Source organism: Platalea leucorodia, assembly GCF_965183815.1.
Source record: "Platalea leucorodia genome assembly, contig: HAP1_HAP1_SCAFFOLD_77, whole genome shotgun sequence".
NCBI lineage: Eukaryota > Metazoa > Chordata > Aves > Pelecaniformes > Threskiornithidae > Platalea > Platalea leucorodia.
This window is the reverse complement of record NW_028121441.1, coordinates 61,023-187,402: the sequence shown is the minus strand read 5'-3', so window position 1 is coordinate 187,402 and position 126,380 is coordinate 61,023. Positions and strand designations below refer to the sequence as shown.

General features: G+C 53.8%; 7 protein-coding genes across 7 annotated transcripts; 5 read left to right on the top strand and 2 right to left on the bottom strand.

Moving 5' to 3' along the window:
• Positions 1–4,803: 4,803 nt before the first annotated feature.
• On the top strand, positions 4,804–26,450 carry LOC309603423 (scavenger receptor cysteine-rich domain-containing protein SCART1-like; the record flags this gene model as incomplete). Its single annotated transcript, XM_082338278.1, has 10 exons — positions 4,804–4,819; positions 6,649–6,967; positions 7,791–8,107; positions 8,194–8,508; positions 8,865–9,179; positions 24,101–24,192; positions 25,215–25,250; positions 25,376–25,411; positions 25,815–25,883; positions 26,421–26,450. The coding sequence occupies 10 exons, from the start codon at positions 4,804–4,806 to the stop codon at positions 26,448–26,450; spliced, it is 1,545 nt and encodes a 514-aa protein (XP_082194404.1).
• An 8,841-nt stretch (positions 26,451–35,291) lies between these two features.
• Positions 35,292–36,326, top strand: LOC309603422 (olfactory receptor 11A1-like; the record flags this gene model as incomplete). The annotated part of the gene is given in 2 exon segments (XM_082338277.1): positions 35,292–35,657; positions 35,661–36,326. Coding segments are annotated over 2 exon segments (1,032 nt in total).
• A 9,962-nt stretch (positions 36,327–46,288) lies between these two features.
• On the bottom strand, positions 46,289–73,297 carry LOC309603421 (olfactory receptor 14A16-like; the record flags this gene model as incomplete). The annotated part of the gene is made up of 2 exons (XM_082338276.1): positions 46,289–46,896; positions 72,979–73,297. 2 exons carry the CDS (start codon positions 73,295–73,297, stop codon positions 46,289–46,291), a joined length of 927 nt encoding a protein of 308 aa, XP_082194402.1.
• LOC309603409 (olfactory receptor 6C1-like) lies at positions 60,906–61,850 on the top strand (the record flags this gene model as incomplete). The annotated part of the gene is made up of 1 exon (XM_082338265.1): positions 60,906–61,850. The coding sequence occupies one exon, from the start codon at positions 60,906–60,908 to the stop codon at positions 61,848–61,850; it is 945 nt and encodes a 314-aa protein (XP_082194391.1).
• A 5,544-nt stretch (positions 73,298–78,841) lies between the features above and the next one.
• LOC309603420 (olfactory receptor 10AG1-like) lies at positions 78,842–80,963 on the top strand (the record flags this gene model as incomplete). Its single annotated transcript, XM_082338275.1, has 3 exons — positions 78,842–78,873; positions 80,465–80,654; positions 80,820–80,963. The coding sequence occupies 3 exons, from the start codon at positions 78,842–78,844 to the stop codon at positions 80,961–80,963; spliced, it is 366 nt and encodes a 121-aa protein (XP_082194401.1).
• Positions 80,964–102,618: 21,655 nt separating this feature from the next.
• Positions 102,619–103,548, top strand: LOC309603419 (olfactory receptor 14A16-like; the record flags this gene model as incomplete). Its single annotated transcript, XM_082338274.1, has 1 exon — positions 102,619–103,548. One exon carries the CDS (start codon positions 102,619–102,621, stop codon positions 103,546–103,548), a length of 930 nt encoding a protein of 309 aa, XP_082194400.1.
• A 14,996-nt stretch (positions 103,549–118,544) lies between these two features.
• LOC309603418 (olfactory receptor 14A16-like) lies at positions 118,545–119,480 on the bottom strand (the record flags this gene model as incomplete). The annotated part of the gene is made up of 1 exon (XM_082338273.1): positions 118,545–119,480. The coding sequence occupies one exon, from the start codon at positions 119,478–119,480 to the stop codon at positions 118,545–118,547; it is 936 nt and encodes a 311-aa protein (XP_082194399.1).
• Between the last annotated feature and the right edge of the window lie 6,900 nt (positions 119,481–126,380).

The following is a 126,380-nucleotide window of genomic DNA, read 5'->3' as shown; positions in this document are numbered from 1 at the left end:
GGCCACCCGTCCCAGTGTCCCCAGGGGCACGTCACAAAGGAAGCCCCCTGTCATTTCTTACAGGGAGGCCGCCGCTTCTGACAGCCTCATTCCCCACCTCTTTTCATCCTGCATTGTGATTGGCTGACAGCCATTTCATGACACGTTCATAGCCACGTGTTCTCAGGCAGCCCTGTGATTGGCTGCCCACCTCCTTTAGTCCAGGAAGTGCTCAGATATAAAGATATATGCATTTATATAATATATATGTATTTATAAGTAAGTATAGAAATGCATACAAATACATATTTTATTTATTTCTAAATAGGTACAATATTTTTATATCTATACTTCTGTATAGGTACTTAATATAGAGTTTTTTATGTCTATGCAAACATTTATAAAGCTATAGATAGCAAATATATACAGCCATAAAAAAACCCATAGGTATAAAACGGATAAAACCTTTTTTTAATAAGAGCTACCGGAGTGAGCATTTAAAGTTTAAATGTGAAGAGAAACAAAAGGAAGAGGCCAGGTCGGGGTCCCCCACTTTCCCAGGCTGCAGAACAAGCCCTGACAGGTCTGGGGTGGGGGGGCTTCAGGAGGGCAGAGGGGTGCCTGAAAGGTGGTGGGGCGTGGACAATCTGGAACGTGCCCAGGGGCTACGGCCACCTCCTAGGAGTCCTCCAAGGGGCCTCCTTAACAAATCCTGCCCGTGCAAAGAAGGGGCCAGTCCTGAGTGAGGGGAGAATTCGGGATGGTGCTGTGCTTTGCACTGCTGTCTAAAATAACGTTGAGAACACACTGATGTCGTAGCTATTGCTGAGGAGTGCTGCCATAATGTCAGCGCCTTCTCTGTTTCTCACTCTGCCCCCACAGCGATGAGGCTGGGGATGGGCAAGAGGCTGGGAGGGGACAAAGTCAGCAGAGCTGACCCAAATGGACCAAAGAGATATTCCATGGCATATGGCGTCTTGTTAAGCAGTAAGTCTTGGAGGGTAGTTTCTCCAAAGTAGCCATTGCTTGGAGACTGCCTGGGCATCGGTCTGCTGGTGTGAGTGATCGCTTCTCCATTGCTTGGTTCCTTTCCTTCTTTTCCCCTCCACTTATTAAACAGTGTTTATCTTGGCTAATGGGGTTTTTTTTGCTTGGTTTTGCCCTTCCAGTTGTCTCCCCCATCCTGCTTGGAGGGAGTGAGCGAGTGACTGGTTGGGGGTTTTGCTGTCAGCTGAGGTCACTCCACCACACGAGCACACAGCAAATAGGTTGGCATGTGCTTGTGAGGTCACCGGAGCCTGAGTAGCCCAATGGCAAGTACATGGCAAATGGGCAGATATGTACTTGTGAGGCCACTCTCAGACAATAGGCCAGGAGCTGACCCATGGCATGTGCAGCTTGTTGTGAGGTCACTCCTGCCTGAGGAGCTAGTAGGCCAGGAGCAGGCCTATGGATTGTGTAAGTGCTTGTGAGGTCACTCATGCCTGAGCAGACGATAGGCCAGGAGCTAGCACATGGCATGCGAAGGCCTTTGTGATGTCAGTGGTGCCTGAGTAGCTGGTAGGCCAGGAGAAGCATGTCTTGTGCTGGATATTTTGAGGTCACAGGTGCCTGAGAAGCTGGTAGGCCAGGAGTAAGCACCTGTCTTGTGTAGGTGTTTGCAAGGTCATTTGTGACCGATGAGCTGATGGGCCAGGAAGAGGCCTATGGGTTGTGTAAGTGCTTGTGAAGTCACTGCTGCCCTGGTAGCTGATAGGTTAGGAGCAGGGCCATGGCTGGTGTAGGTTGCTGTGGTGTCACTGGTGCCTGAGTAGCTGATAGGTTAGGAGCAGAACAATGGCTTGTGTAGGTGTTTGTGTAGGTGTTGGGTCATTGGTGCCCGAATACCTGATAGGCCAGAAGCAGGCACATGGCAGGTTTAGATGTTATGACATCACCTGTGGCTGAGTGACGGATAGGCCGGGAGCATGCACATGGCTTGTGTACGAGCTTGTGATTTCCCCGGTACTGGATCAGCTTATAGGCCAAGAGCAGGCATATGGCTTGTGTGGGTACTTCTGATGTCATCAAAATAATATTTAGACCCCACCCAAACATGGCTTTTTGGAAGAACCATCATCAGCAGAAGTCCATGCACAGCACCCACCCCCGTGTGACAGTGTAACTCTTGAGCAGACAGCGATGGCAGCAGGAGGGTGTGAGGTCACCGTCACTGTAACTGCTGAGCACCCAGCGGTGGCTGTAGGAGGGTGTGAGGTCACCGTCACTATAACTGCTGAGCACCCAGTGGTGGCTGTAGGAGGGTGTGAGGTCACCGTCACTATAACTGCTGAGCACCCAGTAGTGGCTGTAGGAGGGTGTGAGGTCACCGTCACTATAACTGCTGAGCACCCAGTGGTGGCTGTAGGAGGGTGTGAGGTCACCGTCACTATAACTGCTGAGCACCCAGTGGTGGCTGTAGGAGGGTGTGAGGTCACCGTCACTATAACTCAGAAGCACACAGCTGTGGCAGGAGGAGGGTCTGAGGTCCCGTCACCGATGGCACCGCGTGGCCGTGGGGCTCGGTGCAGAGCGGCCGTGTGCATCAGCGGGGCATGCCGGGGGCCGGGAGCTGCCCGGCCCTGTGTCTGCGAGGCCGAAGGAGCAGCTCCTGCAGCCCTGGCTGGAGCAGTCGGGGTGGGGGTGGCTCGGGGGCACCGCCGGGATGTGCCTGGGCACGGTGCCAGGAGGAAACCACAGACTTCCTGCCTGGGCGCTGCACGGGGAGCGCGGCGAGCGCTGCGAGGCCACGTGGGCTGTGGTTTGTGCACCTGCAGGCTCCAGCTCCCGATGCGCCTGTGGGGAAGAACGGCCCCTCGGGGACAGGCTGAGAGTCAGGGGCCTGACGGAGCCTCTGGGCTGCAGGTCTGCTGCCAGGGCAAGGCCATGGCCCAGCTCGGGCTCCTGCGAGGGACCCAGGGTGGGGCTGTGCAGGGAGGGACGGGCGAGCCAGCCCTCCTGGGATGGAGCTCTTCCCCTGCCCAAGGCCCTTGCCCAGCTGCTGCTCCCAGCACAGTGGGGTCTGTAGCAGGGCCAGGGGCTTTTTCCTTCCCATCCTGACACAGACCCCGGTGCAGTCCCAGCTCCGTGGTTCCCACAGCTTGGCGATGGCTGAACACTCACACCTTGGCCTCTTGGATGAGCCCACCGTAGAAGATGCTCAGTGCTCCCAGTCCCCACAGCAGGGTGCAAGGGGTGACGGACTCATTTCCCCTCCACACACAGCTTCTCCCGTGATGATTCCCTGACGTAGCGACCATGACACCCGCAGCGGGACACATATGTCCCTCATATATGGTCATGAATGGCGCTGGAGAAGTTCATTGGAGGGCTGGGCTGTGTCGGAGGGGAGATAGCTCCCGATAACGTCTCAAAAGGTGCTGCTGCTGCTTTGATTGGCTCCTCCTGCAGCTGGGTCGGCATCTGCAGAGATATATTACCCTCCCATCGTCGTTGTCCCCATGAGTCCGCAGGAGCCGTGGCAGTGAGTGGGGCGCAGCAGGGCTGTGCCAGCAGGGCAAGAGGCTCAGGATGGGGATGGAGGCACTCCTGTCGCCTCGGGTGCTGTGGCTGCTGCTCTGGGTGCAGCTGTGCAGGGGTAAGTGCCGGGTCCCTTGTCTCACAGCCCAGGGCCAGCGGGTACCAGCGGGGTCATCGGGATCCCTTTGGGAATGGGGTTTCTTTCCAGTCTCCAGTGAGACAAGGGTCAGAAGGTGCTCAGGTCCATGGACCTTGTGCCTTTCCCTGTGCCTCTCTGTGTTTAAGGCAGCCCGTGCCTGCTTGCATTTATGGACACCCCCATCCTGGGTGACCCTTTTGGGACCCCTTGTTCCCCAGGTCTGTGCCCCTGAGGCTGGCAGTGGCCCAGGTGGTGATGGCAGCACTCAGCAATCCCCAGGGCACAGCCAATCTCCAGGGTGTCCCAGGGTGCAGGGGAACCCTGACCCCAGGAAGGCAGTTTGTGCCCACAGAGAGAAGGGGCCCGGGCTGTCTGCACCCACAGGTGGCAGAGAAGTTTCCTTCCTGGGGGCCCGAGCCAAGCACAGGGGCTGGGCCGATTCCTGGGACAAGGAGACGATATGGGTTGGGGGGATCCTTGGGATCATCTTGGTCCTCCCTGAGGACATGGAAAGCCCTGGGGGTGGTGTGGTTTTGGGTGGTGGCAAGGCAGGTGGTAGGCAGGGGAAGCTGTGGGCCCTGGGGCATGGGGCTTTCCAGGGTGTGCTTGGCTGGGGAGAAGATGGTGCCCTGTGTAGGGCTTGGGGGCACGGTGTGTGGGTGGGCATGGGCAGGGGGCTGTTAGAGTGGGAGGAGGTGCCAAGGGCTGTGGGGCAGTGAATGGCCCAGCAGGGCTGGAGTTGGCCCCCCCAGCCTGCACAGCCCGTGGGGAGAGGAGGGACCCCCACACTTCCCCAGGGACAGCTCAGGGAGGAGAGGGCTCCCAGCCTGGTGCTGTGACTCGACTCCCAGAGCTGCAGCCTGGGGCTCGGCCCTCTCCTGACCGCTCCCGTGTTTTGGTGTTTGAAGGGGCTGCGGAGGTGAGGCTGGAGGATGGCGGCGAGCGCTGTGCTGGGAGAGTGGAGGTGAAACACCAGGGCCAGTGGGGGACTGTGTGTCATTTCTCCTGGGACATGGCCGATGCTGCAGTGGTTTGCAAGCAGCTGGGCTGTGGGTCTGCTGTTGAAGCTCATTACTATGCAGACTTTGGGCCAGGATCTGGCCCCATTTGGGTGACTGGTGCTAAGTGTCATGGCACTGAGTCTGCTCTGTCTGAATGTACAAACGATGAAAGTCTTCGACAGTACTGTGATCACAGTCGGGATGCTGGAGTGACGTGTTCAGGTAAGGGGCCAGCCGGTTCCCTACCTTTGTGGCCAGGATGGGGGAAGGGACCTGGCTGTGCCCTCAGGGAACAATGACGGGGTACTGGAGCAGGGCCCAGTGTTGCCGGTCACACTGCCGAGCTGGGACAGTCATTGCTGGTTTCCCCAGTCCCTGAGGAAAGCCCAGGGGTAACTCACCACTGCCTGGCCCCAGATGCGGCTCAGCCCAACCTCCTGGGGCTGGGAGATGAATGGCCCACTCTGCTCCGCAGTGTCTGTTCCTTCCCATCTCTCTCCTCTGGCTCATCCAGGAGCTGCCTGGCAGCACCGAGGACCAGGTCCCCCCATGCTAGAGGCACTGAGAACAGCTCACGTGGCCACCAACAGGCCTGGGGAAGGGCCCAAGATGGTCCCCAAAGCAGAAGGGCTGCTCAGAGGGGAGGAGTACTGGGCTTGGGCAGAAGAGCAGGGTGGCCCATGGCCACCTCATTTCTTTCCCAGGGTCACCCCATGAGAGCCAGCCCACAGGGAGTGCAGGCAGTGGTGATCTGCTTCCCAGCCTCTCCTGCCTGCCCCAGCCCCTGGCTGCCCTGTGCCATGGGGGATTTGCCAGCACTTTCTGGCTCTCCTTGGTGCCTGTCCTTGCACTGGGAGCTCGTCTCAGCCCAGGGCTGTAACTCTGCCTGCTCTCCTGCCTTCTGCCCAGCCATTGACCAGGGATGTGCACGCCTGGCAGTGCACGCTGGCCCCGGCTGAGGACTCCTCCCCAGGCAAACGCTGCAGCCAGGGGCTGGTGAAGACAGAGACCACATGTACACTGGCAGTGCATCTGTGCCCTGTGACATGTCCCATCTAACAGCAGTGCCCCACTGACCTGAGAACCACCGGGGAATGTGGTGCATTTCTGGTGGCTCCACGGGGTTCCTCAGCCAGGCCCTGAGCTCAGTGGGCAGAGCAGGCTGCAGCAGCCAACAGTGCCTTGGCCAGTCTCCCTGGGCCCCAAGTGCTCGCAGTGCTGCCAGGAAGTCTGAGCAGTGCCTACGGCTGGGGGTTTGGGGGAGAAGCAAGGCCACAAGTGCTGTGCTGATGTCTGAGGAGCGGCAGGGTGTCCCTGGTGTGTTTGTGCCATCAGCAGCCCCTGGGAGCTGCTGGGAGGGTCGTGGGGCGCTGTGCCTGTGGCCACCTTGCAGACCAGGTGGGACGTGGGCATGTAACTGCCAGAGGGCTCTGGCAACTCTCCGGGGACTTTGATTGCTCCAGGATTTGTCCGGCTGGTCGGAGGGGAGAGCCCCTGCTCAGGACGCGTGGAGATCCGCGATGGGAACCAGTGGAAACCTGTCTGTGACTCAGACTTTGGTCCCAAAGCTGCCGACGTGGTCTGCAGGGAGTTGCAGTGTGGCGCAGCCCTGTCTGTGCCCAGGGCAGCTCACTTTGGAGAAGGTGTTGGTGCCACGTGGGACAGAGAGCTGCAGTGTGTGGGGAATGAATCCCTTCTCATCTCCTGCCCCAGGGGATCCCGCAGAGACCAGCCCTGCACCCTCACGAATGCCGCTGGTGTCACCTGTACCCGTAAGGACTGAGGGTGGGGTGTTCCGTATCTGGGGGCGTGCTGGGGCCAAGGGGAGCAGGGCCGGGACAGTGCCATGCTGTGCTGGGTGTGAGGGCTGGAGGGGTGATGTGGTTGTCTGCAGCCCTAAAATCAGGCAGAAAGAGCAGAAAGGCAGGCTTTCCTCCATTTGGCTGCTCCTTCACCTTGCAAGGGAGCAAAAGCACAATTCTGCCCTATCTCATCCTTCTCTGTCCCCAGAGTACACAGGGTTCAGGCTGGTGAACGGCAGCACGGCATGTGAGGGGAGGGTGGAGGTGCAGGTGCTGGGGACCTGGGGCACCCTCTGTGCCTCCCGCTGGGATCTCTCGGACGCCCACGTTCTCTGTCGTCACCTCGACTGCGGGTTTGCTGAGTCCATTCCCAGAGGAGGGCATTTTGGGAGAGGCACGGGACCTGTCTGGAGAGACTCATTCCACTGTGATGGGACTGAAGTCCACCTGGGACAGTGCCCAGTGACCGCCCTGGGGGCCTCACCGTGCTCCCATGAGAACGATGCTGCTGTCATTTGCTCAGGTGAGTGCTGGGACAACGCTGTGTTAACTCCATTTGTCCCTTGGGTGTTTCATGGCCACCCAAAGCAGAGGACACTATGGCAGCAGCAGGCTGAAGAACCCCTAGCTTTACCAGGAATAATCTAGAGACCTTATCTGCTCAGATTCAACCACTCTGATGTGGGAGAGCTGAGGACTGAAAAGGGTCGGGCATTTCTGCCCCACCCTGGTCAGGGGCTCAGGCCCTGGGGCCACCGCCAGACACAGGGTTCTCTGCTCTCCTGCTGCAGGACAGACCCAGGATGGGGCTGTGGGGCTCAGCTCCATCCCTCTGGCTTTGCCTTTGCTCCTGGTCAGCACAAGACCCAATCTTGTCCTGTTTGATCGGAAAGGCCCCCCTTGCTCTGCTCCCTGCCAGGGACACAGGCTCCCGGGCCCTGATCCCCAGGGATGCAGAGGGGCAGAGGCGTGTGTGTTCTGCCCCATGGCTCAGCAGTGCCAAGGCCAGCGCTGAGGTGGGGCAAGGCTTGTCCTGGGGCTGCCTGTCCCCAGGCCACCGCCGGCTGCTGCTCCCTGCTGCGGGAGCTGCCCCATCTGCCTCAGCAGGGACGTGTTGGGTGGCTCTGCCCCACCAAGAGCAAAGAGAGGGTCTTGCTCAGGAAGGCTCAGGGACTGGGGAAGCAAGCCTGTAGAAAGCTGCTCCTGAAGCTGACCGCAGAGGGCTGGGGGCAGGCGGGTGAGCTGCAGGGTGTTGTGAGGGTTGGAGAGCCTGGAGAGGTGCTGCAGGTTTGTGGGCTGCCTGGTGCTGCTGAGGGCTGGGGCATGGCTGCTCTCCCCAGGCCCAGGCAGCTCCACAGCCCTGCGGCTGGTGGGTGGAGGGAGCCGGTGCGACGGGCGAGTGGAGATCTTGCAGCGCGGGACGTGGGGCCGAGTCCTGGATGAGCAGTGGGACATGCAGGAGGCCAGCGTGGTGTGCCGGCAGCTGCGGTGCAGAGAGGCAGAGAGAGCCTACAACCCCCTGAAGCCTCAGAGAGGGACGGGTCCCGTGGGGCTGCGAGGGGTGCGGTGCGCAGGGCACGAGGCCAACCTGACCCTCTGCAACACCTCGCTGCCCATGAGCACCCTGGCAGCAGGGATTGCAGAGGACGTGGGGGTCGTTTGCTGGGGTGAGTGACACTGCACAGGCCCCCCAGGCTCTGGGCTGGGTGGGCAGCCGGCCCCTGATGGCAGCTGGGGTTTCTTCCTGCTGCAGGGAGCCGGCAGGTCCGGCTGGTGAACGGGTCCGGGCGCTGTGCTGGGAGACTGGAGATCTACCACCAGGGCAGCTGGGGGACTGTCTGCGATGACCAATGGGACCTGTCTGATGCTGCCGTTGTTTGCCACCAGCTGGGCTGCGGAGGGGCGGTGAAGGCAGTTGGCTCCGCCCGGTTTGGGGAAGGCTCCGGTCAGATATGGCTGGACAGCGTGAACTGCTCCGGGGCCGAAGCTGCTCTCTGGGACTGCCCGGCAGGGTCCTGGGGGCAGCACGACTGCGGGCACAAAGAGGACGCAGGAGTCGTCTGCTCAGGTCTGTGCTGGGAGCTGTGGTGGGAGCCCAGTGCCCGGGGAGACCAGGACAAGGGGAGAGCCGTCAACGGCCAAGGCTGTCCCTGGCTGCCTCTGAGCCCCTGCCTGAGCCTGTCCTGGGGACACCCATGCACAAACCCCCTCGGTCCCACTGGGGGCCCCTTGTAAGCTGAGCTGTCCCCAAGGGTTAGCGCGGAGGGCATGGGTGTCTGTCCGGCAGGGACTTCTCTCTGCCCCTGGCAAAAGGGTGACTTGCTGGCCGTGCCTCTGCCTGGCTGAGGGCCTGGGGGGTGAAGAGGCTCCTCTGCTCCCATAGCCCCGGACCAGTCTGTTCCCCTTTGGGCTCTTTCCTCCCAGATTTCATGGCCCTGAGGCTGCACAACGGCACCAACTGCTCCGGGCGCCTGCAGGTGTTCTACAATGGCACATGGGGGACCGTTTGCTCCAACTCAATGACTCCCAAAACGGTGTCGCTGGCATGCAAGGAGCTGGGCTGTGGGGATGGAGGGACCCTGGAAACACGCCTGCCCTATGGTAGGGTGTCTGGCCTCACCTGGCTGGATCGCGTGGAGTGTGGGGAGAGAAACAGCTCCTTCTGGCAGTGTCCTTCTGCTCCCTGGGACCCACAGTCGTGTGATGACCTGCGAGACGAGACCCACATCACCTGCAATGGTAATTCAGAGCTCCCTGGGCACCAGCATCCCCCCAGCTCCTGCTCCCTGCTGGGCAGAGTCAAGCGCAGAGACAGGGCCTACAGGGGCTTTGACTTTACGGGCCAGACCCTGCTGCTTGTGGTGGCACAAATGGGACTTCAGCTCTCAGAGCCCCACACATTCCCCAGCAGTTGCCAGCCGGGCTCCCAGCAGCGCCCGGGGCAGGCAGAGGTGTCTGCAGGCAAGGTCTCAGAAGAGCCCAGCCAGGGCTCCAAGGAGCGTCCCCTCCATGGACACCCTCCTGCTGCTCTGTGAACCAGGGTCCCTCTGGGGCTGAGCAGTCAGGGTCCCCCACATTGCCGTGCGTGTCCCCTGAATGACTGGGGTTCAGCTGCTGCCGTGAGCGAGGCGGCACGAGGAGGCGTGAGCAGAGCTCAGCCCCACGCTCTGCTGCACGACGCCCTTCAGCAGCCCCTTCACAGCAGGATTTCCTTCTGCAGGGAGTCGGCCAGAAACACCCGCGGCCCTGGGGACCGTGTGCCCAAACTCCACGAGCTGCACAGGTAGCTGCTCCTCTGCATGCCCCTCTGGCCTGGCAGGGCTCTGCCTGCTGTCCTGGTGCCCTGGGAGGTCTCTGCCTTCTCCAGACAGGGAGAAGATTCGTGCCGTGGGAGGCGAGAGTGGGTGCTCGGGCAGAGTGGAGGTCTGGCACCGCGGCTCCTGGGGGACGGTGTGCGACGACTCCTGGGACATGCAGGATGCCGAGGTGGCGTGCAGGCAGCTGGGCTGTGGCCCCGCGGTGTCTGCCCTGGACGAGGCTGCTTTTGGGGAGGGGACGGGCCCCATCTGGCTGGAGCAGGTGGAGTGCCGGGGGACAGAGCCATCTCTGCAGGACTGCTGGGCTCGGCCTGGGGACAGCGGTGCCTGCCGGCACAAGGAGGATGCTGCCGTGCGCTGCTTAGGTGAGCGGCAGGGCTGGGACCCTTGATGGAGCTCTTGGCAGAGCTCCTGTGAGCAAGGCCGTCCTTGTGGAGCATGGGAGCCTGGTGCCAAGTGGGCAGCAGCCTCTGTGGGGCTGGATGTCCTCTGGCTTCTGCCTGCAGGGCCCTGCAGCCCCCAGAGGCATCTCCTGGGCTACCTGCGCCATCCTGCCCAATGGCCAGAGCAGGGCCCTGGGCCCTGTCCTGGCCACCCCGACCACTTGTGCAGGAGGGGCAATTTGGGTGGGATGCGTCAGGGATACATGCACACACGCACGCACACACGGTGTGTGAGAGAGGAGGCTCCCTGGTACCTGCACACCCACCCTCTCAGCCCAGCTCTCCTTCTTCTCTTCTGCAGCTGCACCCAGGACAGCAGCACCAACCCCCCGACCAGGTAACCTGTCCTCCCCGCTGGTGCTGGGTCTTCTCAGGGCCAGCTGTGACCCATGGCAGGAGGGAAGGGGCTCCTTGCCAGGATGTGAAACTCCCAGGAGGAGGCACTGGGATAGCAGTGGGGTGCGGGGGTTGGGGAGGTCTGTGATTTCCCCATCAAGGTGGGATCTTCCTCATGACTCACTCCTGGGGTTGTCTACTCCTGGTGTAATGGGGATCAGGACTGGGGTGTCCCAGCCCCTACCTCTCCCAGGCTTTGTGCTGCCCTTTTTGTGCTCCTGCCATGCAGATCCCACCCGGGGCCGTCCGACCGCCAGCGGGAGAGTCTCATTGCCCGTCATCATCTGCATCATCCTGGGGGCCCTTCTCTGCCTTGTCCTGGCCCTCCTGGCCGGGCAAGTGCAAAGCGCCAGGGCTGGGCGCAGAGGTGGGTGGCGGGGAAAGATGCCTCCTGGCAAGGCCAGGGGTGCTGTGAGGTGTGAGTGAGTGGCACAGCCAGAGCTGGGGGGATAAGGGTGCATGCTGCCTTCATTCCCATGAACCGCCTCTTTGACTGCCTGACCATGGTCCACCAGCAGCAAGGGGCAGAGAGAGTCCAGACGTGGGAGGAGATAGGGACGGGAGGAGGACAGAAGTAGCAGAGCTGGGCTGGGGGAGATGGGCGCAAAGGGGAAACAGATGAGGACTTCACACTGGCAGCTCTCTGGGCAGCTGTGGAGGGAGCTGTGGGGCAGGGGAGATGCCAGGAGGAATGCGGGGCAGCAGGGTCGATCCCCATGGTTTCAGGTCCCCAGGCTGTTCCTCTGTCCAGCCCTGACCTCCACCCAGCAGGGAAGGGGCCATGGGGCAGAAAAGGGAGAGGAAAGGTGCGAGCTGCTCCAAGCTCTGCATGAGGGAGCTGACCCAGGGGCCAGAGGGGCACAGGGGCTGTTTCTGAGGGGACATTGAAAGGCTGTCACAGGAGATAGGGATGGGTTGAGGACAGAAATGGCAGAGGTGGGCTCGGGGAGCAGGACTGTGCTGTGGCAGTAGCCGTCTGCTGGCCCAGAGGACCAAAGCTGGGGGAGCAGAGTGGGATCCCATCCTGTCTCTGCCTGTCCCTGGGCCAGCCCTGCTGCTGTCCACAGGCTCTGGGAGAGCTTGGGAGCCCTTCCCTGAGGCCGTGTATGAGGAGATCGGTTACAGCCCGGCGTGGGAGAAGCAGGCGAGGTTCAGAGGTTCAGGTGGGTGTGGGTTCCTCCCGGGGGGCACATCTGCCAGGCCCTTCCCCCTCATCCCCCACCCATGGCTGACCCCCTGCAGTCCCCTGGCCCCTGGTCCCTGCAGCGCTGGGGCTGTGGGGGCTGTGGGGAGAGCAGCCAGGTCCTGGGCCCAAGAGAGGAGCTTCCTCCCCACCAGTTCCTCCCCTACCAGCTGGGGACAGCCCCTCTCTGCCTGTCCCTGCACCCCTATGGGACACCTGAGGGGGGAGGGAAGGGGCTGTCCCGGGGCAGCTCTGGGAGCCCCTTTGAGACAGGATTTGTCCTGGAGGAGCAGGGTGATTCCTGAGCCCTTCTCCCCACTCAGCCCTGCCTCTGTGGGTCCCCCATCCCCAGCAGCACTGACCACAAGCCTGGTCAGCAGAGCGCACTCCCCTAACAGCCACTGCGCCTCTCTCCAGGCTCCTCTTCAGAGGGGTCCCTGACCAAGCTGCAGCCCTACCCCAGGGACAGCAAGGGGGAGGATGGTCCGGGATCAGCAGCAGGTAATAGGGTGCGGGAAGGAGTGGATCTCTCCTCCCCGCAGACATGTGAAGAACAGCGGTGTCACTGACTGTCACCATCAGAGTGACGGGAGCTGTCTCCTGTGGTACTGCCAACACCGGTGTCTGAGCCCCACGTCCCTGCGCATCCTCCCATCCACTGCTCTGCAAATATATCTTCTCCCTGTCACCAGCTCCCCTCTCCTTTCAGACGTCCCTGTCCTGCCCGGAGGTGACCCAGCGGATGGCTATGATGATGCCAGGGAGGTTTCTGACCCTGGGGAGGATCGTGCCCCTGGGCAGGGAGGCTGGGAAATGGCCAGGGCACCAGAGGAGGCAGCAGGACCCAGGGATGCACCTGGAGGTGAGAGGGAAAGAGAGCGCTGCTGGTTCCTGGGTTGCCATCCCTGGTTCCAGATGAATCCTTGCTCTACTGAGAACCCAACCTCGTGTGATGGGGGAACGTGCAGCAGGAATTTTCCTTGGGGGCCCAGGGTAGGGAGAGGGAGCTGAACATCTCTGGACTGGAGAGCAGAAGGGAGGAAGGTGATGTACAGAGCAGGAGGGGCACCCCATGGGGCAAACGTGCAATGGCTGCCTTGGTGCTTGCAGGGGCAAATCTGTGCTCCCAGAGACGCGCTGGGGCCCCTGGAGCTGAGGGAGATGCCTGGTCCCTGTGCCCAGAGAGCACAGGCTATGACGATGCTGAAGAGGTGTCTCTGGCACATCCCCCTGAGGACACACAGCCTGTGACACCGGAGCTCAGTGCACAACAGTCCCTGAGCCGCGCGCCAGGAGAGCCCGTCCCTGCCATGCAGCTGGATGCAGCCAGGAGGGAGGAGAGGTCTGTGCAGCTGGGAGAGCCGTGAGCACCAGGGAAGCGTCTCCCTTTTTCCACAGGCAGCAGAAACAGCCGGGCATTTCCTCTATATTTGTTCCCCTGTTTTTGCATCATGCCTCCATATTTGTTCTTATTAAAAGCCTTTAGGGGTCTGAGCCACAGCTGGTGCTTGCCTGGTGTGATGTCGGGGTGTCTCCCTGAGGCTGATCGGGAGGAGCAGAGCACAAAGACATGGTGGTGGGGAAGGGGCACGTATCAAGGACAGACAGCAGTCTCGGGGTCAGATTGTGGGGCTACAAGAGCCCCTGGTCCCTAGGGAATATTCCTGCTGTCAGAGACATTTCCATCCTGGCAGCCACAGTTTCCAGCCAAAATGTCTCTCTCCAAGGTCCCATGAGTGCCCATCTCTTCACCTCGGGGTTCCCCAGTTTCTCTTTCCCTCAGGCCCTACCTGGGCCACGCTGGTCCCACACAGAGAAGCGAAGACAGAGCTGCTGTGTTGGGTGATCCCTGGGCTGTGGTCTCACAGAAGTTAGCCCTATGGTGGCCAAGGTGCCCTGGACACCCCAGCCAGCCCCAGCAGGTATGACAGCGGCGGGGACACAGGAGCAGAAAGCTCACAGCCCCTCATCCAGGCACTGGGCCTCCCCCTGTGCCCCTCTGCCCCCCAGCATCCCTGGAGGTGGGGGGAAGGGCAAGCTTCCGTCTCCCTGGGGCTAAGGGTGTCTGTGGCAGGGTGGGTGAGCATGGTCAGCTCTTAACTGAAAGGCCAACGGTTTGGCCACACGCAGGGGTGGTGTCCTCGTGGTGCTACAGCTGGGGCAGTTGTGTTGCCCAGTGCCATAGATTTGTTCCCCAGTGAGCCCCTGCCTGGCAGAGAGGGTTTGGGGGAATCAAAACCAGACCTCAGTCACCGTGAACATCTGGAGTGGTTGAGTGGAGGAGGTAAGGGGATGGGCTGTTCATCCAGTCTGCTTTGCACACATGGCCCCAGGGCCCATCCTTATCAGTGACTCTCCTATTCTTGCTCAGGAGCAACCTAGAAGGACTCTTTGGGAGCAGTGAGAGTCCTGCAGGCACTGTCCCTGCATCCAAGCACTTTCAAGCTCATGCTCAAAGCTGGCCAGACAGTAACCTTGCTTGGACAGACAGTCTCTCCCTCTCCCCATCCTCTCACTTGTGCTCAGTCACAAAAAAAGCCAAACTCCTCTGGAGGTGCTGGACAGCTGGAGAGCACCAGCTGAATGATCCTCAGCACGGCTTTGTCAGTTGTCCTGGGCACATCAGAGGTCTTACTGGGACAGACCTCCCTCTCGAGGGAGGATGCTGCCATTGAGGCCTCAGCTCCAGGGAGTGCATCTCCCTGGGACTGCGGGGATGGCGGCCTCTGGTCTGGGAAATGGGGTGCAGGTGAAGGAGGTGTGTGAGGATGGGACCAGACTGTGCACCACTGAGAATGACAAAGAGGAGAGAGACAGGGTCTTTGCAGAGACCCCGCAGAGGAGAGATCTCCATCCCTGTGGAGCAGGGAAGGAGGGACAGCTGGAGACCACCCCGGAGGAGCACTGAAGGGCGAGTCCTGCCCAGGGAGGGGCTGGGGACTGTTGGTGCTGGAGGAAGGCTCCTTCGAAGCCACAGATCGACAGCTACAGAGCAGGGATGGTGCTCTGGCAAGAGGTGAAGGAGCAAGCAGGGCTGGGGCAGGCTGGAAGAAGGAAAGCGATATCTGGAAAAGTGTAAGGGAGGAAATGATTGCTGAAGCCCGGGGTTGAACCAGGGACCTTTAGATCTTCAGTCTAACGCTCTCCCAGCTGAGCTACTTCAGCCCTGCCTTGCCCCCCCAGCCCTTGTCCCTGTGGCAGCGGTGCCAGGCCCCAGGCTGACACACAGGAGGAGGCTCCTCAGGGAGGTTCCCAGGGAAAAGCTGTGCCCAGCCTCAGGCAGAGGGGACCTGGCTCCTCCCTGCCTCCAAGGCCCCGTGGGCTCCACGTTTGGTGGAGGCCAGCTCACACTGGCTGTGCCAAGATGTGTCTGGGCCTTGTACAAACGTGACAGTGGCAAAGGTAAGTGGGCAGGCCAGGCATGGGCAGCTGCAAAGGCTGAGGGTGGAAGAAGCGTGGGACTGGTGGAAGACCTTAACTCCTTTCCCCTGGAAGGCCTCCCTCCCACCACCCTGTTTTCCCCAGCTCAACTTCACCCCTTTGTTCCCAACTCTTCTACCCCTGAGCGGTGCAGGGGGATGGGCAATGGAGGCTGTGGTCAGTCCAGAGCAGGTCCTCTCTGCTGCTCCTTCCTTCTCACACTTTTCCCATGGGGTCCGTCTTATGGGCTTCAGTCCTTTGAGACAAACTTGCTCCAGCATGGGCTCTCCTCAAGCCACCATTCTTGCAGGAAATATCCTACGTCTCCAGTGCTGGGTCCTCCACAGACTGCAGGGCTTACCTTCTCCACCGTGCTCTCTGCCATGGGCTGCAGGGAACCTGCTCTGGTGCCTGAAGCACCTCCTTCTTCACCAACCGTGGTGCCTGCAGGGCTGTTTCTCCCACTATTGTTTCCCTCACTCCTCTCCCACTTTGGCGGTTGTGTCCTTTCTTAAATACACTTTCACAGAGGTTCCACCATCCTCGTTGATGGGCTCAGCTTTGGCCAGCGAAGGGTCTGTTGGGAGCCAGCTGGAAGCAGCTCTGCCTGGCATGGAGGCAGCCCCTGGTCTCTTCTCACAGAGACCACCCCTGCAGCCCCCCCGCTACCAAAACCTGCACCTGGACACCAAGGCACAGTGGAAAGCTTTGCCTTGCTAAATGACGTCCCCTGCTCTTCCCTCATTCACAAATACAGTTTACTCGCTGCGGAGGAAGGGAGAGAAGCAGAGAAGGCCTTGATGCTGTGCAAACACAGGTCAGCACTAGCTACAACATTGGGGTGTTGTCAACACTGTTTTGGTCACAAATCCCAAACATAGCACCATACGGGCTGCTATGAAGAAAATTATCCGCATCCCAGCCAAAACCAGTACAATGTGCCTGGAAATACAGTTTCCAGGATTCTTTGCTCTATCACCTTGCCAGGGAGAGAGGTGAGGCTGAGTGGCCTCTAGTTCCCTGGGTCCTCCTTCTTGCTCTTCTTGAAGATAGGACTGACATTTGATTTCCTCCACTCTTCGACCACTTCCCCCAGTTTCGATGACTGGTAAAAGATTATTGAGAGTGGCCTCGCAATGACATCTGCCAGCTCCCTCAGCACCCGTGGCTGCATCCCATCAGGGCCCAGAGACTTAGCTATGTCCAGTTTGCTTACGTATTCCCTGATCTGATCCTCTTGCACCAGGGGTATGGCTGCCTGGCTCCTGACTTTCCCCACTGGTCTCTGGGACCTGGGATTGCTGAAGGCCTGTCTCGCCAGTAAAGGAGGAGGTACAGAAGCCATTAAGTGCCATGGCAACGAAGCTGGTGAAGGGTCTAGAGCACAAGTCTTATGAGGAGCGGCTGAGGGAACTGGGGGTGTTTAGCCCGGAGAAAAGGAGGCTGAGGGGAGACCTTATCGCTCTCTACAGCTACCTGAAAGGAGCTTGTAGTGAGGTGGGGGTTGGTCTCTTCTCCCTATTAACGAGTGTTAGGACGAGAGGAAACGGCCTCAAGCTGCGCCAGGGGAGGTTTAGGTTGGATATTAGGAAAAACTTTTTCACCGAGAGGGTGGTCAAGCATTGGAACAGGCTGCCCAGGGAAGTGGTTGAGTCTCCATCCCTGGAGGTATTTAAAGAACGGATAGACGTGGTGCTCGAGGACATGGTATAGATGGACTTGGCAGTGATAGGTTAACCGTTGGACTCGATGATCTTAAGGGTCTTTTCCAACCTTGACGATTCTATGATTCTATGATTCTATGGCCTTTCCCATCTCCTGTGTCATAGGTCCCCCACCTCCTTCAGCAATGGACCCACTTTTTTCAGAGCTTTTGTCATCGCTTTTGTCGGCTCTGTCAGTACAGAAACCCTTCCTCTTGCCATTAACATCCGTCATGAGATTCAGTTCTACTTGGGCTTCGGTTTTCCAGACTGTCTCTCTGCATGCTTGGACAGTCTCTCTGTATTCCTCCCAGGTTACTTGTCCCTGCTTCCACCCTCTCTATGCTCCTTTTCATGTCTGAGTTTGGCCAGGAGGTCCTTGCTCCTCCATGCAGGCCTCCTGGCATTTTTGCCTGACCACCTCTGGCACCTCCAGTGTCACCAGGTGTTTGTGTGTGAACAACTCCCTCCTGGCCTCCACCCCCAGTAATGAGCATGGGAGCTGAGACAAGGAACTCACATGCAGGAGCCTATTTTGTGCACATGTATGAACTGAGGCAAGAAGAAGCCCACCACCTGTGGGGTTGTGGCAGGCATGGGATAGTTTAGTCCCCTTCTAGCCCCAGGACTACAAACCCAGAAGGAGATGCCTCGACTGACTCAGCTGAATCCCTTCCCTCAGCAGGGGTAAAGGAGATCATTCCCTGTCCCTCTCTGGGTGTCCTGTCTAATGATGGGAAAATAAAGCGTGATTTTCATGCCCAAATCTTTCTCCTGAGAGGAGAAATGGCACTGCTGGAAAGAAATCTCTCTCCCCTGCTGAGGGAGGGAACATCGATGATTCCTTCAGGCTGTTTCACAGCAGGTTCCCCTGGAGCCCCAGGGACACCTGGAGGGAGCCCCGAGGGGGCAGAGAAAGTGGTGCCTTGGGCTGGTCCTGTGCTGCTGAGCTGGGCTGGGCTCCTGGGACAGAGGGAGCTGCTGGCAAGTGGGCAGCGCTGCAGAGAGACAGCTCTGCCCAGGAGCAGCTCCTCTGCAAAGCACAGCAGGGCTGAGGGCACAGCCTGCAGGCACCAAAGGGAGAGGAGTGGGGCAGAAAGACATTAAAGTTCATGTGGGGTGAGAGGATGCAGAGAGCTGACTGTGGGAGAAACCTTCACAACCCTCTGCACAGAAAGTCTCTGGCTGCTGGGAAAAGCATCTGTGGTTCCTGGAGGGATCTCGTAAAGCGGGTACATGCCATAGCCTATGGGACCTTCTGGGAGGATTTTCATGTGGAGGATGAACGTGTGCTGCCTCTGTGTGAGGCAGAGAAAGGTTAAAGGCAGCCTTGAGTGGGGGGATGCTGAGGGCTCACTGGGGGAGAAATCTTCACAGCCCTCTGTGTGGAAAGTCTCTGGCTGCAGGACAACGTGGATGAGTATCCTGGAGGGTTCTCCTGAAACTCAGGCATCCCACAGCCTGTAGGATCTTTCCGGAGGACTCTCACAGTTTCTCTAGCGTAGAGGAGAAGGACATGCTCCAGAGCAGGGATTCCCTGCTTCACTGTGAGAGGGACAGGGCACGATGGCTGCCTTCTCCTGGGGATGGCTGCAGGGGTGTGAAGGGGTGCCCAGAGCTGTCCTTCCAAGCAGGGTCCCTATGTCCCCAGGGGGCTGTGTGCTGGGGCAGGGACTCTGCCACCCTCCAGGGTCAGCACTCGTCCTGCCCGGGGAGCTCCCCACAGCACTGCGGGGAGAAGCTGTGGGTGGAAGGGGTGACCCCCAGCAGGGCAGGGCAGGGTCCTTCTGCTGTCGAGAGGCTGCTGCATGGGTGAGGGCTGCTCAGAGCTCCAGATCACCCCCAGGACATTTCTGAGGGGACTTTGGAAGAAGGACATCAAGGAACAAGGCAGCATTTACCTGTGTCATGGTTTAACCCCAGGCAGCAACTAAGCCCCACACAGCCGCTCACTCACTTCCCCCGCCCCAGTGGGATGGGGCAGAGACTTGGAAGGGTGAAAGTGAGAAATCTCATGGGTTGAGATAAGAACAGTTTAATAATTGAAATAAAAATAGGAATAGTAGTAGCAGTAGTAGTAATAATAATAATAATTTAGTCCCTCACAGCACCCCTGGCCCAAACCAGCTAAATTGTGCTCAGTAAGCGGAGGCCAGGCCCCAGCACAGTGCGACAAGCGGTGTCTCTTTGGCATAGCCAAGGCCAGGGCACCCTTTTTTCAAACATTCTGGCACTTCATCAGGATCCTGCACTTGTTTGGGTTGATGTCCCAGACCGTCAAAGGTGACAACCGTTCTAGGACCCTGCCCATATTCTCCAACATGCCTTGCAACCTGTAACCACACTGCCTCAGGGCCTGGGTGTTGCTCCAGAATAGTTGGTTAACTTTAGAGAAAGCTGAAAAACTAGTCTTGAGAAGTACCAATAGGAGTATTTTGGTTCCCCAAGGATGTCCAAGATACTGAAGAGTTGTTGTAATGCCGGAGAAAACATCTGCCACGCAGGGCAAGGTGGTGAAGGTGCCATTCTGTGTTTCCTCCACCAAAAAGCTCTTGGAGGAGAAAAGGTGAAAAGTGTAATTGTTGATTGTCCCCATGAGGTGGTTCCCAAAGTAGAGTAGTGGCATCAGTGCAGAGCTCAAAGACCAGATTCAGCTCAAGGCCGCTACTTTTATAATATACCTGCCAGAGAAAGCACCACCAAGCGCTACAGAGCGCAGCAAACAGCAAAAGCCAAAGCCAGCCTTTAACATGTACAACAAAAAAGGGAGCACGGCACAGATCCGATAAACTAATGTTGGGGAGAGAGAAGTCAATAGCATAACCAGCAACTGTTCAACAGCTATCACAATTATAAGTTCCCTCTACTACACTCTGGTCAAATCTCTGGTGAATTCTATCCCAGCCAAAAGCAGTAGAGCAGGACAGAGACCCCCTGCTGACTCCTGTCCTTGCCCCCACCCTCCGCAGGTACTAAGGGAACTGGAGGGTACTGGGAGACGGGATGGAAGAAGTGACCATGGGGAAAACAAGGCCCCCAGTGTCCGTCTGTCCCCACGCACATGCCTGCCAGTGCTGCAGAGCGGTCTCTCCCCTCTCCTTCTAACCCTCCCATCCCTTCTCCTCCCCTTTTGTGCCTGCCTCTGTCGGTCTCTCTCTCTCCCTCCCTGCCTCCATCCCTGGGTTTCCTACAATGGGGCAGGGGAAGATGCATCTCCAAATGGGAGAGGCGAGAGCTGGGCTCATAGCTTAGGCTCCCACCCTGTATACCTAGGCAAGATGGACAGATAAACCAAGTGTTTCCACCAAAGAAGAAGTAGCGCAATCACTTTTTCTCCCCTTTCTCTCTCTAAAACAGTGGCATACCTTTTGTAGGTATCCTGTAGGCAGGTCAAAGCCTGAGGAGAACAACCTTGCTAAAACTTTATTTGGGAAATAAATGTGGTCCAAAGTCCACTGCCTCACAGAAGCGACTGCAGGAAAAACAGAGAAACTCCCAGAAGCGCTCTCAGCCCTGCTTGGAGAAGGCGGAGAGAGATTAGCTACAGTGTAGACCAGCCCTGTAAAGTCTCCTGTCCATCTCTTTGTCAAACCGGCAACCTCGTGACATTTTACTTTTTCAATACGCTACTGCTACAAAACCATGAGCACCTCCTTTTAGATACCATTAAATCAGCAGATGGCATCTTCCTGAGGAGCACCTTTAATGTTAAGTGGCTATCAAACGCCATCCACCTGATTTGCATTTATCTCCAAGGCAGACTTGACCTCTCCTCATTCAGTATTCCTCAGTTATGACAGTGCATACAATTCATCAATTCTTTTAAAAATAACTTCAGAATACAAATAGCTCACAGCCTATTGAAACATGATGGATAACACTGTGTAACTGAGCTATCTAATAAATAGCGCAAAAGCAGAAGCAGTCAAACTGAAAATCTTCCAGGTGACTGCCTGCCCTTTGGGCAATTTCCAAAGCAAATATTCAAGTCATTGCCTGAAATCTTTTCGCAACCGATCCACAACAGATCTCTTATTTCTAGGTAGTGTCCCATAAAGATATAACCATATCCCTAACCCTTAAAAATGACATAGAATGTCAGCGAAGAATCTGAGCCATCTACAGTTCTCGTGAACCACTTATCAGTGTTTTTTTATTTCTTTGAAGCCGTGGCAGGAGTGTGTATCATCATCAGAACAAAACCAGTGACACCTTGGATTCACTGACACGCAGGCAAACCTCCCGCTGACTTCACAACCTAAACCAGACTTTTACCATCAGCCTTTGATTCCCAGCCTGTGTCTCCTAAAAATGAATTACCCTCACCCCCTCAGAGACAGAGGGCTAAAGCAGAGCACTGTTTTACTTTCAGACACGTGAGGTGGACTGCTGGATGGTTTTGGAAGTGAATGGCAACTGGGAAGCACAGCGTGGTAGCTTGAATTCCTGTGGCACATAACAAACAGCGGATGAGTTTAGAGAGGAACGTGGCAGCCTTCCGAAGCATTCATGGATCTGCTGTCATAGTGCTGATGTCCCATGAAGCCAGTAGAAGCCACGAGTCCAGCGCATTCAATGCTGCTGTTTTTCTGTGCGCTTAGTGGATTTGCTGGTGATGACATGTGGTTACTTCTGATTATCAGCTGCTGAGAGAGACATCTATCGTAGAATGATAGAATGCTTTGGGATGGAAGGGACCTTTAAAGGTCATCTAGTCCATCCCCCCTGCAATTGGCAGGGACATCTTCAACCAGATCAGGTTGCTCAGAGCCCGATCCAGCCTGGCCTTGAATGTTTCCATGGATGGGGCATCTACCACCTCTCTGGGCAACCCGTCCCAGTGTTTCACCACTCTCATCGTAAAAAATTTCTTCCTTCTATCTAGTCTGAATCTCCCCTCTTTTAGTTTAAAACCATTGCCCCTTGTTCTATCGCTAGTGGCCTTGCTAAAAAGTCTGTCCCCATCTGTCTTATAAGCCCCCTTGAAGTACTGAAAGGCCGCAATCAGGTCTCCCCGCAGCCTTCTCTTCTCCAGGCTGAACAACCCCAGCTCTTTCAGCCTTTCCTCATAGCAGAGGTGTTCCAGCCCTCCGATCATTTTTATGTAAATGCGTGCTGCATCTCCTGATTGAGACCTTACTGGCCCTATCTCCTCCCAGTGCTAACTCACACCACCAGTGAAAAGGCTGGTCTTCTCCATTTGCAGAAATGAATGAATACCTGCCCTGTTGTCTATCTCTTCTGATAGTTGTGGGCATCTACAAGGAGGCAAAAGAGGGCTGCCTGCGCTTCTTGATCCAAAATAGGCCCATCTTCATTAGGAGCATGTCCCTGCTAACAGAGGTACCAGCTGTTCCCTCTGCTGTTTGGGGCACCTGCAGCCTTGAAGAGAGCAGCGATGGCAGATTGCGTGAGCATCCCGACTGGAAAGAATGGGTGCATCGATGCCAGATTGCTGGAGAAGATCTTGCTTGGCTTGTGCGAGCCAGGCCAGCAGCTTCACCCAGCAGCTCTCCCCACTCAGCACGGAGAGCTGAACAACTTGCGTACAATCCCACGCTACCCTTGCCCCACACTGGCCAGAGGGTGCTGCCCAGGGCCCCCAGGATGGTGACGTTTGGACCAGGGGTGCTGTGAAGGAAACCACCCTGGAAAGGCAAGGAGAGCTGCAGGGCAGGCAGCGGGGGAGAGGGAAAGGGCCGCAGTGCCCCTAGGGAGACAGCTCCATCTCCCAGGCTGCTCTAAGCCCCGCTCCTGCAGGACTCCCCTGCCACCAGGTTTTCCCGAAGGAGAGCAACACCCCGGGTGTCAGGCTGCTCCCCCGGGACTGCCCCCGCTTCTGGGCTCCAGCGTGCGCAGTGCCCTGGGACCTGCTCCTCACCACTTCCCCCAGCACTGCCCTCCTCTGTGGGCTCTGCCCGCTGCCAGGGCTGGAGGGAGCCCAGGCCTCCAGGCTGCTTTAACCCCCTCCAGACTCCCCCTAATCGGGCACTCTCCTGAAGCACCAGTCTTGCCAAACGGGTTCCTTATGCCATGGGCCCTGGGCAAACAAAGCTTATCAGAGATGCTGTGGGGACAAACATCCCTCCCCTGGCCAGGGGAGCTCTGTCCCCACAATTAGCTCTGAGTGGCTGCCTGGGGACAAGCGCCCGCTTCATCGTGTCCCTCTGGATGACCACATCCTGCTCAGGGAGAGCGCTGGCCTGGACCAAGGACGAAGGCATTGAAGGGACACTTTGTTGGCACAAGGGCCTTTGGTGAGCTGTGCCCAAGTCCCAGGCAGGGACATGGCTGGCGCCAGAGCCTTGTTGGGGATGGGGTCACTGGGACCCCTTGTTTGGGGGCAACTCTGCAGAGTGGGACCCATGTTGTCTGGGAGGGCACGGTGGCCCCAGGCAGTGGCAGGGTGAGGGCCAGGGCAGGGGATATTCCCCTCCGTTCTCCGCTTTGGGGCGGCCGTGGCTGGGGACTGCACCAGTTTGGGGCCTGCAGTGCAGGGGAAATGGGGTGGGCTGTAGCTGGGCATTCACCAGTGCTCCCCACTGCCAGTGCCTCCAGTGTCTGAAGAGCCCAGTCACACAGCAGTGCCCATTGCCCATGCCCCAGGTTGTCCTCCCACCTTCCAGTATTCCCTAATCCCAGGGTCCCTGGTGCCCCAAGAAGAGGGGTCAGTCCCAGCCCCCTCTGTACCCAAGGGGCTGGAGAGGGCTCAGAGACAATTCTGCTTAGGGACCCCTGGTTTGAGGCTGGCGTCATCTCAGGGGGAGTCCCGGAAGGAAAGACTGGCCTGGGAGGCTAGTGGCACTGGGAGATGGCAGTGCTGGGAGCTGATGGGCGCGGGGAGGTGGGGGCATCTGGCTTTGGGGGGCTGTTGGAGGGTGGCTTTGTGTTGGAGCGGTGGGTCGTCACCGTAGGGTTTCCAGCAGTCAGAGGCGCAGTGCCCACCCCCCTCACCACCCGCAGATGCGTGAGCCCTTCCCCGTGCAGCTGCCTCATGCAGGAAGCTGGACTGATGCCGGGGAAGGTGTCTGGATCAGTGCCGGAGGTGGCGGCGACTCTGTGCCAGAGTTGGGCTTGTTGCCAGGGCTGGTGTCTCTGCCAAGCCTGGCTTTGCCCTGGGGGCTCTCGGGGCAGGGAGGGGCAAGGAGGAGTCCTGGGAGGGATAAATCTGCCCGTCACCTTCTGCGCCCTCACCCAGGACTCACCACACTGCAGAGGAAGATGAAGGTCGCAGTGCTCAGCGTGGCCCTGCTCTTCACCATCCTGCTGTGCACCCCAGCAGATGCTCAGGTGAGTCCTCAATGCCACGGGGAGGGGCTCAAGTCTGGGGACGGCTCTTGGCTGCAGGACATCAGCTCTCCTGCAGAATGGAATCATAGTGGTGAGCACGAAACCCCGTGACTTGGCCTCTCCCTTTCCCAAGCAAGGAGCTCCTCTAGGCTCCCCTGCATCTCCAGCCCTGGGCAATGCAGCTTTCTCCCTCGCACAATTCCACCTGTTCCCTCCACTTTGCCCACAAAAATTAAACTTCTTGTGCCCAGAGCCCAAGTTCCTCAGTGAATGGTTGGACCTGTCCCCTCCCTGGGTGGGTCCACTGCAAACTCCTGGGAGGGCCCCCACCGCTTTCTTGTCTTGGTGCCCCCACATCCCTCCCTTTTGGGGCTCCCCATCCCATCCTTTTGGTCCCCTCAGTCATCTCCTCCCCGGGATCTCCTCCGTGTCCTATCTAGGGTCCCTAAATGCCCTCCCTTTGGTCACTCCCAATGCCTTTCTTTCAGTCTTTCCGCTCAGGCCCTTGCCTTTCATCCTGTCCACTGCAGTAGTGTCCCCGGATCCCCTTCCTTGAATCGCCAATCCCAAACACTCTCCCAGTCCTCTCGCTTTGGTCCTCTCCAGTCCTCTTCCTTCTGGCCCCAGCAACCACCTCGCTTGATGTCCCTGTATCCCCTCCACTTGTATGCCTTAACCATTCACTTGCATCCTACGCAGTCCTGCCCGTTCAACACCCCCGGCCCAGTCTCTTGGGCCCCACTAATTCACCCCAGTGCCCTTTCTTTGGATCTCTCCCACCCTCATTCTCTTTGGAGACCCCAAATTCCCCACGCTAGCTTTGTCTCCATCCCCATCCCTGGTCCCTGCATGAACAGGAATCCCAGGTGAAACATGGCAGAATGGGGCTGAGGGGAGCAGAAGGCATTTACCCCCTCAGACCAGGGGGAAACCATGGGCCTGGGGGGACTGGGGACGCCTGTGCCCCACATGCACCCACACCAAGGTCCGATCCAGACCACTCCTTTGCTCTCCTTCCCTAGGAGGTCTTGGAGGGAAGTGGAAGTAATACCCTGGAGGTAAGTAGTGGGGTGGACTTGGAGAGCGTCTAGTCTGGGGAACTGCAGGAAAGTTTGGTCCTCCCATCCCTTGCTGGGACTGGGGACACCCCAGTGACCAGTGAGGTCTCATGGTCTCTCTACAGGTGGGGGACGAAGTCGAGGGACTACTGGAGGATGAGGTGGGTACCAGGAGTTCTGCTGGCCCAGACCCTGCCCTTCCATGGCCATGGCACTCCAGGGCATCCCAATGTGCCCAAGTACACCCCAGTGCACCCCACTGCAACTCTAGAGAACACCCCTGCACCCACTCTTTTCCCACACAGGCCCCCTTCCCCAGGGTCCCCATTGCATTCCCATCCATCCCATCACAACCCACTACACCTTGGGGTGCCCCAGTACGCAGCCACGCACCGAGGTGGGCCTCTTCCCCAGGACCCCGCTGCTTTCTGTGCACCACCATACAAACTCACGTACCCCATGTTTTCATGGAGGCACCTTCCCCAAGGACCCCGTTGCTTTTCCCTGCCTCCCAGTACACCCCAGTGCACCCAAGCGAGTCCCTAACCCTCTCTTTCTCCCCAGTCCCTTCCGCCTAAGCTGTTGAGGGTGCTTCTGCAATGGAGAGCATTGCCTGTAGCCGTTGATGTCCAGGTGAGCAGCATCAGGGCATCTCCAGCCCCACAAAGCATCCTGGGCCCCCGGGGATCCCTGAGCGCACCTTCCCCAAGGACCCCATTGCTTTCTCCCTGTGAGAGGGAAAGAGAGGGGACTGTCCATGATCCATGTCCCCGGGTGAGCTGACAGAGCCACCCCCATGCCTTTCCTTGCACCCAGTGGGGCTCTGCAGACCCAGCGTGTTGCTGTGCAGGCCAGGCAGGGGCTCTGGTGCCATACAGACCCCCAGGGTCATTGTGAGGGCTGGGCAGGGTTCTGGGAGGTTTAGGGACATCCCGGGGTAATGACACACTGGGCAAGGGGCTCTGGGTGCCATATGGATCTCAGGAGAGCCAAGTCCTGTCCTGGGGATATTGAGGGCTCCAACTCCCTTCTCCTTCCCCAGCTCTCTGCAGAGAGACATGGTGGGGACAAGGCTCCTCTCATGTTCCAGCGGACATTGGGGGTCTCATTTCAGGCTCTGTCTTTCAGGACCAGAACTGGTGGTGACACCCCTGTCCTGTCCCCCTCCAGCGGCATGACGAGATGATCATCCCTGGATGACCCCACCTGATCCCCTGGGAGCCCTGGGCCATTTCCCTCTCATGATCAATAAACCCCTTCAGCAAAGCTATGCTCTGCATGTGTGGGTGTGTCTGTGTCCATGTCCCCTCTCCTCTGCCAGTGCCCAGACACCTGGGTCCTCTCTGGCTGCACCACCACGATGAGCAGAGCGGCTGAGGGAGCCCAGATGCCTGGGGTGCCTCTGGAAAGGAGATCCCCTTCCCACCCAGCATGTGCCACCAGATACGGGCAGATTAGGGCAAGCTGGAGCGTCCCCCAGGAGGCTGGGCAAGGCAAGGGGCAGACAGTGGGCAGGGTGATCTTGGGGCACCTGCTGTTTTGGAGGCACAGAGGGAAACAGGTTCTTACTGGGGCTGTAGTGAGCACCATCCCTCAAACAGCACCATTGAGTGTCGGGGCAGGAGAGAAGCACGGACAGCCAGTCCGGATCCCTGGGTCCTCTGTCCCGCTCTGGGAGGGGTGGTGGTTCCCTGCCCCATGGACTCAGCACTCCTGGCTTCACAGGAGATTTCAGAGCCCCATGCTGGGCCCATGTGCCTTCCCAGACCCCCAGCCCACACCCTTCTCTGGGACACCCCCCCAGCACAGGACAGGAAGGCATGTTTGGGCCAGCGGATACTGCAGAGAATCCCCCCGGGATGTGTGGCCCAGCTCCATCACCATGGGAGTGGGAGAAGCTGGCTCCCTGGCGCTGAGCCTCCGTGGGACTTCTCTGGTGTCTAGAAGTGAGGTTCTGCACCAGCTGCAGTTGGTATCTCCACAAAAAGGCACAGGCAGGGCTGCTCCCTCCAGCCCAGAGGCCTGCTCTGAGGTGATTTGGGGGGCTGGAAGTGGCCAAGGTTAATTGCCAGTGAAAAAGAGAGTAGGAGAGCGAGAAACAAAAACAAAACGAAAAAAACCTTTGCCTCACCACCCCTTCTTCCCAGGCTCAGCTTCACTCCTGACTCTTCTAGCTTCTCCCCCCGAGCAGCGCATGGGGGTTGCAGTCAGTCCATAACGCTTTGTCTCTGCCGCTCCTTCCTCCTCACACTCTTCTCCTGCTCCTGTGTGGGGTCCGACCCATGGGATACAGCCCTTCACAAACTGCTCCAGCATGGGTCCTTTCTACAAGACACAGTCCTTCACGAATGGGCCGCTCCAGTATGGGTTCCCCACAGGGTACACTGCTTTCGAGTGGGTCCCCCACAGGCCACAGGTCCTGCCAGAGAACCTGCTCCAGCACGGGCTTGCCACTGGCTGCAGCTTCCTTAGGGCCCATCCACTTGCTCCGGTGTGGGGTCCTCCAGGGACTGTAGGTGGATATCTACTCCACTGTGGACCTCCATGGGCTGCAGGGACACAACCTGCCTCCCCATGGTTTTCACCGCAGGCTGCAGGGGAATCTCTGCTCCTGCGCCTGGAGCACCTCCATCTCCTCGTTCTTCACTGACCTTGGTGTTTGCAGGCTGTTCCTCTCACATTTTCTCACTCCTGTCTCCCAGCTCTTGTGGCGCAGAGGTTTTTAAGCTTTCTTAATTATGTTATCATGAAAGAACCACCAGCTTTGCTGATGGATTCAGCTTTGGTCAGTGATGGATCCAGGTTTCGGCAGCAATGAATCCATCCTGCAGCTGGCTGGAACTGGCTCTGTCTGACACAGGGGCAGCCCCTCCTCTCTTCTCATAGAAGCCACCCCTGCAGCCCTGGCCCCTCTCCAAACCTTGCCGTGTAAACCCAATGCAGTCAGCCTTTCCCTGTTTTGCAGCAGCTGGAGGTTACAGGACTTGTGGCCTAGAAGTGTCTGTACCAATGCACTAAGGAGCTGGGAAATCTTTTCCTGTCAATTCGTTTACCTTTCTTTGGACCCATCTGCATGTTTGTCACCACCAAACACTCAGAAGAGTGGCAGGGTTGTGTGAAGGGGGACTGAAGGACGTGTGCCAGCATCAAGCCTTGTGGGACTTCACTGATAATCTCCCTCCAGGGTGAACAGTGTTCGTTATCTCTTGGCTGTGGTTTCATCTCTCCAGGCATGCACTGAGTCACCACTGACTTTGATGTTGGAAACTTTCCCCTCACGCCACTGCATTTCATGTCTTCAGTGGGGTCGACTGCAGGGCAAGATTTGCCAGGGGGCCGGGGGAGGGACCCGAGAGTCCCCGGGACCAGTAGGATGTGAGCGGGGCTGATGGGCATCACCCTGTAGCTTGTCCCTGTTCTGTGGGCTGGGGACAGGAGCTGTCCCCAAGCTCTCCCCTGGAGACTCACCCAGCAGCTCCTGGGAGGTTTGGCTGTGAGGTGCACCTGGCTCTCCCGTCCTGGGGCTGCCTGGCAAGGGGCAGCTGATCACCTCTGCCCCAGCCCAGACTTTCTCCTGTTTCCTCCTATGGTTCTTGGTCACATTCTAACAACAACAACAACAAAAGAAAACAAACCACACACCCCCTCCCAACCCAGCCTTTGTGCAAGTTTCCCACTGCAGAGTGATTTCAGGGCAGAGGGGGTCGAATTTAAATCTCTAAAGCCCTACTGAAGGCTCTAAAACACACCCACCCACCCAGGAAACTACAAACCTGTTAGTCTAACGTCAGCACCTGGAAAAATTATGGAGAAGATCACCCTGGGCACTACTGAAAAGCATTTAAAGAACAACGCAATCGTCAGGCACAGCAAACATGGGCTCACAAAGGGAAAGTCCTGTTTAATGCCTTTGATATCCTCCTACAATAAGGCCACCTGCCTAGTGGATGAAGGGAAGGTGGTGGATGGAGGTTTTCTGGATTCTAGAAAGGCTTTTGATACTGTCCCTCACAGCATCCTTCTGGACAAGTTGTCCAACTGTGAGATGAGCAGGTTCACAGTGAGCTGGGTGAAGAACTGCCTGAACAGTCGGGCTCAAAGGGACCCCACTCAAGTGAATGCGGCCTGGCAACTGGTCACCAGTGGTGTTCCTCAGGGAACCTCAGTCCTAGGGCTGGTTCTGTTCAAGAGATTTATCAACAATCTGGATGCCAGAGTTGAATGCACCATCAGCAAGTTTGCTGACAATACTGAACAGGGAGGTGCTGTACTGTCTCAGGGGACAGGAGGACACAGTATAACCAGCTGGTCAAAAGAGGTGATTATCCCACTGGATTTAGTGTTGGTGCGAACTCACCTTGAGTACTTTGTGCAGTTCTGGGCCCCATAATTTCAAAAGGATGTGAAAGTACTTGAATGCATCCAGAGGAGGGCAACAAAGCTGGTAAAGGGCTGGAAGGAATGTCCTGTGAGGAGCAGCTAAGGACTCTGGCTCTGTCTAATGCCGTGGTTTAATCCCAGCCGGCAACTAAGCGGCACATATCCACTTGCTCACAGTATGGAATAGCCCTTTGGCCAGTCTGGGTCAGCTGTCCTGGCTGTGCTCCCTCCCAGCTTCTTGTGCACCTGGCAGAGCATGGGAAGCTGAAAAGTCCTTGACTAGTTTAAACTTTACTCAGCAAGAACCAAAAGATCAGTGGGTTATTAACATTATTCTCATCCTAAATCCAAAACACAGCACTGTACCAGCTACTAGGAAGAAAAGTAACTCTATCCCAGCCAAAACCAGGACATCTAGTTTGGAGAAAAGGAGGCTGAGGGGCGACCCCATTGCTCTGTACAGCCTCCTGAGGAGGGGAAGTGGAGAGGGAGGTGCTGATCTCTTCTCCCTGGTGTCCTGTGACAGGATGCACGGGAATGGCTCGAAACTGCATCAGGGGAGGTTTAGACTGGACATTAGGAAGCATTTCTTTACAGAGAGGGTAGTCAAACATGGCACAGGCTTCCTAGGGAGGTGCTTAATGCCCCATGCCTGTCAGTGTTTGAGAGACATTTGGACAATGCCCTTAATAACATGTTTTAACTTGTGGTCAGCCCTGAAGTGCTCAGGCAACTTGGACTAGATGATCACTGTAGATCCCTTCCTACTGAACTATTCTCTTCTGTTCTGTTCTATTCTATTTAGCTGGCAGATCTTTAAGCACGCTTTCCATAGAGCACAAGAGCTCTCGATCCCCAGGTGCAAGAAATGAGGCAAGGAAGGGAAGAGGCCGGCATGGCTGAGCTATGACCTCTTGGTCAAACTAAAGAGCAAGAAGAGAATACACAGGCAGTGGGAGAAGGGACTGGTATCTTGGGAAGAGTATAGGGACACTGCCCAGTTGTGTAAGGATGGGGTCAGGAAGGCCAAGGCTCGGCTGGAGCTGAACCTGGCGAGGGATGCAAAGAATAATAAGAAGAGCTTCCACAGGTATGTCAACCAGAAAAGAAAGGTTAAAGAAAGCGTATCCCCTCTGGTGAGCAAAACTGGCAAGCTGGTAACAACAGACGAGGAGAAGGCTGATATGCTCAACAACATTTTTGCCTCAGTCTTCACTGGCAGCCTCTCTCCTCACACCTCCCGAGTCAATGGGCCATTTGATGAGGATCAGGCGGGAAAAGTTCCTCCCACTATAAGAGAAGAATCAGGTTTGCGACCACCTGAGGAACCTGAACGTCCATAAGTCTATGGGTCCCAATGAGATGCATCCCAGAGTCCTGAGGGAATTGGCTGAGTGGTTGCTAAACCACTCTCCATGATATTTGAAAAGTCATGGCAGTCAGGTCAAGTCCCTGGGGACTGGAAAAAGGGAAATATTGCAGCCCTTTTTAAAAAGGGTACAAAGGAGGACCCTGGGAACTACTGACCTCTCAGCCTCACCTCTGTGCCTGGGAAGATCATGGAGCAGATCCTCCTAGAAGCTATGCTAAGGCACATGGAGGACAGGGAGGTGACTTGAGACAGCCAGCATGGCTTCACCAAGGGCAAGTCCTGTCTGACCAACCTAGTGGCCTTCTACAATGGAGTGACTGCATCAGTGGACAAGGGAAGAGCTATGGATGTGATCTATCTGGACTTCTCTAAGGCCTTTGACACGGTCCCCCACAATCTCCTTCTCTCTAAATTGGAAGGATATGGACTTGATGGGCGGACCATTCAGTGGATAGCAAACTGGCTGGGTGGTCGCATCCAGAGGGTAGTGGTCAATGGCTCGATGTCCAGATGAGATCAGTGACGAGTGGTGTCCCTCAGGGGTCCGTACTGGGGCCAGTGCTGTTCAATATCTTCATCAATGACACAGAGAGCGGGATCGAGTGCACCCTCAGCAAGTTTGCAGATGACACCAAGCTGAGCGGTGCAGTTGACATGCCTGAGGGACGTGATGCCATCCAGAGGGACCTGGACAGGCTGGGGAACTGGGCCTGTGGGAACGTCACGAGGTTCAACAAGGCCAAATGCAAGGTCCTGCACCTGGGTCGGGGCAATCCCAGGTATCTGTACAGGCTGGGGGATGAAGGGATTGAGAGCAGCCCTGAGGTGAAGGACTTGGGGGTACTGGTGGATGAAAAGCTGGACATGAGCTGGCAATGTGCTCTCACAGCCCAGAAAGCCAACCGTACCCTGGGCTGCATCAAAAGCAGCGTGGCCAGCAGGGGGAGGGAGGGGATTCTGCCCCACTACTCTGCTCTGGGGAGACCCCACCTGGAGCACTGCATCCAGCTCTGGGGCCCTCAGCACAGGAAGGACATGGACCTGTTGGAGCATGTCCAGAGGAGGCCACAAAAGTGATCAGAGGGCTGGAACACCTCTGCTATGAGGAAAGGCTGAGAGAGCTGGGGTTGTTCATCCTGGAGAAGAGAAGGCTGCGGGGAGACCTTATTGAGGCCTTTCAGTGCTTAAAGGGGGCTTATAAGAAAGATGGGGACAGACTTTTAGCAGGGTCTGTAGCGATAGGACAAGGGGTAATGGTTTTAAACTAAGAGAGGGGAGATTCAGACTAGATAGAAGGAAGAAATTTTTTACAATGAGGGTAGTGAAACACTGGAACGGGTTGCCCATCCTTGGAAACATTCAAGGCCAGGCTGGATGGGGCTCTGAGAAGCCTGATTTGGTTGAAGATGTCCCTGCCAATTGCAGGGGGGATGGACTAGATGACCTTTAAAGGTCCCTTCCATCCCAAAGCATTCTATGATCATTCTATGATTCTATGCCCAGCTTGGACTTGGACCCCCAGCACTTACATTTCCGTGTGAGGCTCCCAAGATAAACCGTGATTCCTATCTGTTGTCTGTAGGAGCAACAGCACAAATGCCTGTGTCCACTGGGCCTCTCTCTCCTGCCTTTCCAGCCAGGGCAGGGGCTTGTCCTGAACTGCATGTCCAACAGGACTGGGAGGAGTCATGCCCACTTGCTCCCCTTGGCAAGCAAAAGAGCAAGGCAGGCCCCTGTGCATCTCCCCTGCTGAAGAGAGGAATCCTCTCTGGAAGGACACACCGACTGCTCTGCTGCCTTCAGCTCCCAACAAGCCAGGTCCCTCTGCCTCAGAAGGTCTGAGGCTTTCTAATTCTATGTGAGTTGATGAAGATGCAGTCATCTGAAGGGAAGTGAGGTGAATGCCATTTCTGGGGACTTTCTTGTCCTGCTCACCAAATTCAGAGATGTCCCTGGTTCAGTTGCCCTGCCTCAGTTTACATCATGTTTCCAGGGCGTCAGCACTGCCTGGAGCTGTTGACGCAGTCTCCACCACCTCAGAGCTTCCATCTCACCAGGGAGTCCATTAGATGATTGTTTTTACTCTCTGCAAACCCTCAAGAGGGACACACTGCAGCCAAAACCTTTAGAGTCTCCTTTCTGCTATTAACCCTGGGACACTTCAGAGAGCAGCGAGCCTTCAGGTACTGCTGGAGACTCACCTTCGGAGCTGCTGGGAGAAGAGGGCAAGGGCAGAGTAAGGAATGAGCCCTGGTTCAGGGCTTGCAGTGAGGCCCAAGAAGTGAAGGACATGGTAGGGAAGGGGCAGAAGGTAAGACCCTGACCTTGGACTTCATTGCCCTGATCCATCAGAGCAGACGTCACTGCTTCATGATGAGGACCGCAGGTTTGGGCTGGATGTACTGAGGGTGAGTGAAGGCTGGGTCTTATTAGTCAATCTGCTGGGTCTTTGAACAGAAGAAATGAGAGCATAGAGACCTGAGTTTCAGCCTTCTCCTTTCCTGCATGTCTTCCCACCCCAGCTCCCGCCTTCCCCCAGGCACCCCTGAGCCCCTGGCACTGCACAGTGAGGCCCAGGGACAGCCCTGGGACACTCTCCCACCCTAGCTGGGTGGGCGGGAGAGTATTTGGGCAGGCTGTGTGAGGCCAGATTGCCCTGTGCCCTTCACTTCATCATTCACAGGGCTCTTTCCGTTGTCTCTTGTTTTGTTTTTCTTCTTTGTTGTTGCTGGCTTTTGCTTGTACTCTCACTCTCTCGGAAGTATGATCATGCAGGTTTTGCTCTCCAGCTCTCAGCTTTCTCACTCCCATGCAGTGGAGAGGGCTGGGGTGTCAGTCATTCTGAATAGCTTTTGGCAAACTCTCAGAACAGTTCCCGTGATGATCACTGCTGGAAGAAATGCATTCCAGCCCAAGAGGTGGGTGTCAAACACTTGAAGAGAACTGCTGTTGCAGAGAGCTGTGTTTCTCGGGCATGAGCTTTCTCCAGTCATGCGCTGAGGCATGTCCCTGACATTGCCCATGCCCCCGACCCTGATCCTCTCCCACCTCACCCCTAGGCACCCTGCGGACACTCCACTCAATGTCCTACTTTTTCAGGGAGCCCCACATGCACAGCTGTCCATGCTGAGGTGCTGCTGCCGGGCTGGGATTTGCAGGCAAGCAGCCTCAAAGCCCTCAGGAACCACTGCTGATGAGGGAAAAATGTGAAGCAAATAGTTCTGCCCAGCAGCTTTCAGTCACAGAATCAGAGAGTAGCTGGGCTTGGAAGCCACCCCAGGATATCATCTGGTCCAACCCCCGCCCTCCTAAAAGCAGGGTCAGCTACAGCAGGTGGCTCAGGACCATGTGCAGTCAAGTTTTTAATACCCACCAGGATGGAGCCTCTGTAACCTCTCTGGACAACCTGTTCCAGTGTTTGGCCACCCTACCTTTAAATGGAACTTCCTGTGTTTCAATGTGTCCTTTCTTCATGGCACCACTGAAAAGAGCCTGGGATTTGTCTCCTTTCTCCCTCCCACCCTTCCTCCCTGCACAATGTCTCCCATGTGCCTTGGTTGACTCCCAGTTGCCCCTTCCCCTTCTTTTTTTAGATCACTTCCTTGTCACTTTTCATGCTGCATTTTGACCTACGACGTGGTTTTTAGCATGCTCCCTGGCAGTCCCGCAGCACAGTCCCTTGGTCATCTGAAGCAGTAACTCCTGATCTGCCCTTTCTCAATGGAAGAAATTGGCCTGTTGGGTGATGGGGTAGGAGTGCGGTGGGAATCTTTTCCTTCTCAGGTGAGTGTTTCCAAGAGCTGTGGCCACTCCCCCTGCAATGTGCCCAACCCTTGCTTTGGAGGAAGGGTGGTGTCTGGCATGACATTTCCCACAACGGGGCTTTTTGGAGAGTGGGGTTTGTTTTCTCTGGCACACTTTGTCTTTCCTGAGAGCAGAAGGATGTCGATCCTCAACACCTATAATGCGTCTTCCTAGGCATACCCACAGGCATATGAAAGTTGTCTGTTTCTGTGTGAGCAAATGCACATCATAGATTTATTCTGCAGTGAGAAAGAAGAACTTCCATTGGGCAGCTCACTTCTCAAGTCTGCAGTGGTTCTGCTGGGATGGGTGTTCTTTACCCCTCAGGAAGAACATTTCTTTTATGCTTTCCCTGGGCATGAAAGACCTAAAGCTAATGTGAAGAGAACAATGTCCTACATAAAAAAATGTTGAAGGTAAATGCTGAAATGAGTTTCTTTCTCGTAGCCTCTCTTTGTGGCAACTGAGGAAATAAAAGACTTTGCATGGCTGAAGGGGAAAGGGATAACGGGACATCATCCACGGATTTTGTGCTGCTGGGAATACGGGATGTCCCCATGCTCCAGAACCTGCTCTTTCTCCTCTTGTTTATGATCTACTCAGTCACCATTGTTGGGAACATCCTCATCGTTGTACTGGTGGTGGCAGACCGGCATCTGCACACCCCCATGTACTCCTTCCTGGGCAATCTGTCCTCCTTGGAGATCTGCTACAGCTCCACCATCCTGCCTCGGTTGCTGGCCAGCTTCCTGACTGGGGACAGCAGCATCTCTGCTCACGGCTGCATGGCTCAGTTCTACTTCTTTGCTTCGTTTGCGACTACTGAGTGTTACCTGCTGGCAGCCATGTCCTAGGATCGGTACTTGGCCATATGCCAGCCCTTGCTCTACGCAAGCCTCATGACCTGGAAGGTCTCTTTACACCTGGCAGCTGCATCTTGGCTATGGGGTTCACTGCTGCTGGTAGTTGTCACAGTCTTCTTATCCCAGTTGCAGTTCTGTGGCCCCAAGGCAATTGACCACTTCTTCTGTGAGTTTACTCCATTGCTGGAGCTTGCCTGCAGTAACACCAGGGTGTTCATGCTCATTGGGTTCCTCTTGGCCTTCCTGGACTTAATCTTTCCATTCCTGTTCACGCTGGCCTCCTACGTGTGCATCATAGCTGCCATCCTGAGGATCCCATCCGGCATGGGCAGACAGAAGGCCTTCTCTACCTGCTCCTCTCACCTCACCGTTGTCACTGTTTTCTATGGCACCCTCTTTGTTGTCTACATGCTGCCCAGAACAGCCCCGCTGAGGCAGCTCAACAAAGTGTTCTCCTTTCTCTACACTGTCCTCACCCCCCTGGTCAATCCCCTCGTCTACAGCCTGCGGAACAGGGAGGTCAGGGAGGCCATCAGGAAAGTGCTCAGGAAAGCCCTGGCCTGCACCCACAGCTTCCTTGGTGACACAGACAGTTTTGTTCCTTTGAATAGGAAAGCTCTAGATACCAATTGGCCCTTCAGATGTGCATGCTGCTGAGACTGCTTGTGGACTGGCAGGGGGAAGAAAGCAGAAGGTCCTTGTAGAGAAATATTATTGCTTAGAAAGCAATGCTGAAAATGTTATGGGTTTGCCTTTTCCTTAATAACAAACACCTTGGTAGGCTTAAATGTGGGAACTGTTGAAGTGTCAAGGTTTTCTTTTCTGGAGGAGATAAGAAAGCATGTTTGGCTTAATATGTGAATATTTTCCAAGGGCCATCATGAGGGCATCTTTCCCACTGTGGGTTCCCAGGATGGGCACCATCTCCCCCTGTGGGGTACATTTCAAGAGCGTGAATCTTGCATGTCAGCCACTAATGAAGGTCCACTTTCACTACACCGCAAAGGAAAAATGGACCATTTCTATTGCGGGGCTCATGTGGGTTACAGCCACGCACCCCTCTTCCATCCACTGGCCAGGCCCTTTGCAGGCATGCCTCAGGAACCAGCTGGGGACTGCAGCAGCTGAGCAGCAGAGCAAGAAGTGTTTGCTTCTCCTGCTGCAAGGGGAGGTGGAGAGACTGGAATAAGGGGAGCCGTTCCTATTTCTGAGGGCTAAAACAAGATCATCACCTGCATCTCCCTCCCCCCACCTTTCCCTTCCCCGTTCCCAGGAAAATGAGCAAGTTCCTGCTCCAGCTGGGCTCCTCTGGCTCCAGCTCAAGCTCCTCTTCTGTCTTTACCCCACATCTTGGGCAGAGACTGCAACACCCATTCCCTTGCCCCAGATTCTTCATCCTTGGAGGATCAGGCTTTCCACCTCAGCCCTCCTTCCCTACTAGAAAGCTTTGGCCCAGTGTAATGGGTCTAGCTGGGATGAAGTCAATTCTCTTCATAGCAGCCCACAAGGTACTGTGCTTTGGACTAGTGACAAAAACAGTGCTGATAACACACCAGTGAATTTGCTGTTGCTGAAAGGTGTCTGCACAGCATCAAGGCCTTCTCTGTTTCTCACTCTGACCCCCAGCAAGTTGGCTCAAGATGTGGGGAGTGGACACAACAAGGAAAAGTGACTGGAACTGACCAAACAGGTCTTCCACGCCATATAGCATCAAGCTCAGCAATAAAGAAGGAGGGGAGGTGGTTTTTTTGGGTGGGTTGCCATTGCTTGGGGACTGCCTGAGCATCATTGTACTTGTGGAAGGTGGTGAGTGATTGCCTTTGCATCACTTATTATTTTGGGGTTTTGGTTTTTTCGTTCTTCCTTCTTCCTCTTTCCTTCCCTTACTAAGCTATTTTTATCTTGACCCATGGCTTTCCTCACTTTTGCTCTTCCTGTTCTCTGCCCCCATCCTACTGGGGTGGTGTCGTGGTTTAACCCCAGGTAGCAACTAAGCACCACACAGCCACTTGCTCACTCCCCCCCACTGGTGGGATGGGGGAGAGAATTGGAAGGGTAAAAGGGAGAAAACTCATGGGTTGAGATAAGAACAGTTTAATAATTGAAGTAAAATAAAATAGAATAGTAGTAAAACAAAAAGCTGCGCGCGCAAGCAAAACAAAACAAGGAATTCATTCAGTACTTCCCATGGGCAGGCAGGTGTTCGGCCATCCCCAGGAAAGCAGGGCTCCATCACACATAACGGTTACTTGGGAAGACAAATGCCATCACACCAAACGTTCCCCCCTTCCTTCTTCTTCCCCCAGCTGTCTGTCCACACTTTACCCTTCAGGACATCAAGCCCTAAAAGATTAAGTGGGAGTGGCCCCACAACCATTTCCACTGGAGTGGCTGTCTCCTCCCCTGGTAGCTGTAAATTGACTGTAGCCAGTGCCTGTGCTTGAACATTACCGAACGCATCTACCACAAACAAACGTCGCTTAGACAACGATATACCTCCGCGCGCTGCATCCTCTGTCTTGATGGCTGAAATCTGAGCACCAGTATCCACTAAAAATGTAATGGGTACTCGTCTAAATCCTACAAGGCAGGTGATTAATAAATCACCTCGATGACCTATAGTGAGCTGTCTAATATACACCCACCCTTCGCACCCCCGCTCACTACAAAGGGGCGAAGGAATTAGTTTCCCGTCAACCTTTGGGGGGCAGTCGAGTCAGTCAAATTAATTAGGGGTGGGGGTGCACTAGGAACCGGACTCTCAAACATTTTTACTTTGGCTGCTGGCTTTTCGGGCCACTCTAAAACTAATTTTTCAAGCCTATAAGTTGGTAACCCATCCATAAGATCTCGAGGAACACCTTTCTGACACCCTATGGTCCATAAGCTAACATGCTTGTCTGAGATGTTTCTTCCGCCAGAAAGTTTAACGAAGGACACTCTTTTTTCATTTTCAAGATGTGAGGGAGGCTTTATTCCAGTATGTCTTAAACCCTTCAGGTCTGATTTTGGGGACGGGGTGCTAATTGGGCCATATTTTCGCCCATAATTGATTAATTCCTGAGCGACCTCTCCCCAAGTCCATACTTTAAAATTTTGGTTCCTGCAATCAGAAGTTGCCAGTCCAGCTAGTGTGGTTGAGACCTTTTCACCCTGGGACATTGCGTTAATTGTACTTTGTAATTGTATGCCCAGAGGTTTTAAAGATTCAGGGAGGCCCCTTATCAGGGGGGTCATTCGTTCAGGGTCCACCAGCATCATCATTGGGGACTTCTGTTTGAGCTTAAGCTCATGATCATACATCATTTGCAAACATGCCGCTTTCTGTATATTTTCTACCAATTGATCAATTGATCCTGTGATAGCAAGAGGGTCTCCTCGTTCCAAGGGATTGAGGCCTCCAGCCCAGTAAGCTGCCCTTTGGGTTAGGGACCAGGGAGCGCGGTGATCACCGGTAGTTAAAAACACTGCAGGCCCCCAATATCCTTCAGCTTCTTTTTCACTTAGTAATATCTGGTCCCCACCTGACAACGACACCCTCCATACATATTCTGTTTCTGATTCCTTAGGGGTATGGCCAAACTCCCTTTTTAATTTAGCTAATTCTGTAGCGGTATACGGCACTTCTTTTGTAGTAATTTGAGGGGAGTCATCCTGGTCATTGTCATACGTGAATTCAGTTTTAACCAAAGGTTGGAGAGAGTAAGGAGGCATCTCTAATTTGTCTAATCTCAATTTCATCTCTTCTAACTCCTCGCAAGGATATACAATTTTCTTTTTGGGGGGCGAGTGGCTGTCACCACTCTCACCCATGAGGAGTTGATCTTTAAGAGAAGATTGCAGATAGTCTGCCAGAGCTCTCTCCTGCTCTAATTGCTCTTTTAGGTTTTCAACTTGTCCTTGCAAAGATTGGACAAGGGCTTGTAAGCACTGTATGGTTGAGACTCGGCACTACGCTGCCGGTCTCTTGCCTCCACAGCTACAACTAAACTGGCACCCAAAACGGCGCATATAATTGATTTTCCTTTTCCGGCCCGAAGTTTAGCGTCCTTTTGCAGGGCGCTGATTCGGTCGGTAATACTCTGCAGATTATACCAATTATCTCGTGCCCAATCAATACCTTGTACTGAAGGGCGTGCATTATGTTTTTCCAAAAAGTTGTACAGCACCTCCCTGTCCACAGGGATAGTGTTATCATCACCCATTTTCTACAACAGCACACTTCAAGCAGGTCTAGTATTCAACAAGTGAGGGTGGTATTCTCAGGGAGGCAACACGTAAGTGCTAATTTTCACAAAGGTTTCACCCTCTACTTCCCTGAGAGGTACGCACATAAGACAAGCAAGTTCAATATTCAAAACAAGTTCAGCATTCAAAAAGGTGAGGGTGGTCGTCCCAGGGAGGCAACACGTAAGAGTTAATTTTCACAAAGGTTTCACCCTCTACTTTCCTGAGAGGTACGCACATAAGACAAGCAAGTTCAATATTCAAAACAAGTTCAGCATTCAAAAAGGTGAGGGTGGTCGTCCCAGGGAGGCAACACGTAAGAGTTAATTTTCACAAAGGTTTCATCCTCTACTTCCCTGAGAGGTGCACGCGTAAGACAAGCAAGTTTAAAGGTAAGACAAACAAGAGGTGCGGCACTTTCACTCCAAGGGATCCTGTCCGTGACGCCAATAAAATGTTAAGTCCCGGTCTGATTGTCAGGCTCGGGGAAGGTTTGTAATGATCCCAAGGGCAAAATTAAGACACAAACGAGGTCATATGCCGCCAATCAGACATTTTATTGGGTAAATATAGAAGAGTAAAGCGATAGGAAAGGCAGGAAATATTAGGAGGAAATTAAGCAAGCATCCAGAGAGAGAGAAGCAAAGGATAGTCACCACCATGGATCCAGCGGTGTCCCGTTGGTCCTGTCTTCAGTTTTTCGGTGGTGGATGGCCACACTCAGGTTTCGTTGTGCCGTCTTTTATCTGGTGTTGGAGAGGGAGTTTGCCCTCTCATTTCCGTTTGGTTACCCAGGGCAACATCACGTACCCAACACATGCACATCTACTGGTGGGGCAAGCGGCCTGACCAGATACCAGTTGATGTCCTATTCTTGGTGGTGCCCGATAAGCCAAAGAATGGCCTGCTGCTTCAGCAAGTTTGCACAGGCTTCCTTGCAAGACGGTGCTACCTGATAAGCCAAAGAATGGCCTGCTGCTTCAGCAAGTTTGCAAAAGTTTCCTTGCCAGATGGTGGTACTTGATAAGCCAAAGAGTGGTCTGCCCTCGGGTCTTGTCAGACAAAAGAGTGGTCTACTGTCCAGTCTTATCAGATAACCACACAAGCAAGCTTTGAGACAATTGTTCTTAACACTTCAGTCTCTTACAGCCTCTCTCTACCAAAGGCCCTCCAGGGCTGCAGAGACACCACAGACAGCCATGCCCTCTCCTGCCAGGGCTGCCCAGCCCAGCCCTGTTTCTCTCGGACCTTGGGGACTGCAGGCATTGCTCTCTTTTGGGGCACCTCAAGTCTTTCTTACAATGCCGTCTGCCATCTGCTTCAGCGCGTCTCTGCCATGCAGCAAAGCTTTTGCGCACATGGGCTCTTGGGTGCTTGGTGTCCCTGTTCACCATGACAAGGGTGAGGTTGGCCTGGAGCCACAACTCGGGGGCTGCAGCCCAGATGTGCAACACTGTCCTCTGACTGGGAACAGGCAGGAGGAGCTGGAGCCCCGAGGTCTGTCACAAGCTGTGACTTCTGAGGCACAGTGGGACACCTCCCACAGCTGGCGTGCTGCAATGGATGGGTAAAGGCTCTTCATGAGACACAGGCTGGGAGCATCAGAAGAGGAATACTTTCTGTGTGAAGGAGTTGCTTGGATGTATGGAGCTCCTTGCTGGGAATTCAACAGGTTGGGTGAGCCCTTGTGGGTGAGGATTGGAGGAGAGGCCAGTTAGGGTGACATCGTGATGGGAGATAAAGAACTGGTGATCAAGGGGAGGAGGTGGACAAGCTCTTACTTAAGCAACTCCAGGAGGTCTCCAGATCAGTAACATGGGGCTCTCTGAGGGGACTTTAATGACCCAGACATTCATTGGAGAGGGAACACAGCACTGTGAAAACAGACCAATAGGTTTCTGGAAGGTGTTGGAGTAATTTCTTTGCAAAGCCCCCAGCTGGACCAACAGAGATGATGCTCACCTGGATCAGGTCCTTGCAAACCATGAAGAGTGGTCAGGGATGTGAAAACCAGGGTCATCCTTGACTGTAGTGGCCATGAAATAGGGGGGTGCAGCTCTTGAGCAGCCTGAGGAGGGAGAGGAGCAGAGTGCAGGTGTCAGACCCCAGAGGGGAAGACTTTGGCCTGTTCAGGGGGCTTTTAGTGGGGATCCCATGGGCAGCAGTGAAGGGCAGCACAACTCAGTGCAGCTGGTCTTTAACGAGAGAATCACCCACAAAGAGCAGCAGTGAGTACATAGCTGACAAGACCAGCTTGGGTGAAGAGGGAACTCATGAGGAAGCTCCACAGGTAATGGAAGCAGAGAGGAGGTGGGTGCAGAGACTCACTTCAGATGGAGGCATTTAGAAATGAGTGTCTTTTTCTTATTTTTGTTTAAGAAGAATTTTGGAAACCGGGGTGGGTTGAGTTACAGGAGCAGAGATGCCTGGTGTCACCCTCCATCTGCAGTTTTCATTGGAGGGTCCAGGTCTCTCACAGTCCCTTGTGGTCACTCCCAGTCCCAGGTGAGTGTATCAATCAGGCACACCAGGACCTCCTGAAGTGGCACTGGAGGCTTCTGGTCAGGAACTGAGATCGGCCTGCAAAGATGAGAACATTTTGTCAACAATTATGTAGTACAGGAACACTTTCATCAGCTGAAATGTTTGAATACTTTTGGAGACAGAGAATGTTTTCCTTTGCTGCCATCATGAAACTCTCCAGGATGTGTACTGCTCTCGGGAGAAGAAACCTTGATCTTCCTGGCACTTGCTTGACCACTTCTCTGTGCAGTATGGAGTGTACTGAATCTCACTAATCTTCTAGGTACTCCCACATGTCCTGATTCAACTGACCATTTCTCAAGTCATCTTCTCCAGCAGACTGTCTGCACAGATGCCTTTTTGAGTGTTCATCTGGTTTTCCTCCTCCCATTACTCTCCATTCCCTCAGACCCCTCCCAAGTACCCAGGTGCTGCTTGGAGCTTCAGGCAGTTGAAAGCTTGCTGCTCCTGTCTCCTGACTGTCTCTGTAGCCAACTCCTTCATTGCCTTTCTCTCTGTCCTTTCCTACTAATCTCACTGAAGATTTTCCCCTCAAAAGTACAAGTGGGATTTAGTGTAGGCAACTTGGACTTCATGGACAGATGAGGAATATATTTTATTCTTTACTGAACTACTCTTGTTTTTTCTTTCTTTTTGATTTTGTTCTTGTTAACTAAGAGAAATGCTGTGTGTCTGTGCAGCCACTTCTCCAAGGAAAGCAGAAGGAAATGGAGGCTGAGACATTCAGCTCCAGCCTGAGTGGGAAAAGCTTCAATTTTAATGTGAGTGGTGTGAGTTTCAGGTGACTGGTGAGAGAAATGGCAGGTTGGGGGGGGTGGGTGGGATGAAGAGTGTCTCTAGGGTGTCTGACAGAAAGGGTCTTGCTTTTCCCGCATGTTCATACTTCACCATGAGACCCTCGGGATCAATATGACTTGGAGATTGTCTATATTGTTTAATCTGTAAGCAGAAAGATAATGAAAATGCACAAATCTTTTAAAAATGTTATTTCTTTTTGACATCTTCTCATTTAGACTGCACTCCTGAACTCTCTCTAATGAACCACACAAGAATGGAGGCATTAAAGAGAACTGCAGAGGGCCATGGCATGTTAGGGTATCTGCATTTCCATGAGCCCTCTGGTGCCAAGTTCCCGAACTGCAGCTACCGAAAGGAGATTGAACAAGCCGCTGAAGAAGCCTTTAAAATGTGATTCAAATCTCCAGGACTCTTGAGGGTGTCAGTGGGCCCCCTGAGGGCCATCACAGATGAAGCCATGAAGGGAAGCACAGGTGGAGGTACCAAACTCTTCTCAGTAGTTCCCACTGACAAGACAAGCGGTGATGGACACAGATAAAAACACGTGACATTCCATTTGAATCCAAGAAAACACTTTTTCACTGTCAGGGTGGTCAAACACTGGAACAGGTTGCCCAGAGAGGCTGAGGAGCCTCCATCCATGGAGGTATTCCAGACCCACCTAGACAAGGTCCTCAGCAACCTGCTCTAGCTGACCGTGTCTCAGCTGGGGAGTTGCACTTGATGAACTCCAGAGGTGCCTTCTAATCTCAACATCTCTGTCATTCTGTGAGTGTGAAGGAGAAAAGTAAGACGGAAAGAAATGAACAACACATAGCCTTGATGGCAAACACAGTGGGATCCTGTGGAGAGGACCCACACTGGAGCAGGGGAGAAGTGTGAGGAGGAAGGAGTGGCAGAGATGTTCTGTGCTGACCTTAACCCCCATTCACCATCCCCCCAGCTCTTCTTGGGGTTGGGGTGGGTAGAAGAATTGGGAGCAATGGAATAATTTGAGCCTGGGAAGAAGGAGTGGGATGGGGAAATGGTCTTGAATATTTTTGCTATGCTTTCTCTCTGTCCAAATCTCTTTTAATTGACAATAAATTCAATTGATCTTCCCCAAGTCATCTCTTCTTTGCCCATGACAGTAATGAGTAAGTGATCTCCCTGTCTTTATCTTGACGCATGAGCTAGTCCACCTTATCTTCTGCCTTTGTCCTTTTGAGCTGGGGGTGTGAGTGAGCAGCTGGGTGGGTGTCTGGCTGCTGGCCAAGGCTAACCCACTACAGGACCACCATAGCAGGACTGCTGTGTCCAGCCTGGGGCTCAGCAGCACAAGGAAGATTCTGACAGACTGAAGCAAGTCCTGCAGAGGCCGGAAGGATGGTTGGGGCCTGGATCACATAATGGAGAAGGAGAGGCTGAGAGAGCTGGGTTTATCAGAAATCCCTCAGAGCCAAACACCAGAGCAAGGACCCAGGCCAGCTGGGGAGATCTCAGTCAATGGAGATTTTCAAAATTGGTTGAGACAAGCACCTGATTGAGCTGGAGGTGTCTGAGAAGAGGCTTGGCTGAGAGTCCAGCTGCGGCGAGAGCTGTGGGACTTGGTGTGTAATGAGTGTCAGGAGGAAACTCTTTTCCTTTTGATTACTAATGGCAGTGGAGTTGGGTATCACTAAGCCCCACAGGAGGATGGGGGTGACCATGCAGCAAAGGTCCGTCCTCAGGGCTGGGGTGTATGACCGGAGATGGAAATGGCCGGTGGGTGGGACTGGTCTGGGACAATTTTCCTGGGGCAGCTTCCCCAGGGTGTCCTGGAAACATGGCACAGACCAGGCCCCTCTCTTCTACACCTTGGATGCCTTGCTTCCTTCACCATGACACCTGGCTCTGCACTGGGAGTGCTGGCTGCCCCTACCCCGCACACTCACAAACCTTAGCTCTACACTGGTGTTTTTTTCTCCCGGGCTCTTTCCAGCCCAGCCCCTCCCCACCTCTCCCCACCTCCCCTGCCCTCTCCCCAGCCCAGCCCAGCCCAGCAGAGCAGCCCAGCCTGGGCTGGCTCCATGGCACTGCCCAGCGCAGGCTGCTGCAGAGCTCTGGGCACTCACCCCACAGCCCCAGCCCCTCTGAAGGCCACAGCAGCTGCTGGGGGGCAGACAGCAGGGTTCAGACTCCCCATCAGCCCCAGGGCTGGTGCTGGCCACAAGGGCATGAGGAAACAGAGGCTAGGCACTCTCTGGCTCTCCTGAATTCATCTTGTATCTGATTCCCAAGCCTGACTGAATTTGCCCCCTCCTCTGCTCCCACCAGCCCCACTCAACAGGACAGCACCAGAGTCCTGGCCCTGGGGGTTCTCAGGCAGCTCCTGCAGCTCTCCCCTCTTCCTTCCCTGTGCCTGCTGAGTCCCCTCTGACTCCCATGGCACTACAGAGTCCGTGTTCGTGGATATGTCAATTTAGTGCTTTACCTTTGGGGGACTTCACCTTTGAGGGTGTTCCATCTTCTGTGTTTCCATTCATTCCAATCCCACGTCAGTTATGTGGTGAGTCCCCATCCTCTTCTGACCCCTCCAAATTAATTTCCAGAGAGTCTGGTACATGCCATCAGTCCTGTCATACATGAAGCAAACTGAGGAAAGAATGGGGAGCTCATGGACCATCTCCCCTGCCATTGGACACCAAGAAGAGCTCCTTTAAATCAGAACACTTGGTCCAGTGGAACCCAACCTTACCATGCGCTTAACCCCAAAACCACTGAGAACAAAAGGAGAACAGAAACTTTAAAAGACCAATTCCTTGGACATTTTCTTGGAATGAACTTTGGAAGAAGAGCCCAGCCTTCAGGCACTGCACCCAGGAGGTGCCCTTTTCTTGAAGAGCTACAATTTGATGGGCCACATCTGACATAGTGTTGTGCAAGGGTCAGACACAACAGGATCAAACTTCCACAGGAGTATAAAACCAGAAAACTATCCCTAAGTAGAATTATCACAGGAGAAAAAAAAGGAAACTTGTGGCCTAAGATAAACTCGGGGAAACATGCGGAGGAGGGGAGGCAGGTTATTGTCAGTGAAACAGCACCCATTGGATCAGTTTCCACAAGGCATCCTTGAGCTCCTGGTTCCTCATGCTGTAGATGAGGGGGTTCACTGCTGGAGGCACCACTGAGTACAGAACTGCCACCACCAGATCCAGGGATGGGGAGGAGATGGAGCGGGGCTTCAGGTAGGCAAACATGGCAGTGCTGAGAAACAGGGAGACCACGGCCAGGTGAGGGAGGCACATGGTAAAGGCTTTGTGGCGTCCCTGCTGTGAGGGGATCCTCAGCACAGCCCTGAAGATCTGCACATAGGACAGCACAATGAAAACAAAACACCCAAAGTCCACAAAGACACTGACCACAATAAGCCCAAGTTCCTTGAGATAGGAGTGTGAGCAGGAGAGCTTGAGGATGTGGGGGATTTCACAGAAGAACTGGTCCACAGCATTGCCTTGGCAGAGGGGGAGGGAAAATGTATTGGCAGTGTGAAGGAGAGAATAGAAGAATCCACTGCCCCAGGCAGCTACTGCCATGTGGACACAAGCTCTGCTGCCCAGGAGGGTCCCATAGTGCAGGGGTTTGCAGATGGCAATGTAGCGGTCATAGGCCATGATGGTGAGAAGATACAACTCAGCTGCAATAAAAAAGAGAAACAGAAAGACGTGTGCAGTGCAACCATAGTACGGAATGGCCCTGGAGTCCCAGAGGGAATTGGCCATGGCTTTGGGGAGAGTGGTGGAGATGCAGCCCAGGTCGAGGAGGGAGAGGTTGAGGAGTAAGAAGTACATGGGGGCGTGGAGGCGGTGGTCGCAGGCTATGGCGGTGATGATGAGGCCGTTGCCCAGGAGGGCAGCCAGGTAGATGGCCAGGAAGAGCCAGAAGTGCAAGAGCTGCAGCTCCCGCCTGTCTGTGAATGCCAGGAGGAGGAAGTGGGTGATGGAGCTGTCATTGGACATTGTGTCCCTCTGCGCATGGGGATCTCTTCAAGGAGGTAAAGGAAAGGAGAAGTTAGGGCTGACTGCTTCGAGAAAATTCTACCCAAGTTATCATAGAACCCCCCCAAACTGCCTTTCACTTTTCAGAAAGAGCTTTGGTGAGCTCTGGTTTGTGCTGGCTGAGGGTGCCCCAGGGAGCAGGAGGCTCTGCTGGGGGCTCTGCAGGACTCAGTCCTGCCCTGCAGCAACAGCTAAATAGGAACACGGGGTGGTCTCAGATTAAATCCACTTGTGATATCAAAGAGCTTTTCAGCATTGTCACTCCCAATTCACCTGACTGCAGAGCAGAGCTGTGGGGGTTTTGGTCTGTGCCTTCTGTTCTGGTTGCCCCAGCACAGCTGAGGAGTGGTTTGAATGCAGCAATGCCTGGCATTTCTGCTGCACTGCAAGGGAAACCTTGTGGGTGCTGAGATTGGGCAAAGGGACTGTCCCTTAGTGCAGAGTGAGGACAGCCGCTCTGTCCCTCAGCCCTGCTCTCAGCTGCCCTGTGCTGGCAGCTCTTCCACCTGGAGGACTATCGCACTCGGGTGTTCACCCCAAAAGAAAGAGGCCACTGCTGGGAGCAGAGGAATCCAGTTTCCCAGTGCAGATCTCCAACGCCCTCACCCCATCTCATTGTACCTGAGGAGGATCTCAGCTCTGCCCTGCCAACCAGGGGCACAGAGGGCTGATTACAGCTGCCCACATGCAGCCACCGAGGTGTCTTCTCCATGGGGCTCCTGCAAAACACAGAGATGCCCTGGGAGAGCTGTGCTCTACAGGAGGAGCAGCCTGCAGCCCAGCAGGACCTCCCAAGGACAGAGTCAACTGTCCTGAATTTGTTACGTCCTGAAGGGAGGGCGAGATCACTGCCAGCCACACACACTGCGGCACCCAGAGCCCCACAGGTGAACAGGGTGCGAGCTGGATGCTTTTCCTCCATGGCCATATGTGCATGACAGCACACACAGCGTTGGTGTCTGAGCTGCACTTGAATCCTCACCCCCCCACACCAGTGAGTGTAACAGTAAGAACAAGGGTGAATGTCCTGGTTTCAGGTGGGATAGAGTTAATTTTCTTCTTAGTAGCTGGTATAGTGCTGTGTTTTGGATTTAGGATGAGAATAATGGTGATAACACACTGATGTTTTGGTTGTTGCTGAGCAGAGTTTACACCAGTCAAGGACTTTTCAGCTTCCCATGCTCTGCCAGGTGCACAAGAAGCTGGGAGGGGGCACGGCCAGGACAGCTGACCCAGACTGGCCAAAAGGCTATTCTACACCATATCTTTGTCCCCACATCTCCTCCCTCTCCATGCTCGCAGAGCCCATCCCACAATGTGCTCAGTTCTGCCCTGCAGGCACCTCCTGGCAGCAGGGCACTGCTCAGGGGCATCTCTGTGTGTGCAGGGGCTAAGGAGCAGCTCAGACAAGTCCTAGCGAGACCTGGGGTCTCATTGCCTACTCCAGAGCAGAGACATAAATTCCCATCTCGCACTGCCCACCCAGCCAACCAAGAGGAGAAAACTCAAAGCAAAGCCTTCTTCCCTTTCAGGCAATCCCTTACCTTGACATCCACCTTTAAAATGACCCTCTGCAAACATCGTCCGCAAACGTCCTCAGGTGATGTAGAAGTCTGAGCAGCCCCGACTCACGCTGCACCCTCTGGACAGCAGAAGGACCCTTCCCTGCAAGGGGTCACTGCTTCCACCCAGAACTTCTCTCTGCAGCTCTGTGGGAAGCTCCCTGGGCAGGCTTAATGCTGACCCTGGCAGGCAGCAGAGTCCCTGCCCCAGCACTCAGCCCCTTGCGACTCCAGGAGAAGGCAGCCGTCATGTCCTGTCCTCTGACAGTGTGGCAGGGTATCCCTGTTTTGGAGCATGTCCTTCTCCACAGTAAAGAAATCCTCAGAGCCATCCTGCCAAATAGTATCTGCAGCGTGATGTGCCATGTCTAGGAGACACCTCCAAGACACTCATGTGATTGCCCTGCTGCCAAACACTTACTCTGTTAAGAGATGTGAAGATTTGTCCTTCAGTGAGGTCTCAGCATCGTCCCACCCCACACAGCCTGGAACATCCCTCTTACTTCTCTCATCTCCCCTCAGTGCCTGCAGGCAGAGCCCTCAGCCCTGCTGCGTTTTGCAGAGGAGCTGCTCCTGGGCAGAGCTGTCTCTCTGCAGTGCTGCCCACTTGCCATGAGCTGCCTCCATCCCAGGAGCCCAGCCCAGCTCAGCAGCAGAGGCCCAGCCCAAGGCACCACTTTCTCTGCCCCCTCCGGACTCCTTTGAGATGTCCCTGGGGCTCCAAGGGCTGACAGCTCCTGCAAGGCAGCTTGGTCCTTCCAGGGGAATGTGTTTTGAAGTCACCTCAAGTAATCATGGACAATCCCTCATTAAACCGTGGAGAGAGACTGATTCCAGCAGCATGGTTTGTCCTACCAGAGCATGGTTGACTGCAAGAGGTGTAAATGTTCCCCCCTGGGCACTCCCATTCCTGTACCATAGCAAAAAGAGACACAGACAGGGAAAGGGAGGGGTTGGCTTCCCCTGTGCAAGGCAGGGATTCAGCTGAGGCAACACAGGCATCTCATCCCAAGCTGGAAACCCTGGGCCTGAAGTGGCATCCAGCTCCCCCATACACCCCACACACCAAAGGGAATCCTCTGGTTCAGTTCAGGAGGGCATAAAAGAGTGGCCTGCATGTGAGCTCCTGCTCTGAGCCCCTTGGCTTCATTCAGTGGGGACTCAGGCGCTCACACTCAGACACTTGGTGATGACTGAGGTGCCAGGGGTGGTCCAAGATGTGGGCAAGTGTTTGCAAGCTCTGATGGAAAATCTCTGAGGACACCCACATTCTTCTGAGCATCAGCTGAGGGCCCGAGGGGGAACGGGGATATCCTTTGCCACCCACGGTGACACCAGCCACCTACGTGCCTTTGTCAGGTATCTCCCCAGAGCATGCAGAGCTATTGAGGTAACCAAATGGAGGACTGCCCCAGACAGAGACCCAGGTCTCTCTCTATCCACTGTACTCACTGGAGCTCCAGTCACTGCAAAGCTAAGTCGCATCCACATCCCTGCACTGAATACATCGGGGCTCTCATTTTAATGGCATAAAAAAAAGGCTCGAGTGCCATGCCCGGTGCCTGGGGTGCCAAATGCAACTGCACTCAGCAGGCGAACACAGCACAGGACCTCCAGAAAAGCTGTGCCCTCTTGGAGCTGCTGTGGGGCAGACAGCCCAGGGCCCCCCAGATGGGTCTGGTGCCTGTGTGCCACCTGAACACCAACACCACAGCACAGATGCAAGGTCTGTCCCGTCTACACCCAGGGGCACTGCAGGACTGGGAGGCAGATCACACCAGGGTGCCCTCCCCTCTCCCTGTGCTCTCAGCCCTTGGCCATTCTCTCTCTCAATCTCTAAGATTCATCTGCCTGATGCTATGAAGAGGGAAGGTGACAACAATGTTCACAGAGTGGCTGGATCAAAGTCTGTTACCCCCAGAGACTTTCTCTGAAGCCCCCCGTCCTCCCTGCAGTTTGTCTTGCAAGGCCCACAGCTCTGCAGAGTTCATGCAGAAACACCAAAGCCCTCTCTGGGCAAGGTGTCATTGCCCAGCCCTGCTCCTCTGCCCTTGGAGACATCAGGGTTTGCTCTCTTTGTGGGCACCTCATCTCCTCCTTACCTTGCCATCTGCCAAACACTCCGGCACGTCTGTGCCCTGAAGCAAAGCCTTTCCATACGCTGGGTCTCGGGACCTTGCTCCCATGTTTTCCTGGAACAAGTCGGTGCCACAGCCCAAAGGTGCGCAGGCAGGAGGAGCAGGGGAACAGATAGGAGAAACTGGACCTTCACAGCCCTGTGAATTTTGTGGATTAAATTAGATGTGGTGGGACAGCTTGCTCACCTGGGGTGCTGCAATGGAGGGAGACAGGCTCTGCCAGAAAGAGTAGCAGGGCGGATGAGGAGGGGAGGATGCCTCCTTTGCGAAGGAGCAGGTCAGATGTCAGGAGCTCCCCTATGGGACGGACAATGGGTAGGATTTGCTTTGTCACTGAGGATTAGAAGAGCCAGCAAGGGTGTGTGGTGGGCTGAGCTTGGCTGTCCGCCAGGTGCCCACCAAGCCGCTCTGTCACTCCCCCTCCTCACCAGGACAAGGCAGAAAATATGACAAAACGCTCATGAGTCAAGATAAGGACAAGGAGATCACTCCCTTGTTACTGTCATGGGCAAAACAGACTCAACCTGGAGAACTGAAATGAATTGATTGCCAATTAAACAGAACAGAATAATGACAACAAAGAACAAATCTCAAAACCCCTTACCCCCACCCCTCCCTTCTTCCCAGGCTCAGCCTCACTCCTGACTTCTTTCCCTCCTTCCCCCAAGCAGCACAGGGGGATGGTGAATGCAGGCTGCAGTCAGCTGATAATGCTTTGTCTCTGCTGCTCCTTCCTCCTCATGCTCTTCCCCTGCTCCAGCGTGGGGTCCCTCCTGCGGCATCCAGTCCTTCATGAACCTCTCCGGCATGGGTCCCTCCCATGAGCTGCAGTTCTTCACAAACTGCTCCAGCATGGGTCCTTTCCCCGGGGTGCAGTCCTTCAGGAACAGACTTGCTCCAGCACAGGTCCCCCACAGGGTCACAGGTCTTGCCAGAAAACCTGTTTCTGTGTGGGCTCCTCTCCACAGGCCGCAGTTCCTCCCAGGAGCCTGCTCCAGCACGGGCTGTCCATGAGGTTAAATCTCCCTTCAGGGCACTTCCACCTGGTACTTACATGGAGTTACTTACTTACATGGGATTACTTCCATGCTACCTGCCTTGTCTTTATAATGTTGGACACCTAAAGGATAGGTGGTTTTTAGTGTCAGAGTAATCTCCTTAGTTTTCCTGGGGTTTGCCAATGAAGTTCAGGACACAGTTCAACTTATTGCAGAAATGGATTTCTAAAGGTAGAGGAGAGGAGCTGATTCCTCTTCTGCCCTTGCAAGGGGAGCCCTGACTGACAAATCAACACCTGGCCTCTTCATTGCAGACCTCTGGGAGATTTGCAGAGATCATTCATTGCTGCCTAAGGGCCACCTGACTGTCTCCTTCCAGTCCAGAAGGAAGTCGGTGTCCTGAGGGTTTGGTGCTAAAACTGGCAACATTGTGAAGGCCTCTCTGCCCATCTTAGTGCATCTCAAAAAAGGACAAGGTATCTCTCTTTGGGTGGAATTGTTCCTCTAAAGGTAAGAGAGAGGGATTTCATTCTTCAAGGCTTTGGGTCTCCTCCTTGATGACATGGAAGAAGACTTTCCTCTCCCTGAGTACAGATAGCCTCTTAGTTCCCCTTTCTCCACAGCGCTCATGGAAATGGGCTACATTAACCAGAAAAGGAAGGTTAAGGAAAGCGGACCCCCTCTGATGAGCAGAAGTGGTGAGGTGGTAACAACAGCCGAGGTGAAGGCTGAGGTACTCAACAACTTCTTTGCCTCAGTCTTCACTGGCAACCTCTCTCCTCACACCTCCCGAGTCAATGGGCCATGCGATGGGGGTCGGGAGGGCAGAAGTCCTCCCACTGTAAGAGAAGATCAGGTTCGTGACCACCTGAGGAGCCTGAAGGTACATAAGTCTATGGGTCCTGAGGAGATGCATCCCAGAGTCCTGAGGGAACTGGCTGATGTACTTGCTAAGCCACTCTCCATGATATTTGAAAAGTCATGGCAGTCAGGTGAAGTCCCTGGGGACTGGAAAAAGGGAAATATTGCAGCCATTTTTAAAAAGGGTACAAAGGAGGACCCTGGGAGCTACTGACCTGTCAGCCTCCTCTCTGTGCCTGGGAAGATCATGGAACAGATCCCCCTAGAAGCTATGCTAAGGCACATGGAGGACAGGGAGGTGATTAGGGACAGCCAGCACGGCTTCACCAAGGGCAAGTCCTGTCTGACCAACCTAGTGGCCTTCTGTGAAGGAGTAACTACATCAGTGGACGAGGGAAGAGCTACGGCTGTCATCTATCTGGACTTCTCTAAGGCCTTTGACACGGTCCCCCACAATATCCTTCTCTCTAAATTGGAAGGATATGGATTTGATGGGTGGACTGTTTGGTGAATAAGGAACTGGCTGGATGGTCACCTCCAGACGGTAGTGGTCAATGGCTCAATGTCCAGATGGAGAACAGTGACGAGTGGTGTCCCTCAGGGGTCTGTTCTGAGGCCAGTGCTGTTCAATATCTTCATCAATGACATAGACAGATCAAGTGCACCCTCAGCAAGTTTGCAAATGACGCAAGTGGGTGATGGAGTTGTCATTGGACATTGTGTCCCTCTGCGCATGGGGATCTCTTCAAGGAGGTAAAGGAAAGGAGAAGTTAGGGCAGACTGCTTCGAGAAAATTCTACCCAAGTTATCATAGAACCCCCCCAAACTGCCTTTCACTTTTCAGGAAGAGCTTTGGTGAGCTCTGGTTTGTGCTGGCTGAGGGTGCCCCAGGGAGCAGGAGGATCTGCTGGGGACTCTGCAGGACTCAGTCCTGCCCTACACCAATAGGTAAACAGGAACTCGGGGTGATCTCAGATTAAATCCACTCATGATATCAAAGAGCTTTTCAGCATTGTCACTCCCAATTCACCTGACTGCAGAGCAGAGCTGTGGGGATTTTTTTGTCTTCTGTTCTAGTTGCCCCAGCACAGCTGAGGAGTGGTTTGAATGCAGCAATGCCTGGCATTTCTGCTGCACTGCAAGGGAAACCTTGTGGATGCTGAGATTGGGCACAGGGACTGTCCCTTAGTGCAGAGTGAGGACAGCCGCTCTGTCCCTCAGCCCTGCTCTCAGCTGCCCTGTGCTGGCAGCTCTTCCACCTGGAGGACTATCGCACTCGGGTGTTCCCCCCAAAAGAAAGAGGCCACTGCTGGGAGCAGGGGAATCCAGCTCCCAAGTGCAGATCTCCAAACCCTCACCCCATCTCATCGCACCTAAGGAGGATCTCAGCTCTGCCCTCCCAACCAGGGACACAGAGGGCTGATTACAGCTGCCTGCATGCAGCCACCCAGCAGCATCTCAATGGCCTTAGCACCGAGGTGTCTTCTCCAGGGGGCTCCTGCATAACACAGAGATGCCCTGGGAGAGCTGTGCCCTATGGGAGGGCAGCCTGCAGCCCAGCAGGACCTCCCAAGGACAGAGTCAACTGTCCTGAATTTGTTATGTCCTGAAGGGAGGGTAAGATCAGTGCCAGCCGCACACACTGCAGTACCCAGAGCCCCACAGGTGAACAGGGTGTGAGCTGGATGCTTTTTCCCCAAGGCCATATGTGCATGACAGTACACGCAGTGTTGGTGTCTGAGCTGCACGTGAATCCTCACCCCCCACACCAGTGAGTGTAACAGTGAGAACAAGGGCGTTAGGGAGAAGAGGAGAACATGCCAAAGGAGCCCTGCCAAGGGAGGCAGGAGAGGGACACTCTGTCACACACTTGAGTTTTTCTCCTCTTTGATGGTCAGGCTGCTGGGTAGGGCAACTCATGGCCAAGTCTGCATGCCATTAAGGGCAGAGGCTCTGCTGTGTGATTGAGGAGACCAGGGGGTTGCTCCAGGGAAAGCACCTGCACTGCAGGGGATGGCAGGGAGATGCCTGAATCCCTCCTCCCACAGCATGTCTGGGAGCAGGTCTCTCTTCCTTCCTGCCCATGGCTCTGCTGCCTGGAGCTCTTCTTGGCCACAACCCCTTTCTCTGTCCCCACATCTCCTCCCTCTCCATGCTCACAGACTCCATCCCACCTGCTGTGTGCTCAGCTCTGCCCTGCAGGCACCTCCCGGCAGCAGGGCACTGAGGAGAAAACCCAGAGCACAGACTCCTTCCCCTTCAGTTCATCTCCTACTTTGACATCCATCTTTAAAATGACCCTCTGCAAATGTCCTCTGGGTGATGTACAAGTCTGAACAGCCCTGACCCATGCTGCAGCGTTTCAACAGCAGAAGGACCCTGCCTTGCTGGGGGTCACTCTTTCCACCCACAGCTTCTCCCTGCAGAACCATGGGGAGCTCCTTGCTCTGGCTGAGTGCTGACCCTGGCAGGCGGCAGAGTCCCTGCCCCAGCACACAGACCCCTGGGGTGCAGGGACCCTGCTTGGAAGGACAGCCCTGGGCACCCCAGATGCACACCTGGAATAATATCCCTGCTGCCGGGAGAAGGCAGCCATCATGTCCTATCTGAGCAACCCTGACCCATGCAGCACCCTGCCCTGCCCTGCTGGGCCTTCTCCTTCCACCCACAGCTTCCCACAGTCCCAGGGGGAGCACCCCAGGCAGGCTGGACACTGACCCTGGCAGGCAGCAGAGTCCCTGCCCCGGCACACAGCCCCCTGGGGCACAAGGGACACTGCCCAGAACAGCCCTGGACACCCTGCCTGCAGGACTGGCTTCACACCCCTACAGCCATCTCCAGGAGAGTCGTGATATGCTGTCCCTCTGATGGTGCAGCAGGAAAGCTCTGCTCCAGAGCATGTCCTCCTCCTTCACACCAGAAAGCTAGGAGAGCCATCCTGACAGGTCCGATCCACTGTGGCATGTGCCAGGTCTCAGAGACACTTCCAGGAGCCCATCTGCATTACCCTGCAGCCAGAGACTTACCGCGTCAAGGGCTGTGAAGATCTCTTCCGCAGTGAGCTCTCACCTGTCCTCCCATGCCAGACTGCCTTTAACATCTCTGTTACTTATCTCCTCCCCCCCCTCGGTGCCTGCAGGCAGTGCCCTCAGCCCTGCCGCGCTTTGCAGAGAAGCTCTGCTCCTGGGCAGAGCTGTGTCTCTGCAATGCTACCCACTTGCCATGAGCTGCCTCCATCCCAGGAGCCCAGCCCAGCTCAGCAGCAGAGGCCCAGCCCAAGGCAGCACTTTCTCTGCCCCTCTGGGCTCCCTCCAGGTGTCCCTGGGGCTCCAGGGGAACCTGCTGTGAAAGAGACTGAAGCAATAACTTGTGGTCCCTCTCTCACCTCTGGAGAGATACTTCTTTCCAGCAGAGTCATTTCTCTTATCAGAGAGAGAATTGGGCATGAGAATCACCTTTCCTTACTTCTGGTATGGGACAGGAAACCTGGACAGTGACAGAGCTCCTTTACCCTTGCTGAAGGAAGGGATTCAGCTGAGTCAATTGAGGCTCCTCATCCTTTGTTTGTAGTCCTGGGGCTGGAAGGGACCTCAGCTCTCTCCTATGGCTGCCACAAACCCACACGAGGTGGGATTCCTCTTGCCTCAGTTCAGGTGGACACAAAATAGGAACCTGGTGCCTGGGAGCTTCTTGTCTCAGCTCCCATGGTAATTGCTGGGGATGGAGGCAAGGAGTGAGCTGTTCAGACTCAAACACCTGGTGACATCTGGGGTGTCAGAGGTGGTCCAAGATATGTGCAGGTAACTACAAGCTGTAATGCGGAGGTTCACAGAGAGGGCAGTATCTGGAGGCATCATCTTTGAGCTTAGAGGGGACTTCCTTTGGCCAACAGCAGATGCCCACATTTAGGACATCTGAACTTTTCCCTACTCCTTATGTTCAGGGCAGCCTATTGAGGTAGTCGGGGGGGGCAGATGTAGCCATTGCCATAGCCATCACCCATCTTCTCCATCAGCTGCATATACTAGATCACCATGGACTGTAACGGCACAACGCCCGTGGACATCACTACGTTGCCTAACCTAATTCAGGGCAGCTACTCAACGGCCAAATACAGGCCTGTAGTGCTATGCGAGATGCCAGGGCTCTCCAGCACAACTGCGTGTTTGATACCGTTTGATTCTCTTTCCCACAGCATTCTTCTGGAGAAACTGTCTGCTCACGGCTTGGACACGCTTACTCTCTGCTGGGTAAAAAACTGTCCGGACGGCCAGGCCCGAAGAGTGGTGGTGAATGGAGTTCAATCCAGTCTGTGGCTGGTCACAAGTGGTGTTCCCCAGGGCTCAGCCCTGGGGCCATTTCTGTTTAATACCTTTATCAACAATCTGGATGAGGCGATCGAGTGCACCCTCAGTAAGTTGGCAGGCAACACCAAGTTGGGAGGAAGTTCTGTTCTGTTGGAGGGTAGGAAGGCCCTACAGAGGGACCTGGACAGGCTGGATCGATGGGCTGAGGCCAGCTGTATGAGATTCAAAAGGCTCAGTGCCGGGTCCTGCACTTAGGTCACAACAACCCCATGCAACGCTACAGGCTGGGGGAGGAGTGGCTAGAGAGCTGCCCAGAGGAAAAGGACCTGGGGGTGTTGGTCAACAGCCAGCTGAATGTGAGCTGGCCAAGTGCCCAGGTGGCCAAAAAGGCCGATAGCATCCTGGCTTGTATCAGGAATAGCGTGGCCAGCAGGATCAGGGAAGTGCTCATCCCCCTGTACTCGGCGCTGGTGAGGCTGCACCTCGAATACTGTGTTCAGTTTTGGGCGCCTCACTACAAGCAAGACATTGAGGTGCTGGGGCATGTCCAGAGTAGGGCAACAAGGCTGGTGAAGGGTCTAGAGAACAGGTCTTACGGCTGAGGGAACTGGGGTTTTTTAGCCTGGAGAAAAGGAGGCTGAGGGGAGACCTTATCACTCTCTACAGCTACCTGAAAGGAGGTTGTAGGGAAGTGGGTGTCAGTCTCTTCTCCCAAGTAACAAGCGATAGGACAAGAGGAAAAGGCCTCAAGGTACACCAGGGGAGGTTTAGATTGGAGCGAAGGAAAAATTAGTTCTCTGAATTGGTAGTCAGGCACTGGCACAGGCTGCCCAGGGAAATGGTTGAGTCCCCATCCCTGGAGGTACTTAAAAGACAGGTAGACGTGGTGCTTAGGGACATGGTTTAGTGGTGGACTTGGCAGCGCTAGGTTAACGGTTGGACTCCATGATCTAAAGGGTCTTTTCCAGCTTCAACGATTCTATGATTCTTTGATAATTTGGGAAACATCTCTTCTACCGATCCGCAGAGCCACTGCAATGGCCTCCTTCCAGTTTCCCTTTAAACCTTCTCTTGACTCTCATGCCTACAGCAACATAAACTGTATATATGAAATGGAGGGAGAGTGGGTTCTATCAGCCCCTTCTCTACACCCCCTGCCTGCATTGGGAAAGGAAGAAATGGCTTGAAAGGAGAAGTGATCTGGGGCCCAGCTTAGACAAGTGCAGGGTCATCCAGTCCACTGTGAAGTCGGGAGATCAGGAAGAAATCCATGGGCAGAGGCTTGTGCTCTGCCAGACAGCGCCAGAGGATGGGGCTGGCCTGCCCACACAGAGTGCAAAGGAGGTCTTGTTTTCATGAGCCCTGTGGAGAAAGACTAAGAGGCTATCTATACTCAGGGAGAGGAAAGTCTTCTTCCATGTCATCAAGGAGGAGACTCCCAAAGCCCTGAAGAATGAAATTCCTCTCTCTTAGCTTTAGAGGAACAATTCCACCCAAAGAGAGATACCTTGTCCTATTTCAGATGCACTACGATGGGCAGAGAGGCCTTCACAATGTTGCCAGTTTTAGCACCAAACCCTCAGGACACCGCTTCCTTCTGGACTGGAAGGAGACAGTCAGGTGGCCCTTAGGCAGCAATGAATGATCTCTGCAAATCTCCCAGAGGTCTGCAATGAAGAGGCCAGGTGTCGATTTGTCAGTCAGGGCTCCCCTTGCAAGTGCAGAAGAGGAATCCACTCCTCTCCTCTACCTTTAGAAAACCATTTCTGCAATAAGTTGAACTGTGTCCTGAACTTCATTGACAAACCCAAGGAAAACTAAGGAGATTACTCTGACACTAAAAACCACCTATCCTTTAGGTGTCCAACATTGTAAAGACAAGGCAGGTAGCATGGAAGTCACTCCACAGAAGCTGCTTTCACCGTTAAACATCTCTTGACAGCACCTTTTAAGATTTGGTGCTTCTCCCTCACAGAATACTTCACAGAATGGATCTCGACTTCTGCAGGGATTAGGTCACCGAGCTGCCAGCTATCATTGTCATTAATCTCCCCTCACCCTCTCAGAGCTGCTCTGCTGAGGAACCCTTTAGCACCCAAGGCCATGACTCCTCAGGGAACATACCGAAGGCCTTAGAAATGTTCTCCACAAAAGGGGAAGAAAAATCGGAGACTCCTTCAGTCTGGAGGAAGTGCCTCAGCACAAATGGCATTCCCAGCTGACCCACAGAGGCTTTACAAGGGCCTTGAAAGGAGCCCTGATAGACTGTTCTTTAGGGGTTGTGGGAGGAAAGGAGATGGTGCTTCACACAAAGTCTGCTGGGCTTCTCTTTCCCCCCGCTAATGCTCCCAGCACATCATAGATTCATGTCAGTGGTTTGTCACATTTCACCTCGATTTTCAATTTTTTCAATTGATTTGGCTGTTTTTTAATTCCTGGCCTGCCTGCCTTCTTACCTGCTACCCTCCTTTGACATTCCTCCTTTCCCTGTGATATTTCTCGGGAAGCAAGACCTGTGTCAGGATCTCTGCCCCTTCCTTTGATGTGGGCTTGTTGTCCCATCTCAGCTAAGCTGCACAGAGCCCGATGGGTCTAAGGTTTTCAGGCTTGTGTAGGTTTTGTGAGCAAAACCAGCAGGACAGGAAGGAGATGGCCTGCATAGGGGAAGGCTGTTTGGAAAGAAGCACTGCACCAGGAATTCAAATGTTCCAAGCCCTCAGATAATAAATTCTTGACTTGGTAAGGATGAACTCCTTACCAAACCAGGCTTCATTCCACAGGAAAGAAAAGAAAAACAGAAAAAGAAACAAAGAACCAAACACCACAGGAGGGAGAAGGCTCAGTCTCTCATTAGTTTATTTGGTTTCTTCATTTGTTTGCTTTACAAGGTAATTTTTATCCCCCAACTGAATGAATTTCCCTTCTCCGCCTCCCTCCCCCCCATCTTTTTCAATCCTGTTATGCTCTTAGGTTTTTCCTTTGTTTATTCCCCTCTTCTCTGCTGCTTTTCAAATCTTCTTTTCTTTTTCCCTCCGACAGCCAGAAAGGTTTATCAAAACTGTTTTTCAGCAAGAAAGTTGTCAGTGACTGAGGAGAAATCTGTTTATAAAGCTTTCTGTTCTACCTGACAAAGTTCAAGCGTGGATGGAAGGACAGTCCTGAAAATGGACTAGTTTTAAACATGGGATGTTTGTCTTCTCCCTCTTTGGCTCTGACTTTCCCTGAAAACCAAACCTTTCCCAGGGAATAAAACTTCCCTCTTCTCTCGCTCTCCTTCTTACCTTTCCTTCCCACACGCCTCCGCATTTGTCACCATCTTCATGCTGCCTTCTCTCTGCTTCTGTCCTAATCAAAAGGTTAAAGGCACTTGGCTGAGCTGTTTTATTCTTGCACTAGAATGCATTGTAGCTCATCCTAAAGGATACCTTTAAATAGATTAGAATAAAACCGGTTGAGAAACGTCTGTTTCTTCCTCACTGACTGTAAAGGGACTGTTGGGTAGAGAGCTCAAATACAATAACTTGCATCATGTTTATAGTGGATCCCTGCTCTAACCCCCATACTACGTTTGCTCCTAGCGCATAAAATGGTGTCTTCTTGCTCTAGGTTGATTCTTCTCTCCTCTCTTCTGTTTTCCTTCCAGCCTTTGCGTGAATGTCTCCGTGAACGCCTTTTCTCATCCTTCTACATTCTTTCGTTCTGTCTCATCTTCTTGTAACCTCCTGAAGCATTGTTTCCTCCACTGACCATCTGCCCTTGCTCACTGCAGCTCCGATGTAGAAATGTTGAACCACACACCTGTCACAGAGTTCCTTCTCTTGGGCTTCCCCTCCCGCCACCATCAGCAGCGCCTAATGGCAATCCCTCTCCTGGCTTTGTACCTGGTGATCTTAGTGGGAAACTTGCTGATCATTGCCCTCGTTCTGCCTGAAAGAGACCTCTGCAGGCCCATGTACTTTTTCCTCTGTAACCTCTCCTGCTTGGACATCTTCATCACTACATCCATCATACCCAAAGCCATAGGAAACTTGCTGATGGGCAGCAAAGCCATTTCCTTCCCAGGCTGCTTAACTCAGGGCTACTTCTACTCCCTTCTGGGCTACATCGAGTTTGTCCTTCTGGCTCTCATGTCCTATGACCGCTATGTGGCCATATGCCACCCTCTGCAGTACCCCATGCTCATGAACGGTCAGCTTTGCCTTCAGCTCCTCTTGGGCTCGTGGGCTGCAGGCTTCCTGGCCACCGTTGTCTCCACTGTCCTGCTTGCCAGAATGCCCTTCTGCAATGCCAATCGTATTGACCACTTCTGCGACAGCGTGCTTTGGATCAAGTTGTCCTGGGCACAAACACAGATTGTTGAGCTGATCACCTTCATGGCCTCATCCATCATCCTACTTGGCTCACTGGGCATGACAGCAGTGCCCTACCTTTACATCATTAACACCATACTGAGGTTGCCGTCAGCTTCCTCATGGCACAAGGCATTCTCTACATGCTCCTCTCACTTCACCTTTGTCATCTTGGGCTACGGCATCTGCATACTTATGTATGCCCAGCCTTCAAGTCACCACATTTCCTACAACAAGGCAGTGGCCCTTCTCAACACAGTGGTAACTCCTTTGATGAGTCCCTTTCTTTTCAGCCTGAGGAACCAGATGATGAAAGATGCCCTCAAGGCAGGCTTGCAGAGAAGGGTGATCATCTTCAGGCAACACTTTTCCATCTAAGAAGAGTTTTTGTAAGTGGACTTTGGAAGGGGACAGGGGTGGGGAGGGCAAACACCTGATGATGACATATTTGCAGGAATGCGACCTTTCTTTCTTAGCAGTGTAAAGTTTCCTGAAATGAATATCACACCAGGTTCTCTCCTGCAATACATCACCATAAGAAGACCCTACCTAGCAATGCCTTTCAAATAACCTACAAGCACTTTACAAACCCTGGTGAATACCACAATGGCATTTTCCATGTGTGGAAACCGAGACAGAAAGCAACAAGCAGAGGGCTTCATGTCTCCATGGCACAGCCAATTCTCAACAAGCTTCACCCTCCTCCAGTTCTGATGCAACTTCTCCTTGCTTCTAAACCTGGTTTCCTGATTATTTTGGTGGCAGATCTTTGTTGAACCTCTTCATCTTTAGGAAATGACAGAAAATAGGTACCTCTAGGCAGCAAATACCTGAGGCCCTTGTCTTGCTCTAACGGCATGTGCTCCAGACTGATCACCTTATTCACCTCCTTCACACCAGGGAAAGGGCTGGGTGCAGCTGTGGGCATCGTTCCTTCAGGAAAGTGCTCCTTAGAGTTAAGGCACAGCTCCCTCTGAGAGCCCTTCCTTACAAGACGTAGGAACAAGGCTGTGCCAGGCGCTGCTTCCTCTAGTCTGTGCAGACACCAAACTGTATTTCACACCACACGTGCATGCAGAACATCCTTACTGGCAGCCTACAAAAGAAAACAAAGCACACCATACAGACCTCACTTGATTTCATGTACTCGGGGTGGAAGAAACACAGAAGTACAGGACTATGTGTCTGGGCTGCAGGGAATGCTCATGGGGCCAGATGAGACCCAGGAGACACGGAAGTTGTGCACTATGAGCAGCATGGCCTGAGAACCAGCGTCTCCTCCCTGTAATGGATGTGGACAGCAAAGACCCTACTTCCTTAAGTGGACAGAAGTCCCCTAAATAACTGTCCACCTCCCCGGCACTTGAGCAAGATGAACAATGGATTTTTTTTTTTTTTTAGTGACTAAATTGAAAATGCACATAAATAAAGAGTAGAAGCATCCCAGTTCACTTTGAGGACTTTATTAAAGGAACAAAGAACTCTTCTGCTGTACTTGAAACCAGTTCTTTCTTTTGTAAAGCCAGGAGGTTAGTACCTGTTCTGTGGGTTGCCAGTGACCTGAAGACAAAACCAGTCTTAGTCAGCTCAGACAAATTTTACCTTGAAAGTGCCTCTTTCTTTTGATTGATGAGACTGACTCATTGCAAATGGCTTCTGTGGAGACATTTACAGCTGTCTGAGATGAATCCCTCCCAAATCACCTCCTCTTGGTTCCTCCTGCTACCCAGGGGAAGAGAAACATTTCCCATTCATGATTCATCAGGTCCTAAGGTGGGTGACTGTATGCTCACCACTTAACAGATCTCTCTCCACTGTCCACAGAAAGGGGCCTCAGATCAGATGCTTAATTTAGAGATTAGATGTGAGCTTAGGTCTTCATGTAGGTTAAGTTCAGACCTAAGATTTTGACCTTTAGACTATTACTTTCCGATTCATCTGTGCAGAACTTCTCTGATAAACCACCCCCTTCCTAATCTTTTTTTCTGTTAGCCAAGGGGACCATGTGTTCATATGGAGGAAGAAAGATGCAGCACAGCACTAACTGCTTTATGCACAATGGTCTTCTCATCAGCAGCACTGCTCAGGTTTCCCTGTGAGAAGTCTGTGCCCCACTAGCGTGCCACAACTGAGGCACTGCAGCCCAAGTGTGCACTGCCAGGAGGAGCCCCATGTCTTGTCACAGGATTGTGACATTTTTGGATTACATGAGATGTGATGGGACAGCTTGCTGAGCTGCGGTGCTGCAGTGGAAGGATACAGGTTCTGCAGGAGGGAGCGGTGGGGAGGATGAGGGTGGGGGGATGCCCCCTGTGTGAAGGAGCAGCTCAGATACGTGGAGCTCCTCTATGAGCTGGGCAACAGGTTGAATTAGCTTGTGTGAGTGAGGATGAGAGGAGGAGTGAGTAAGGGTGACAGTGTCTTGGCAGTTACCAACTACTTGATCAGGCAGAGTAGGCAGAAAAAGTCTTCTGACAGCAACCACAACAAGTCTCCAGGTTAATGAGCAGGTTTCTATGGGGAGCTGTAAGTGCCCTGGCGTTCACTGGCCAGGCAATTCAAGAAGGTGCCAACAGTCTGGAGGATCTTGGGATGACTTAGCATAGCTGCCAGGTGTGCCAAGAAGGGTGATGCTCGCCTGGACCTGGTCCTGGCCAACAAGGAAGAGCTGCCCAGGGATGTGATCATCAGTATCTGCCTTGGCTGCTGTGACCAGGAAATAGGGGAGTCCCAGATGTCAAAAGAAGACCAGCAGCAGAGCACAGGCTGGTGGACTCCACAGAAGAAGACTTTATGTTGCTCAGGGACTGATACAAGTGGTGCCATGGGGAGCAGCTCTGAAGGGTGAACGATATAAGGAAATCTGACAGTCATTACAGAACAGACTCTTCCAAGGACAAGAATGATCTCTCCGAGTTCCCATGAAAAAAAAACATTCATCTTGTGAGGCTGCTTCTCTGAGCTGACAGAGCTCCAGGGCAAAAAGTCAGCACCCAGGAGCTGGTAACAGGGGAAGCTGCAAAAAAGGAATTGAGAAACCTTCCCCCAGGACGAAGGGAGGATGCCAAAGCCAAAGGTCCCATAAGCTTGAGAGATGCAGGGATGGGTAGCAAAAGCAAAATGAGCTTATAGATGCATGCCTCAGCCTAGCAGATGGGGATTCCCCCTGCTGGCGGTGGCTGTGCCAGTGCATCCCCATGGGTCTCAATGGTGCAGGCTCTACTTGAAGACATTCCTGTAACCCAATTACGTTGGGATTCATGCAGAATTGGCTATTCTAAATCAAGCATTTGATTCACTTTGCCTCTTTGCTTTGACATCTTTTCACTGTGACCACACTCCTGAAATCTCTCTGATAAGCCACATAAGAATTGAGGACTAAAGGAAAGTTATGCCCAGGCTTGGCTCCCTGTGGTGCTTTGTGTGGCAATGAGCCCTCTGGTGCCGAGTTCCTGAACTGCAGCTCCTGAAAGACTGAGCAAGCCTCCAGAGAAGTAAAAGCAGCACAGCCGAAGGTTTCGGAGAGTGTTAGCAGACCCTGCTGCAGTCTGTCAGTAAAGAGACCATGCAGGGAACGAGCAGACAAGGTTCCTGTCCCTGGGGGCTGGTGCAGACATGAAGTCACAGGCACTTGGCACAGGAGGAAATTTCGATGTGAGATGTTTTCTCACTGTGAAAGCCCTTGATGTGCTTCACCAAACAGGATGGCCAAGCCCTGACCCCCATCCCCTGCAGAGGGGGATCCTTTCCCTCTTGTGATGCTCTGGGCTCTTCCTGGGGGCATTGTGATGTGGGAGTGTGTGATGGCAGGCACTGGTCAGTGGTAGGACACCTGCCAGGCTCTATGGAGGGTGGGCGAGGAGGAGGCAACAAGGCGCTGGAGCTGTAAGGACCTCATGTCCTCTCGTGGGTCTCAGTGGAAGAGACAGAAGCCATAGCTGAGTGGGCAAAGGTCCCAGTTCTGTTGGGGTGTCAAAGCCCCACCAAGGCCCTTGGCCATCCCCACCACGGCTCCACTGACCTGTGCCTGTGCCTGCTTCCTTGCTTCCAGCACCAAGCTCTGTGTCTCTGAGCATTTGCCCATGCCTCTGAGTTCCCCACAACCCATCCCGCTTCTTCCAAAGCCTTGCTAATGCTCCTTTCTCACCCAAGAGTTCCAAGGCCCAGACATGCTAGAATCCTCTGTTTAGCTCCCCATCCCAGCACTCAGCTGTCCATCCTCCTTCTGCTGCTGCCTCCAAATCAAGACTCACCCTACTTCACTTCAGCATGACAGCCCCCGACATGTCAAGTCTTCTTCCTGCCTTTAACACACTCACTGCTGCACCTGCACTGCTCTCCCCCTGCATGCCCCTGTGTCTCACCAACCCTTCCTCTTCCCCTGCAGTGGTGGGACCTCACCCCAGGAGGGCTGTGCATCCTCCAGGCTCAGGGAAGTTTCCTGACACCCACCCAAGTGTGAGGAGTGGAGGAGGGGAGGAGAGCCAGGTCAGCTCATGGGGCATGACTGAGCACAGACACCCCCAAGCAGTGGGCGTTCCCCATCTGTCAGGATGAGCCATGCACATGCGATGGAAATGCCTGTAGCATCCCTGATTTGCACAGGAGGGGCCTTCCGTCCTGCCATCTTCCCAGGACAATCTTCTTCTTCCTCCTCCACCATCAGACATCCACTGCTTTCCATTGCTGGCTTCAGACAGGGTTTTAAGGATTTGCAGAAGCCATCAGCCACCCCTCTCCTTTCTCACTGACATCTCCCAACCTCTCTCCCAGACCTACACATGGCCAATCACTGCTGCTCAGGGCCACTCACTCTTCAGAAGAGGCGTTCAGCACTTTGGATCATCCTGGTGCTTTTTATAATCTTCCTCGCTGCCTCCAGGGCTCGTGGTGATCTTTCTGGACCATGACAGGGCTTTTTCACCATCTCTTAGGAAGAAGTTGTCTTTTTTTTTTTTTTTTTTAAAAAAATAGGTACTGCTGCTTTTAGGGGAATCACAGAAACACCTGATGGATTACTGATGCATCATCCGCAGAAATCTCACCAGGTTTGCATGTCAAGAAATGGGATGCCAGAGGCCAAGGGAAGGATGGTCTGCGGACTGTCATGGCATTTGGGTACCTGAAGTGTGTTCTGTTTTCCCTCTCTCCCGGACACCTAAAGAGGACTCACACTTCTCTGCACTTCAAGTTCAGGCGTTCCTGGGAATCTCAGGAGGCATGGCATACAAATTCTTGGATTCAAGGAGCTGGTCAAATGCCTCTGGTCTCTTTCCACAATGATGGCTTCAATGCCAGGCTCATTTCTAGACTCTGTATGTGGATGCTGACATTTCTTGAGCAACTGGCTCTGAAAGCATCAACACTGTAGGCTGTTATTCTTGGAGGGTATAAGGATAGGAAAAGAGAAGAGGCTTTGGGCAAATGAGAAGGGAAGCAAAGGATGTGGTCAGGGCTGTTTGGGGACACCTGTGAAGCAGCCCTCAACCTGATGTGAATGACTTCTGGGGTCAGGGAGAACCTGAGAGCTCTCCCAAATTGGAAAACATGAAGGGGAAGGAAGGACAGCATCATTCCATCTGGAAGGGACCTCGGGAGGTGTCTGGACCAACCTCCTGCTCAAGGCAGGGTCAGACGGACTACTCAGGCCTTTATCCAGACACATCTTGATCCCATTCCAGGACAGAGCCAGTGCACACTCCCTGGGAAACAGCTTCCAGCACTTGACTATCCTCATGCTGGAATAATTTCTCCCTCTCTCTAGCCTGACCCTCTCTTGTTTCAGCCCATTGCCTCTTGTCCTGGTGTCATGGACATGAGCCTGACTCCATCTTCCTGGGGACCCTGCAATGCTGCTACATGTTTCCCACAAGATCTTCTCTACTCCCGTCTGAACAAGCCCAGCTCTCTAAGCCTCTTCTTACAATAAAAGTTCTCCTATCCTACTGACCTTGGTGGCCCTCCACTGAACTGGTTCCAATATGTTGAGGTCTCTCTGGCATTGTGGCATGTCAAAACCCAGGAAAATATTCCAGATATGGTGTCAAAAGTCCTGAGCAGACTGGCTGTGCTCCAGCTCATACAGCCCAGGATGCTGTTGGCCGCCTTTCCTGATTGCTCCTCTTTTGCCTAATGGAACCCAAGGACCACCAAAGCCTTTCCACAGAGCTGCTGCCCACCTGGGCAGTCCCTGCTCTATGTCATTGCATGGGCTTAGTCGACCTCAAGGCCACAAATTATTGGCTATCCTGAGGTTCCTATTGGCCCATCACTCCACCGTGTCTTTGTCCTTTGGGATGGCCACCCTGCCCTCCACTGTAGCATCTGCTCTCCTCAGTGTGGTGTCTTCTACAAATGTTATGAAAAAGCACTCTCTTATCTCCTCTGGGTCATTAAAAACACGTTAAACACAGCCAGTGGAAGGACAGCCCCCTGCAGGACCCTGCTAGCTAGGTGCCTCCAGGCAGAGTACCACACAGTGACCACGTCCCTCTGAGCCTGACCATCCATCTGGTTATTTACCCATCTACTTATCCACTGAGGCAGACCACAATATCCTAACTTGGGCATGAGAATATTGAGGGTGCGTGATGTTGAAAAGTTCACTGACTTCCAGGTTAAAAGATAACCACTGCTCTCCCTGGATCCAGGATTCCTGTCCTTTTAGCACAGAAAGCAAAAAGGATGGTGAGAGACAAGCTCCCCTGGGTAAATCTAATCCCCTTCTCATCCAGAAACCCAGAAATGGGATCCGAGTGGACACATTCTGGGGCACAGCCTTTCACTCCTCTGCACATCCTTTGGGCATTTTGAAAGGTGCATGCAAAGTTTGCATTTTCCCCATTGTCAGGGCGTTCCCACAGACTCCCTGACCTTTGAAAGATGCTGGAGAGTGGCCTCGCTGTGCCATTGGCCTGCTCACTCAGCTCCCTGGGATGCTGCCCCTCCCGTCCCATACATTGGGAAGAATTTGCTCAAGCGATCCCTGACTTGATCCCCATCCACTGCTGGTTGATCTCCTCCAGAGTCCTGCCCTGAGTCACAGAGGCCTGGGAGACCTTGCTGGGGAAGACTGAGGCAAAGAGGACACACAGAGACTGTAAGGCAGTGTGGAGTGGGAGGATGATGAGAGCTCACTGCATGGGAGAGATCTTCACAGCCCTCTACATGGTAAGTCTCTGCATGCAGGGCGATGTAGCTTTTGCTCATGGAGGAAAATCCAAAAGGTAGCACGTCCCACACCCTATGGGATCTTTCAGGGGGAATCTCACAGTTTCTCTGGTGTAGAAGAGGAGGACACGCTCCAGAGCAGGGACTCCCTGCTGCACCATCAGAGGGACAGAACAGGACGACCGCCTTAATTTTGACAAGTCACTGAGACTGCTGAACTGTAAATTTGAGTGACCAGTAGGTCTTCCAGGTGACTCCTGATGTGTTTTCAGGCACTCCTCTGCCTATGGACAGCACCAGAATCACCTCTGCTGGACACACTGGGGTTAGGGACTTGTCCTTTTTTCCACCTGCAAACAGGAATATGCACCCAGCCAGTGCCCTGCAAACAGGCAGGTTTCTGGAGGGCCAAGGTCAGTGCACAGAGGTTGGGATGGGGTCTGTGAGCACTGACAGGGAAACACCTCTCAGGACAAAAAACTACAGGCAGCAAGGAGATGATGAGGGAATGAGAGGAAACTAAAACCAGAAATGTTGTCGGAGGGAGAATACAGAAAACTCTGTGTGATCCCCTCCAACGCAGACCCCTTCCTCTGAGCAAGGCCCCTTGCCTCCTCTCCCACCCACCAAAGCCTCTGCCCTCAGGGCTGGGGGCTCCAAGGCGTGAACCACCTCCTCTGCAGCCAGAGCTCCAGCAGAGCCGTGGTGCAGCTCTGCAGCCACGGGCCCAGTTCCCTCTGCAGAGCGCAGGGGCTGAGAGCAGCTGCCCAGCAATGTTGGGGTCTGGGAGGTGGCGTGCACAGCTGGGGAAGGGGAACGCTGTCTGAGTGCCCCAATGCCTCTGCCCTGGCCTCTCTCAGCCACGCCCTCAATGTATTTTTCTTTGTGTTTCAACTTGTCTGTGTTATTGTTCCTTCATTTTTGCTGCCAGGCTCTCTGGGGAGGTGGAGTTTCAGCTGCAGAGTCACACACTGATCTTGTGGCTCCTTTCATGCAGGTGTGTCCATGGGAACAAGTGTCCCAGCTTTCCTCTAACGTTTGTGGCTGTGTGCAATGCATTCTGTGGGGCTAGAGAATAATCTGGTTTTCCCTTAATCGGATGGTGTCATTAGGACACTTGGCTATCTCCCTGAGGTTTCCTTCCCAACTTCCCTCCAGGTTGCAAACCTGTCCTATAGCACCTTTGTTTTATCTGAAATCCTCATGAAGTGCAGAGATGCTATGACAGAGAATGTTCTTTTGGGTTTGTGGAATGAGCCCTGTGTGTCCTTGGCTAGAATTCGGGTGCTGAGACCATGAGAAAGGGTAAGACATTTAGTGGTCTGCCCTGGATCCTTCTGCTCACAGCAGTGTCTGTTTTTTTTTTTTTAAGGGTAACACAAGAGTGAGATCAGCCCCCATCTCATGAAGAAGAAGCCCACGGCAGAGCTTGGAGGGAACAAGTCGGAGGGACAGACCAGCTCCCCTCAGTCTCCACTAAGCCCCAGGCAATCCTTTTGCCTCGCAGGACTCGCTCTGCTCTCCCTGAGTGCAGCAGAAATGCTGAGGTTTTCTGACATCCAAGAACACTCCCCAGGTGAGATGGGGAGAGCTTTAAAAACATTTGCGCACATGCAGAGGCTGTTGCTGTCTGAGCTGCCCTGGGGTTACAGATGTACCCATAAGGTGCTTGGAAATGTGACCCAGGGCTCCCTTCTGGAGCATTAGTTGGTCACCAGGAAATCCCCAGGCATCTCGGTTGAGGCATCTTCTGTCTCTCCATTTACTGCAAAGGGAAGCCTAGACAACTCGATTAGAGGTAGACATCTGCGTTGAGGTGTTTGGTGCTGGGTAAGGACAACCTTGTCCCTTTCTGCACCTAAAATAGAGTGACAATTCATGCACCCCGGAGGGAATGTGAAGGGAGTGTGTCTTGCTGATTTAGGGACTCCTTCCAGAAGTGCTGGTAACACAAATATGTTGGCCATGCAGAAAGAGAGCATTTCCCTGAAGACGGTCACCCTTCTTCTCTGGAACGGTTGAGAGAGCTCAGCCCCTCAGAGTGTGACCGGCTGTGTGAAAGGGCGAGCAGTGGCAAGGCCAGTCCTGGGCAGGGAGTGTTTTAGGGCACTGAACTCCATGTGAGACACAAACATACTCTTTTTAATGTTATAGGCCTGATTACGACGGAACAATTCAGAAAATGTCAAAAAAAAAAAAAAAATGAAGCCACGAAGAAATTAAGGAAACAATTTAAAGGGAAGGAAATGTTCTACTTCTGTGGTGGGTTGATGCTGGTTGGATGCCAGGTGCCCACCAAGCCGCTCTATCACTCCCCCTCCTCAGCTGGACAGGGGGAGGAAAATATGAGAATATGAGAAAACGCTCGTGGGTCTAGGTAAGGACAGGGGGATCACCATCAATTCCTGTCGTGGGCAAAGCAGACTCAACTCGAGGAAATTAATTTCATTTATTGCCAATCAAAAGTCAGAATAAGATAATGAGACATAAGAACAATCTTAAAACGCTTTCCCTCCCCACCCCTTCCTTCTTCCCAGGCTCAGCTTCCCTCCCGATTTTCTCTACCTCCTCCCCTGCGAGCAGTGCAGGGGGACAGGGAATGGGGGTCGTGATCAGTTCATCTCATGTTGTCCCTGCTGCTCCTTCATCCTCAGGGGGAGGACTCCTCACACTCTTCCCCTGCTCCAGCGTGGGGTCCCTCCCGTGGGAGACAGTTCTCCACGAACTGGTCGCACAGCTCAGCTAACATTGGTGGTGTCCTCTCCTGGGCACTTTCCAGACCAGCCCAGACCTTTCCTGGCTCTTCCCATCTCCCCTGCCCTCTCCCCAGCCCAGCCCCGCAGAGCAGCCCAGCCTGGGCTGGCCCCATGGCAGTGCCCGCCGCAGCCCACAGCCCCAGCCCCTCTGAAGGGAGCAGAGAAGGGTCAGCCTCCCCATCAGCCCCAGGGCTGGAGGCTCACCATGGCATGAGGAAATGGAGGTTAAGGAAACTGCAGGAAGCATGGTCTCTGGTCCAGGAGATGCCACAGACTGACCATGCCCCATCATTGCCAGTCCCCCTCCCCAGGCCAGCACAAGAGTCCTGGCCAGGGCACAGAGCAGCCTGCCCCAAGCAGATGCCTGCAGAAAGAGGTTTCTCTTTCTCATGGATTCCCCCCTGCAGGCACAGAAATGCTCCCTTGCTCTTTTCCCTGGCCATCCCTTTCCCCTGGCCAGCTTGTCTTGGTTCCCACCCCGTGCTCTCCACAGGCCCCTGAGCTGGCAGTGCTGCTCTGAAGAGACCAGGTCCTGCTGTTGTCCACAGCCATGGCTCCAGGGAAGCAGCAGCCCCAACATGAAGGTGGCAGAAAGGATCTGCCCACTGAGGCAGTGAGGGGCAGCCCCGACGTCCACGAGTGCCTGCTCCTCCATGTGGCAGCTGGGCTCATGGCTCCTTGACCCCTCCTGTATGCTGGGGCTGCACCCCCAGCTCCAGAGGAGTTGTACGAGATGGGAGCAGAGTCAAAGAAACTTCTGCTGGATTCTTTATTGTGTTTCCCTAGACAGGGAGCCTGGCTCCATATCTATGTGAGGTCTTTTGCATCAGAAAACACTTGCAGGGGAATAATAATATTGTTATTTAAGTGGAAGTAACATATGACGTAAAATAAACAAAGAGAAAAACAAGACACATATGATCAAAAGAGCATGCGAGCTTTTCCTGAGGATGATGGCCACCTTACTGATGGTGCAGTAGTCCGTGTTCAAACAGTTTCCACAGGGCCTCTTTGATGTCTGTGTTCCTCATGCTGTAGATGAGGAGGTTCACTGCTGGAGGCACCACTGAGTACAGAACTGCCACCACCACATCCAGGGATGGGGAGGAGATGGAGGGGAGCTTCAGGTAGGCAAGCATGACAGTGCTGATAAACAGGGAGACCACGGCCAGGTGAGGGAGGCACGTGGAAAAGGCTTTGTGGCGTCCCTGCTCAGAGGGGATCCTCAGCACAGCCCTGAAGATCTGCACATAGGACAGCACAATGAAAAGAAAACAAGCAAAAAAGAAGAAGGTGCTAAATATGACAAGCCCAACTTCCCTGAAGGTAGGCATCGGAGCAAGAACGTTTGAGTATCTGGGGGATTTCGCAGAAGAACTGGTCCACAGCATTGCCTTGGCAGAGGGGGAGGGAAAATGTATTGGCAGTGTGCAGCACAGCATCGAGAAAAGCATAGCCCCAGGCAGCTGCTGCCATGTGGACACAGGCTCTGCTGCCCAGGAGGGTCCCGTAGTGCAGGGGTTTGCAGATGGCAACGTAGCGGTCGTAGGCCATGATGGTGAGAAGAGAATACTCTGCACCAAACAAGAAGAATACAAAGAAGACCTGGGCAGCACATCCTGCGTAGGAGATGTCCCTGGTGTTCCAGAGGGAATTGGCCATGGCTTTGGGGACAGTGATGGAAATGGAGCCCAGGTCGAGGAGGGAGAGGTTGAGGAGGAAGAAGAACATGGGAGTGTGGAGGCGGTGGTCACAGGCTATGGCGGTGATGATGAGGCCGTTGCCCAGGAGGGCAGCCAGGTAGATGGCCAGGAAGAGCCAGAAGTGCAAGAGCTGCAGCTCCCGCCTGTCTGTGAATGCCAGGAGGAGGAACTGGGTGATGGAGCTGTCATTGGACATTGTGTCCCTCTGCGCATGGGGATCTCTTCAAGGAGGTAAAGGAAAGGAGAAGTTAGGGCTGACTGCTTTCAGGAAAATCTGTTCACTTTCTTATAGAAAGACCCCAAACTGCCTTTCACTTTTCAGGAAGAGCTTTGGTGAGCTCTGATTGGTGCTGGCTGAGGGTGCCCCAGGGAGCAGGAGGCTCTGCTGGGGACTCTGCAGGACTCAGTCCTGCCCTGCAGCAATAGTAAACAGGAACACGGGGTGGTCTCAGATTAAATCCACTTGTGATGTCAAAGAGCTTTTCAGCATTGTCACTCCCAATTCACCTGACTGCAGAGCAGAGCTGTGGGGGTTTTGGTCTGTGCCTTCTGTTCTGGTTGCCCCAGCACAGCTGAGGAGTGGTTTGAATGCAGCAATGCCTGGCATTTCTGCTGCACTGCAAGGGAAACCTTGTGGGTGCTGAGATTGGGCACAGGGACTGTCCCTTAGTGCAGAGTGAGGACAGCCGCTCTGTCCATCAGCCCTGCTCTCAGCTGCCCTGTGCTGGCAGCTCTTCCACCTGGAGGACTATCGCACTCGGGTGTTCCCCTCAAAAGAAAGAGGCCAGTGCTGGGAGCAGAGGAATCCAGTTTCCCAGTGCAGATCTCCAACGCCCTCACCCCATCTCATTGTACCTGAGGAGGATCTCAGCTCTGCCCTGCCAACCAGGGGCACAGAGGGCTGATTACAGCTGCCCACATGCAGCCACCGAGGTGTCTTCTCCATGGGGCTCCTGCAAAACACAGAGATGCCCTGGGAGAGCTGTGCTCTACAGGAGGAGCAGCCTGCAGCCCAGCAGGACCTCCCAAGGACAGAGTCAACTGTCCTGAATTTGTTACGTCCTGAAGGGAGGGCGAGATCACTGCCAGCCACACACACTGCGGCACCCAGAGCCCCACAGGTGAACAGGGTGCAAGCTGGATGCTTTTCCTCCATGGCCATATGTGCATGACAGCACACACAGCGTTGGTGTCTGAGCTGCACTTGAATCCTCACCCCCCCACACCAGTGAGTGTAACAGTAAGAACAAGGGTGAATGTCCTGGTTTCAGGTGGGATAGAGTTAATTTTCTTCTTAGTAGCTGGTATAGTGCTGTGTTTTGGATTTAGGATGAGAATAATGGTGATAACACACTGATGTTTTGGTTGTTGCTGAGCAGAGTTTACACCAGTCAAGGACTTTTCAGCTTCCCATGCTCTGCCAGGTGCACAAGAAGCTGGGAGGGGGCACGGCCAGGACAGCTGACCCAGACTGGCCAAAAGGCTATTCTACACCATATCTTTGTCCCCACATCTCCTCCCTCTCCATGCTCGCAGAGCCCATCCCACAATGTGCTCAGTTCTGCCCTGCAGGCACCTCCTGGCAGCAGGGCACTGCTCAGGGGCATCTCTGTGTGTGCAGGGGCTAAGGAGCAGCTCAGACAAGTCCTAGCGAGACCTGGGGTCTCATTGCCTACTCCAGAGCAGAGACATAAATTCCCATTTCCCACTGCCCACCCAGCCAACCAAGAGGAGAAAACTCAAAGCAAAGCCTTCTTCCCTTTCAGGCAATCCCTTACCTTGACATCCACCTTTAAAATGACCCTCTGCAAACATCGTCCACAAACGTCCTCAGGTGATGTAGAAGTCTGAGCAGCCCCGACTCGCGCTGCACCCTCTGGACAGCAGAAGGACCCTTCCCTGCAAGGGGTCACTGCTTCCACCCAGAACTTCTCTCTGCAGCTCTGTGGGAAGCTCCCTGGGCAGGCTTAATGCTGACCCTGGCAGGCAGCAGAGTCCCTGCCCCAGCACTCAGCCCCCTGCGACTCCAGGAGAAGGCAGCCGTCATGTCCTGTCCTCTGACAGTGTGGCAGGGTATCCTTGTTTTGGAGCATGTCCTTCTCCACAGTAAAGAAATCCTCAGAGCCATCCTGCCAAATAGTATCTGCAGCGTGATGTGCCATGTCTAGGAGACACCTCCAAGACACTCATGTGATTGCCCTGCTGCCAAACACTTACTCTGTTAAGAGATGTGAAGATTTGTCCTTCAGTGAGGTCTCAGCATCGTCCCACCCCACACAGCCTGGAACATCCCTCTTACTTCTCTCATCTCCCCTCAGTGCCTGCAGGCAGAGCCCTCAGCCCTGCTGCGTTTTGCAGAGGAGCTGCTCCTGGGCAGAGCTGTCTCTCTGCAGTGCTGCCCACTTGCCATGAGCTGCCTCCATCCCAGGAGCCCAGCCCAGCTCAGCAGCAGAGGCCCAGCCCAAGGCACCACTTTCTCTGCCCCCTCCGGACTCCTTTGAGATGTCCCTGGGGCTCCAAGGGCTGACAGCTCCTGCAAGGCAGCTTGGTCCTTCCAGGGGAATGTGTTTTGAAGTCACCTCAAATAATCATGGACAATCCCTCATTAAACCGTGGAGAGAGACTGATTCCAGCAGTATGGTTTGTCCTACCAGAGCATGGTTGACTGCAAGAGGTGTAAATGTTCCCCCCTGGGCACTCCCATTCCTGTACCATAGCAAAAAGAGACACAGACAGGGAAAGGGAGGGGTTGGCTTCCCCTGTGCCAGGCAGGGATTCAGCCGAGGCAACACAGGCATCTCATCCCAAGCTGGAAACCCTTGGCCTGAAGTGGCATCCAGCTCCCTCCATGCACCCCACACACCAAAGGGAATCCTCTGGTTCAGTTCAGGAGGGCATAAAAGAGTGGCCTGCATGTGAGCTCCTGCTCTGAGCCCCTTGGCTTCATTCAGTGGGGACTCGGGTGCTCACACACAGACACTTGGTGATGACTGAGGTGCCGGGGTAGTCCAAGACGTGGGCAAGTGTTTGCAAGCTCTGATGGAAAATCTCTGAGAACACCCACATTCTTCTGAGCATCAGCTGAGGGCCCGAGGGGGAACGGGGATATCCTTTGCCACCCACGGTGACACCAGCCACCTACGTGCCTTTGTCAAGTGTCTCCCTGGAGCATGCAGAGCTATTGAGGTAACCAAATGGAGGACTGCCTCAGACAGAGACCCAGGTCTCTCTCTATCCACCGTACTCACCAGAGCTCCAGTCACTGCAAAGCTAAGTCGCATCCACATCCCTGCACTGAATACATCAGGGCTCTCATTTTAATGGCATAAAGAAAGGCTCAAGTGCCATGCCCGGTGCCTGGGGTGCCAAACACAACTGCACTCAGCAGGCAAACACAGCACAGGACCTCCAGAAAAGCTGTGCCCTCTTGGAGCTGCTGTGGGGCAGACAGCCCAGGGCCTCCCAGGTGGGTCTGGTGCCTGTGTGCCACCTGAACACCAACACCACAGCACAGATGCAAGGTCTGTCCCGTCTACACCCAGGGGCACTGCAGGACTGGGAGGCAGATCACACCAGGGTGCCCTCCCCTCTCCCTGTGCTCTCAGCCCTTGGCCATTCTCTCTCTCAATCTCTAAGATTCATCTGCCTGATGCTATGAAGAGGGAAGGTGACAACAATGTTCACAGAGTGGCTGGATCAAAGTCTGTTACCCCCAGAGACTTTCTCTGAAGCCCCCCGTCCTCCCTGCAGTTTGTCTTGCAAGGCCCACAGCTCTGCAGAGTTCATGCAGAAACACCAAAGCCCTCTCTGGGCAAGGTGTCATTGCCCAGCCCTGCTCCTCTGCCCTTGGAGACATCAGGGTTTGCTCTCTTTGTTCTCCTCCTTACCTTGCCATCTGCCAAACACTCCAGCACGTCTGTGCCCTGAAGCAAAGCCTTTCCATATGTTGGGTCTTGGGCCCTTGCTCCCATGTTTTCCTGGAACAAGTTGGTGCCGCAGCCCAAACGTGCGCAGGCAGGATGAGCAGGGGAACAGATAGGAGAAACTGGACCCTCACAGCCCTGTGAATTTTGTGGATTAAATTAGATGTGGTGGGACAGCTTGCTCACCTGGGGTGCTGCAATGGAGGGAGACAGGCTCTGCCAGAAAGAGTAGCAGGGCGGATGAAGAGGGGAGGATGCCTCCTTTGCGAAGGAGCAGGTCAGGTGTCAGGAGCTCCCATATGGGAAGGACAATGGGTAGGATTTGCTTTGTCACTGAGGATTAGAAGAGCCAGCAAGGGTGTGTGGTGGGCTGAGCTTGGCTGTCCGCCAGGTGCCCACCAAGCCGCTCTGTCACTCCCCCTCCTCACCAGGACAAGGCAGAAAATATGACAAAATGCTCATGAGTCAAGATAAGGACAAGGAGATCACTCCCTTGTTACTGTCATGGGCAAAACAGACTCAACCTGGAGAACTGAAATGAATTGATTGCCAATTAAACAGAACAGAATAATGAGAACTAAGAACAAATCTCAAAACCCCTTACCCCCACCCCTCCCTTCTTCCCAGGCTCAGCCTCACTCCTGACTTCTTTCCCTCCTTCCCCCAAGCAGCACAGGGGGATGGTGAATGCAGGCTGCAGTCAGCTGATAATGCTTTGTCTCTGCTGCTCCTTCCTCCTCATGCTCTTCCCCTGCTCCAGCGTGGGGTCCCTCCTGCGGCATCCAGTCCTTCATGAACCTCTCCGGCATGGGTCCCTCCCATGAGCTGCAGTTCTTCACAAACTGCTCCAGCATGGGTCCTTTCCCCGGGGTGCAGTCCTTCAGGAACAGACTTGCTCCAGCACAGGTCCCCCACAGGGTCACAGGTCTTGCCAGAAAACCTGTTTCTGTGTGGGCTCCTCTCCACAGGCTGCAGTTCCTCCCAGGAGCCTGCTCCAGCATGGGCTGTCCATGAGGTTAAATCTCCCTTCAGGGCACTTCCACCTGGTACTTACATGGAGTTACTTACTTACATGGGATTACTTCCATGCTACCTGCCTTGTCTTTATAATGTTGGACACCTAAAGGATAGGTGGTTTTTAGTGTCAGAGTAATCTCCTTAGTTTTCCTGGGGTTTGCCAATGAAGTTCAGGACACAGTTCAACTTATTGCAGAAATGGATTTCTAAAGGTAGAGGAGAGGAGCTGATTCCTCTTCTGCCCTTGCAAGGGGAGCCCTGACTGACCAATCGACACCTGGCTTCTTCATTGCAGACCTCTGGGAGATTTGCAGAGATCATTCATTGCTGTCTAGGGGCCACCTGACTGTCTCCTTCCAGTCCAGAAGGAAGCCGATGTCCTGAGGGTTTGGTGCTAAAACTGGCAACATTGTGAAGGCCTCTCTGCCCATCGTAGTGCATCTGAAATAGGACAAGGTATCTCTCTTTGGGTGGAATTGTTCCCCTAAAGCTGAGAGAGAGGAATCTCATTCTTCAAGGCTTTGGGAGTCTCCTCCTTGATGACATGGAAGAAGACTTTCCTCTCCCTGAGTACAGATCGCCTCTTAGTTCCCCTTTCTCCACAGCACTCATGGAAATGGGCTTCTATAGGTACATTAACCAGAAAAGGAAGGTTAAGGAAAGCGGACCCCCTCTGATGAGCAGAAGTGGTGAGGTGGTAACAACAGCCGAGGTGAAGGCTGAGGTACTCAACAACTTCTTTGCCTCAGTCTTCACTGGCAACCTCTCTCCTCACACCTCCCGAGTCAATGGGCCATGCGATGGGGGTCGGGAGGGCAGAAGTCCTCCCACTGTAAGAGAAGATCAGGTTCGTGACCACCTGAGGAACCTGAAGGTACATAAGTCTATGGGTCCTGAGGAGATGCATCCCAGAGTCCTGAGGGAATTGGCTGATGTACTTGCTAAGCCACTCTCCATGATATTTGAAGAGTCATGGCAGTCAGGTGAAGTCCCTGGGGACTGGAAAAAGGGGAATATTGCAGCCATTTTTAAAAAAGGAACAAAGGACCCTGGGAGCTACTGACCTGTCAGCCTCCTCTCTGTGCCTGGGAAGATCACGGAACAGATGCCCCTAGAAGCTATGCTAAGGCACATGGAGGGACAGGGAGGTGATTAGGGACAGCCAGCACGGCTTCACCAAGGGCAAGTCCTGTCTGACCAACCTAGTGGCCTTCTGTGAAGGAGTAACTACATCAGTGGACGAGGGAAGAGCTACGGCTGTCATCTATCTGGACTTCTCTAAGGCCTTTGACACGGTCCCCCACAATATCCTTCTCTCTAAATTGGAAGGATATGGATTTGATGGATGGACTGTTCGGTGGATAAGGAATTGGCTGGATGGTCACCTCCAGAGGGTAGTGGTCAATGGCTCGATGTCCAGATGGAGAACAGTGACGAGTGGTGTCCCTCAGGGGTCCATTCTGGGGCCAGTGCTGTTCAATGTCTTCATCAATGACATAGACAGTGAGATCGAGTGCACCCTCAGCAAGTTTGCAGATGACACCAAGCTGAGTGGTGCAGTCAACACGCCTGAGGGACAGGATGCCATCCAGAGGGACCTGGACAAGCTGGAGAGGTGGGCCTGTGTGAACCTCATGAGGTTCAACAAGGCCAAGTGCAAGGTCCTGCACCTGGGTCAGGGCAATCCCTGGTATCAGTACAGGCTGGGGGATGAAGGGATTGAGAGCAGCCCTGAGGAGAAGGACTTGGGGGTACCAATAGACAGAAAGCCGGACGTGAGCTGGCAATGTGCTCTCACAGCCCAGAAAGCCCACTGTATCCCGGGCTGCATCAGAAGTGTGGCCAGCAGGGCGAGGGAGGGGATTCTGCCCCTCTACTCTGCTCTGGTGAGACCCCACCAGAGTACTGTGTCCAGCTCTGGGGTCCTCCACACAAGAAGGACATCGACCTGTTGGAGCGGGTCCAGAGAAGGGCCACACAAATGATCCAAGGGCTGGAACACCTCTGCTTTGAGGAAAGGCTGAAAGAGCTGGGGTTGTTCAGCCTGGAGAAGAGAAGGCCACAGGGAGACCTTATTGCGGCATTTCAGTACTTAAAGGGGGCTTAGACAAAAGATGGGGACAGACTTTTTAGCAGGGCCTATAGCGATAGGACAAGGGGTAATGGTTTTAAACTAAAAGAGGGTAGATTCAGACTAAATATAAGGAAGAACTTTTTTACAATGTGGGTGGTGAAATGTGGGTGGGTTTCCTGCGGGCGGATGGCAGGATCTCCTTCCTGGGCTGTGCTGCCCAGCTGTATTGCCTGGTTTTGCTGGGCAGCATTGAATGCCTTCTCCTGGCTGCCATGGCCTACGACCACTGCATAGCCATATGTGACCCCCTGCACTACACCCTCGTCATGAGCAGGGGTCTCTGCATCAGACTGGTGGTGGGGTCCTGGGTGGCTGTCGTACCAGTGCAAGTAGGACAGACCTGCCAGGTGTTCACTTTACCCTTCTGTGCATCCCATGACCTCCATCACTTTTTCTGCGATGTCCCCCCTCTGCTGGAACTGGCCTGTGCAGACACGTTCTGGAATCAAGTGATGCTATACACCATCATCCTGCTCTTCGTAATCCTTCCCTTCTCCTTCATAGTTACTTCTTACATTCAAATTATTAGGGCAATTCTGAAAATGCCTTCAGGTTTGGGCAGACACAAAGCCTATTCCACCTGCTTGTCACACCTAGGGGTGGTGAGGCTCTTCTATGGCTTGGCCACAGTTGTCTACTTAAAGCGACGGTCAAGGGATTCGGTAGATACCGACAAATACCTTGCCCTGTTTTACACAGTTGTGACCCCCATGTTGAACCCTGTCATCTATAGCCTGAGGAATAAGGAAGTGAGAATTGCCTTGAGAAGACTCCTATGGACAAAGTGATGCTACCGAGGATGTAAAATAGTCCCAAGCAGTACCAAAAGTCCCACTGGGTTATGTGGTTGCCTGAACAAAGCATCCCATATTTGCTCAAACAAAACCATGTGTCCAGCCTGGCTTTCATCCTCCTCAAGAAGGGGAAAGGTCTCCTGAGGCATTCCTGCTACGCCATGCCCCACCATGATATCTTTGTACTCTAGAGCACCTTCAGTGCCCCTCAAGAGTGTGATGCCAATAGCTACTTCAAGCTGTGTCTGACCAACGTAACGTTCAAGGGAAAGAGTCAAAGCATGGTCAGTAGTCAGTAGGGCCCAGAGGGTGACACAACCGATGAAGAGATGACTGCCCTCAGGCTTGAGAAATCACTTGCTAGATGCCACGGACTATCTACAGTGTCCCCGTGTGGAATCAGCTTAAAAAAGTTAAAAGACATGAAGGTCATCTTCCCCTGCTATGCTACCCTATGACATCATGCCCATTATATAAAGCTGAGGGAAGAAGAGGGAAGGGGGGGACGTTTGGCGTGATGGCCTTTGTCTTCCCAAGTAACCGTTGTATGTGATGGAGCCCTGCTTTCCTGGGGATGGCTGAACACCTGCCTGCCCATGGGAAGCAGTGAATGAATTCCTTGCTTTGCTTTGCTTTGCTTTGCTTGCGCGCACGGCTTTTGCTTTCCCTATTAAACTGTCTTTATCTCAACCCATGAGTTTTCTCACTTTTACTCTTCCCATTCTCTCCCCCATCCCACCGGGGGGGAGTGAGAGAGCGGCTGTGTGGGGCTTAGTTGCTGGCTGGGTTTAAACCATGACAAAGGGCAACAAAGCTGGTGAAGGGTCTGGAGCACAAGTCTTATGAGGAGCAGCTGAGGGAGCTGGGGGTGCTCAGCCTGGAGAAGAGGAGGCTGAGGGGAGACCTTATTGCTCTCTACAACTACCTGAAAGGAGGTTGTAGCAAGGTGGGGGTCAGGCTCTTCTCCCAGGAAACAAGTGATAGGACAAGAGGAACTGGGCTCAAGTTGTGCCAGGGGAGATTTAGATTAGGTATTAGGACAAATTTCTTCATGGAGAGTGGTTAGGCATTGGAACAGGCTGCCCAGGGAAGTGGTGCAATCACAGTCCCTGGAAGTATTCAAAACCCTGTGGATGTGGTGCTTAGGGACATGGTTTAGAGGTGGACCAGGATGTTAGGTTAACAGTTGGACCTGATGACCTCAGAGGTTGTTTCCAACATTAATGATTCTATGATTCTATAACATCCCTCTCCCCAGGCACGGTTCCTGCCTGGGGTATCATTGCCCCTGCGGCACACGGTGGTGCCTGCACAGCTCTGGGTACCCCTGACAGTGCTGGCCTGGGCGCCCCGCCATGCCCTCGCTCTGAGAGCCCCCAGAAGCTTCCCCCTGCAGCTCTGCTCCCCTGGGTGCCCACCACTCCTCCTCCTCCTCCTCCTCCTCCTCCTCCTCCTCCTCCTCCTCCTCCTCCTCCACTTCCCTACTCTCACACCTCCTCTCCCCCTGGGGAAAATCTCCTCCTCAGCAGGGATGTGCAGCCGCAGCAGGGCACACTGCCAGGGACCAGGAGGTGCGTTGGTGTTAACAGCCTGGCTGGCCGGCGCTGGCCCTCGTCATCCTGGAGGAGGCTCTTGCTGGGCATCTCTCTGGGGAGCGTCTGTGCCCGAGAGGCTCTCCTGGCACTCACCGATGTGGACTACATCTGCTGCCCAGAGCTGAGGAGTTGAATACAAAGCTCTGTAGCCTTGTATGCACAGAGAGGTGCAGAGCAACACTGCAAGTCTAGTCAGGACACATGGGGTGGGATCTGCTTCTGTCTGGAGAGAGCAGGCCCATGGTCCCTGTAATGCAATCCCAGCCTGCTGCTCTCCACGCCACGAGGGCTGTCAGGAGGAGACCTTCTTTGCCCAGGGGCTGTGGGGAGTCGAAGGAAGGGCAGGCACTGCCGGGCAGGGGCAAACACCGCGCATGTTTGGAGATCCTTACCTGAGGGACTCCTCCTCACCACCATGGCAATGGACTCTTCCCTCTACCTTCTCGAGGAGGCGTGTCGCTGCTCCTCGCAAAGCCCACTGGGTCCTTGGGGAAAGGCTCCTACCGCGGCAAGGACAAAGTCTCACATCTCGACCGAGACACTCCTGCCTCTCCTCTCTCCCAGTCGCCCCCACCCACACAGTCCCATTCAACCCCACAGCCCCCTCAGTGCCGGCTGTGCTTGGGGCTGCAGAGAGGCACCTGGCATCAGGGACTGACCCCTGCCATTCCGACGGCATGAGAAAGGAGGGGATGCTGTCCGTGTCCAGCCCTGTGGTGCTGGGATTTGCTTCCCTCACCCACAGCTGGGCCACCAGCCCCCAGCTGGCCCAGGTCTGGCCTCAAGCTGGCCCACACTCACCTTTTCAGAGGTGAGGGCTCCGAAACGCAGACTCAACTTGTCCTCTGGGCTCTCCTCATCCTCCATGGAGGACTCTTTTCATCCTTCTCCCCACCACTCTGGAGTGCCGCGAATGCAGGAGCCCTGCACAGAGAGAGAGGGATGAGCACAGGAGACGCCGCTGGGCAGCAGGGAAGGCACCTCGAGCTGGTACAGCCCCACACAGGACAGTCAGCCCCCATGCTCCTAGGGCTTAGGGACCTTCCCACCTTGGCTCCCCAGCAGGAGAGGAATGCCCTTTTCCTTAGTGTTTCTCACTGCCTGCAGTACCTGGGCCTGCCATTGCTCTCGCTCTTCTTTCCAAGCCTTCGGGGCTGCCACTTTTGCCCTCACCTTCTGCTGGAACTTCTTGCACAAGGAGTCCCAGAGCTTGCGTCCTTCCTCCTCCGTGCACGTGCAGGGCTGTGCCTGCAGGGCCATGGCAATGCAGCAGCAGGCAGTGTTAGTCTCTCTGGCGGAGGGCTGGGGGGGTTTGAGCTCTCCCCCTCCCTCCTGCCCCTTCTTTTCAGCCTCTCCATCAGCCCTGCTTTGCTCACAGCCCTCACAGACCCACTGCAGAGCCCTTCTGCAATGAGCCCTGAGCCAAGTGACCGCGGGGCTGAAAGCAACCCAGCTGCTTGCTATCCCAGACAAGCCTGGCAGTGCTATCGTCACTGCAAACACCACCACAGCAAGTCTGTGGGTATTTCTGGAGATGACAGAAGAGAAGGCTGCCTCTCGAGAAAGCCTCGGGAGAAGCGCTTCAGCTGTCAGCTAAGCACACGCTAAGGGGTCTTGAAAGACGTCACACGCGTATAACTATGCTTTTCTACAGGTGGGTACGACACAGTCCCCCCAGGAGCCCATGCCACGTACCGGTCCTGCCTTCCTCTTCCCTGGCCTAGCAGGGGGTGCAGGTTGGGGTCCAGCTTCCCGCAGCTGGTGGCTGCTGCGTGCCCCTTTCCCCGACCGATGCCGCTGCAGCACTGCCAGCTCGCTGCAGACACACGGCGGGAGGAGGCGGTGTGAGCACAGGGAGACCACTCTGCAGCGGGGGCTCCCAAGTGGGCGACCTGCCCCAGGATGCACGTCGCCACCTCCCGCAGGGCCTGGTGTGTCCGTGGGGAAAGGCTCCTGCACCGGCCTTTTTTTCTCTTCTGCCAGCTTCTTTTTCTCTTTCTCCAAGTATTTCTGGACGTGTTTCTGGAAGCTTCTCCTTCCTCTTTGAGCGTTTATTCTGCAGGGAGACCAAAAGGCAACAGCCCCTGCAGAGGGCTGACCTGTTTTCATGCCTACCCTCCCTTCTGCCCCTTCTCCTCTGTCTTTCTCTCCACGCTGCTTTGCTCCCAGGTTCCTGCAGGCTCCACCAAAGACCCAGGCTCTAATGACCAGGCAGCTAAGCGACCGCCAGGCCCCTGGGTATCCCCGACAAGCCTTGCAGTCAGTTGCCGACAGAAACATCCACAAGGTCTTCGGGTGTGTTTCATGAGGCCAACAGAAGTGAAAAGTCTATTCTCAAAGGACAGAGTAACCCGCCTCTCTTCAAGTAAGCACCAAAGCAACTCGGCAGTGGTCCCGTGAACACACGGTGATGAATCTTGTGAGAATCGGTGTGCACAGAGCGATGCTTCTCTACGGTCCCATCCAACACGCTCGCTGTGGCAGCCTGTGTCAGGTACCTTCTGTCTCCTCTCAATGGTTCTGGCAATGAAGTCTACTGTTCTGGGTTTGTCCAGAGGAATTAGGTTCTCTTTCCCCTCCTTTCCCTTCAAGGAGCTCCCCTGGATGGCCGGTAGCTGCCTGCAAAGACGCAACAGGGTGCGTGGGCAGAAGGAGCCGGTTCTGCATCTCGTGCTTCCAAGTGGTGCGCCTGCCTCTGCAGCAGAATGCGCTCTGCTTGCCTCCTTGGGATCAAGTCCATGGAGACAGCGAAGACCCCAAGCCGTCAGACTCGGATGTGCCCAACAGCCCCCCGAAGACTCAGGATGCCCAGGTCTAGGCCCTCTCTTGCTGCAGCAACGAGAGCAATGGGGGCCTATGCCCGGAGATACCACTACGCCCTCCAGGTCAGCGCACCGAAGTCTGCCTGCTCAGCGGTCAGAAATACAGAGTGCTCACGGGCTCTACGAGCAGGTTGGGCGCTGGGGACGTGGTGTCAAAAGGAGGAGGATGCGACCCCATGCGAAAAGCAATCCTGCCACTCAGCTCTCTTTGGCTTTTCTCTTTTCCAGGCCATAAGACAGGCGTTGGCATAGAAGAGGCTTCGGGTTAATCAGAGGAATCCTCTGCAGTACCTAACAGCAGAACGCTGTCCTCAGCCAAGAGAAAGGTCGGGGTCGTTTCAATCTGAAGGAAAGCCAAAAAGACCTTCCGCTCCTGCAAGGAGCATTTGCAGTTAGTTACTCAGCACATCTGCACAGCAGGAGCAAAGAAAGAAATGATGCTGCCAGCAGAGCCTCCCAAGAAGCTACAAGAAGCGTGCCATCCACCAAGAAACCATTGGTTAGTGGGACGTGGATAACCGCACTTTGAGTTGGTCTAGCCTCTGTGTCCAGGAGAAACATCTCGCTCCCACGGCGACGAGAGCACGGTGTCACCCTGATCCTGGTAGGAGGCTCACTCCTCTCAGCTCTCCGATGCTGCTCCGACTTCACAGTCATTGCCGGTGACCACTCTGGAGAAAGCCTTGCTTGACAAAGGAGACACTTCTCGGCAAGATCCTCTAGAAAGAGGAAAGAAGACGATTCTTCAGCACAGCATCGTGGCGGTGTTCTGGGTGCCTGTTGTGTCGTGGTTCCACCAAGAGTGACGGGCAGGCCTTCTCAAGCCTGTGGTAACCCTGATGAAGGTGGTCCTTTTCATCCAGCTTGTATCCGATTCCAATCCAACATTACAGCGGCCTCCAAAATTGGAAAAAATCAACGGCACTCGGGTACTACTAGAGCTAGAGATAAGGAGGACGTTCTCAGCATGTCTGCCACACCTTTCTCAGTTTGAATCAGAGCCTTTAACATTCATTTTGCATATTAAATTAGGCTTGTAGGAAGCCATTTGAGCAATCACTGAGAGAGAGATTCTAGAAACCTGCCCAACACGCCAACGTCAGGCCGACAGACTCAGCTTCGCCGTTTCCACCAACGGCAGCGCAAACTCCGCGCTCCTGTGGACAAGCACCTCTCCTTCCCCCAAACGAGGCCTCCGCAAGCTTCACGGTCCCGTCGCAACTTTTCATCCTGGCTTCCAAAAGTCAGGCTGGACTCAGCAACAGCTTTAACAGCGCTACTCAAAGCCTGCTGGTGTCCTGCAAGAGGACACCTCGGAAGCTTCTGGTGTCCCAAAGCGTTACCGGCCTTTCTGCTGTCCCGGGGCTGCAGGAGTCGAATGCCCTTATGGATCGCTGATCCCAGCTGGGTGTCATCACCCTTGCAGAGGCACTGCTGACATCCAGCACGCGCCCACAAACTGCCTGGGACTGCCTGTAGGGTAAGGCAGGTTGTCTTCTGCTCGTAGAGGTTCCTGCAAAGTCAGATCGTAGCCTTACTCTCCACGGAACGAGGCATGAAAGACTTTTATTTCAGCGCTTCCAGTCTTTTTTTCCCTCAGAGGGATTAACCAGCAAGAATATATGGCTGGATGCTACTAGGTGGGATCCAGAGAACTATTTTCCTCACTGAAATAGGAAATGATTTAAAAAAAAAGGGCAAAAAAGCATACGAGTAAGGTGTGAGCATCCACTCTTCTTTACCTGGAATGCAGCGTGTGTCTTCATCTTTCAGTCATCGAAAAGAATAATATTCGCACACCGAGCCTCAGAGGGTTTTGAGCGATTCATCCGTATGAAAGGGGAGACCTCTACAAGGCGTATTTAAGACTCATGGAGAATTTCTAGGACTGTTGGGAAACCTGACCTGGTATTTTTGATTACTGCTGGCCACTGCCAAGTTTAGAACTCCATGCATGACTTCCACTCCCAACTCTTCACAGAGATTCCTGATGATCTCAAAATCTACTTCTCTTAGTCTTGCTCCCCGATTCAGCAATCCACCTTCCAGGCCTTATACCCAAAGCTTTATTTTTTGAACCCTGCTATCCAGCTCCTCCGGAAGAAGAATGCCGTTGTCTCTTGTCTTTGCTGAGCATTGTTTTTATTATAAGGCTTATTTTTCTAAAAAGAAGCATAACTTTTTCTGTGCGGTCTTCAACTGCACATGAACAAGTATATAAAGAAAAGCTAGGTCCCTGGGGCCATCGCCACTGCCTGATTCTCTTATTCTTCCATTATTTACTAATTTACACTTCTAGAAACTCTAAATTTGATACTAGAGCAACCCTTACACAATTCATATTTTTTTGGGGGGGAAAAGATACACACGTCTTCCCATCGTGACGCTAATGGGTGTAACCTCGGCCAACTGGAAGAGTGCCAACTTGCCACAGGGCTTTACTGGCCCAGGACTCGACAGCCGGGAAGCATTCGATGAGATCTAGGTCTTAAATGAAGAGAGAAGAAAATAGTTCAGTGGCACAGAGCATGATGAACGGGTGATTTAGAACACTTAAGGAATCGCTGACCAAGGTATTATCATCGAATCCAAGAATGGGTTGGGTTGGAAGGGACCTTAAAGATGATCTGGTTCCAACCCTTTGCCACGGGCACAGACACCTTCCACCAGCCCAGGTTGCTCGAAGCCCCATCCAACCTGGCCTTGGACACTTCCACGGATGGGGCATCCCACATGACTGCCGGGAAGAATCATAGAAAAGAAAACTGACTTATGCTTGATTTAGAGTGATTCACAGAGAGACCGGAGATGCAAAGAGTGAGGAAGACCCTCCTGTTGAGTGACGAGGTTCAGAGTAGACCCCCTTGCTTTCTAAACTCCTGAAGGAGCTTAAGTGTGGCTAGGTCCAGTCTTAGTCTCAGACTTGGAGAACGGTTTACGTCTAAGGGATTGTACATGCAAAGTTTATGTAATGGTTCATTAGCATCAGTTCAGCGTGCAAAGTCACCAAGACAAAATCAAAGTTACCGTACTACAAGGTTAGGCATGGTATCAGTTGCTCACCAAAGATCTGTCGTTGGCAAAGGGTCTCTCTGCCTCGACGAGCAACCTTGCGAGGTGTCCCAGCTCCAGGGGAGATCACCGCCGTGCCGCCACGCTGCCGAGCAGGGAGAGCTCAAAGGCGGCTCACTGAGGCTGCCATATTTATAGGATAAAGTGGTTGGCTTGTGGTCAAATTACAGGAGACGGAAAAGGTCTGCAGGAGGCTTCTTGTACCCACAACTTTCTTTGTTCCTTGATAAATGAATGAGTCTTGGAAAAGCCATGCGTCAACCGCACGGTCGGTGTTCCAAGCCCGTGCGCATCGACACTCATGGTGTCGCTCTGCTCCTTGGCGGGGTTTCAGAGAACGGATTGAAACATGAGGAGTTCACAGCCCGGCTACAGCTCAGGCCTTAATGTCTTCTGGAGCCCGCACCAAACCACCACCAGCCTGGTCAAGGGGTCGAGCGCATCCATCTCACCTCATCCCGCAAGTGGAGCACTCAGTGTGGGGCTGTCGGGGGTGTCCGATCCCAGCTTCTGCCTCCCCTCCTGCTTGAAACCCCGCCACATTGCCCCACCCCAAGAGGCCACCATGCCCAGCGACTCCGTGACATCAGCCCCGGGGCCGAGGCCACCGCGGGCAACGTGACTACTGCAGGCGCTACATCGGCTGCTGCACCGGTGGGGACAAGCCCTCCATTGCCACGTGCTGATGGCAGCCGTGAATTCGCTCCCCCTCCTCATCCTGCTGGCCGCGTGCTGGCCTGTGCACGGCACATGGGACAGCTGTGGGTAAGTGGCCTGAGGCTCTGGGAGGGAGCTAGGGCAACCATTATGGGGTTCACTGGAGGGTGCCTGCTTGTCCCCCGTGGCCACGCCACAGCTTCCCGAACCCCATGTGGGAGCCTCAGTTCCCTGCCAGCACCCAGGCTGCTGGCACAACTCATCTACGGGGCTCAAGCAGAAACAGAGATGGATGGACACACACCCCACGGGGCTCCCTGGCCCTGCTGTCCATGCAACGCCGTGTGGGGAGGGAAGACGCCCGACCTTCAGCCTCAACAGCAGCAAGCCATCGAGCAGGACAGTAAGGAGTTTCTGGTTGCAGAGGGACCTGCGGGCTCCGGCCCATGGCTGCTCACCACGGCACGTGGCGTGTCGTGGGGGCAGAGATGCCCAGCCAGGATCCCTAGGGAATAGGCACCGGGCATCTCTGACCCCTCTCTCCATCTGCCTTCCAGGCACATCACCACGTGGTGACGGGGGCCACCCAGCTGGGCCCTGAGGCCCATGTGCGCCAGATTAAGCAGCTCCTGGTTCACCAACACTATAGAAATATCTCAGAGAGGAACGACATTGCCTTGCTGGAATCAGACCAGCGTCTCCAGCGCAGCTCCTACGTACAGCTCGCCTGCGTGCCCGACGCCTCGCCAAGAGTGGTTTTGGCATTAAGCTCATGGTAACATCCCAACATTATTCCATTGGATCAAGTGTTCAGGTTTTAAAGGCTCTCTTCTTGGTGTCCAATGGCAGGGGAGATGGTCCGTGACTACTATTATTTCTTTGGTTGCTTCATGTCTGACAAGACTGATGGCATGTACCAGACTCTCTGGAAATGAATTTGGAGGGGACAGGAGAGGATAGCGAATCACCACGTGCCCTGGGTTGGGAATGAATGGAGACTCAGAGGTGAAGTCCCACAAAAGTAAAGCACTAAATCAACATATCCACAAAGAAGGACTCTGCAGTACCTTGGGAGTCAGTGGGGACTTGGCAGGCACAGGGAGAGTGGAGAGCTGCAGGAGCTGCCTGAGAACCCCCAGGGCCAGGACTCTGGTGCTGTCCTGGGGAGTGGGGCTGGTGGCAGCAGAAGAGGGGGCAAATTCAGTCAGGCTTGGGAATCAGCTACAGGATGAATTCAGGAGAGCCAGAGAGTGCCTAGCCTCTGTTTCCTCATGCCCTCATGCCTGGCCTGGGCTGGAGAGAGAGCAGGGGAGTTTGGGAGTACTGGGGAGGAGCTGGGCTGGGCTGGAAAGAGCCCGGGAGAGAAAAAGGCCAGTGCAGAGCTAAGGTGTGTGAGTGTGCAGGGTCGGGGCAGCCAGCACTCTCAGTGCAGAGCCAGGTGTCATGGTGAAGGAAGCAAGGCATCAAATGTGCAGAAGAGAGGGGCCTGGTCTGTGCCATGTGCCCTGAACATGCTGGGAAAGCTGCCACAGGAAAACTGTCCCCGACCAGTCCCACCCACCGGCCATTTCCATCTCAGGCCATACACCCCAGCCCTGAGGAGGGACCTTTGCTGCATGGTCACCCCCATCCTCCTCTGGGGCTCAGTCATACCCAAATCCATTGCCATTATTAATAAAAAGGGAACCAATTTCCTACTGACACTCATTACACACCAAATCCCACAGCTCTTGCCACAGGTGGTCTCTCAGCCAAGCCTGTTCTCAGACAGCTCCAGCTAGATCAGCTGCTCATGGCCTGGTTATGACAAATATTGAACATTTCCATTGAGTGAGATCCCAAGTCAGAGGATTGGTTTCCATTCTGTTTACAGCCCAAAGCACCCCATGCTCTGCAGATATCTCATTGCCTTATCTCTGGCCAGAAACTTCCTCATTTCAACATCTGACGATTGCCTATTATTCTCCTGCCAAGCCATACAGTTATAATAGCAGTTTCACCTTCCTGAAAACCTCCCCACATGGACTGGCAGGTCACTATGAAGTTCCCAAGACCTTCCCTTCTGCAGGTTGAACAAGCCTCTTTTCTCCACTTTCTCCTCCCAGGAAAGTGCTCCAGCCCCTCAGCAGCTCGGTGACTCCCCACTCAACTCCCTGCCAGTTACCAACACCTCCCTCGCTGTGCTGGTGATCTCTGGCCAAGAGCCCAGCAGCCCCACAGGCGCTCCCTCCCTCCTCCCCTTCCCCAGTGGGGGCCCAAAAATGGACACGGTTGCGTACAGTGGTCTAAGGAGCGATGAGCAGGGGGAGACAATCACTGCCCTCGCTCTTTTGGTGAGACTCCAGGACCCTGCTGGCTGCCTTGGCTACCAGGTCGCGCTGCTGGGTCATGTTTTGCCTTCTGTCCCCCACCACCACCAGGGCCTTTTCTGCAGAGCTGCTCCCCAACCAGGCTGTCCCCAGCCCCTGCAACTGCAGGCTGTTAGGCTCTCCCAGGCACAGGACCTGTTCTTTGTCCTTCTTCTGTCTCATGAAGTTCCTGACAGGACAGTCTTTCTGCCTGTCAAGTTTGCCCTGAATGGCATCCCTAGGGCACAGGAATGGTCCTCCCAATTTTGTGCCATCCACAGACGTGGTGACAGTTGCCTCCTCCGGGTCAGGGATACAGGTGTTAAACTGCACAGGGCCCAGCTGAGTCCCCTGCGCTGCCCCACAATGCCCCAGTATGTCCCACTGGCCTCCAGGTAGGGTATGACCCCTTCTCCACTGCTGTCTCAGCCTCATCATCCAACTGGTGTTTCACCCATCTGTTTGTCGACCCATCCAGACTGTAATGGCCCAATGTGGGTACCAGGCTATCGAGGGAGACCATGCCATCCACTGTTCTCCCCTCGTGCATAAAAGCAGTTCCTTCATCAGGAAGGCCATCACGTTGGTGAGGCAGGATTTACCCTTGGCTAATCCATGCTGACTGCATTTGGACACCTTCTGCTCTTTGAGGTGCCCAGCAATGTCCCCCAAGAGCACTCATGGGAAGGCTCGCTCCTCCCCCAAGTGAGCTTGTACAGCCTGGGGTTCCCGGGGTTGCACTTTTGGCCTCTTTCAACGATGGGTGCAACATTGCTTTGTCCTCACTCCCAGGAGATGTCTACCAATCCTGTAACCTTTCAAAAGGGATATTCCAAAGAAATATCAATCTTCCCCCGTAACTTCATTACCACCACTATTCTGCCTGTTATATCGTGTATGGAACTTAAATTTAAATTACAATTAAATTTAAATTATTAAAAGAAATTAATAGTATTTATATAAGTTTTATCTTTCACATGTTTTCAGCTCTCTTGATAGAACAACCATTTCTAACGTCATCTTTTCAGATGCAGACTGCCTAGACAAAAGCCCTTTCCCTTATACTCCAGGTTTCTCCTCCCCTTACTCTTGGTTCCTTGAGATTCCTCTCTCCCATCCAGTTACTGCTTTGACATCAGGGAGTTAAAAGTTTCCTGTCTTGCAGCAGTCTAATTGTCTCCTTGGACAACTCTTTAATTATGTTTATATCTCTCTTCTTTGTATCTCCCTACCTGAAATAGCTCTCCCTAGATTATCCCCTGTAGAAAGGCATCCTCCTTAGAGGCAGCTTGGACTTAGCAGATGCTTGCAGAGTCTGTTTTCTTTATGGAACTTGACCATGCTTGACTTTTCCTTTGCTTGCAAATAGGAAAAACCCTCCTGTGCCTGTGTGCAGCCAGGTCTCTAAGGAGAGCAGGGGGGAGGTGGTGCAAAGGAGCTGTACCATCCAGCTGCAGAGATCAGTGGAGAAGTCTGCTGTAAGGAAAAGTCCCAGGTGGGCAAGGAGAGAAATGGTGGGGTTGGGGAGGTGAGGTGGGAGGCTGTCAGAGCTCAAGGGACAGCTGCTCCTACCAGTCCACACCTCCTGAGGAGACACCCTGCATTGATATCTATTGGAGAATGCTGCCGTCACCTCTTCTCTAAACTGAAAAATAATAAACTACACCCTTGGAAATGAAACCTCATTTTTATTAGAAGCTCTTTGAAATCTTTCCCCATAACTACGCTAGGAAACAGCTCCAATTATCTGTACAACTCTTGAAGACCTGATGAAAATTACAGGAAGAGACATGGCTCGTTAGGGCTTGCTTTATTTTAATGAACCCCATGGAGTATTTGTGGTGAGTCCTTCAGCTTCAGATACTGAGAGGAGATTGCACAGACCTCTCCAAGAGTCAGCATCAAAAGCAAAACCCAAAGTACCTTGAAGTATTCATAAGCCCCACTGAGGGCCATTACTGACAAAGCCTCCCCAGGGACTCGTTAGAGCAGAGAATTGGAGGCCATGATTGCAGGCAGGCAAAGGGAATGTGCAGGCAGCTCAGATGCTGAGGAAACCCTGGCTTTGTTTTATGAAGCAGCAAGGCCAAGCTCTGACCCCCAGCCCCGGGGAAGGCAGGTCCTGTCCCTCACGCATTGCTCAGGGCTCTTCCTGGGGCAGTGGGATGTGGGGGGGTGATGCTGAGTGCAGGACAAGGCTATGACAGCTCCCAGCCTTACTGGGGGTGTGCAAGGAGGCAATGAGGCCTCCCCACTGCCTTAGGCCAACATGTCTCCTCATAGGCCTTGGTGGCAGGGATGACTGCTGTACCCAGGGGGACAAAGCCTTGGCTTCTCTTGGCCGCTTCCAGCCTTGCTAATGCTCTTTGCCGTCTCCACCACAGCTTGTCCTACGCTGTCCCACAACTGCTTCTTTTGCCCTGCAGGCTGCAGACACCCATCTCGCTTCCTCACCTTGCTCTCACCCTGGCATTTCCATACATTCATCGACGGCTCTCCATCCTCACACTCTGTTCCTTGAAACACAAGGAGATGGACGGACCACATATTCCTTCTGGAGGACTTCATGTATTATGAGAAGAGCTGCTCCTGGGCAGAGCTGTCTCTCTGCAGGGCTGCCCACTTGCCATCAGCTCCCTCCATCCCAGGAGCCCAGCCCAGCTCAGCAGCAGAGGCCCAGCCCAAGGCACCACTTTCTCTGCCCCTCTGGGCTCCCTCCAGGTGTCCCTGGGGCTCCAAGGGAACCTGTGAAACAGGCTGATGTTCCTGATGTCCTCTGATGTTCCCTCCCTCAACTTCTCCCCTGCAGTGTCATTACTCCTATTAGAAAAATAGTTGGGCATGAGAATTAATTTTTTTTTTTTTTTTTTTGTCCCATCCTTAGACAGGACACATGGAAGGTGACTGGGAAGGATCTAATTTCTTCAGGCTGGGAGGACGTGTTCTGTTGAGTGAATTTAGGTATTTCATCCTGGGTCCTTGGACGTGGGGCTAGTAAGACATGCAGCTCTCTTTTGCCCATGCCATATCTCTGCTTTTGCGCACACGGGGTCTTGGACACTTGGTATCAGGGTTCCTTAAGGCAAATATGAGCTTGCCTGGTTCCACAGCTGTGTTGCTTCAGTCCAAATGCGTGACAGTGTCGTCAGCCAGGGGCACAGACGGGATGAGTGGGAGCCGTTAATGTTAGAGACAGAGCTGTGATACTGATGGAATAAACTGCCAAGGTGTGGTGGCAGAGTTCAGGACAGCTGGTCTTCAAGGACAGCATCCTCCAAGCTCAGCAAGGGTCCAGATCAAAAGTCAGTCTAAACTTGAAAGGCAAGGGAAGGGCACCATAAGGAGTGTTTACTGCTTCAGGAACAGTTAAAGGAAAAACAAAGATCCTGTGTGGCCACTGCTGAATTTAATAAGAGCAGGTGTAGATAGATGTGAGATTCTGTGTGTCCTCTTTGCCTCAGACTTCACCAGCAAGGTCTTCAGGCGTCTGTGACTCAGGGCAGGACTCTGGAGGTGAACAGCCAGTGGTGGATGGGGATCAAGTCAGGGATCACTTGAGCAAACCATCTTTTACCAGTGCATGGGACTGGAGCAGTGGCATCGCAGGCAGCTGAGTGAGCAGGCCAATGTCACAGTGAGGCCACTCTCCATCATTTTTGAAAGGAGACTCTGGGGATTCCCTGATGACAGGCAGCACCCACACATTACATGCACCTTTCCAAAATGCCCAAATGATAAGCAGGGAAATGAAAGGCTGTGCCCTAGATTGTGTCCACTCGGATCCCTTTTCTGGGTGTCTGAAACAGAAGGCAACTGGATTTACCCAGGGAACCTTATTCCTGGCCATCCTCTTTGCTTTCTGTGATGAAAGGACAGGATTGCTGGATACGGGGAGAGCAGAGATGGTCTTTTACCCAGAAGTCATCAAGGCTTTCAGCATCATCCCTCCAGAAATTTCTGGTGTCCAAGTCAGGACAGTATGGGCGGCACAGTTGGATAAGTCATTCAGTAGAAAACCCAGCTGGAGAGTAGTTGGGCTTGGAGGAGTGTGGTACATGCGTGGTGCTCTGCCTGGAGGCATCTAGGTAGTAGGGTCCTGCAGGGGCCTAGCTTGCAACCTGCCCTGTTTCACATCTTTTGAGTGACCTGGAGGATAGGAGAGAGTACTTTTTGATACCATTTGTAGAAGACATCCCAGTGAGGAGAGCAGGGCAGGGCTGGAGGGCAGGGCTGCCATCCCAAAGGACACAGACAGTCTAGGGGGATGGGCCAATAGGAACCTCATGATAGCCAATAAAGATTCAACCAAAGTCCTGCTCCTGAAGTAGATGTAGGCTCTGAAATATCCTAGGACAGGGACTGGCTAGGTGGGTAGCAGCTCCACAGGAAAGGGTCTGCTGGTCTTTGGGTTCCATTAGGCAAAAGATGAGCCATCAGCAAAGACGGCCAACACCATCCTGGGCTTTGTGAGCAGGAGCACAGCCAGGGCAAGGGATTCTCTCCCTCTGCTCAGCACTTCTGACACTGCATCCAGAATACTTGCCCAGGTTTTGGTTGCCCGCAATGCCAGAGAGACATTGGCAAGCTGGAGGATCTGCAAAAGTTCAGTGGAGGGCCACAGAGATGGTCAAGGCTGGAACACTTGTCCTGTTAGGAGAGGCTGAGGGAGCTGGGCTTGTTCACCCTGGAGAATGGAGGGCTTTGTGGGGAGGATGGAACAGACTTGCATTGCCTACGGTGAGGTTCCCAAGAAGACACTGTGGTGCAAGGCAGGAGCACAGGAGGCAATGAGCTGAAACACGAGGGGGTCAGGCTCAATACAGGGACAAACTTTTGCAACCTGACGATGGTCAGTCATGGGAAGCCATTTCCCAGAGAGTGTGCGCTGCCTCCATCCCTGGAAGTTTCTCGGACCCATGTGGATAAAATCATGAGCAACCTGGTGTGACCCTGCTTTGAGCAGGATGTTTCCTACAGATATCTAGCAAGGTCCCTTCCAGCCTGAATGACGCTCTCATTCCTCACTCTTCATGTCCTCGACACTACGGAAAGCCCTCAGGTTCCCTCTGACTGTGGAAATAATTCACATCAGCTACAAGGCAGCAGCACAGGCACCACAAACAGTCCCGATGCCATCCCTGGCCTCATCTTTAAGTTACTGCTTCCCTTTTCCCCCCTCTCAAATTCTTCACTGTTCTCATTCTCACACCTTCCAAAAAGGCCAGCCTGCCCTGGCTGGCTGGGGTGGAGTTCATTGTCTTCATAGCAGCCCATAGGGTTCCATGTTTTGGATTTGTGACCAAAACTCTTTTAGCTATTGCTGAACAGTGCTTAAACAACAGGAAGGCCTTCTCTGTTTTTCATGCTGCCCTTCAAATGAGTGGGCTGGGCAAGAAGTTGGGAGGGGATGCAGCCAGGACAGCTGACCTCAAATGACCAAAGGGATATTCCATATCACAGGATATCACGCTCAGCAATATAAGATCAGGGAAAGGAGCAGGAAGGGGGGACATTTGTGGTTATGACATTTGCCTTCCCAAGTCACTGTTAGATGTGATGAAGGCCTGGAATGTTTCCTGGAAATGGCTGAACATTTCCCTGCCAATGGCCTGAATTAGTTTTTTTGCTTTGCTTGTGAATGCAGCTTTGCTTCACTTATGAAACTTCCTTAATTCCAACCCTCACTTTAACCCTCACTTCAACCCTCACTTTAACCCTCACTTAATTCCAACCCTCACTTTTACCTTTCCAATTCTCTTCCCCAGGCTGCTGTTGGGGGAGTGAGCGAGTGACTGGGTGGCTGATTAGTTTCTTGCTGGGGTCAATCCACCATGCTAGTTAATCCTTTCCACATTGGCCATGCTTGTCTTCTTTCAGATCCTCCTGTGGTTTTTCTGGGATGGTTGCTGAAGTACTTTCTACCTTGGGCAGCAAATCCATGAAACAGGTCACCCCTTACATTACCTGTAGTGTCCTGCAATTGCCCATGGTGTTATCTTGTCAGAGTGTCGGGCATCTGCACACATACCATGACATTGGAGCCACTGCCTTGCAGTGTTCCCAAAGAGAAGAGATTCAGCTGAAGCTGAGGGTCTCAACATCAGGCACTCATGGGAGCAGAATTCAATCATTGGCACCCAGGAATGTCACCTTTATTCCTTTCTTCTCCTCCCAAGACCTGAGCAAGTGATGGGGAGAAAGGAAGAAAGGAGAGGGTTCATCACTGCTTTTGCAGTCCACACACAGCTCAGTTTTGTCCTACTATCAAAGGTTTAATCCAGGTTAGTTTTGCTACCAAGTACGATTTTTTGAAAGTGTTCAGATACCATGTGCCTCTCTTTTTAAGGAATAGGGAGTCTAGAAAGGCATCATCCAACATAAACAGCTGTCCTACGGACATGTGTGGAGAAGAGGTGAATTTTACTCATGAAGATTATTAACCAAGCAGTGCAAATCCTCAAATTATCATAAGGGGACTGAGGCACCTACATGCTGCTATGGATGTCATAGATCCACGTGACACATGACGCAGGATGAGTAAGACCACCTAATGAGTCATCTGGATGGATGGCTGGTGCTGTCAATGAAGAAAATTAAACTATTGGAGAGCAGTGATGTAAGCTAATGTTCTGAATCAAGAGCTTGCTGGAAAGAGCCGAAAGAAACATTGGGTATGGCTGAAAGACACCTCATGCTCTGGGGGTAATGTATGGAGTTCAGATGGCTTCCCTGGTGGCTGATTCTCTGGACTTGAGTGGGGGCTGTGGCAGGGGCAGGAGGCAGGTTGGTGGCAGATTCTGTTTCTTGAATGACAAAGCTGTGGTTTTCTGGAGATGTCCCAATGCATGTGAGTTCACAAAAACCATCTACCTTCATAGATTTGCTATTTAGAAGCCTTTACCCTTGTATATAAGTGAAAGCTCCCATAGGCTTGAGAGTTGCAGGGATGGGTAGCAAAAGCAAAAAGACGTACACTTCTCTACACTTAAAGTTCAGGTGTTCCCGGGACTCTCAGGAGGCATCACATACCGATTCCTGGATTCAGAGAGCTGGTCAAATGTCTCTTCTCTTTTTCCGCAATGTTGGCTTCAATGCCTGGCTCATTTGTATACTCTGTATGTGGATGCCGTCATTTCTTGAGCAACTGAATCTGAAAGGATTAACACAGTAGGCTGATATTCTTGGAGGGTATAAGGATAGGAAAAGAGAAGAAGCTGGCTTTGGGCAAAGGAAAGGGGAAGCAAAGGATGTGGTCATGACTGTTTGGGGACACCTGTGAAGCAGCCCTGAACCTGATGTGCATGACTCCTGGGGTCAGGGAGAACCTGAGAGCTCTCCCAAATTGGAAAAAATGAAGGGGAAGGAAGGACAGCATCATTCAGGCTGGAAGGGACCTCGGGAGGTGTCTGGACCAACCTCCTGCTCAAAGCAGGGTCAGACAGAGTACTCAGGCCTTTATCCAAACACATATTGGTCACAGTCCAGGATAGAGCCAGTGCACGCTCCCTGGGAAACAGCTTCCAGCACTTGACCGTCCTTATGCTGGGAAATTTTCTCCCTCTCTCTAGCCTGACCCTCTCTTGTTTCAGCCCATTGCCTCTTGTCCTTGTGTCATGGACATGAGCCTGACTCTGTCTTCCTGGGAACTGTGCGATGCTGCTACATGTTTCCCACAAGATCTTCTCTACTCCTGTCTGAACAAGCACAGCTCTCTAAGCCTCTGCTCACAGTACAAGTTCCCCCACCCCACTGACCTTGGTGGCCCTCCACTGAACTGGCTCCAGTTTGCCCAGGTCTCTCTGGAATTGTGGGATGGAAATAGGAGAATATTCTGGCTATGGTGTGAAAAGTGCTGAGCAGACTGGCTGTGCTCAGGCTCCTACAGCCCAGGATGCTGTTGGCCTTCTTTCCTGATTGCTCCTCTTTTGCCTAATGGAACCCAAGGACCACAAAGCCTTTCCCACAGAGCTGCTGCCCACCTGGGCAGTCCCTGGTCCGTGTCACTGCATGGGCTTAGTCGACCTCAAGGGCACAACTTATTGGCTATCCTGAGGTTCCTGTTGGCCCATTACTCCAGCTTGTCTTTGTCCTTTGGGATGGCCACCCTGCCCTCCAGTGCAGTGTCTGCTCTCATCAATGTGGTGTCTTCTACAAATGCTATGAACAAGCACTCTCTCATCTCCTCCGGGTCATTAAATACATGTTAAACAGGGCAGGTGGCAGCACAGACCCCTGCAGGACTCTACTAGCTAGGTGCCTCCAGGCAGAGTACCACACAGTGACCACGTCCCTCTGAGCCTGACCATCCATCTGCTTATTTACCCATCTACTCATCCACTGAGGCAGACCAGAATATCCTAACGTGGGCACAAGAATATTGTGGAGGGGTAATGTTGAAAACTTCACTGACTTCCAGGTCAAAAGACAACCACTGCTCACCCTGGGTCCAGCAATCCTGTCCTTTCAGTGCAGAAAGCAAAGGGGATGGCGAGAGACAAGCTCCCCTGGGTAAATCCAGTCCCCTTCTCTTTCAGACACCCAGAAATGGGATCCAGGTGAACATGATCTGGGGCACAGCCATTTGCTCCTCTGCGCACCCTTTGGGCATTTTGAAAGGTGCCTGCAATGTTTGCATTTTCCCCATTGTCAGGGAGTTCCCACAGATTCCATGACCTTTGAAAGATGCTGGAGAGTGGCCTCGCTGTGACATTGTCCTGCTCACTCAGCTCTCTGCGATGCTGCCGTTCCTGTCCCCATCTTGAAGAAATTAGATCTTTCCTTGTCACCTTCTTGGGTGCCCTGTCTAATGATAGGACAGAAAGAAGGGGATGTTCATGCCAAGTCTTTTCCTGATAGGAGAAAAGACACTGCTGAAAGTGCCTCTGATGGAAGTAAGCATCTCTCCCCAGCTGAGAGAGGGAACATCAGTGATGCCTTCAGCTGTGTCAGAGCAGATTCCCCTGGAGCCCCAGGGACACCTGGAGGGAGTCCAGAGGGGGCAGAGAAAGTGGTGCCTTGGGCTGGGCCTCTGCTGCTGAGCTGGGCTGGGCTCCTGGGATGGAGGGAGCTGATGGCAAGAGGGCAGCACTGCAGAGAGACAGCTCTGCCCAGGAGCAGCTCCTCTGCAAAGCGCAGCAGGGCTGAGGGCTCTGCCTGCAGGCAGCGAGGGGAGATGGGAGAAGTAAGAGGGATGTTACAGGCTGCATGAGGTGGAATGATGCTGAGAGCTCACTATGGGAGAAATCTTCACAGCCCTTAACACAGTAAGTCTCTGGCAGTAGGGGAATGCACATGAGTGTCTTGGAGGTGTCTCCTAGACATGGCACATCGTGCTGCAGACAGCAATTGGCAGGAGTGCTCTCAGGAACATGCTCCAAAAGAGGGATACTCTGCCACACCCTCAGAGGACAGGACATGATGGGTGCTTTCTCTCAGCTGCAGGGATGTGATGCTGGGTGTGCATCCAGGGGTGCCCAGGGCTGTCCTTCCAAGCAGGGTCCCTGCCCAGCAGGGCGCTGTGTCCTGGGGCAGGGACTCTGCTGCCTGCCAGCATCAGCATTCAGCCAGACCACGGAGCTCCCCATGGTTCTGCAGGGAAAAGCTGTGGGTGGAAAGAGTGACCCCCAGCAAGGCAGGGTCCTTCTGCTGTTGAGATGCTGCTGTGTGGGTCAGGGCTGCTCAGACTTCTACATCACCCAGAGGACATTTGCAGAGGGTTATTTTAAGATGGTTGTCAAGGTAGGGGATTGCCTGAAAGGGAAGGAGTACGTGTTTTGAGTTTTCTCCTCTTGGTTGGCTGGGTGGGCAGTGGGAGATGGGAATTTATTTCTCTGCTCTGCAGAAGGCAATGAGACCCCAGTTCTCACTAGGACTTGTCTGAGCTGCTCCTTAGCCCCTGCACAGACAGAGATGCCCCTGGGCAGTGCCCTGCTGCCAGGAGGTGCCTGCAGATCAGAGCTGAGCACACAGCAGTAGGGATGGGCTCTGTGAGCATGGAGAGGGAGGAGACGTGGGGACAGAGAAAGAGGTCGTGGCAAAGAAGAGCTCCAGGCAGCAGAGACATGGGCAGGAAGAGAGACAGATGTGGGGGGGGTGAGTATTCAAGTGCAGCTCAGACATCAACACTGCGTGTGCTGTCATGCACATATGGCCATGGAGGAAAAGCATCCAGCTCACACCCTGTTCACCTGTGGGGCTCTGGGTACTGCAGTGTGTGCAGCTGGCAGGGCTCTCACCCTCCCTTCAGGACATAACAAATTCAGGAGAGTTGACTCTGTCCTTGGGAGGTCCTGCTGGGCTGCAGGCTGCCCTCCCATAGGGCACAGCTCTCCCAGGGCATCTCTGTGTTTTGCAGGAGCCCCCTGGAGAAGACACCTCGGTGTTAAGGCCATTGAAATGCTGCTGGGTGGCTGCATGTGGGCAGCTGTAATGAGCCCTCTGTGTCCCTGGTTGGCAGGGCAGAGCTGAGATCCTCCTCAGGTACAATGAGATGGGGTGAGGGCGTTGGAGATCTGCACTGGGAAACTGGATTCCTCTGCTCCCAGCACTGGCCTCTTTCTTTTGGGGTGAACACCCGAGTGCGATAGTCCTCCAGGTGGAAGAGCTGCCAGCACAGGGCAGCTGAGAGCAGGGCTGATGGACAGAGCGGCTGTCCTCACTCTGCACTAAGGGACAGTCCCTGTGCCCAGTCTCAGCACCCACAAGGTTTCCCCTTGCAGTGCAGCAGAAATGCCAGGCATTGCTGCATTCAAACCACTCCTCAGCTGTGCTGGGGCAACTAGAGCAGAAGGCACAACCCAAACTCCCCACAGCTCTGCTCTGCAGTCAGGTGAATTGGGTGTGACAATGTTGAAAAGCTCTTTAATATCAGGATTGGATTTAATCTGCGATCACCCCGTGTTCCTATTTACCTATTGCCATAGGGCAGGACTGACTCGTGCAGAGCCTCCAGCAGAGCCTCCTGCTCCCTGGGGCACCCTCAGCCAGCACCAACCACAGCTTGTGACAGGGAGCTGCCAAAGGTCTTCCTGAATGGAGTGAGACAGTGTGCAGAGGGGTTTCCATGAGAACTGCCTTTGATTATCCTCAGAGAAGTCTCCCCTAACTTGTCGCTGTCCTTTCCTCCTTGGCAGTGCCCCATGCCCCGAGGCAGCAGATGTCCAACAGCAGCTCCATCACCCAGTTCCTCCTCCTGGCATTCACAGACAGGCGGGAGCTGCAGCTCTTGCACTTCTGGCTCTTCCTGGGCATCTACCTGGCTGCCCTTCTGGGCAACGGACTCATCATCACTGCCATCACCTGCGACCACTGCCTCCACACCCCCATGTACTTCTTCCTCCTCAACGTCTCCCTCCTCGACCTGGGCTCCATCTCCACCACTGTCTCCAAAGCCATGGCCAATTCCCTCTGGAACAACAGGGCCGTTCCGTACTATGGTTGCACTGCACAAGTCTTTCTGTTTCTCTTTTTTATTGCAGCTGAGTTGTATCTTCTCACCATCATGGCCTATGACCGCTACATTGCCATCTGCAAACCCCTGCACTATGGGACCCTCCTGGGCAGCAGAGCTTGTGTCCACATGGCAGCAGCTGCCTGGGGCAGTGGATTCTTCTATTCTCTCCTTCACACTGCCAATACATTTTCCCTTCCTCTCTGCCAAGGCAATGCTGTGGACCAGTTCTTCTGTGAAATCCCCCACGTCCTCAAGCTCTCCTGCTCACACTCCTACCTCAGGGAGATTGGGCTTATTGGGGTTAGTGTCTTTGTGGACTTTGGGTGTTTTGTCTTCATTGTGCTGTCCTACGTGCAGATCTTCAGGGCTGTGCTGAGAATCCCCTCACAGCAGGGACGCCACAAAGCCTTTTCCACGTGCCTCCCTCACCTGGCTGTGGTCTCCCTGTTTTTCAGCACTCTAGTGTTTGCCTACCTGAAACCCCCCTCCATCTCCTCTCCATCCCTGGGTCTGGTGGTGGCAGTGCTGTACTCAGTGGTGCCTCCAGCAGTGAACCCCCTCATCTACAGCATGAGGAACCAGGAGCTCAAGGATGCCTTATGGAAACTGATCCAATGGATGCCGTTTCACTGACAATAACCTGCCTCCCCTCCTCTGCATGTTTCCCCAAGTTTATCTTAAGCCACAAGTTTCCTTTTTTTATCCTGTGATAATTCTACTTAGGGATAGTTTTCTGGTTTTATACTCCTGTAGACATTTGATCCTGTTGTGTCTGACCCTTGCAGAACATCATGTCAGATGTGGCCCATCAAATTGTAGCTCTTCAAGAAAAGGGCACCTCCTGGGTGCAGTGCCTGAAGGCTGGGCTCTTCTTCCAAAGTTCATTCCAAGAAAATGTCCAAGGAATTGGTCTTTTAATGTTTCCGGTCTCCTTGTGTTCTCAGTCATTTTGGGGTTAAGCTCATGGTAAGGTTGGGTTCCACTGGACCCAGTGTTCTGGTTTTAAAGGCTCTCTTCTTGGTGTCCAATGGCAGTGGAGACGGTCCATGAGCTCCCCGTTGTTTCCTCAGTTTGCTTCATGTATGAGAGGACTGATGGCACGTACCGGACTCTCTGGAAATGAATTTGGAGGGGACAGGAGAGGATGGGGCCTCACGACATAACTGACGTGGGATTGGAATGAATGGAAATGCAGAAGATGGAACACCCTCAAAGGTGAAGTCTGTTCAAAAGTAAAGCACTAAACTGACATATCCATGAAGAAAGACTCTGCAGTGCCATGGGAGTAAGAGGGGACTCGGCAGGCACAGGGAAGGGAGAGTGGGGAGAGCTGCAGGAGCTGCCTGAGGACCCCCAGGGACAGGAATCTGGTGCTGTCCTGTTGAGTGGGGCTGGTGCGAGCAGAGGAGGGGGCAAATTCAGTAAGGCTTGGGAATCAGATACAAGATGAATTGAGGAGAGCCAGAGAGTGCCTAGCCTCTGTTTCCTCATGCCCTTGTGGCCAGCACCAGCCGTGGGGCTGATGGGGAGCCTGAACCCCGCTGTCTGCCCCCCCAGCAGCTGCTGTGGCCTTCAGAGGGGCTGGGGCTGTGGGGTGAGTGCCCAGAGCTCTGCAGCAGCCTGCGCTGGGCAGTGCCATGGAGCCAGCCCAGGCTGGGCTGCTCTGCTGGGCTGGGTTGGGCTGGGGAGAGGGCAGGGGAGGTGGGGAGAGGTGGGGAGGGGCTGGGCTGGGCTGGAAAGAGCCCGGGAGAGAAAAAGGCCAGTGTAGAGCTAAGGTGTGTGAGTGTGCGGGGTAGGGGCAGCCAGCACTCTCAGTGCAGAGCCAGGTGTCATGGTGAAGGAAGCAAGGCACCAAAGGTGTAGAAGAGAGGGGCCTGGTCTGTGCCATGTTTCCAGGATGCCCTGGGGAAGCTGCCCCAGGAAAATTGTCCCAGACCAGTCCCACCCACTGGCCATTTCCATCTCCGGTCATACACCCCAGCCCTGAGGACGGACCTTTGCTGCATGGTCACCACCATCCTCCTCTGGGGCTCATTCATACCCAGCTCCAGTGCCATTATTAATAAAAAGGAAAAGAGTTTCCTCCTGACACTCATTACACACCAAACCCCACAGCTCTTGCCACAGTTGGTCTCTCAGCCAAGCCTCTTCTCAGACACCTGCAGCTCAATCAGGTGCTTGTCTCAACCAATTTTGATAATCTCCATTGACTGAGATCTCCCCAGCTGGCCTGGGTCCTTGCTCTGGTGTTTGGCTCTGTGGGATTTCTGATAAACCCAGCTCTCTCAGCCTCTCCTTCTCCATTATGTGATCCAGGCCCCAACCATCCTTCCGGCCTCTGCAGGACTTGCTTCAGTCTGTCAGGATCTTCCTTGTGCTGCTGAGCCCCAGGCTGGACACAGCAGTCCTGCTGTGCTGGTCCTGTAGTGGGTTAGCCTTGGCCAGCAGCCAGACACCCACCCAGCTGCTCACTCACACCCCCAGCTCAAAAGGACAAAGGCAGAAGATAAGGTGGACTAGCTCATGCGTCAAGATAAAGACAGGGAGATCACTTACTCATTACTGTCATGGGCAAAGAAGAGTTGACTTGGGGAAGATCAATTGAATTTATTGCCAATTAAAAGAGATTCATATAAAGGATAGGAAAAATATTCAAGACCACTTCCCCAGCCCACTCCTTCTTCCCAGGCTCAAATTACTCCATTGCTATCAATTCTTCTAACCACCCCAACCCAAGAGGAGCTGGGGGGATGGTGAATGGGGCTTACGGTCAGCACAGAACATCTCTGCCACTCCTTCCTCCTCACACGTCTCCCCTACTCCAGCATGGGCCCTCTCCACAAGATCCCACTGTGTTTGCCGTCAGGGCTATGTGTTGTTCATTTCTTTCCATCTTACTTTTCTCCCTCATACTCACAGAATGACAGAGATGTTGAGATTGGAAGGCACCTCTGGAGTTCATCAAGTGCAACTCCCCAGCTGAGACACGGTCAGCTAGAGCAGGTTGCTGAGGACCTTGTCTAGGAGGGTCTGGAATACCTCCATGGATGGAGGCTCCTCAGCCTCTCTGGGCAACCTGTTCCAGTGCTTGACCACCCTCACCATGAAACAGTGTTTTCTTGCGTTCGGATGGAATGTCATGTGTTTTTATCTGTGTCCATCACCCTTTGTCTTGTCAGTGGGAACTACTGAGAAGAGTTTGGCTCCCTTGTCTTCATTCCTTCCCTTCAGCTACTTATGCACATTCGTAATACCCGCCAAGCAATGTTTTCTCCTGGAAAATTAGTGAAAAAAATATGGGTTTTTTTCTAATTTTTCTCTGGAGCGCTCAGTAGAGGATAGACATGGAGCTGTTGAAGTGAATCTAGGGAGCGCCACAAATATGATCAGAGGGATGGAACACCTGTGCTGTGAGGAAAGGCTGAGAGAGTTGGGGTTGTTCAGCCTGGGGAAGAGAAGGCTCTGGGAAGGCCTTCTTGCTGCCTTTCGGTAATTAAAGGGGGCTTAGAAGCAAGATCGGGACAGACTTTTTAGTAGGGCCTGTAGTGACAAGACAAGGGGCAATGGTTTCAAACTAAGGGAGGGGAGATTGAGACTAGATATAAGGAAGAACTTTTTTACAATGAGGGTGGTGAAACACTGGCACAGGTTGCCCAGAGAGGTGGTAGATGTCCCATCCCTGGAACCATTCAAGGTCAGGTTGGACGGGGCTCTGAGCAACCTGATCTAGTTGAAGATGGCCCTGCTCACTGCAGGGGGGGTTGGATTAGATGACCTTTAACAATCCCTTCCAACCCAAACTATTCTATGATTCTTTCTATGATTCTGTGATAAGTAAGTACGGTGCTGGGATATCTTAGGTGACTGAGGAGCATTAGCTTTGAAAGCAGCTGGATGTGTTGCTTGGGGATTCACAGCTTTGGCAAACCCCCACAAAACCACAGCTTTGTGTTAGAAGCAAAAGGCAGGCAGCACAAAAAGACATTTGTAAAGCCTGGGAGACCCTGGGTTCAGAGTAAGGTGGGGCGTCTGGGGGGTGGCCGAAGTCTGCAGGAAAACTGCTGCAGGCATGGGGCAGCATGGGAGAGCTCGTGCTGGGGATGACTGAGGGCCTTAGTGGGGCTGGGACTTGCCCAACACAGCCAAGGCCTCTCTCCTCTCAGCTATCAATATTGTCACTGCCACCAAGAGCCGCGAGGGGACACCATTTCTTACAGCCCCATGGCCTTGGTGCCTCCTCATCGCCCCCTAGAGTCCAGGCAGTCTTAGGGTTTTCCTGCACTCGTCATCGCACACCCCCACATCACACTGCTCCATCAAGAGCCCTGAGCAACACATGAGGAAAAGGATCTCCCTTCCCAGGTGCCAGGGATCAGAGCTTGCCCATCCTTCTGGATGAAACCCATCAAGGGCTGACGTGGCAGCAGAGCCACCTGCACATTGCCTTGGTCACCTGGAACCAGTGCTGACCTCTTGCCAGTTTAAGGCAGCCCCCAGGGAGGGGTACCTCCACCCCTGCTTCCCTTCATGGCTTCAGCTGTGATGGCCCTCAGGGGGCCCACTGACACCCTCAGAGTCCTGGAGATTTGAATCAGATTTTAAAGGCTTCTTCAGCAGCTTGTTCAATCTTCTTTCGGTAGCTGCATTTGGGGAACTTGGTAGCAGAGGGCTCATGGAAATGCAGATACCCTAACATGCCATGGCGCTCTGCAGTTTTCTTTAATGCCTCCCTTCTTGTGTGCTTCATTAGGGAGAGTTCAGGAGGATAGTCTAAATGAGAAGATGTCAAAAAGAAATAACATTTTGAAAAGATTTATGCATTTTCATTATTTTTCTGCTTACAGAATAAACAATATAGACAATCTCCAAGTCATATTGATCCCGAGGGTCTCATGATGAAGTATGAACATTCAGGAAAAGCAAGACCCTTTCTGTCAGACACTCTAGAGACACTCTTCATTCCACCCACCCCTCTCCAACCTGCCATTTCTCTCACCGGTCACCTGAAACTCACATCACTCATGTTAAAATCGAAGCTTTTCCCACTCAGGCTGGAGCTGAATGTCTCAGCCTCCATTTCCTTCTGCTTTCCTTGGAGAAGTGGCTGCACAGACACACAGCATTTCTCTTAGTTAACAAGAACAAAAACAAAAAAAGGAAGAGTGGTTCAGTGAAGAAGAAAAAACATTCCTCTGGTGTCCATGAAGTCCAGGTTGCCTCCACTAAATCCCACTTGTACTTTTGAGGGGAAAATCTTCAGTGAGATTAGTAGGAAAGGACAGAGAGAAAGGCAATGAAGGAGTTGGCTACAGAGACAGTCAGGAGACAGGAGCAGCAAGCTTTCAACTGCCTGAAGCTCCAAGCAGCACCTGGGTACTTGGGAGGGGTCTGAGGGAATGGAGAGTAATGGGAGGAGGAAAACCAGATGAACACTCAAAAAGGCATCTGTGCAGACAGTCTGCTGGAGAAGATGACTTGAGAAATGGTCAGTTGAATCAGGACATGTGGGAGTACCTAGAAGATTAGTGAGATTCAGTACACTCCATACTGGACAGAGAAGTGGTCAAGCAAGTGCCGGGAAGATCAAGGTTTCTTCTCCCGAGAGCAGTACACATCCTGGAGAGTTTCATGATGGCAGCACAGGAAAACATTCTCTCTCTCTGAAAAGTATTCAAACATTTCAGCTGATGAAAGTGTTCCTGTACTACATAATTGTTGACAAAATGTTCTCATCTTTGCAGGCCTATCTCAGTTCCTGACCAGAAGCCTCCAGTGCCATGTCAGGAGGTCCTGGTGTGCCTGATACACTCACCTGGGACTGGGAGTGACCAGAAGGGGCCGTGGGAGACCTGGACCCTCCAATGGAAACTGCAGATGGAGGGTGACACCAGGCATCTCTGCTCCTGTTACTAAACCCTGGTTTCCAAAATTGTTCTTTTTAAAAGAAAAAGGCACTCCTATTTCTAAATTCCTCAAACTGAAGTGAGTCTCTGCACCCACCTCCTCTCTGCTTCCATTACCTATGGAGCTTCCTCATCCAAGAAGTTCCCTCTTCACCCAAGCTGGTCTTGTCAGCTATGTACTCACCACTGCTCTTTGTGGGTGATTCTCTCGTTAAAGACCAGCTGTACTGAGTTGTGCTGCCCTTCACTGCTGCCCATGGGATCCCCACTAAAAGCCCCCTGAACAGGCCAAAGTCTTCCCCTCTGGGGTCTGACACCTGCACTCTGCTCCTCTCCCTCCTCAGGCTGCTCAAGAGCTGCACCCCCCTATTTCATGGCCACTACAGTCAAGGATGACCCTGGTTTTCACATCCCTGACCACTCTTCATGGTTTGCAAGGACCTGATCCAGGTGAGCATCATCTCTGTTGGTCCAGCTGGGGGCTTTGCAAAGAAATTGCTCCAACACCTTCCAGAAACCTATTGGTCTGTTTTCACAGTGCTGTGTTCCCCCTCCAATGAATGTCTGGGTCATTGAAGTCCCCATAAAGAGCCCCATGTCACTGACCTGGAGACCTCCTTGAGTTGCTTAAGTAAGAGCTTGTCCACCTCCTCCCCTTGATCACCAGTTCTTTATCTCCCACCACAATGTCGCCCTAACTGGCCTCTCCTCCAATCCTCACCCACAAGCGCTCACCCAACCTGTTGACTTTCCCAGCAAGGAGCTCCATACATCCAAGCAACTCCTTCACACAGAAAGTATTCCTCTTCTGGTGCTCCCAGCCTGTGTCTCATGAAGAACCTTTATCCATCCATTGCAGCACGCCAGCTGTGGGAGGTGTCCCACTGTGCCTCAGAAGTCACAGCTTGTGACAGACCTCGGGGCTCCAGCTCCTCCTGGCTGTTCCCAGAGAGTGTTGCACATCTGGGCTGCAGCCCCCGAGTTGTGGCTCCAGGCCAAGCTCAGCCTTGTCATGGTGAACAGGGACACCAAGCACCCAAGAGCCCACGTACACAAAAGCTTTGCTGCATGGCAGAGACATGCTGGAGTGGATGGCAGACGTCATTGTAAGAGACATGAGGTGCCCCAAAAGAGAGCAATGCCTGCTGTCCCCAAGGTCCGAGAGAAACAGGGCTGGGCTGGGCAGCCCTGGCAGGAGAGGCCATTGCTGCCTGTGGTGTCTCTGCAGCCCTGGAGGGCCTTTGGTGGAGAGAGGCACTGATCTCCTGGAAGGACAAGGTGCTGCTGAAAGCGTCCTTGGGTGTGGACATCCTGTGATCTAGGCACACTCGAAATTCACTGGGCTCTTTGAAGACTGTATCGTCCAGAGGGTGAGTAAAGAATGGGGCAGAGGAGAACTAGAAGAAGCTGAGAACATAGGCCCACAAGTGGAGAGCCCAGTGCAATGTGCTTCTTATTCATGCGGTGCCTTGCATCTGCTGGATAGGGATGGAACAGCGCTGGCCTCGCTGCAGGGGTGGCAATCAGTCACTTGCACACAAGCACCGAAGGAATCTGAGATGGCGCCTGGGGTGTCTGTCATGCACCCGCTCTGAGGGGACATGGCTTTCCTGCAGGTCCTGTGCTGTCCCTGCCAGCCACACGCAGTTTTGGTGGAGAGCCTTGGCGTCTCATGTAGCCTTACAGGCCTGTGTTTGGCCATTCAGTGAGCAGCTGCCCTGAATTAGGTTAGGCTCCATGGGGCTGTGTGAGACAACTCTTGTTACAGGCAACGGACAGCTAGTCAATACAGGTAAAGGAGGGGAGAAAGAGAAAGACTTCCGTCTCCCTCTGGCACAGACCTCCATTTGGTCAGCTGGACACCTCTCTAGGCGGCCCTGAACAGCGTGAGTAGGGACAGGGGGTGATGTCCTAAATGTGGGCACCTGCCGTCATTTCAGCTGGCATCCTCACCAGGCTGCAGGATGATGCCCCCAGATGTTTCCCAGTCTCTCAGTACTGCTCCATTATCGTGGACAACGTCTGGCACCTCAGATGTCACCAGGTGTTTGTGTGTGAACTCCTGGTCTCCATCTCCATCAGTGACCATGGGACCACAGAAAAGGAGTGCAGGTGCCGATTTTTAGCAGACACCATGATTGAAGCAAGAGGAATCCCACCTCCTGGGGGTTTGTGGCAGGCATGGGAGGGAGCTGAGGTCCCTTCCAGCCCCAGGGCTACAACTCCAGGAGGAGATGCCTCCATTGACTCAGCTGATTGCCTTCTCTCAGCATGGGTAAAGGAGATGCCTCCCTGCCAGTGCCCAGGTGTCCTGTCTCATGATGGGCCAAGGAAGGGGGATTCGCAGACCTAACTGTGTCTCGGAGAGCAGCAAGGGCACTGCTGCAAAGGAACGTCTCTGCAGAGGTGAGACAGTCAACAGTGGTGATTCCTTCAGTCTCTTCCCAAGGAGGTTCCTGGAGAGCCCCAGGGACACCTGGAGGGACCGCAGAGTGGGGTGGGGGGCAGAGCAAGTGACGTCTTGGGCAGGTCCCCTCCTCCGGGGCTGAGACAGGCTCCTGGGATGGAGGGAGCTCATGGGTAGCAGGCAGCAGTGCAGAGAGACAGCTCTGCCAAGGACCAACTCCTCTGCCAAGCGCAGCAGGGCTCTAGGCAAAGGAGTAGGGCAGAGGGAGATTAAAGGCAGCCTGGAGTGGGAGGAGAGAGGAGAGCTGCAAGGGAAGAAATCTTTCCAGCCCTTGTCACAGTAAGTCTCTTGGGGCAGGGCAATGCAGCTGCCGTTCCTGGAAGGGTCTCCTAAAGCGTTCATAGCCTACAGGGTCTGTCAGGAGACCTCCCAGCCCAGGGGCTCATGGTAGACAAGGGTAAAGGGGTGAAGAAAGGGTGTGCATCCAGAGCTGCCCAGGGCATTTCAGAGGGGACTTTTGCAGAGGAAGAGCAAGGCAGGGGATACCTTACAGCTAAAGAGCTTTCCTGAGGCTGTGCTTTCAGTTTCCTGCTGTTTCAGGAAAAAGGGGAAAGGTGCTGCTACCTTTGGAGAGGGAGGCTGAGAGTCCTAAGCTGCTACACTGAGAGATCAGTAGGTCTGGTGGGAGCCAAGTCAACTGCTTCCATCCCCTCCTCTACCTCCAGAGAGCACCAGCATCACCTTTGCTGTCCTCATCAGGGTTTGTCTGACCTGCTCCTCACTGCCTGCAAATGGGGAGTACCTCTAGAGAGTGCCTGGAATGGGGAGGTTTCTTCAGGTCAGAGCTGAGCAGACAGGAGTTGGTGATGGGGTCTGTGATCCCTGACAGGGAAAACTTGGAGGGAGAAAACAGTTCCCACCAGGGATAGCTCCAGGCTGCAAACACATGGGCAGAGTGTTGTAGGAAACTCCAACCCGCAATGTCATGGGAGGGAGACTTTGGAAAGCTCCCTGTCATCCCCTCCAATGCAGACACCTTCCTCTGAGCAAGACCCCTGCTCTCGTCTCCCACCCAGCACAGCTTCTGCCCTCAAGGCTGTGTGGTCCAGGGCAGGAGGTGCCTCCTGTGCAGCCAGAGCTCTGGCACAGCAGAGGGGCATCTCCCCTGACACAGGGCCGCTTCCCTCTGCAGGGCAAAGGGGCTGAGAGCAACTGCCCTGGGCTTTTGCTAACTGGGAGGTGCTGTGCTCTGCTGGGTAAGGAGAAGGCTTTCCTGAGTGCCCGGCTGCCTCTCCTCTCCTTGCTTCCCTTAGGAGGAGAGTCACAGAGTTTTCCTTTGTTTCTCCACCTGCTTGTGCTGCTCTTCCTCCTGCTCGTGGGGTCCCTGGCAGTAACAGTGGTGGTGTGGGGCAAGGGGTGGGGGTGCTGAGTGCCTGCTCTGGCCCTGACCTGGAGGGCGCTGCCCTGGAGGCGTTTCCATGGGACCAAGGTGCCCAAGCCCTCTCTTCATTTTCCAGGCTCGAGACACTGCACTCAGTGCTTGGGCAATGAGACACTGCTTCCCTTAGCAGACATCACCTTCAGACACCTGATCATGCTGGACAGGGAGTCCTGTGGGGCTGTGAGCATCACTCCAGAAGGGCACAGCTCTCCTGTAGGACCTTGGTGATGTCTGAGAGCACTCGATCTTCCCATGCCAGTCAGCATCCTTGTCCTGTGCTCTCCATCCTACTCTGCAGAGCTGTGCTGGAAAGGAGAGGTGTTTTGAACTCTGCACCTGGAACAGGGCCCCTCTGCTCCCAGGACAGTCCAGGTTTTTTTTGAATAACCTCTGTATGCAGTCCTCCTCTAGCTGGGAGCGGTGCAAGCACAGAGCAGCTGGGCACCAGGCTGATGGACAGAGCAGCCCTCCTGGATGGGAGCACTGACGCAGGATTACACTGAGAGCAGTGGGGCAACGGGGCAATTTCACCCTTTCCAAGAACATCTCCCAAGTGGGATGGGGGTGTCTGAATACTAAACCACAGCGTAACGAGACACATTCGCTGCACCTCAACTCCCACCTTCCTCTGGGGAAGAAAGTGTCCTTCGGAGCTTTCACCCTCCGCTGTAGTGCAGCACAGGGAACTCCTCCCCAGGAACCCTCCCTCCAAACACACTGCGCTGTTGCTGCCTGCATGGGTCATTGCTGTAAAGCAGGGCTGACCCTTCAGGAGCCCCTGGGGAGAGGGCACGGCTCTGCACAGCACACTCAGCCAGCACAAACCAGAGCTGAAGCCTCGGAGCTGCATAACAGCCCCCAGGAAAGAAAAGCTCCCTTAGGTATTTCACAATGAAGGAATCAAATTTTGCTCAGAGAAGCTTCTCTGAATTTTTCTGTTTTGTCTCCTTTGGCAGTTTCCATGCCCAGAAGCAGCAGATGTCCAATGGCAGCTCCATGAACGAGTTCCTTCTCCTGGCATTCACAGACAGGCGGGAGCTGCAGCTCTTGCACTTCTGGCTCTTCCTGGCCATCTACCTGGCTGCCCTCCTGGGCAATGGCATCATCATCACCACCGTAGCCTGCAGCCACCACATCCATGCCCCCATGTACTTCTTCCTCCTCAACCTCTCCCTCCTCGACCTGGGCTGCATCTCCACCACTCTTCCCAAAGCCATGGCCAATTCCCTCTGGGACACCAGGGCCATCTCCTATGCAGGATGTGCTGCCCGGGTCTTCTTTGTATTCTTCCTGTTTGGTGCAGAGTATTCTCTTCTCACCATCATGGCCTATGACCACTACATTGCCATCTGGAAACCCCTCCACTATGGGACCCTCCTGGGCAGCAGAGCCTGTGTCCACATGGCAGCAGCTGCCTGCGGCAATGGGTTTCTCCATGCTGTGCTGCACACTGCCAATACATTTTCACTAACCCTCTGTCAAGGCAATGCTGTGGACCAGTTCTGTGAAATCCCCCACATCCTCAAGCTTTCTTGCTCCGATGCCTATCTCAGGGAAGTTGGGCTTGTCATATTTAGCACCACCTTCCTTTTCGCTTGTTTTGTTTTCATCGTGCTGTCCTATGTGCAGATCTTCAGGGCCGTGCTGAGGATCCCCTCTGAGCAGGGACACCACAAAGCCTTTTCCACGTGCCTCCCTCACCTGGCCATGGTCTCCCTGTTTGTCAGCACTGGCACATTTGCCTACCTGAAGCCTCCCTCCATCTCTTTCCCATCCCTGGATGTGGTGGTGGCAGTGCTGTACTCAGTGGTGCCTCCAGCAGTGAACCCCCTCATCTACAGCATGAGGAACACAGACATCAAAGAGGCCCTGAGGAAACTGTTTGAACACGGACTACTGCACCATCAGTAAGGTGGCCATCATCCTCAGGAAAAGCTCGCATGCTCTTTTGATCATATATTTCTTGGTTTTGTTTATTTTGCGTCATATATTACTTCCACTTAAATAATATTATTTTTACCCCCCTGCCAGTGTTTTCTGACGCAAAAGACCCCACATAGATATGGAGCCAGGCTCCCTGTCTAGGTAGACACAATAAAGAATCCAGCAGAAAATTCTTTGACTCTGCTTCCATCCCGTACAACTCCTCTGGAGCTGGGGGTGCAGCCCCAGCATACAGGAGGGGTCAAGGAGCCACGAGCCCAGCTGCCACATGGAGGAGCAGGCACTCGTGGACCTCAGGGATGCCCCTCGCTGCTTCAGTGGGCAGATCCTTTCTGCCACCTTCACGTTGGGGCTGCTGCTTCCCTGGAGCCATGGCTGTGGACAACAGCAGGACCTGGTCTCTTCAGAGCAGCACTGCCAGCTCAGGGGCCTGTGGAGAGCGCGGGGTGGGAACCAAGACAAGTTGGCCAGGGGAAAGGGATAGCCAGGGAAAAGAGCAAGGGAGCATTTCTGTGCCTGCAGGGAGGAATCCATGAGAAAGAGAAACCTCTTTCTGCAGGCCTCGACTTGGGGCACGCTGCTCTGTGCCCTGGCCAGGACTCTTGTGCTGGCCTGGGGAGGGGGACTGGCAATGATGGGGCATGGTCAGTCTGTGGCATCTCCTGGGCCAGAGACCATGCTTCCTGCAGTTTCCCTAACCTCCATTTCCTCATGCCATGGTGAGCCTCCAGCCCTGGGGCTGATGGGGAGGCTGACCCTTCTCTGCTCCCTTCAGAGGGGCTGGGGCTGTGGGCTGTGGCGGGCACTGCCATGGGGCCAGCCCAGGCTGGGCTGCTCTGCGGGGCTGGGCTGGGGAGAGGGCAGGGGAGATGGGAAGAGCCAGGAAAGGTCTGGGCTGGTCTGGAAAGTGCCCAGGAGAGGACACCACCAATGTTAGCTGAGCTGTGCGACCAGTTCGTGGAGAACTGTCTCCCACGGGAGGGACCCCACGCTGGAGCAGGGGAAGCGTGTGAGGAGTGCCCCCCTCCGAGGATGAAGGAGCAGCAGGGACAACGTGTGATGAACTGATCACAACCCCCATTCCCTGTCCCCCTGCACCGCTCGCAGGGGAGGAGGTAGAGAAAATCGGGAGGGAAGCTGAGCCTGGGAAGAAGGAAGGGGTGGGGAGTGAAAGCGTTTTAAGATTGTTCTTATGTCTCATTATCTTACTCTGACTTTTGATTGGCAATAAATGAAATTAATTTCCTCGAGTTGAGTCTGCTTTGCCCATGACAGGAATTGATGGTGATCTCCCTGTCCTTAGCTCGACCCACGAGCCTTTTCTCATATGTTTCCCCCCCTGTCCAGCTGAGGAGGGGGAGTGATAGAGTGGCTTGGTGGGCACCTGGCATCCAACCAGCATCACCCCACCACAGAAGTAGAACATTGCCTTCCCTTAAATTGTTTCCTTAATTTCTTCGTTGCTTCTTTTTATTTTTTTGTCATTTTCTGAATTGTTCTGTCGTAATCAGGCCTATGACATTAAAAAGAGTATGTTTGTGTCTCACATGGAGTTCAGTGCCCTAAAACACTCCCTGCCCAGGACTGGCCTTGCCACTGCTCGCCCTTTCACGCAGCCGGTCACACTCTGAGGGGCTGAGCTCTCTGAACCGTTCCAGAGAAGAAGGGTGACCGTCTTCAGAGAAACGCTCTCTTTCTGCATGGCCAACATATTTGTGTTACCAGCACTTCTAGAGGGAGTCCCTAAATCAGCAAGACACACTCCCTTCACATTCCCTCCGCGGTGCGTGAATTGTCGCTCTATTTTAGGTGCAGAAAGGGACAAGGTTGTCCTTACCCAGCACCAAACACCTCAACGCAGATGTCTACCTCTAATCGAGTTGCCTAGGCTTCCCTTTGCAGTAAATGGAGAAACAGAAGATGTCTCAACTGAGATGCCTGGAGGTTTCCTGGTGACCAACTAATGCTCCAGAAGGGAGCCCTGGGTCACATTTCCAAGCACCTTATGGGTACATCTGTAACCCCGGGGCAGCTCAGACAGCAACAGCCTCTGCATGTGGGCAAATAAATCCAGACCTGAACGTAGGTCTTAGTCTTGAGTTGAAACCTACTTAAAACTTATTCTAGGCAACAGCTCAAAACAATCTTCATTTGCAGAATGTCAGGTATTTTGGCTGAGTGCTAATACTGTTTTCCTCTTTTTATTTTTGTATTTGGGAGGACCACGTGAGCACAGTACCTTACTTCCCCTCTGCCAACATATTTATATGCAGCTGTTCATCAAAATACATTTCCTACCAGTGCTCTCAGTGGAGAAATTTTCTTTTGAAAAACTACTCTATCTATAGTGACCTATTTCCCATCTCTTCTTCAACCTCTCTGCCCTTTCTCCTTCCTGTACCTCGTTTGTCTTTACAGAGAACTCCAGGTAAAGATTGATTGAGTAATTCAATGTGGGAGATATTTCTGGGCATCATCCAGTTCCCCTCCCTGCCCCCTACTCAATGGAGGGCTCCCCCCAGTTATGTGTCGTCCACAAACACGTCGAGGGTGAACTCTGTCCCATTGTCCAGGCCACCACTAAAGATGTCAGACAGCATTGGCCCCAGCACTTCTCCGGGAGGGACGCCTCTAGAAACTGGCCATCGGTTGGACTTTCTAACAAGGATCCTTATGTTCCCCCCAGCTGCCATGACATTTCAAAGCCAAAGGGCAGCAGCCTTGCAATGACAGCAGCCATTTCCCCCAGCCCCCTTGGGTGCATCCCCTCTGCTCCCAGGCACTTGCCTGTGTCCAGCTGGCACTAGTGCTCCCCAGCTGCAGCCTGCTCTCACATGGCTGAAGCTTTGCTACCCCAGAGGCTGCTGGGGGCCTCAAAGACCAGGGAGACTTGGGGGCAGACCTTACCAGGCAAGGGGTGGGGAAGTGAGGCAATGAGATCCTCAGCCTCTTCCATGCCTGTGCAAGGCCTTTTTGGACAGCACTGGTGGTCCAAGTAATTGAATCTTGCTGGGATTAATCTGTCCCTCACTGTCAGGAGGGTATCTCGGGCCAAATTAGCCTCAGATCCACACTTGGGACTTCATCTTGGGAAGAAGAGCCCAGGAGTGAGGAGCTCAGCCTCACACTGAAAAACTTTTCTTATCTCCAGGCTGAATGCTCATTGTTTTTTCCTCCCAACCATCACTAAGAGCACAATCATTAAGAGCCTGGCTCTGTATTCCCCATGACCTCCTCGTAGGGACTGGCAGGCTGGGATGAGGTTCCCCCTCAGCCTTCCCTTCTCAAGGCTGGACAAGCCCAGCTCCCTCAGCTTCTCCTCACCAGCAAAGTGCTCCAGTCTCTGGCTATCCTGAGGGGTCTTTGCTAAACCCAATTCAGCTTGCCAATATCTTTCCGGAATTAAGGATCTGAAATCTGGATGGAATATTCCAGAGAATCCCTTCCCTCCATCTGCTGGCCATGCTCCTGATCACACAGCCCAGGATGCTGGTGGCCTCCCTTGCTGCCAGGGCACACGGCTGCCTCCTGTCCAGCTCGCTGACCACCAAGACCAGTCCCATTCCCTAACACATTGCCCCATGCCCTCCTCCCCTCAGCCCATGGAGACCACCAGCACAGCAGCACGGCCTTGTGGGGGGCAACATCTTCAGGCTGCTCCTGACCTCAGCTTTGAAAAAGAGCCCAACCTCCAGACACCGGCACTGAGGAAATCCCCTTTTATTACAGAGATGTGAGATGGGAGGCCAGCTGTACCATCGGGCCAGACAAATGCGCAAAGACCTTTGTGTCAGACAGACTGGGTTCATGCCTCTGGAGAAGCACACTGCATGCAGACATTCCTGGAGAAACACAGTTATCACAGATAAAACGCCCAAAGCACAGGAGGTTCCCCAGATACATTGAAAATAACTCGTGAAGAGACATGGGCAGCTTATTGCTGCTGAAAGACTACAGATTGAATGAGCTTCTTCAGTGCATCTTTGAGCTCCTGGTTCCTCATGCTGTAGATGAGGGGGTTCACTGCTGGAGGCACCACCGAGTACAGAACTGCCATCACCAGGTCCAGGGATGGGGAGGAAATGGAGGGGGGCTTCAGGTAGGCAAACATGCCAATGCTGATAAACAGGGAGACCACGGCCAGGTGAGGGAGGCACGTGGAAAAGGCTTTGTGGTGTCCCTGCTCAGAGGGGATCCTCAGCACGGCCCTGAAGATCTGCACATAGGACAGCACGATGAAAACAAAACACCCAAAGATGACAAAGACACTAACCACAAGAAGCCCAGCCTCCCTGAGGTAGGAGTGTGAGCAGGAGAGCTTGAGGATGTGGGGGATTTCACAGAAGAACTGGTCCACAGCATTGCCTTGGCAGAGGGGGAGTGAAAATGCATTGGCAGTGTGGAAGAGAGCATTGAGAAACCCAGTGCCCCAGGCAGCTGCTGCCATGTGGACACAAGCTCTGCTGCCCAGGAGGGTCCCATAGTGCAGGGGTTTGCAGATGGCAACATAGCGGTCATAGGCCATGATGGTGAGGAGATAAAACTCTGCTGACATCAAAAAGACAAACAGAAAGACTTGAGCAGCACATCCCAAGTACGAGATGTCCCTGCTGTTCCAAAGGGAATTGGCCATGGCTTTGGGGACAGTGGTGGAGATGCAGCCCAGGTCGAGGAGGGAGAGGTTAAGGAGGAAGAAGTACATGGGGGTGTGGAGGTGGTGGTCACAGGCTACAACAGTGATGATGAGGCCGTTTCCCAGGAGGGCAGCCAGGTAGATGGCCAGGAAGAGCCAGAAGTGCAAGAGCTGCAGCTCCCGTGTGTCTACAAATGCCAGGAGGAGGAACTGGGTGATGGAGCTGCCGTTGGACATTTCCTTCTTCTGGGCATGGGCACTGTCATAGGAAGAAAAGACAGTGACAAGTTACAGTAGACTTTTCTGAGAACAACAATTCACTTTCATAGAAACACTTCTGCCCTGTCCCCACCTGCCTCTCCCATTTCAGGAAGACCTTCAGCAGGTCCCTTGCCATAGCTTGGCCTGGTGCTGGCTCAGGGTGCCACTGGGAGCAGGGGGCTCTGCAGGAGTCAGTCCTGCCATATAGACAGAGGTAAACAGGAACACAGGGTGATCTCAGATTGAAGCCACTTGTGATATGAGAAAGCTTTCCAGCATTGTCCCGTCCAATTTTCCCAACTGCAGAGCACCACTGTGGGGATTTTGTTTCGTTCATTTTGTTATCGTTTCCTCACCGCACCCGAGGAGTCTTTTCAAGGCAGAAATCCTTGGAGTTTCTGCAGCACTCCAAGTGAAACCTTGTGGGTCCACAGTGGCAAAAGGGACTGTCCCTTAGTGCAGGATGAGGAGAACCAGTCTGTCCATCAGTCCTGGTCTCAGCTGCCCTGTGCTGGCACCTCTTTCAACTGGAGGGTGATCGCACTCATACATTCCCTGAGAAGAAACGAGACACTGCAGAGAGCAGAGGAATCTCTTTTCCAAGTGCAGATCTCCAGACCCTTCATCCTGTCTCATTGCACATGAGGAGGATCTCAGCACTGCCCTCCCAGCCAGGGACACGGGGCTCGTTACAGCTGCCTGCATACACGGTTCAGCAGCATTTCCATACCCTTAGCATCGAGGTGTCTTCTGCACAGGGCTGCTAGATAACACAGAGAGGCCATCAGAGAGATGTGCCCTTCTGGAGGGCAGCCTGCAGCTGAGCAGGACCCACTCCCACCCTCCCAGGGAAGCAGCTGAATGTCATAAAGATGGGGTGTCCTGAAGGAAGGGTAAGCTCCCTCCCAGCCCCATACACTGCACTGCCCAGGGCCCCAATACTAGGAGGAGACGTGGAAACTCTTGCTCCATGAATCCATCTGCACAAGAGAACATGCAGCATTGCTGTCTGAGCTGCACCTTAATCCTCACCTGCCACACCAGTGATTGCCAGGGGAAGGACAAGGGCAGCAGGGACAAGAGGGGAAAATGCCAAAGTACTCCTGCCAAGGGAGTCAGGACAGGGAGACACAGTCAGACACTTGAGGGTTTCTCCTCTTCTGTGGTTGGGCTGCTGGGAAGGAAGCTCATGATCAAGTCCCTGTGACATTAAGGGTGGGAGTATCTGCTGGGTGGGAGAGGAGACCAGGCATTGCTCTGGGGAAGGTGTCGGCACTGCAGGGAACGGCAGGGAGATGCTGAATCCCCCCTCCCATGGCATTTCTGGTAGAAGCTCCCTCTCACTCCCTGCCCATGCCGCCGCTGCCTGGAGCTCTCCCTGCCAGCAGCTGTTTCCTCATCCCCATGTCTCCTCCCTGTCAGTGCTCACAGAGCCCATCCCACCCACTGTGTGCTCAGCTCTGCCCTGCAGGCACCTCCTGGCAGTGGGGCACTCCCCAGACACAGCTCTGTGTGTGCAGAACCTAAGGAGCAGCTGAGAAAAGTTCTAATGAGAACTGGGGTCTCAGTGCCTTCTCCAGAGTGGAGAAAAAAATTCCCATCTCCTAATGCCCACCCAGCCAAACAGGAGGAGAAAACTCAAAGCACAAACTCATTCCCTTTCATGTGTTTCTGTCCTGTGTTTCTGCGAATGACCAGAGAAGGAACTGGGTGATGGTGCTGCTGTTGGATGGTTGCTTCCTCTGGGCATGGGGTCCTGTTCTTAGAGGAAGAGTCAATGAAGAGTTAAGGGAAACTTCGCTGAGAAAAATCAAAGCTTTCTTTTAGATTATCACTCTGATACAGTCTGCCTCATCCCCCACCTACCCAATTCTTTTTCCAGGAGAACTTACTTCAGCTCTGTGGCTGCAACTCCGGCTTGTGCTGGCCGAGCAATCTGTGAGGAGCAGGGCCTCTTCCCGCTGCCTGCTGAGAGTCAGCCCTGCTCTGCAGCAGAGGGATCATGGGAACGGTGGGAGAAGGGGACAGTCCTGCTGTTCGACTTTGACAGATGAAACTGCTCCTAACTTAGAAGGGCTTGCCAGCACCTGCACTCCCAGTGCTAAGAAACAGGGATTGATGAAGGCAGCTTGAGAGGTTTGGGTTTTTTAATACTCCCCCCATTTCACCTGTGGAGTGTTCTTGGATGTCAGAAACCCTCAGCATTTCTGCTGCACTCAGGGAGAACAAAGGGAGTCCTGTGAAGCAAAAGGATTGCCTGTGGCTCAGTGTAGAAGGAGGGGAGCTGGTCTGTCCTGATTAAGGGAAAACCAGCTTATTCTCCAGCCCCACACACTGCATTGCCCACAGCCCCACAGCTGAGATGAAAGCTGGGACACTTGTTCCCATGGACACAAGTGCATGAAAGGACCCACAAAATCAGTGTGTGACTCTGCAGCTGAAACTCCACCTCCCCAGGGAGCCTGGCAGCAAGAACAAGATAACAGTAGCAATAACAGAGATCAGTGGAGAAACAAGGCAAAAGAGAGTGAGGGTGTGGCTGAGAGAGGCCAGGGCAGAGGCCTCCCAGGGGAGTGTTCTTGGATGTCAGAAAGCCTCAGCATTTGTGCTGCACTCAGGGAGTCCTGCGAGGCAAGAGGAGCACCTGTGGCTTAGTGCAGAGTGAGGGGAGCTGGTCTGTCCCGCCGTCTTCCTCCCAGCTGCCCTGGGCTTGCAGCTTTCTGAGGTGGAAGGTGAGCACACTCCCATATTACCCTGAAAAGCCACCAAGCACTGCTGTGAGCAGAGGGATCTACCTCAGACCACTAAATGTCTCACCCTTTCCTAAGGTCTCAGCACCCCACTTCTAGCCCAGGACACACATGGCTCATTTCACAAACCCAACAGCATCTTCTCTGTTGTAGCATCTCTGATCTTCTCCATGCTGCCTTCAGATAACACAAAGGTGCTATAGGCCAGGTTTGCATCCTGGAGGGAAGCTCACAGCTTGGAAGGAATCCTCAAGGAGATAGCCAAGTGTCCTAATGATGGCATTTGCATGAGGGAGATTCAGCTCATTCCCCAGCCCCACAGACTGCATTGCCCACAGCCCCAGAGGTTGGATGAAAGCTGGGACATGTGTTCCCATGGACACACCTGCATGAAAGGAGCCACAAGATCAGTGTGTGACTCTGCAGCTGAAAATCCCATCCCCAGAGAGCCTGGCAGCAAGAACAAGATAACAATAGCAATAACATAGACCAGTGGAGAGACAAGGGAAAACACAGGGAGGTTTGGCTGAGAGAGGCCAGGGCAGAGGCATTGGGGCACTCAGACAGCGTTCCCCTTCCCCAGCTGTGCACGCCACCTCCCAGACACCAGCATTGCCGGGCAGCTGCTCTCAGCCCCTGGGCTCTGCAGAGGGAACTGGGCCCGTGGCTGCAGAGCTGCACCACGGCTCTGCTGGAGCTCTGGCTGCAGAGGAGGTGGTTCACGCCTTGGAGCCCCCAGCCCTGAGGGCAGAGGCTGTGGTGGGTGGGAGAGGAGGCAAGGGGGCTTGCTCAGAGGCAGGGGTCTGCATTGGAGGGGATCATATGGAGGTTTCTGCGTTCGTCCTCCCACAGCACTTCTGGTTTTAGTGTCCTCTCATTCCCAGATCATATCCCTGCTGCCTGGAGATTTTCCTGCTGGGAGGTGTTTCCCTGCCCCATGTCTTTTCCCTGTCAGCAATCACAGACCCCATCCCAACCTCTGTGCACTCACCTTGGCCCTCCCGAAACCTGCCTGTTTGCAGGGCACTGGCTGGGTGCATGTTCCTGTTTGCAGGTGGAAAAAAGGACAGGTCCCTAACCCCAATGTGTCCAGCAGAGGTGATGCTGGTGCTGCCCATAGGCAGAGGAGTGACTGAAAACACATCAGGAGACTCCTGGAAGACCTACTGGTCACTCAAAGTTACAGTTCAGCAAGTCCCCTGCCATTCCCCCACAGTAGGAAATTAAAACACAGACTCAGAAAATTTCCTTATCTTTAGAGTAATTCTTGTCTTGCTCTTCTCCTTGAAACCTCCTCTTGGAAATATTCTGGAAGTGAGCTGAAGCTCTGAGCAGCCCTGACCCACACAGCACCCTCTTAACAGCAGAAGGACCCTGCCTTGCTGGGGGTCACTCTGTCCACCCACTGCTTCTCCCTGCAGCTCAGTGGGGAGCTCCCCAGGCAGGCTGAGTGCTGACCCTGGCAGGGGGCACAGTCCCTGCCCCAGCACACAGCCCCTGGGGTGCAGGGACCCTACTCGCAAGGACAGCCCTGGGCACCCCTGGCTGCACACCCACCTTCACACCCCTGCAGCCATCCCTGGGAGAAGGCAGCCATCACAGCCAGTCCTCTGAGGGTGCAGTGGGGAATCCCTGCTCTGGAGCATGTCCTCCTCCTCTGCACTAGAGAAACTCTGAGGGTCCTCCTGACACATTCCATAAGCTGTGGCATGTGCCAGCTTTAGGAGGTCTTTCCAGAAACCGCAGCTGCGCTGCCTTGCACCCAGAGACTTACTGTATTTAGGGCTGTGATGATTTCTCCCGTAGTGAGCTCTGAGCTCTCCTTCCTCTCCAGATTGCCGTCTCTCTCTTCCTCACTCCTCTCCCCTCACTGCCTGCAGGCAGTGCCCTCAGCCCTGCTGCCCTTTGCAGAGGAGCTGCTCCTGGCAGAGCTGTCTCTCTGCAGCGCTGCCCACTTGCCAGGAGCTCCCTCCATCCCAGGAGCCCAGCCCAGCTCAGCAGCAGAGGCTCAGCCCAAGGCACCACTTTCTCTGCCCCTCTGGGCTCCCTCCAGGTGTCCCTGGGGCTCCAGGGGAACCTGCTGTGAACAGGCTGAAGGCATCACTGATGTTCCCTCCCTCAGCTGCAGAGAGACGCTTACTTCTAGCAGTGTCATTTCCCCTATCAGGAAAGGACTTGGGCATGAGAATCCCCTTTTTTTGTCCCATCATTAGGCAGGACACCCAGGAAGGTGACAAGGAAAGATCTAATTTCTTCAAGCCTGGGACTTATCCTCAGTCCAATGAAACACGCATTTCATGCTGGGTCTGTAGAGCTGGGGCTAGAAAGACATGCAGCTCTCTTTTGTTCTTGCCTTCTCTCTGCTCTGAAGAAAAGCCTTTGCACACATGGGGTCTTGGACAGTTGGTACCAGGGTTTCTTATGGCAAATATGAGCTTGCCTGGTTGCACAGCTGCAGTGCTTCAGCCCAAATGTGCAGCAGTGCCCTCAGCCAGGGACACAGGCAGGAGGAGCTGGAGCTGTTCCTGAGCAGACAGAGCTGTGACATGGTGGCAGAGCTCAGGACAGCTGCTCTTCAAGGACAGCATCCTCCAAGCTCTGCAAGGGTCCAGATCAAAACTCAGTCTAAACTTGAAAGGCAATTGAAAGGCACCATGAGGAGTTTTTTTCTGCTTCAGGAACAGTTAAAGGAATAACAAAGATCCTGTGTGGCCACTGCTGAATTTAGGAAGAGCAGGTGTAGATAGATGTGAGATTCTGTGTGTCCTCTTTGCCTCAGCCTTCCCCAGCAAGGTCTCCCAGGCCTCTGTGACTCAGGGCAGGACTCTGGAGGAGATCAACCAGCAGTGGATGGGGATCAAGTCAGGGATCACTTGAGCAAATGCTTCCCAGTGCATGGGACAGGAGGGGCAGCATCGCAGGGAGATGAGTGAGCAGGCCAATGGCACAGCCAGGCCACTCTCCAGCATCTTCAAAGTCCATGGAGTCTGTGCAAACTCCCTGACAATGGGGAAAATGCAAACGTTGCAGGCACCTTTCAAAAATGCCCAAATGATGCACTGAGGAGTGGAAGGCTGTGCCCTAGATTGTGTTCACTTGGATCCCATTTCTGGGTGTCTGAAAGAGAAGGGACTGGATTTACCCAGGGCTGCTTGTCTCCCCCCATCCCCTTTGCTGTCTGTGCTGAAAGGACAGGATTGCTGGACCCTGGGAGAGCAGTGGTTGTCTTCTGACCTGGAAGTCAGTGAAGTTCTCAACATCACCCCCCTCCAATATTCTTGTGCCCAAGTTAAGATATTCTGCTCTGCCTGGGTGGATGTGGAGATGGGTAAAGAAGCAGACAGATTGTTGGGCTCAGAAGGCCTTTGTCTATGTGTGGTGCTCTGCCTGGAGGCACCTAGCTAGTAGGGTCCTGCAGGGGTCTGTCCTGCCACCTGCCCTGTTTAATGTGTGTTTAATGACCTGGAGGGGATGAGAGGGTGTTTTTTCATAATGTTTTTACAAGACACCATATTGAGGAGAGCAGACCTGCCACTGCAAAGGACAAAGATAGGCCAGAGGGATGGGCAAAATGTAACATCATGATTTCCTATAAAGACGAATTTGAAGTCCTGCCTTGAGGTGCACTAATCCCGGGCAATGACAGAGGCTGGCGGCTGTGTGGCTGGGTAGCAGCTCTGTGGGAAAGGCTCTGGTGGTCCTTGGATTTCATTAGGCAAAACGGGAGCCATCAGCAAAGAAGCGTCTTCCTGGGGGCTTCAGACGGGGGCTTCAGACTGGGCCTCAGGTAAAACTGACTAGGAGGGTGATGCTGCACTGCAGCAGGACACCCAGAGCCTCTCTGTGATCTCCATCTTTGGAGGCTTTCAGCTTTCAGCTCTACAAAGTCACAGCCGACCTGACCCGCATTTCGTGGTTCCCCACCCTTTGGTGGGAGCCTGGACCGGAGACCCCTGTGGTCCCTTTTCCCACCATCTGTTCCACGCGCTTGTGGCTTGCAGTGTGCCCCAGGAGAAAGGATTCAGCTGGAAGTGAAGGTCTCTCCAGCACTGGCTCCTGGGACAATTCAGGCTGGAATTGTTCTGTACACAGGAGGTCTCTAGTCCTACCTTTCGTTCCAAGCAGG